Genomic DNA, 122,060 nt, shown 5'->3' with positions numbered 1-122,060 from the left:
GCTCATGTTGACGGTACTCTGGGGGCTCATGTTGACGGTACTCTGGGGGCTCATGTTGACGGTACTCTTGGGGCTCATGTTGACGGTACTCTGGGGGCTCATGTTGACGGTACCCTGGGGGCTCATGTTGACGGTACCCTGGGGGCTCATGTTGACGGTACTCTGGGGGCTCATGTTGACGGTACTCTTGGGGCTCATGTTGACGGTATCCTGGGGGCTCACGTTGACGGTACTCTGGGGGCTCATGTTGACGGTACTCTGGGGGCTCATGTTGACGGTACTCTGGGGGCTCATGTTGACGGTACTCTGGGGGCTCATGTTGACGGTACATTATAAGACGCATAGGCCATTAGCCCTGGCAGGGTAATAATAACTTAATAATGTCAAGAACCTATTTAGCCGATATATAACCGCATAATAATAATATCAAGAACCTATTTGGCCGATATATAACCGCAAGTACAGTGGTTTGGTGTGTAGTGTGTACACGGTTATCATGCCAAAACAGATATTATATTATAGTTTGTGGAGAAGCAGGGGTTTATTTACCTTGTGGCTCTAGTTAACAAGAACTCTGTGTGACGTCATGTGGTGTTGTGTGACGTCAGGTGGTGTTGTGTGACGTCACGTGGCGTTGTGTGACGTCACGTGGTGTTGTGTGACGTCACTCACATCTTGTTTGTGGGGAAGCAGGGGTTTATTTACCTTGTGGCTCTAGTTAACAAGAGCTCTGTGTGACGTCATGTGGTGTTGTGTGATGTCACTCACATCTTGTTTGTGGAGAAGCAGGGGTTTATTTACCTTGTGGCTCTAGTTAACAAGAACTCTGTGTGACGTCATGTAGTGTTGTGTGACGTCACTCACATCTTGTTTGTGGGGAAGCAGGGGTTTATTTACCTTGTGGCTCTAGTTTACAAGATGTTATATTCTCACATCTTGTTTGTGGAGAAGCAGGGGTTTATTTACCTTGTGGCTCTAGTTAACAAGAACTCTGCACAAGCTCTGGACTATGGTGTTTATTAATCTCAGCTGCAAACACTTACCATAACCTGCTGTTGTGTAACCTTGTTAATTCTGTCTGCTTTGTTACGTGTTGGCACGACGTTTATAGAACAAATCTTCAGGGCATTAAAGTAGTAGTAGTTCAGGACATTTCCAAGAAAGACATTTCACTAGATCACCCCGGATCACGTGACATAGATCTGTAAAATTGTTTTATAATTTGATAATATTAATTATAAGATAACACTCCCTAAGTTGCAGATAAGAGGATATGTTCCATCATATTATGCGTACAAAGTCTAGACACGCCAGTTTTAGCGTTTGGATACTGTCACACGCTGATCAAGAGTGGGACTAATTCATTATCACCTTATTAAAATTACAAGAGTGGGTAGTGGGAATTAAAACTACAAGCAGTTAGAAGGGAGACTAACTGGATTCCGTTTATTTAATACCTTTTGTAACAATGTAATATCATTTGTAGCAATTTAATACCTTTTGTAGTAATTTTATACCTTTTGTAGCAATTTGATACCTTTTATAGCAATTTAATACCTTTTGTAGCAATTTTATACCATTTGTAGCAATTTAATACCTTTTGTAGCAATTTAATACCTTTTGTAGCAATTTGATACCTTTTGTAGCAATTTGATACATTTGGTAGCAATTTGATACCTTTTGTAGCAATTTGATACCTTTTGTAGCAATTTGATACCTTTTGTAGCAATTTGATACCTTTTGTAGCAATTTGATACCTTTTGTAGCAATTTGATACCTTTTGTAGCAATTTGATACCTTTTGTAGCAATTTGATACCTTTTGTAGCAATTTAATACCTTTTGTAGCAATTTAATACCTTTTGTAGCAATTTAATACCTTTTGTAGCAATTTGATACCTTTGGTAGCAATTTGATACCTTTGCTAGCAATTTGATACCTTTGGTAGCAATTTGATACCTTTTGTAGCGATTTAATACCTTTTGTAGCAATTTGATATCATTTGTTGCCGTTTGATACCCTCTCCCTCCTTTGATACCTATTTTTGTATTTAATACCCTTTAGCCCTCGACCTGCTTGGTACCATTTTGCCCGCTTGAAACCCTTTTTAGTATGTGGCACGGTAGTGAACACACACACACACACACACACACACACACACACACACACACACACACACACACACACACACACACACACACACACACACACACACACACACACACACACACACACACACACACACACACACACACACACACACACACACACACACACACACACACACACACACACACACACACAACTCGTAGCTCATGCTCTGAAGACAGAAGTGTCTGGGCAGGCTATATCAATCAATCTAATGAGTATTTGATCACGTGACCAGCCTTGTAGCCCACGTGCACAATGTCTTCTGGTCACGTGACCAGTGTTTACTGCCCACGTGGTAATGTGTCAGTGCTCTGGGGAGTGGGATGCACGGCTATTTTGGAGAACCCTGCCTTTTTGGGGGTCGCCCTCGTCTCCAGGGTCTATTTAATGTGAATATATGCGAGATTACGACCCATGGACGGTAGAACTCCGCCCACGTGCTACTTTAACCAGATCACATGACCCAGCCCACGTGACCAGCAGTGTAAGTGAGACGTGAGCATGATTCCCCTAGATCACGGCTTCTTCCACAAAGCACTGTATGTGTCAGTGCAAGCAGCTCATTGTTAAAGCTCCCGGATGAGTGAGCTTGACCTGCTGGTGTGTGGCATCTCTTTCTGTGTGGCATCTCTTTCTGTGTGGGATTGTACCTCCGCATGTGCTCCTTCTCCAAACTATTTTTAGCTCCGGGGTATTTTGAGCAGTGCTATCAGTTCGAGTTTAACAGCTCTGAAAGTCTCTAGAAAGACTCTAGAGACTCTGTAACACTACACTAATCCACCAGTCTCTAGAAACTTAAGAGTTTGTCTTATTTGTTAGATTTTGACTTTTGAGCGGCAAACAAAGTTGTAAAAATGTCTTGAAACAACGCTCTGTACCACAGCTTAGTACAGATTATTAATTGTAAAGCTTTGCCGAGTAAAATATTATACCAAAACATTATTAAGCTTGTGTACACAAAGAGGTTTGGTTATTAATTAAAGTAGTCCTAGGCACCACCAAGTTAAAAACATACTGTATTTCAGGTCGGAGCTTGTCTTTGATGTAGCATGTTTGCTGCTAGTATATAACAGGGGATAATAGGGGTCGGCGACAATTGTGAATTGTCGGGGTGTCAATTGTCGGGGGTCAATTGTCGGGGGTCAATTGTCGGGGGGTCAATTGTTGCGGTACCGTATATAATAGTCGGCCTATTTTCAGGTAATATGTCCAATAAAGAGGTTAAAATTTGTACATTTTAGATTCAACCATTTATAATATAAATCTGAGATTTTGCTTGCTGATTAGCAATGCTGATTGCTGATAGGTCCTTTGATTTTTACTTAAAATTTAGGGTTAAATTAACTTGGTAAGTAAGAAAATAATTTCAGGCTCCAAATTAGACTTTGATGTAAGCTGCGCTGTGAAATCACGTGGTGTTGTGTGACGTCACGTGGCGTTGTGTGACGTCACGTAGCGTTGTGTGACGTCACGTGGCGTTGTGTGACGTCACAAAACTGTGGGCAGTGTTTGATTAATAAAGTTTTTGTGTGTTAGTTGTGTATGAGCAGTGTTTTATGATTAATTGCTGTTGTTAAAGTCGGTTTTTTGTTTAGTATGTCCAAAAATAAACAATTTTATTTAAAATGTAACCTTATAAAACTGGTACGTACCAGCCAAGGTTCTTATGTAACCTGTTAAGATAAGCTTGTTAAACCTAAAGTAATATTATTATGTAAATTAATATTATTATGTAAAGTAATATTATTATGTAAATTAGTATTATTATTATATGTTAAAGTATTATTAGTTGTAACCATAATATTACAACCACATGTTACAAGCTAATATTATGATTGGTATTATCGTGTTGTGTATCATCTTGAGGTTATATTATAAATATAAATAATAGAGATATTATTTATATAATATTATTATATAAATAGATATTAGATATAATGTGTTGCGTTAGGTAACGACCATTATCATGGTCGATTTACCGTTATTGCATATATATTCGAGCTATTTATTTGTATATATTTGAATTATGTATTATTTGTCACACTCTGTAACTAATTATTCACTGTTACTAATTATTCACTGTAACTAATTATTCACTGTTACTAATTATTCACTGATACTAATTATTCACTGTAACTAATTATTCACTGTAACTAATTATTCACTGTTACTAATTATTCACTGTTACTAATTATTCACTGTTACTAATTATTCACTGTTACTAATTATTCACTGTAACTAATTATTCACTGTTACTAATTATTCACTGTTACTAATTATCCACTGTTACTAATTATTCACTGTAACTAATTATTCACTGTTACTAATTATTCACTGTTACTAATTATCCACTGTTAATAATTATTCACTGTTACTAATTATTCACTGTAACTTATTATTCACTGTAACTAATTATTCACTGTAACTAATTATTCACTGTTACTAATTATTCACTGTTACTAATTATTCACTGTTACTAATAATTAATTTTCTGAAGCATGTGAAGTTAGTGTCCTGCTCATTAAAACCCGCCCTGCAGAAGAAGTACAGTTTAAATAAGGTTAGTCACACTTCTTTTTTAAATATTGTTAAATAATTAATCTTGAAAACCGCATCATATGATAATAATATACCATCTCAATAATATATTCCGTGAGCTTCAAGCTTGCGAAGTTGTAATCTATTCTCGTATCCTGGACTTACTTTTGGGTCCAGCCTTGACCCATTAGGCTAGGCAAAAAAGTTGATGAATTACAAAATCCAGCAGCGCCCTTCTTTACATGGAGACGGTTGAAAACTTGCCAGTTCTATTTATACCAGCTTCCCGGCAAGGAGAGCAATACTTGTGCTTGTGATATTAGATCGGGAGTTATCGGCGGAGAGCATTCAGCAGTATGATGGATATTACATTAAATTATGTATTATATCTAATGATTCGCGAACTTTTGAGACTAGTCGACTGCTTTCTTGTTTCTGGTGGTATAGTGAGGGGCTGTGAAGGGGGCGAGGGGCGAGGAGGGGCTGTGGGAGGGGGCGAGGAGGGGTTAGAGGGGGACTGAGGGAGGGGGACGAGGGGTTGACTTGCGTTCTTATAAATATTTTTGAATTGTTAAAATGAATGATGAATCCTTTATCGTTACAATAAAACCAATTTATGAGGCACCAAACTTTCTCCCGATTTAGATCAACTAGTTTCAATGTTCATAGATTTGGAATAACATTGTCATGCGTGTTATTTTAACATATTAATGTAATATTAAATTGAATAAATAAACCATAAATTTTTGCTCTTTTGACTTTTGAATTTCCGATATCCCGAAACCCGAAAGCGTTGCATCCAACTACTATCATACTTGAGGTTACTCTATTCCATGAAACATTCTCGATCATTTTGAAATCTTAAATCATCGATATCGTGGTTTTATTGTAATATAATCCATGATATTTACTTACGTAAAATCTAAATACTCACTTAATAATTTTCTTCCGTTATGTTATAGCTTAGGTTTTACTAACAACTTATATTATAATGCACAAGTTATGAGAATGATCCAGATATTATATCCGACCCATTAAGGGGGGGGGGGGGGGGGGGGGGGTTCACCCTGATTTTTTGTGAAACTTGATTTCGAGATAGCAGTTGACCAACAAACTAGGACCAACAAACAGCAAATAGCGATGGTTTTATCATATCTAGCAAGTATTTGCAGCAAATAGCGATGGTTTTATCATATCTAGCAAGTATTTGCAGCAAAAAGCGATGGTTTTATCGATCAAACCCCCCCCCCGGCCCTGCGATATCACAGTTGTCAGTTAACCGTTGAAATGAGATTATGTAATCCCGATAAAACATCTTCCGGTACCAGGTCCCGTTTTAATCTGCGTCAAATCTATAAACTAATTTGTCAAATTTGACGGTTATTTAACTCAAAAACAGTATGGGGGGGGGGGGGGGGGGGGGGGGGTACGTCACATTATCTGGATAGAAATATCTTTATAACACCCAATATAATAGTTGTTATTCATATTTCTTGTGATTTATTTTTTTGTTCAACTTCAAGTGTCGTATCGAGGTTTAAGTTGCATATTTTTGTTGGAACTTAGATCCTGAATAAGCATGATTCGTTGTGCAACCTGCAGCGCTGAATAGTGAATAAATAAAATTCATAACGTCGCACAGAAAATTTTGATTGCTCTGTGGTTGACATTCTAAAATTTGCTTTATCAAAATACAAGTTGCGGTCAGCAAGGATTTATACGTTATCATTTATTATATGTTATAGCTTTACGAGTTGTAGAATATGAACAATATGCTGTGTATTCTGAAGATGTTTTGTTAGAGAAATGATGAAAACGGGCATCTTCAAATTCAATTGTAAATGTCTTAAATATTCGATATATAAAATGTTTGATTAAAGCTTACCCGGATTCCAATAAATGCAGAGTGTAACATCGTCATGATCATCATAATCAAATAATTTTAACGAATTTCTCATACTAAATGTTGAGATAATTAAATAATTTTCCCAATCTGCCCAGGTAAGATGACAGACGGAAACAGCAGTAGTCTGACCGATTGCAGCTGGGAGTATGGGATGGGAGGTTATTATTACGTTGTCATGGCAATCGTCTACATCATTGCCATTGTCATCCTCTTTATTGGTGAGTTGATTGTGTTAATTGAGAAGTAATTGTGGTTTAATTGAGTGGTAATTGTGGTTTAATTGATGATTAATTTAAGGATTGCAGCGCGGGTATGGATTCAAGTCGAATACTGATAAGCTAACTTCTGGTTTGAAACAAAAACTGTAAATTATTAAAAAATTCAATTTAATGAAAAACTTATTTCGAAAATGAAGCTACCCATTTGCCACCCTACCGAACATTGAAAATATTTATTTTTGGTAAAAGCTATCATTTAAAATCTTATCCACACACTACCACAAGATTTATACATCCATATTAATTATTTTCTAGCGGTTATCTTTAACCCCTGCTCAAACCCAAGGAAATATCATTTTCGGAGCATATCCACCCAAAATTTTATGGAAAGCTTCATCTATATAAATGGTTCGGGATAAAGCGTAAAGCTCTATCTTGAGTCGCCCGAACAACACTAAATTAATTTATTTATATAGTAGTGTTAAAATAATTTCTGGTAGGGCTCATTTCATGAGCCCAACTATCGAGGAATGTGAATATCTGGTTACTAGGTTACTTGGTTACCTGGTTACCTGGTTACCCTGGTTACCTGGTTACCTGGTTACCCTGGTTACCTGATTACCTGGTTACCTGGTTACCTGATTACCTGGTTACCTGATGGTTGATGGTATCGTGATGACCAGGTGATTTGTTGTATCACGTGTAGTGTAGTACCTTAGTACATATTCAACACTACTGTATAACAATGAATATGAATATGAGTTTGACGTAGAAATGTCGATACGTTATTCAGCTATTTATTTCCATTAGAATCTGTCTTCACCGAGTCTATTCAGGATCAATCAGAAATTTGAATGAAAGAAACATCAAATCATGAGACTCAATAACACTACACGAATCCGCCAGATTACACATTTGAGTGTAAAGGTGATGTGTAGCTTACATTTACATCCGTTTAGATAACAAACTTCTCATAGATTGAGGTTTTACAATAGCACACCAGTATATATATTATACAATATAATAATAACTTTGCGAAGTCTTGTTTTGCGTATCTTCACTGACAAGCCACCCTTTATTTTACAATCGATAAAGGAAGAGCTCCCTACAGCTAACTTATACTAGTAAAGTGCCTCGGCACAGAGTAGCTTAGGATAACTGAATAGGAGATAAGTACCTCAGTCCATCCTAACACCGGGAGTGACCTAGCCTTGTATCTTGTTGTTGTAAAGGAAGAGCCACCAGTATATATAAAGGAAGAGCAGGCATCATTCTCCCTCCCTCGTTTAATCTTACCGTAACAACCGGACGTCCGGACGGAAAACTACCAGTACTATAACAGGCCCCCCTCCCCCCCCCCGGCCCCACCAACGGTTGACACCCTTATTTGGGGGGAAGGAAATGGCTCCGGTTATTCGGGGTTTTGCTGTAAAATGTAATCGACTCAGGACACCCAAAAAACAACTTTGATCTTGCTGATAATTCCCAGTTTACTAACTTACTGGGACCACTTCTTCTGGAACAAGCAGGCTCCAGTTCCATGACAAAAACATAACACCAGTGCTTCAATACAGAAAGAGAGAGAGAGAGAGATAGAGAGAGAGAGAGAGAGAGAGAGAGCTTCAATACTAAACTTTAAACAGCCACGGCGTGCGTCGTTGATTGTAACGTCAACGAGCCATGTCATGCACGTATTTCATTCATTCATTGATTTCATTCATTGATTTCATGTATCGTGAAGTTAAGTAGCGAGATGAATAGCAGTGTACACAACACTCCCCCATTACTGCTGCTAACATGTAGAATGTAGATGTGTTTGTGAAATGTAAGCTTTGGAGTTTGAGATATTATCTATATTCTATAATGCTTTTGGACACGAAGGGAAACACACAACGTAAGGCTTGAAATCTTCGTAAAACTACATCATGAGAACCTCGAATTATTTGTTATTATATAGTAGTGTTGAAAGTAATATTTATTTCTTATCTATATTCTCTTTTTAACCGAATATTGAGATGTAACTGCTTCATATTACTGTTGGAAATATCACATATATTCTTTTTAACTGAATGTTGAGGTCTGCACTAATCTACACGTGTAATTGTAAAATGTAATATGTTGTGTAACAATGATGTTGAGGTGAGATTATTTGTTAGGTTTGGGTGCTGGTGGGAGGGTATGATGTAATCTCCTTTTTTAGTTCAACTTATCAAGATACTTATCTGACGATATATCTAATATTTCGTAAAGAAAACACAGTGTTATCTAAAGAGATGTTTAAGTTTTTACAAAGAGAATATATATATATATATATACCATACTAATATCCAGATATTTAAGAGATATTTAAGAGAAAATGCGGCTCCCATCCCCATCGGTAGCCTATCAAACCCCTTGTAACTTGATAGCTTCATTACAATCTCCACCTCCGATCCGAACTTCTCCAATCTACCCTCCTCGCCTCCCCCCCCTCCCACTACCCCCCTTGTAACTTGATAGCTTCATTACAATCTCCACCTCCGATCCGAACTTCTCCAATCTACCCTCCTCGCCCCCCCCCCCTCCCACTACCCCCCTTGTAACTTGATAGCTTCATTACAATCTCCACCTCTGATCCGAACTTCTCCAATCTACCCTCCTCGCCCCCCCCCCCTCCCACTACCCCCCTTGTAACTTGATAGCTTCATTACAATCTCCACCTCCGATCCGAACTTCTCCAATCTACCCTCCTCGCCCCCCCCCCCCTCCCACTACCCCCCTTGTAACTTGATAGCTTCATTACAATCTCCACCTCCGATCCGAACTTCTCCAATCTACCCTCCTCGCCCCCCCCCCCTCCCACTACCCCCCTTGTAACTTGATAGCTTCATTACAATCTCCACCTCCGATCCGAACTTCTCCAATCTACCCTCCTCGCCCCCCCCCCCCTCCCACTACCCCCCTTGTAACTTGATAGCTTCATTACAATCTCCACCTCCGATCCGAACTTCTCCAATCTACCCTCCTCGCCTCCCCCCCCCCCCTCCCACTACCCCCCTTGTAACTTGATAGCTTCATTACAATCTCCACCTCCGATCCGAACTTCTCCAATCTACCCTCCTCGCCCCCCCCCCCTCCCACTACCCCCCTTGTAACTAGATAGCTTCATTACAATCTCCACCTCCGATCCGAACTTCTCCAATCTACCCTCCTCGCCTCCCCCCCCTCCCACTACCCCCCTTGTAACTTGATAGCTTCATTACAATCTCCACCTCCGATCCGAACTTCTCCAATCTACCCTCCTCGCCCCCCCCCCCTCCCACTACCCCCCTTGTAACTTGATAGCTTCATTACAATCTCCACCTCCGATCCGAACTTCTCCAATCTACCCTCCTCGCCCCCCCCCCCTCCCACTACCCCCCTTGTAACTTGATAGCTTCATTACAATCTCCACCTCCGATCCGAACTTCTCCAATCTACCCTCCTCGCCCCCCCCCCCCTCCCACTACCCCCCTTGTAACTTGATAGCTTCATTACAATCTCCACCTCCGATCCGAACTTCTCCAATCTACCCTCCTCGCCTCCCCCCCTCCCACTACCCCCCTTGTAACTTGATAGCTTCATTACAATCTCCACCTCCGATCCGAACTTCTCCAATCTACCCTCCTCGCCCCCCCCCCCTCCCACTACCCCCCTTGTAACTTGATAGCTTCATTACAATCTCCACCTCCGATCCGAACTTCTCCAATCTACCCTCCTCGCCCCCCCCCCTCCCACTACCCCCCTTGTAACTTGATAGCTTCATTACAATCTCCACCTCCGATCCGAACTTCTCCAATCTACCCTCCTCGCCCCCCCCCCCCTCCCACTACCCCCCTTGTAACTTGATAGCTTCATTACAATCTCCACCTCCGATCCGAACTTCTCCAATCTACCCTCCTCGCCCCCCCCCCTCCCACTACCCCCCTTGTAACTTGATAGCTTCATTACAATCTCCACCTCCGATCCGAACTTCTCCAATCTACCCTCCTCGCCCCCCCCCCCTCCCACTACCCCCCTTGTAACTTGATAGCTTCATTACAATCTCCACCTCCGATCCGAACTTCTCCAATCTACCCTCCTCGCCCCCCCCCCCTCCCACTACCCCCCTTGTAACTTGATAGCTTCATTACAATCTCCACCTCCGATCCGAACTTCTCCAATCTACCCTCCTCGCCCCCCCCCCCTCCCACTACCCCCCTTGTAACTTGATAGCTTCATTACAATCTCCACCTCCGATCCGAACTTCTCCAATCTACCCTCCTCGCCCCCCCCCCCCTCCCACTACCCCCCTTGTAACTTGATAGCTTCATTACAATCTCCACCTCCGATCCGAACTTCTCCAATCTACCCTCCTCGCCCCCCCCCCCCTCCCACTACCCCCCTTGTAACTTGATAGCTTCATTACAATCTCCACCTCCGATCCGAACTTCTCCAATCTACCCTCCTCGCCCCCCCCCCCTCCCACTACCCCCCTTGTAACTTGATAGCTTCATTACAATCTCCACCTCCGATCCGAACTTCTCCAATCTACCCTCCTCGCCCCCCCCCCCCCTCCCACTACCCCCCTTGTAACTTGATAGCTTCATTACAATCTCCACCTCCGATCCGAACTTCTCCAATCTACCCTCCTCGCCCCCCCCCCCCCCTCCCACTACCCCCCTTGTAACTTGATAGCTTCATTACAATCTCCACCTCCGATCCGAACTTCTCCAATCTACCCTCCTCGCCCCCCCCCCTCCCACTACCCCCCTTGTAACTTGATAGCTTCATTACAATCTCCACCTCCGATCCGAACTTCTACCCTCTAACATTCTACAGGATTTTAATGTAATTCAATGTTGGTACTGGTACTGGTACTGGTTCTAGAACCAGATAGTTAAACAGTAGCTAATTTACTAGTGCTACCCAAGGTAGGTAGTTGATTAAAGTACTCAGCTCACACACAGTGTCTACCTCTCTCTCTCTCTCTCTGGCTAGAGGCTGTTCTAAACCCTATTGTCTCTGAACAGCCTCTAGCCACTAGTAAAACCAATACTCCTTGCATTGGTGTGCAAGTCAGGCTGTGTTACAATATCGAGATCTTTCCTTACTTATCAATACTACTTATATCGTAATATTTATCAGTGCTTATGAGCATAAAGCACTTAGAGAACATTCAATGGAGGGATCTGTCAATGGTAACACTAAACACTGTTACCATGGTAACACTAAACACTGCTACCATGGTAACACTAAACACTGCTACCATGGTAACACTAAACACTGCTACCATGGTAACACTAAACACTGCTACCATGGTAACACTAAACACTGCTACCATGGTAACACTAAACACTGCTACCATGGTAACACTAAACACTGCTACCATGGTAACACTAAACACTGCTACCATGGTAACACTAAACACTGCTACCATGGTAACACTAAACACTGCTACCATGGTAACACTAAACACTGCTACCATGGTAACACTAAACACTGCTACCATGGTAACACTAAACACTGCTACCATGGTAACACTAAACACTGCTACCATGGTAACACTAAACACTGCTACCATGGTAACACTAAACACTGCTACCATGGTAACACTAAACACTGCTACCATGGTAACACTAAACACTGCTACCATGGTAACACTAAACACTGCTACCATGGTAACACTAAACACTGCTACCATGGTAACACTAAACACTGCTACCATGGTAACACTAAACACTGCTACCATGGTAACACTAAACACTGCTACCATGGTAACACTAAACACTGCTACCATGGTAACACTAAACACTGCTACCATGGTAACACTAAACACTGCTACCATGGTAACACTAAACACTGCTACCATGGTAACACTAAACACTGCTACCATGGTAACACTAAACACTGCTACCATGGTAACACTAAACACTGCTACCATGGTAACACTAAACACTGCTACCATGGTAACACTAAACACTGCTACCATGGTAACACTAAACACTGCTACCATGGTAACACTAAACACTGCTACCATGGTAACACTAAACACTGCTACCATGGTAACACTAAACACTGCTACCATGGTAACACTAAACACTGCTACCATGGTAACACTAAACACTGCTACCATGGTAACACTAAACACTGCTACCATGGTAACACTAAACACTGCTACCATGGTAACACTAAACACTGCTACCATGGTAACACTAAACACTGCTACCATGGTAACACTAAACACTGCTACCATGGTAACACTAAACACTGCTACCATGGTAACACTAAACACTGCTACCATGGTAACACTAAACACTGCTACCATGGTAACACTAAACACTGCTACCATGGTAACACTAAACACTGCTACCATGGTAACACTAAACACTGCTACCACCTATTTGATAAGTGTATGTCAGTCAGTGAGCTGTGTTCCACCTGATAAGTGCTCTCTGCTTATCTTCTACACTACTTATAGACCATGGTAGCAGTGTTTAGTGTTACCATGGTAACAGTGTTTAGTGTCCCCTATTAGCTGCAGCCCCCTACCATTAGCAACAACAAATATTAGATAAGCTGCTTTGTTTAAGTCACTACAACTGTGGGCGGGTTATGTAACTGTTTTAATAAGATATCGCTGGTTATCTGAGAGACACTAAGGGGGGAGGGGGCCGGGGGGACTAAGGGAGGAGGAGGGGGGCCGGGGGGCTAAGGGAGGAGGAGGGGGGCCGGGGAGACTAAGGGAGGAGGAGGGGGGCCGGGGGGCTAAGAGAGGAGGGGGGGCCGGGGGGCTACGTTTCCAAATAATTTCTCAAACCACTCCGTATCATGTACAATAGCCTAAATACGCTTCAAACAAGGCATTTCTAATTTTATAGTGGTCCTGTTCGAGCCCTTCTCAATCATTTCCTAGAAAATTATCAAATCAATTAACGCATCAATTAACTTGTAAATTAGCTGATTTTCATTTAACCATTTATTCAATCAATTAACCAGTTAACGAGGTCTGATCGTCATCTTCTTACAGCGTTCAATGTCTGTATGAAGGTAAAATGGTGACCAGTTAATTACAAACTAATCCTCTGTTCCTCTGCAGCAGTGGTGTGTTATTCAATCAATTAACCAGTTAATTACAAACTAATTAGTTAATTACAAACTAATTAGTTAATTACAAACTAATCAGTTAATTACAAACTAATTAGTTAATTACAAACTAATCATCTGTTCCTCCGCAGCTATAGCCGTGGTTTGTGACGACTATTTCGTACCCTCGCTGGTGGTTATTTGTCAGCGATTAGACTTGTCAGAAGATGTGGCTGGGGCTACTTTCATGGCAGCAGGTAATCTATTAGGGCAGCGGTAATTAATTAGGTGTTAATCATTTAGATGCTAATTAATAATTGGGCATTATTTGACTACTTAGCTGCGATTTTCTTAGTTATATTAGAAAAACTTAGTTATAATCCTCAACCAGTGAAATTTACTCTAATTAACTACACGATCATGTTTCTACACAAATACTCCTTCACAAAATGGTATATAGCATTGCTCCTTCATAAACACAACTGTTCCCCCTTACAGGTTCCTCAGCACCGGAGCTGTTCACGTCTTTAGCAGCAGTCACTAACAACTCTGATATTGGGGTGGGAACCATTGTCGGGTGAGTGACCAATCAGGGAGCTGTATTTTAGTCACGTGGTTTAAATCAACCAATCAGAGCGCTGTGTTTTATTAACCTGACTCAATTCAACCAATCAGAGGGCTGTGTTTCGTCTGGTAACTTAAACCTACCAATTTGGGCCGTGCGACATAAACCAACTTATGACCACTTAAATAGTTTAAGTGACTTCTTGATGAACTGTTCCTCTGACGATTAACAGAACACAGATCTAAAAATAAAACACTATTTAAAGCTGCTGATTCTTTTATCTTTTTATAAAATTGTTCTGAATTTTGTATACAAAATAGATTTCGTATAATAAGGTTTTAAACGCTGTAACTGGACACTAAAACAGTAGACAGTTAATGCCATTAAACACATTTATACATTGTATTTCAACATAGAAATAAGGATGGAAATATTCGTTTAAGTACATTGTGGGAGCATTTTATACATTATTATATGTACATACATTACATTTTAGACTGTCTGAAAACGCTGAGTTACATGGATTTTACCACTGCCAATGTAGACTTACGCAAACCAATCTGAGAGCTGTATTTTAGTCACGTGCCATAAACCAACCAATCAGAAAGCTGTATTTTAGTTTACTTCCATAAGAGTACAGATTGGCTAGAGGTAAGACACCCCTCAATTCTTGTCATTTTCCACATATTTGTTCAGATCTACACTCGGAAACACTGAAATGTTGCAAAAGCTCCCAACTATCATTATAGCAATCATCTTCATTAGGCAAATGACCTGAGAAGAGTTTTCATCACTAAAAATACCGAGCAAACACCGTTAGAAATAAGGCTGTGAATATGATAAACATGTAACAGTACCCTTGTCAGGTGTACCAATGTTAACATGATATTGTTGTTATTGTCCAGTTTGGCATGATGCCATCCAGTTTGGCAGGATGCCATCACGACACCAGGAAGTAGATTCTGCTGGGATCGGAACATCTGCTACCGTTAGCAGCCGTCAGCAGGCGGATCCTGTGTTTTCAGCTTGAAACTGAAGGTGTTAACTTATGCAGGTCACATAAAGGTTATTGTCAGTACATTGGTTAGGAGAACTATAATATAGTTACTAGGGTTACTGTTACTAGGGTTACTAAGGTTGAGCTGTGTCCTGGTGAGGGGTGTATCTATTAATAGCAACCCAGGGTCATGTACAGTAATAGGGTTTTTAGGGCTTATGTCACTGAAGATGACACCTTGCAACATGTTTGACGATAGCCTGTAAATTGATAGTTTGATCTCAGTATTTACAGTAAATCATCTAGCTTGATTGATTCAAAGGGAGAACAAATTCCTCAGTAATAGGGTTAGTATGTGATGTGTGGAGAGGATCAGTTTCCGATCAGTTTAGATCAGCAAATTTGGGGTGATATTATTTTATCAGGGACAAATCATGGCTCCTCAAACCTTGTGTAATATTCAGAGTCTTGAAACTAGGGTTACTGTTACTAGGGTTACTTGAAACTAGGTCTCATTACAATAGTTTCAGTGCAGAGAACAGAGTCTTGAAACTAGGGTTACTGTTACTAGGGTTACTTGAAACTAGGGTTACTGTTACTAGGGTTACTTTAAACTAGGGTTACTGTTACTAGGGTTACTGTTACTAGGGTTACTGTTACTAGGGTTACTGTTACTAGGGTTACTGTTACTAGGGTTACTGTTACTAGGGTTACTGTTACTAGGGTTACTGTTACTAGGGTTACTGTTACTAGGGTTACTGTTACTAGGGTTACTGTTACTAGGGTTACTGTTACTAGGGTTACTGTTACTAGGGTTACTTGAAACTAGGGTTACTGTTACTAGGGTTACTTGAAACTAGGGTTACTGTTACTAGGGTTACTGTTACTAGGGTTACTTGAAACTAGGTCTCATTACAATAGTTTCAGTGCAGAGAACAGAGTCTTGAAACTAGGGTTACTGTTACTAGGGTTACTGTTACTAGGGTTACTGTTACTAGGGTTACTGTTACTAGGGTTACTGTTACTAGGGTTACTGTTACTAGGGTTACTGTTACTAGGGTTACTGTTACTAGGGTTACTGTTACTAGGGTTACTGTTACTAGGGTTACTGTTACTAGGGTTACTTGAAACTAGGGTTACTGTTACTAGGGTTACTTGAAACTAGGGTTACTGTTACTAGGGTTACTGTTACTAGGGTTACTTGAAACTAGGTCTCATTACAATAGTTTCAGTGCAGAGAACAGAGTCTTGAAACTAGGGTTACTGTTACTAGGGTTACTGTTACTAGGGTTACTGTTACTAGGGTTACTGTTACTAGGGTTACTGTTACTAGGGTTACTGTTACTAGGGTTACTGTTACTAGGGTTACTGTTACTAGGGTTACTGTTACTAGGGTTACTGTTACTAGGGTTACTGTTACTAGGGTTACTTGAAACTAGGGTTACTGTTACTAGGGTTACTTGAAACTAGGGTTACTGTTACTAGGGTTACTGTTACTAGGGTTACTTGAAACTAGGTCTCATTACAATAGTTTCAGTGCAGAGAACAGAGTCTTGAAACTAGGGTTATTGTTACTAGGGTTACTTGAAACTGGCCTCATTATTATAGTTTCAGTGCACAGAACAGAGTCTTGAAACTAGGGTTACTGTTACTAGGGTTACTTGAAACTAGGGTTACTGTTACTAGGGTTACTTGAAACTAGGTCTCATTATTATAGTTTCAGCGCAGAGAACAGAGTCTTGACACTAGGGTTACTGTTACTAGGGTTACTTGAAACTAGGTCTCATTATAATAATAGTTTCAGTGCAGAGAACAGAGTCTTGACACTAGGGTTACTGTTACTAGGGTTACTTGAAACTAGGTCTCATTATAATAATAGTTTCAGTGCAGAGAACAGAGTCTTGACACTAGGGTTACTGTTACTAGGGTTACTTGAAACTAGGTCTCATTATAATAATAGTTTCAGTGCAGAGAACAGAGTCTTGACACTAGGGTTACTGTTACTAGGGTTACTTGAAACTAGGTCTCATTATAATAATAGTTTCAGTGCAGAGAACAAAGTCTTGACACTAGGGTTACTGTTACTAGGGTTACTTGAAACTAGGGTTACTGTTACTAGGGTTACTTGAAACTAGGCCTCAATATAATAGTTTCAGTGCAGAGAACAGAGTCTTGAAACTAGGGTTACTGTTACTAGGGTTACTTGAAACTAGGGTTACTGTTACTAGGGTTACTTGAAACTAGGTCTCATTATAATAATAGTTTCAGTGCAGAGAACAGAGTCTTGACACTATGGTTACTGTTACTAGGGTTACTTGAAACTAGGGTTACTTGAAACTAGGTCTCATTATAATCTCCACACACGACAGATGGAAGACATTTTGTGAGATGAGAAGACACTATATATTATATATCGGTTACTACCACCACCGTGCTTTGTAACTATATTTCTGAGATGATGTCAGGGAGCTGTAATGAGTTCCACTACGAGTAATATTACCGTTTATAATTGACATGGTATCGATCAGATGGTATGATAGGAATGAGGTCATCTGTTTGAGCTACGTATTTTGAACCATCTCCCTCCATGCAATAAAGCATATAACTTTCGGGGGAAAACCACTTTGTGTTCACAATTCACATGTTACAGTTAATCTCTGTTGAACCAGAGTGATGTCATGGTAGTCATGGTAATCCGGTATATCAGCATTTACCAATAGAGTACTAGAAATACAGTGTCCTGATCGTTCTACCATGAATATCGTCACGTGATAACCACGTGACTTATCACGTGACCTGGCCACGTGTCAGACAACGTGACGGGATCCGTGACTGTGGTCGTGAAAACTAATCTGACAGAACCTTAAAAATCATATTATCTCCATCGCACACGACGGCAGATTTACGGTAATTTTCATGTCTGAATTACTTATCGATTTAATTCTTAAGAATCACAGCATTGCTCAGTATGAATTCTCACTGTGTTCACTACTGTACTACTATTCGAGACAGGTGATCATTGTCGTGACTCTGATCCTGAAAAGTGATCTTACTGCTCTCACAGTGCTTAGATTAATGTTTTTAGTTCAGAAATATATCCGTTCATCGGTATTAAATGCGGATTCATCACATAATTTAGAATAATATATGTGGTTTAACGAGGTCTGATCGTCATCTTCTTACAGCGTTCGATGTTTGTGTGAAGGTAAAATGGTGACATCCTCTGGATCGGGCAGAGGTCGAGTGTTATTATATCGGGATTACATTAAATATGTGGTTTAATAAGAATTGTGGCGGGAAATTAAACAGCAATTAATATCGACATTTGCAGGTCCCCACTCAGCAGGGTACCCACTGTGTGTCTTAATTAATGGTTTTGAAGTTCGGGTACTAGACTATTTGGTTATAATAATATAATTATAATATAATAAGGTTTTGGGTAACGTTTGAATCCTGATATGAATCCTATCTGCACAATATTTTATGCTGTTTGCACACTAAACTTTTCTTAAGGCATGTCCTTAATAAGTTAATATTTAATAGGTTAATATTTAATAGGTTTCTAACTAGTTACCCAGTCAGGAAGACATTATCTAACTAGCCACTATACTCTAGGGTAACTGTTACTAGGGTAACTGTTACTGTTACTGTTACTAGGGTTACTGTTACTAGGGTTACTGTTACTAGGGTTACTGTTACTAGGGTTACTGTTACTAGGGTTACTGTTACTAGGGTTACTGTTACTAGGGTTACTGTTACTAGGGTTACTGTTACTAGGGTTACTGTTACTAGGGTTACTGTTACTAGGGTTACTGTTACTAGGGTTACTGTTACTAGGGTTACTGTTACTAGGGTTACTGTTACTAGGGTTACTGTTACTAGGGTTACTGTTACTAGGGTTACTGTTACTAGGGTTACTGTTACTAGGGTTACTGTTACTAGGGTTACTGTTACTAGGGTTACTGTTACTAGGGTTACTGTTACTAGGGTTACTGTTACTAGGGTTACTGTTACTAGGGTTACTGTTACTAGGGTTACTGTTACTAGGGTTACTGTTACTAGGGTTACTGTTACTAGGGTTACTGTTACTAGGGTTACTGTTACTAGGGTTACTGTTACTAGGGTTACTGTTACTAGGGTTACTGTTACTAGGGTTACTGTTACTAGGGTTACTGTTACTAGGGTTACTGTTACTAGGGTTACTGTTACTAGGGTTACTGTTACTAGGGTTACTGTTACTAGGGTTACTAAGGTTACTATTACTAGGGTTACTAAGGTTACTATTACTAAGGTTACTGTTACTATGGTTACTGTTACTAAGGTAACATTAAGTCATCATCAGATCATCGTCAACTCACTTCCCCACACTGCTGACTTCAGGTTTAATTCCACCATTAGTATTGCAGTAGTCTAATTAAATGTGGAGGAGTATTATACAATATACAGGGTGGCCCAAAAGTAACTACCCACACGCAACCCTTTAAAAAAATTAAAGGGTTGCGTGTGGGTATGTTGCAGTGGTCTAATTAAAGGTACAGGTCTAAATATGACAGTTCGAAACACAACTATATAATATATATATATATATTATATACCTAACTAGTTAGCTAGTATATTCTCAAATAAAGTCAGTCTCAGTGCGTCAAGTAGTTACTACTACAGTAGAGGGGCTGGTGCCATCTTTCTCCTCCCTCCGCAAAACATCCTTTGTTTCAAGTCAACTTAACAAAGAGTAATCTAGCTGAAATTACCGGTACCCTAACTTCCAGGTACCCAGATTACCTTGGCACGCTGCCAAGACAGTATCAGGGACAAAAGGATTTCGCGATTATTTTGGCCAAAAATCGCGGTACCGCGAAATTTAACAGGCTATACATTAAACTATACATAAAATTTGTCGCGGAGAATGGGAAATTTCGCGATTTCGTACATGCTGCGAAATCCTTTTGTCCCTGGACAGTATTGATACTGTTAGTTGCTAGGGTTTATTGTCCATTAAACTACCAGTAATTTACCACCCCACTTCCGGTCCAGTAGACTACCAGTAATACTCCGAGAAGAGGGCTCAGCAGCAGAGGAGAGGAGGCGGCATGTTGTTGTATTGTAGTTAAAGGGTGCTGTACTGCGTAGGGTAGCAGAGGAGAAGGAGGAGGCATGTTGTTGTATTGTAGTTAAAGGGTGCCGTACTGCGTAGGGCAGCAGAGGAGAAGGAGGAGGCATGTTGTTGTACTGTAGTTAAAGGGTGCCGTACTGCGTAGGGCAGCAGAGGAGAAGGAGGAGGCATGTTGTTGTACTGTAGTTAAAGGGTGCCGTACTGCGTAGGGTAGCAGAGGATAAGGAGGAGGCATGTTGTTGTACTGTAGTTAAAGGGTGCCGTACTGCGTAGGGCAGCAGAGGAGAAGGAGGAGGCATGTTGTTGTACTGTAGTTAAAGGGTGCCGTACTGCGTAGAGCAGCAGAGGAGAAGGAGGAGGCATGTTGTTGTACTGTAGTTAAAGGGTGCCGTACTGCGTAGGGTAGCAGAGGAGAAGGAGGAGGCATGTTGTTGTACTGTAATTAAAGGGTGCCGTACTGCGTAGGGTAGCAGAGGAGAAGGAGGAGGCATGTTGTTGTACTGTAGTTAAAGGGTGCCGTACTGCGTAGGGCAGCAGAGGAGAAGGAGGAGGCATGTTGTTGTACTGTAATTAAAGGGTGCCGTACTGCGTAGGGTACCAGAGGAGAAGGAGGAGGCATGTTGTTGTACTGTAGTTAAAGGGTGCCGTACTGCGTAGGGTAGCAGAGGAGAAGGAGGAGGCATGTTGTTGTACTGTAATTAAAGGGTGCCGTACTGCGTAGGGTAGCAGAGGAGAAGGAGGAGGCATGTTGTTGTACTGTAATTAAAGGGTGCCGTACTGCGTAGGGTAGCAGAGGAGAAGGAGGAGGCATGTTGTTGTACTGTAGTTAAAGGGTGCCGTACTGCGTAGGGTAGCAGAGGAGAAGGAGGATGCATGTTGTTGTACTGTAGTTAAAGGGTGCCGTACTGCGTAGGGCAGCAGAGGAGAAGGAGGAGGCATGTTGTTGTATTGTAGTTAAAGGGTGCTGTACTGCGTAGTGCAGCAGAGGAGAAGGAGGAGGCATGTTGTTGTACTGTAGTTAAAGGGTGCCGTACTGCGTAGAGCAGCAGAGGAGAAGGAGGAGGCATGTTGTTGTACTGTAATTAAAGGGTGCCGTACTGCGTAGGGCAGCAGAGGAGAAGGAGGAGGCATGTTGTTGTACTGTAGTTAAAGGGTGCCGTACTGCGTAGGGTAGCAGAGGAGAAGGAGGAGGCATGTTGTTGTACTGTAATTAAAAGGGTGCCGTACTGCGTAGGGTAGCAGAGGAGAAGGAGGAGGCATGTTGTTGTACTGTAGTTAAAGGGTGACGTACTGCGTAGAGCAGCAGAGGAGAAGGAGGAGGCATGTTGTTGTACTGTAGTTAAAGGGTGCCGTACTGCGTAGGGCAGCAGAGGAGAAGGAGGAGGCATGTTGTTGTACTGTAGTTAAAGGGTGCCGTACTGCGTAGGGTAGCAGAGGAGAAGGAGGAGGCATGTTGTTGTGCTGTAGTTAAAGGGGTGCCGTACTGCGTAGGGTAGCAGAGGAGAAGGAGGAGGTATGTTGTTGTACTGTAGTTAAAGGGTGCCGTACTGCGTAGGGCAGCAGAGGAGAAGGAGGAGGCATGTTGTTGTACTGTAGTTAAAGGGTGCCGTACTGCGTAGGGCAGCAGAGGAGAAGGAGGAGGCATGTTGTTGTACTGTAATTAAAGGGGTGCCGTACTGCGTAGGGTAGCAGAGGAGAAGGAGGAGGCATGTTGTTGTACTGTAGTTAAAGGGTGCCGTACTGCGTAGGGTAGCAGAGGAGAAGGAGGAGGCATGTTGTTGTACTGTAGTTAAAGGGTGCCGTACTGCGTAGGGTAGCAGAGGAGAAGGAGGAGGCATGTTGTTGTACTGTAGTTAAAGGGTGCCGTACTGCGTAGGGTAGCAGAGGAGAAGGAGGAGGCATGTTGTTGTACTGTAATTAAAGGGTGCCGTACTGCGTAGGGTAGCAGAGGAGAAGGAGGAGGCATGTTGTTGTATAACTGTAGTTAAAGGGTGCCGTACTGCGTAGGGTAGCAGAGGAGAAGGAGGAGGCATGTTGTTGTACTGTAGTTAAAGGGTGCCGTACTGCGTAGAGCAGCAGAGGAGAAGGAGGAGGCATGTTGTTGTACTGTAGTTAAAGGGTGCCGTACTGCGTAGGGTAGCAGAGGAGAAGGAGGAGGCATGTTGTTGTACTGTAGTTAAAGGGGGCCGTACTGCGTAGAGCAGCAGAGGAGAAGGAGGAGGCATGTTGTTGTACTGTAGTTAAAGGGGGCCGTACTGCGTAGGGTAGCAGAGGAGAAGGAGGAGGCATGTTGTTGTACTGTAGTTAAAGGGGTGCCGTACTGCGTAGGGTAGCAGAGGAGAAGGAGGAGGCATGTTGTTGTACTGTAATTAAAGGGTGCCGTACTGCGTAGGGTAGCAGAGGAGAAGGAGGAGGCATGTTGTTGTACTGTAATTAAAGGGTGCCGTACTGCGTAGAGTAGCAGAGGAGAAGGAGGAGGCATGTTGTTGTACTGTAGTTAAAGGGTGCCGTACTGCGTAGAGCAGCAGAGGAGAAGGAGGAGGCATGTTGTTGTACTGTAATTAAAGGGTGCCGTACTGCGTAGGGTAGCAGAGGAGAAGGAGGAGGCATGTTGTTGTACTGTAGTTAAAGGGTGCCGTACTGCGTGGGGCAGCAGAGGAGAAGGAGGAGGCATGTTGTTGTACTGTAATTAAAGGGGTGCCGTACTGCGTAGGGTAGCAGAGGAGAAGGAGGAGGCATGTTGTTGTATAACTGTAGTTAAAGGTTGCCGTACTGCGTAGAGCAGCAGAGGAGAAGGAGGAGGCATGTTGTTGTACTTTAGTTAAAGGGTGCCGTACTGCGTAGGGTAGCAGAGGAGAAGGAGGAGGCATGTTGTTGTACTGTAGTTAAAAGGGTGCCGTACTGCGTAGGGCTTCTGTTATACAAGTTGAACGTATCCGCTCTGGACACTGAACCTAGTCCTGTCCTATAACTCTATTAGTAGAGGCAATGTCTGGGCAGCACCAGTTACCGTGTAGTTAGAGGACCAGTAGGGTACAGCTGGGTGTATTTAGGTGGTTACCTAGAAGCATGTGGTACAATGTCTGCTGATGTGAAGAGGAAACTACAGGGATTCGTGGTCTTCACCCATTTCACTGAGATCTTTATATGGGGTCTCTTAATTATTTCTAACTTGTACCAAGTATGCACATACATTACATACATTACATACTTGAGTACACGTTGAGACTCACAGCCTGTAACTCATGTACTCTGTACAGTACACAGTAGCATAAATAGTAAGCTACATCATAGTACAAAGTAAGGTATATGATTGAGGTATAATCACTACAGCCCTTTTGTTTGTCGGGAAGGTAAAGCTGGCTCCCTGCCAAACTTCTCTTTAAAGAGCTGAAGAGGGTTCTGGAAACTTCTCTCAAAAGAGCTGAAGAGGGTTCTGGAAACTTCTCTCAAAAGAACTGAAGAGGGTTCTGGAAACTTCTCTCAAAAGAACTGAAGAGGGTCCTGAAAACTTCTCTCAAAAGAACTGAAGAGGGTTCTGGAAACTTCTCTCAAAAGAGCTGAAGAGGGTTCTGGAAACTTCTCTCAAAAGAGCTGAAGAGGGTTCTGGAAACTTCTCTCAAAAGAACTGAAGAGGGTTCTGGAAACTTCTCTCAAAAGAACTGAAGAGGGTCCTGAAAACTTCTCTCAAAAGAGCTGAAGAGGGTTCTGGAAACTTCTCTCAAAAGAGCTGAAGAGGGTTCTGGAAACTTCTCTCAAAAGAACTGAAGAGGGCTCTGGAAACTTCTCTCAAAAGAACTGAAGAGGGTTCTGGAAACTTCTCTAAAAGAGCTGAAGAGGGTTCTGGAAACTTCTCTCAAAAGAACTGAAGAGGGTTCTGGAAACTTCTCTCAAAAGAACTGAAGAGGGTTCTGGAAACTTCTCTCAAAAGAACTGAAGAGGGTCCTGGAAAACTTCTCTCAAAAGAACTGAAGAGGGTTCTGGAAACTTCTCTCAAAAGAGCTGAAGAGGGTTCTGAAACTTCTCTCAAAAGAGCTGAAGAGGGTCTGGAAACTTCTCTCAAAAGAGCTGAAGAGGGTTCTGGAAACTTCTCTCAAAAGAGCTGAAGAGGGTTCTGGAAACTTCTCTCAAAAGAGCTGAAGAGGGTTCTGGAAACTTCTCTCAAAAGAACTGAAGAGGGTTCTGGAAACTTCTCTCAAAAGAACTGAAGAGGGTTCTGGAAACTTCTATCAAAAGAACTGAAGAGGGCTCTGGAAACTTCTATCAAAAGAACTGAAGAGGGTTCTGGAAACTTCTATCAAAAGAACTGAAGAGGGTTCTGGAAACTTCTATCAAAAGAACTGAAGAGGGTTCTGGAAACTTCTATCAAAAGAACTGAAGAGGGCTTCTGGAAACTTCTATCAAAAGAACTGAAGAGGGCTCTGGAAACTTCTATCAAAAGAACTGAAGAGGGCTCTGGAAACTTCTATCAAAAGAACTGAAGAGGGCTCTGGAAACTTCTATCAAAAGAACTGAAGAGGGTTCTGGAAACTTCTATCAAAAGAACTGAAGAGGGTTCTGGAAACTTCTATCAAAAGAACTGAAGAGGGCTCTGGAAACTTCTATCAAAAGAACTGAAGAGGGCTCTGGAAACTTCTATCAAAAGAACTGAAGAGGGCTCTGGAAACTTCTATCAAAGAACTGAAGAGGGCTCTGGAAACTTCTATCAAAAGAACTGAAGAGGGTCTGAAACTTCTCTCAAAAGAGCTGAAGAGGGTTCTGAAAACTTCTCTCAAAAGAACTGAAGAGGGTTCTGGAAACTTCTCTCAAAAGAACTGAAGAGGGTTCTGGAAACTTCTCTCAAAAGAACTGAAGAGGGTTCTGGAAACTTCTCTCAAAAGAGCTGAAGAGGGTTCTGGAAACTTCTCTCAAAAGAACTGAAGAGGGTTCTGGAAACTTCTCTCAAAAGAACTGAAGAGGGTTCTGGAAACTTCTCTCAAAAGAACTGAAGAGGGTCTGGAAACTTCTCTCAAAAGAACTGAAGAGGGTTCTGGAAACTTCTCTCAAAAGAACTGAAGAGGGTTCTGGAAACTTCTCTCAAAAGAACTGAAGAGGGTCTGAAACTTCTCTCAAAAGAACTGAAGAGGGTTCTGGAAACTTCTCTCAAAAGAACTGAAGAGGGTTCTGGAAACTTCTCTCAAAAGAACTGAAGAGGGTTCTGGAAACTTCTCTCAAAAGAACTGAAGAGGGTTCTGGAAACTTCTCTCAAAAGAACTGAAGAGGGTTCTGGAAACTTCTCTCAAAAGAACTGAAGAGGGTTCTGGAAACTTCTATCAAAAGAACTGAAGAGGGTTCTGGAAACTTCTCTCAAAAGAGCTGAAGAGGGTTCTGGAAACTTCTCTCAAAAGAACTGAAGAGGGTTCTGGAAACTTCTCTCAAAAGAACTGAAGAGGGCTCTGGAAACTTCTCTCAAAAGAACTGAAGAGGGCTCTGGAAACTTCTATCAAAAGAACTGAAGAGGGTTCTGGAAACTTCTCTCAAAAGAACTGAAGAGGGCTCTGGAAACTTCTATCAAAAGAACTGAAGAGGGTTCTGGAAACTTCTATCAAAAGAACTGAAGAGGGTTCTGGAAACTTCTATCAAAAGAACTGAAGAGGGCTCTGGAAACTTCTATCAAAAGAACTGAAGAGGGCTCTGGAAACTTCTATCAAAAGAACTGAAGAGGGCTCTGGAAACTTCTATCAAAAGAACTGAAGAGGGCTCTGGAAACTTCTATCAAAAGAACTGAAGAGGGCTCTGGAAACTTCTATCAAAAGAACTGAAGAGGGTTCTGGAAACTTCTATCAAAAGAACTGAAGAGGGCTCTGGAAACTTCTATCAAAAGAACTGAAGAGGGCTCTGGAAACTTCTATCAAAAGAACTGAAGAGGGCTCTGGAAACTTCTATCAAAAGAACTGAAGAGGGCTCTGGAAACTTCTATCAAAAGAACTGAAGAGGGCTCTGGAAACTTCTATCAAAAGAACTGAAGAGGGCTCTGGAAACTTCTATCAAAAGAACTGAAGAGGGCTCTGGAAACTTCTATCAAAAGAACTGAAGAGGGCTCTGGAAACTTCTATCAAAAGAACTGAAGAGGGCTCTGGAAACTTCTATCAAAAGAACTGAAGAGGGCTCTGGAAACTTCTATCAAAAGAACTGAAGAGGGTTCTGGAAACTTCTATCAAAAGAACTGAAGAGGGCTCTGGAAACTTCTATCAAAAGAACTGAAGAGGGTTCTGGAAACTTCTATCAAAAGAACTGAAGAGGGCTCTGGAAACTTCTATCAAAAGAACTGAAGAGGGCTCTGGAAACTTCTATCAAAAGAGCTGAAGAGGGTTCTGGAAACTTCTCTCAAAAGAGCTGAAGAGGGTTCTGGAAACTTCTCTCAAAAGAACTGAAGAGGGTTCTGGAAACTTCTCTCAAAAGAACTGAAGAGGGTTCTGGAAACTTCTCTCAAAAGAACTGAAGAGGGTTCTGTAATTGGTAATTGTTAATACTTTAATACCTTTAATTGGTACCCCCCCCCCCCCCCCTAATACCCAGCTCTAATGAAGGTAATTAATTAATTAGCTCTAATGACACACCATCACTACCCTTAATACCCAGCTCTAATGAAGGTAATTAATTAATTAGCTCTAATGACACACCATCACTACCCTTAATACCCAGCTCTAATGAAGGTAATTAATTAATTAGCTCTAATGACACACCATCACTACCCTTAATACCCAGCTCTAATGAAGGTAATTAATTAATTAGCTCTAATGACACACCATCACTACACACCGGATCAACCCTTTATCTCCCTGTATTTATAATACGTAGTTTCAACAGCAGACTCTGTTGACAATAACACTGAGGTCAGGTTATCTAAGGGGAAAAGTTCAGTTTCATCTGAATAAAGTCACAAACAATAAGCTCACCAGTTACTTTTCACACCTGGGTAAATACTTCTATACTGAATTGTTTGTTATCTAGAGGGGGATTTGTTTAAAACATATAAGTGATACGAAAAGTTTGTTTTAGCAGGAGCTTTCAAAATACATATTCTGTAAATCGTCTTCAGCTGTTTACCTAATTTACAAGTGTAAAATCCGGATTGGAATATTATTTATGAGTCGCATAGTTGAATGTTTTAATACTTTCAACATTACTATATAACAAATAATTTGAGATCATAAATACGATATTGCCACATTGAAACGTTGAATAATTCCTTTCCTGATAAGAGCTTTTTCCTAGTCGTAATTTACAAGTCATGGAGACATTCAGAATTTGCGGACGGAAAAGTTTCTTCACAAATCAATATAACTCATCAGCTGATTAGCTTATGAATTGCGAAGCTAATTGACTAGTTAATTATGTAATTAATTAATCGACTGATTACCATCATTTGTTTCAGGAGTGCAGTGTTCAACATCCTAATAATAATCTCACTGTCAGCTATTCTCAGTAAAAACGTGAGTTTTTAGCTATTTTATAACTTATTCATAAATAAATAACTAAATAACTAAATAACTAAATAACTAAATAACTAAATAACTAAATAACTAAATAACTAAATAACTAAATAACTAAATAACTAAATAACTAAATAACTAAATAACTAAATAACTAAATAACTAAATAACTAAATAACTAAATAACTAAATAACTAAATAACTAAATAACTAAATAACTAAATAACTAAATAACTAAATAACTAAATAACTAAATAACTAAGTAACTAAATAACTGAATAACTAAATAACTAAATAACTAAGTAACTAAATAACTAAATAACTAAATAACTAAATAACTAAATAAATAAATAACTTGTTTCGTATGTTTTCCACTATGGTATTGATTAAGTTGACACTATTGGTGCGTCTTATAACTTTTTCCGTTATTTGGTTGTACTGAACTTTTAAAATAATGCGCAATCACAACTGACGTGTCAATCCTGTCGTCAATCCTGTCGTCAATCCGGTCGTGATCTGCTCTTCTCTCGAGTGTTACCCAATACTCGAGTAGTTCTACTACCCAAACAAACAGTTTTCTCTGTTTGTTTCGCTAGCTAATGATTAAAATACGGCCTTCCTCTATTTTCCTGAAGTGAGTTATTGTGATAGACTCCCCATTAATTATTGAACAAGCTCTTTAGCATAGTCTTCATATCCAACATCATGGAACACGCTCCATATCTAATATCACTAGTGAATACTAAAACTCTTCATATCCAATATCTCTAGTGACAACTAAAAGTCTTCATTATAAGTGGTGTCTACTGTCTGGCTGGTATCAGCTGTAGTTCTACTCACGGAGCACACATCCAATATCTGAGACGGTATCTATATGGAACAAGCTCCATATCCAATATCAAAAGTGAATAAGTGATGTCTAGTCAGTTGAGCTGTAGTTCTAATCACACATCTAATATCTCAGATGGTATCCGCTATCTATTCCTGTAGCTCGAGATGATATATATCCATTGTGTTACTAGGGTTACTGTTACTAGGGTTACTGATATATATCCATTGTGTTTATTATTCACGAGCCGTAGAGAGACCAATCATTTGATGAGAGTACTCTTCTCGGACATAAGATTAATTATAATAACACAGATATTCTCATTCATTTACCATACTCCCACAGATACGTATCTAGATATTATCTAGATATCTCTACAGAGTGCTGTATGTTATTCAGACATCAAGCAGATGTTAGATTTGATGTGTTAAGTATAGAGAGAGAGAGAGAGCTGTACACTTGTTGTGATAGAATGTAGGTTGGAATATGGTTCTTCCTCTCTCTTTCTCTCACTCCCTCACGCGTTACCCCTCACGCGTTACCTCTCACGCGTTACCTCTCACGCGTTATCCTGACGGATTAATAACATCGACCTCACAGTTAATAGAGATAATAGTGGTAAATAGTGCCCAACGTACATAAATACTAATAGTGTAAACGTTAAACAGAAAGATGTCAATAGTTACTGAACTTTATTATTTTCAGGTATTATTACTGGATTGGAGACCGTTATCACGTGACGCATTCTTCTACGGTATTTCTATCGTCATGTTCAGCGCATTTGCGTGGGATGGTGAGTACTGTAAAATTTATAATAATTATTAATTATTATCTATAAATAATAATTATTAGTTATGAAATTGGATATCTTATCTCATTTCTTCTTAATGATTTGTACTGCTTTTAGGTTTTATTTATTGGGGACTGGCCAGAAGAACCAGATAATGTTTACTCAAATATATTACATAATTACATTATTACATAATGACATAGGTAACTCTACAGTCTATGAAATGAAATGAAATGAGGTATTCATATCCGGCTCATATGATTAACTAACTACACAAGGAAGGTGGTTAACCATATTATAGAAATATATATTAGAAATATACATTCAAATCCTTGTTCACCTCAAATATCTGTTCTTAATCCTGTCAGTGTTAAATAGCCACAATGTGACACTGTATTAACTTTGAGCCACCTTCAACCTTGTGCACAATTTCCGGATCCTTACTCCGGAAAGAAACCCAACCCTTGGCCCAGTTCCAGAACTCTAGATCTACCATGAAACTCTTCCAGAATTGTTCTAGAGGCTTCCACTTTTAATAAAATGTTCATATTTAATACACTTACTAGTGAGTTCTTCTTACTAAATTGTTCACATCCCATGAGGATAGATTACAAACACACCTACAGGTACGTGGTAGTTGATACTTCTGGGGTTACAACTTATTCATCTGTATAGTGTATCATTAAATATAGGAAAATGAAGACCTTATAGTCTTCCGTAAGAGCTGCGATCATCTTCGGATTGCAGGTTGTATGCCTTGTTTTTTCACCACGTCGAGGTGAAAATTGTGCAGGAGACCAGCAATCAGGGGTTGAAGAAACCGGGGGGGGGGGGGGGGGGGGGGGGGGGGGGGGGGGGGGGGGGGCCATCGCCCCCATAAAATTTGGGCAAGGGGCCAAAAAGGGCCAACTTTTAAATTTAGGTTTCTAATTTTTTTTCACCATGTCGAGGTGGAAATTGTGCAGAAGACCACCAACTCCACGATGGCATCTAATGCTACATCTACTGTACGTGATTATTGCGTACTAAAACAGGGCCCAGGTGTGTCAGTGAGTGGTAATGGTATAATTTAATCCTGTCGAGCGAGAATTAAGAGTTTAATTAATCAGTTCTGGGCCCAAATTGTTAAAGATAACCAACTTATTGCATTCAGTATTCTATCAAGCTGTACAGTATGTAGCAATGTTTGCACTGCAGGTTTTGACCTCTCCCCAACTAATCAGATAAAGTGTTTTGATCACGTGTCAGATTGAAGAAGGGATACAACAGGTCACAGCTACTTTAAAATCATTACCGGGCCACTTTATCACTTTTAGACAATTCTACAATCACAAAAACGTATACTCAGAGTTCATCTACTATAATTACCAGAGATCTCAACATCTACTATAATTATCAGAGATCTCAACATCTACTATAATTATCAGAGATCTCAACATCTACTATAATTATCAGAGATCTCAACATCTACTATAATTATCAGAGATCTCAACATCTTCTATAATTATCAGAGATCTCAACATCTACTATAATTATCAGAGATCTCAACATCTACTATAATTATCAGAGATCTCAACATCTACTATAATTATCAGAGATCTCAACATCTACTATAATTATCAGAGATCTCAACATCTACTATAATTATCAGAGATCTCAACATCTACTATAATTATCAGAGATCTCAACATCTACTATAATTATCAGAGATCTCAACATCTACTATAATTATCAGAGATCTCAACATCTACTATAATTATCAGAGATCTCAACATCTTCTATAATTATCAGAGATCTCAACATCTTCTATAATTATCAGAGATCTCAACATCTACTATAATTATCAGAGATCTCAACATCTACTATAATTATCAGAGATCTCAACATCTACTATAATTATCAGAGATCTCAACATCTACTATAATTATCAGAGATCTCAACATCTTCTATAATTATCAGAGATCTCAACATCTTCTATAATTATCAGAGATCTCAACATCTACTATAATTATCAGAGATCTTAACACTTTAACATCTACTATAATTATCAGAGATCTCAACATCTGCTATAATTATCAGAGATCGCAACATCTTCTATAATTATCAGAGATCTCAACATCTACTATAATTATCAGAGATCTCAACATCTACTATAACTATCAGAGATCTCAACATCTACTATAATTATCAGAGATCTCAACATCTACTATAATTATCAGAGATCTCAACATCTTCTATAATTATCAGAGATCTCAACATCTTCTATAATTATCAGAGATCTCAACATCTACTATAATTATCAGAGATCTTAACACTTTAACATCTACTATAATTATCAGAGATCTCAACATCTGCTATAATTATCAGAGATCGCAACATCTACTATAATTATCAGAGATCTCAACATCCGATTTTAAATCGCTGCACAGTGCACTATAATTCTTTACAACCTTTTCTCAAGAATCGCGATTTAGGTTACATACAAATATTATCCTCTATTTGATTTAGCAATTCACTGTATTGGTTACATATGACAAGTGATTACTATTGCAAAGGAGCTCTGGAAACATATATTTGATAAAACGAGTTATTAATTTATTGGTCACGTGATTTATTGGTCACATGATTTATTGGTCACGTGATTTATTGGTCACGTGATTTGTTGGTCAAGTGATTAGTTGGTCACGTGATTAGTTGGTCACGTTATTAGTTGGTCACGTTATTAGTTGGTCACGTGATTAGTTGGTCACGTGATTAGTTGGTCACGTGATTTGTTGGTCACGTGATTAGTTGGTCACGTGATTTGTTGGTCACGTGATTAGTTGGTCACGTGATTTGTTGGTCACGTGATTTGTTGGTCACGTGATTAGTTGGTCACGTGATTTGTTGGTCACGTGATTAGTTGGTCACGTGATTTGTTGGTCACGTGATTTATTGGTCACGTGATTTGTTGGTCACGTGATTAGTTGGTCACGTGATTTGTTGGTCACGTGATTTGTTGGTCAGATAATCTGATAGGACATTTTGGAGTAAATGTTGAGATTGATACAAGATGGATAGATGTTCAGATTTTTTAGGAATTTTGGGTTTTACTAACTTCTTAGACTTATGTCACTGAAGATGACGCCTTGCAACATGTTTGACGATAGCCTGTAAATTGATAGTTTGATCTCAGTATATACAAAAAACCATCTAGCTTGTTTGATTCAAAGGGTGAACAAATCCCAAGATGGATAAACTTCCGATCATAACATGTTAAAGCTGGGTTTTATCACGTATTATATTATAGTATAAACCTAAAACCAAGACAACCTTTCCCTTGCCCACAGTTTCCCAGAATATATTTGTGATTGTCGGATCATTATATCTCCATACGTTTAACAGATGCAGTCAAGCTGAGCACCGCCGACCAATCAAAGTAAGGATCTTAATTCGTGACGGGTGAGATATTGAAATAAAAGCTTAACCAGGAGATTTAAAGCTTTAAAAATAGCATCTTTATCGGTAAAGACTAAAGCTGTTATATTAGCGAAACGTATCTGATAGCACTAAATATAATTAAAATCTTTAATTTGTCTAAATTGATATTCAGTCTGGAGATTACTATTGCATAATATTTAGTGTATGAAGGTAGAGGAGACAATGAACCACTTTATTTTACCGGGGTAAGCACAGGGCTCCAATACTCTATCTTACAGTGGTCATGATCTGTCCAATAGTGATAATGAGCACAGCCCCCTACGAAGAAGAAGATGGAATCATCCTTATTTCAACTGTAGGATTACCTTGTTAACCACTGTCCAGGCACGTAGCCAGGGGGGGGGGGGGGGGGGCTACGTGCCTGCCACTAGTAGTAAACCCGCGATGGGGTGGCATGTGCCTCAATAAAAATATTACAGTCATTTATTATTATATCAATTTATCATTAATTATTTCAACAATATCAATAACGTATGGTTGATTCTTCACACTTAGTAAAATGTATAAAAACAAAGTTAATCTACACTAAAGAATGAATAATCTATATTATATAAATCAACAATATTATCTCCCCATCTTCTTGTAGTCATTTTATCAAAGCGGTAGAAATCCAAGTAATTTTAATACGCGGTGCTATCTGACCCCCTAGTTAGGAATAGTATATAATAGAGGCTCTAAGTTAGAGTTCTAAAGAATATAAAATATATATATTTATAATATATACATATTTTATCAACCTAATATCCCCCAATACGCTCCCTCACTTCATTTCCTCCCAGGCGACACATCTTAAGTTAATCTGGCAGCTAATCTGGCCTTTGGGTAGTGTCACGAGACCAAAAGGTAGTGTCACGTGACTCGAGGAAGTGCCACGTGACCAGTATCATGACAAGTATGACACTTCCTCCGCTGGATATGGTCTCTGCATGCAGGATACAGTTAACCTTCTTTTAAAGCGAGGGGATATTAATGATGGCCAGTGTCTCGCCAGCTCCGCCTGGATTGTGTGTTGATTATTTTAGGAGGAGGATGCTGATTAATGAAAGTGTGGAGAGAAAAGTTGTTCTAGAAGTCAATAACAACACCAGGGTTATGAGGGGTATGCTGATTAATTACAATAAGTGTGGAGAGTATGAGGGGTATGAGGGGTATGAGGGGTATGAGGGGTATGAGGGGTATGAGGGGTATAAGGGGTATGAGGGTATTACATGGGGTAAGGGTAGGGGGGGTATGGGTATGGGGTTAACTTGAAACTAGGTCTCATTATATATTTACAGTGCAGAGAACAGAGGTCTTGAAACTAGGTTACTGTTAAAGGTTACTGAAACTAGGTCTCATATACTAGTTTCAGTGCAGAAACAGGAGTCATGAAAACTAGGTTACAGTTACTAGGGTACTTTGAAAAAGGTCTCATTATAATAGTTTCAGTGCAAGATAACAGATCTTGATAACTAGGGTTACTGTTACTAGGGTTACTTGAAACTAGGTCTCATTATACTAGTTCAGTGCAGAGAACAGAGTCTAGAAACTAGGGTTACTGTTACTAGGTTACTTGAAACTAGGTCTCATTATTATAGTTTCAGTGCAGAGAACAGAGTCCTTGAAAATAGGGTTACTGTTATAGGTTACTTGAAACTAGGGTTACTGTTACTAGGTAACTTGAAACTAGGGTTACTGTTACTATGGTACTTTGAAACTAGGTTCTCATTATAATAGTTTCTGTGCAAGAACAGAGTCTTGAAACTAGGGTTACTGATACTAGGTTACTTGAAACTAGGTCTCATTATTAATTAGTTTCATGCAGAGAACAGAGTCTTGAAACAAGGGTTCGTTACTAGGGTTTACTTGACACTAGGTCTCATTATTATATTAGTTTTCAGTGCCAGAGAACAGAGTCGTGAAACTAGGTTCTGTTTCCTAGGTTACTTTGAAACTAGGGTTACTGTTAACTAGGGTCTAGAAACTAGGTCTCATTATCATAGTTTCAGTGCAGAGAACAAAGGCCTTGAAACTAGTTTACTGTTACTAGGGATACTGTTACTAGGGTTACTTGAAACTAGGGTTACTGTTACAGGGTAACTAGAATCTAGTCTCATTATAATAGTTTCAGTAAGTGCAGAGACAAGTCTTGAAACTAGATTACTGTACTAGGTTACTTGAATCTAGGTCTCATTATAATAATAGTTCCAGTTGCAGAGAACATCTTGACAACTAGGGTTACTGGGGTTATAGGGTTACTTTGAAACTAGGTCTACATTATAATAATAGTTTCAGAGCAAGACCAGAGACTTGAAACTAGGGTTACTGTTACTAAGGTTACTGAAACTAGGACTCATTATATTAATAGTTTCAGTGCAGAGAACAGAGTCTGAAACTAGGTTACTGTTACAGGGTTACTAGAAACTAGGACTCATTATAATAGTTTTCAGTGCAGAGAACAGAGTCTGACACTAGGTTACTGTAAATAGGGTAACTAGAAACTAGGTCTCATTATAAAAATATTTCAGCAGAGAACAAGATCTGACACTAGGGGTTAATGTTACTAGGGTTCCTTGAAACTAGTTACTGATACTAGGGTTACTGAAACTAGGGTTACTGTATTACTGGGTTACTTGAAACTGTAGGTTACTGTTACTAGGGTACTTGAAACAAGGTCCTCATTAAAATAGTTTCGAGTGCAGAGAACAACAGCCTTGAAACTAGGGTTACAGTTATCTAGGGTTACTTGAAACTAGGTCTCATTATAATAGTTTCAGTGCAGATAACAGAGTCCTTTGAAAACTAGGTTACAGTTACCTAGGGTTTACTTGAAACAGGTCCTCATTATAATAGTTTTTCAGTGCATATAACAAGGCTTGAAAATAGTGGTGGTTACTGTTACTAGGGATACTTGAAACTAGGTCTCATTATAATTAGTTTCATGCAGATAACAGAGTCATGAAACGAGGTTACTGTTACTAGGGTTACTTGAAACTAGGTCACAATATAATAGTTTGCAGTGCAGATAACAAGTCTTGAAACTAAGGGTTACTGTTACTAGGGTTACGTGAAACAAGTCTCATATAAAATTTCAGTGCAGAGAACAAGAGCTTGAAACTGAGTTACAGTTACTAGGGTTACTTGAAACTAGGCCTCCATATAATAGTTTCAGTGCAGGAAGAACAAGCTCTTGAAAATAGTGTTACTGTTACGAGGTTACTTGAAAACAAGTGTTAACTGTTACTAGGTTACTTGAAACAAGGGTTACTGTTACTAGATACTTGAAACTTAGACTCAATAAAATAGTTTCCGTGGCAGAGAACAGAGTCTTAGAAACTAGGGTTACTGTTTACTAGGTTACCCTTGCAACTAGGTCTCATTATTATATTAGTTTTCAGTGCATAGAACCGAGTCTTAAACTAGGTGTTACTGTTACTAGGGTTCACTTGAAACTAGGTCTCATTATTATTAGTGTTCATGCAGAGAACCGATCTTGAAACTAGGTATACAGTTACTAGGGTGTACTGAAACTAGGGTTACTGTTACTATGGGTAACTAGAAACAAGGTCTCATTTATAATAGTATCAGTTCATAGAACACAGTCCTTGAAACTAGGGTTACTGTTCCTAGTGTTACAGGTTACTAGGGTTACTTGAAACTATGTTTCCTGTTATAGGTAAAACTAAAACTAGGTCTCATTAATAATAGTTTCAGTGCAGAGAAAAGAACTTGAAACTAGGTTACGTTACTAGGGTTACTTGTAACTAGGTCTCATTATAATAATAGTTTTCAGTGCAGAGAACAGAGACTTGCCCAGAAAATTTTCTCCTTCTCTCTCTCTCTGAGGTAAAGACTGTCCCAAAACCCTTTTGTCTCTGAACAGCCCTAGCCCTAAAAAACCAAACCCCTCTTGGTGGCAAGTTAGGTTGTGTTAAAAATCGAGATTTTTCCTTACTTATCAATCCTTAATCGAAATTTATTTATGAGCTTAAAGCACTTAGAGAACATTCAATGGGAGGGATCTGTCAATAATGCACAGCCTCTCCCCGACAGCCTCTCCCCAGTAGTCTATAAGTAGTCTGTAAGTAGTCTATAAGTAGTCTATAAGTAGTCTAAGTAGTGTAGAAGATAAGCAGAGAGCACTTATCAGATGGAACACAGCTCACTGACTGACATACACTTATCAAGTGGGTGGTAGCAGTGTTTAGTGTCACCATGGTAGCAGTGTTTAGTGTTACCATGGTAGCAGTGTTTAGTGTTACCATGGTAACAGTGTTTAGTGTCCCCCATTAGCTGCAGCCCCCTTACATTAGCAACAACAAACTATTAGATAAGCTGCTTTGTTTGAGTCACTACAACTGTGGGCGGGTATGTAACTGTTTTTAATAAGATATCGCTGGTTATCTGAGAGGACACTAAGGGGGGGGGGGGGGCGGGAAGTCCTAAGTTTAATATCGCTGGTTATCTGAGAGACACTAAGGGGGGGGGGGGGGCGGGAAGTCCTAAGTTTAATATCGCTGGTTATCTGAGAGACACTAAGGGGGGGGGGGGGGGCGGGAAGTCCTAAGTTTAATATCGCTGGTTATCTGAGAGACACTAAGGGGCCGGGGGCTAAGGGGGGAGGAGGGGGGGCTAAGTTTCCAAATAATTTCTCAAACCACTCCGTACCATGTACAATAGCGTAAATACGCTTCAAACAAGGCATTTCTAATTTTATAGTGGTCCTGTTCGAGCCCTTCTCTTAACATTATTTTATTCAATCATTTCCTAGAAAGTTATCTAAGCAATTAACGCATCAATTAACTTGTAAATTAGCTGATTTTCATTTAACCATTTATTCAATCAATTAACCAGTTAACGAGGTCTGATCGTCATCTTCTTACAGCGTTCAATGTCTGTATGAAAGTAAAATGGTGATCAGTTAATTACAAACTCCTCTGTTCCTCTGTAACAGTGGTGTGTTATTAAATCAATTAACCAGTTAATTACAAACTAATTAGTTAATTACAAACTAATTAGTTAATTACAAACTAATCCTCTGTTCCCCCGCAGCTATAGCCGTGGTTTGTGACGACTATTTCGTACCCTCGCTGGTGGTTATTTGTCAGCGATTAGACTTGTCAGAAGATGTGGCTGGGGCTACTTTCATGGCAGCAGGTAATCTATTAGGCGGTAATTAATTAGGTGTTAATCATTTAGATGCTAATTAATAATTGGGCATTATTTGACTACTTAGCTGCGATTTTCTTAGTATATTAGAAAAACTTAGTTATAATCCTCAACCAGTGAAATTTACTCTAATTAAACTACACGATCATGTTTCTACACAAATACTCCTTCACAAAAGGTATATAGCATTGCTCCTTCATAAACACAACTGTTCCCCCTTACAGGTTCCTCAGCACCGGAGCTGTTCACGTCTTTCAGCAGCAGTCACTAACAACTCTGATATTGGGGTGGGAAACCATTGTCGGTGTGAGTGACCAATCAGGGAGCTTTATTTTAGTCACGTGATCTAAATCAACCAATCAGAGCGCTGTGTTTTATTAACCTGACTCAATTCAACCAATCAGAGGGCTGTGTTTCGTCTAGTAACTTAAACTACCAATTTTGGGCCGTGCGACATAAACCCAACTTTATGACCAACTTAAATAGTTTAAGTAACTTCTTGATGAACTGTTCCTCTGACGATTAACAGAACGCAGAATCTAAAAATAAAACACTATTTAAAGCTGTTGATTCTTTTACTCTTTTATAAAATTGTTTCTGAATTTTGTATACAAAATAGATTTCGTATAATAAGGTTTTAAACGCTGTAACTGGACACTAAAACAGTAGACAGTTAATGCCATTAAACACATTTATATATTGTATTTCAACATAGAAATAAGGATGGAATATTCGTTTAAGTACATTGTGGGAACATTTTATAAATTATTTATATGTACATACATTACATTTTAGACTGTCTGAAAACGCTGAGTTACATGGATTTTACCACTGCCAATGTAGACTTACGCAAACCAATCTGAGAGCTGTATATTTAGTCACGTGCCATAAACCAACCAATCAGAAAGCTGTATTTTAGTTTACTTCCATAAGAGTACAGATTGGCTAGAGGTAAGACACCCCTCAATTCTTGTCATTTTCCACATATTTGTTCAGATCTACACTCGGAAACACTGAAATGTTGCAAAAAACTCCCAACTATCATTATAGCAATCATCTTCATTAGGCAAATGACCTGAGAAGAGTTTTCATCACTAAAAATACCGAGCAAACACCGTTAGAAATAAGGCTGTGAATATGATAAACATGTAACAGTACCCTTGTCAGGTGTACCAATGTTAACATGATATTGTTGTTATTGTCCAGTTTGGCATGATGCCATCCAGTTTGGCAGGATGCCATCACGACACCAGGAAGTAGATTCTGCTGGGATCGGAACATGTACCTGGGCGGATCCTGTGTTTTCAGCTTGAAACTGAAGGTGTTAACTTATGCAGGTCACATAAAGGTTATTATATTGTCAGTACATTGGTTAGGAGAACTATAATATAGTTACTAGGGTTACTGTTACTAGGGTAACTAAGGTAGAGAGCTGTGTCCTGGTGAGGGGTGTATCTATTAATAGCAACCCAGGGTCATGTACAGTAATAGGGTTTTTAGGGCTTATGTCACTGAAGATGACGCCTTGCAACATGTTTGGACGATAGCCTGTAAATTGATAGTTTGATCTCAGTATTTACAGTAAATCATCTAGCTTGATTGATTCAAAGGGAGAAAAAAATTCCTCAGTTATAGGGTTAGTATGTGATGTGTGGAGAGGATCAGTTTCCGATCAGTTTAGATCAGCCAATTTGGGGTGATATTATTTTATCAGGGACAAATCATGGCTCTTCAAACCTTGTGTAATATTCAGAGTCTTGAAACTAGGGTTACTGTTACTAGGGTTACTTGAAACTAGGGTTACTGTTACTAGGGTTACTTGAAACTAGGCCTTCAATATAATAGTTTCAGTGCAGAGAACAGAGTCTTGACACTAGGGTTACTGTTACTAGGGTTACTTGAAACTAGGTCTCATTATAATAATAGTTTCAGTGCAGAGAACAGAGTCTTGAAACTAGGGTTACTGTTACTAGGGTTTACTTGAAACTAGGTCTCATTATAATAGTTTCAGTGCAGAGAACAGAGTCTTGACACTAGGGTTACTGTTACTAGGGTTACTTGAAACTAGGTCTCATTATAATAGTTTCAGTGCAGAGAACAGAGTCTTGACACTAGGGTTACTGTTACTAGGGTTACTAGAAACTAGGTCCCATTATAATAGTTTCAGTGCAGAGAACAGAGTCTTGAAACTAGGGTTACTGTTACTAGGGTTACTAGAAACTAGGTCTCATTATAATAGTTTCAGTGCAGAGAACAGAGTCTTGAAACTAGGGTTACTGTTACTAGGGTTACTTGAAACTAGGTCTCATTATTATATTAGTTTCAGTGCAGAGAACAGAGTCTTGACACTAGGGTTACTGTTACTAGGGTTACTTGAAACTAGGTCTCATTATAATAGTTTCAGTGCAGAGAACAGAGTCTTGACACTAGGGTTACTGTTACTAGGGTTACTTGAAACTAGGTCTCATTATTATATTAGTTTCAGTGCAGAGAACAGAGTCTTGACACTAGGGTTACTGTTACTAGGGTTACTTGAAACTAGGTCTCATTATAATAGTTTCAGTGCAGAGAACAGAGTCTTGAAACTAGGGTTACTGTTACTAGGGTTACTTGAAACTAGGTCTCATTATTATAGTTTCAGTGCAGAGAACAGAGTCTTGAAACTAGGGTTACTGTTACTAGGGTTACTTGAAACTAGGTCTCATTATATAATAGTTTCAGTGCAGAGAACAGAGTCTTGACACTAGGGTTACTGTTACTAGGGTTACTTGAAACTAGGGTTACTGTTACTAGGGTTACTTGAAACTAGGGTTACTGTTACTAGGGTTACTAGAAACTAGGTCTCATTATAATAGTTTCAGTGCAGAGAACAGAGTCTTGAAACTAGGGTTACTGTTACTAGGGTTACTTGAAACTAGGGTTACTGTTACTAGGGATACTTGAAACTAGGTCTCATTATAATAGTTTCAGTGCAGAGAACAGAGTCTTGAAACTAGGGTTACTGTTACTAGGGTTACTTGAAACTAGGTCTCATTATTATAATAGTTTCAGTGCAGAGAACAGAGTCTTGACACTAGGGTTACTGTTACTAGGGTTACTTGAAACTAGGGTTACTGTTACTAGGGTTACTTGAAACTAGGCCTCAATATAATAGTTTCAGTGCAGAGAACAGAGTCTTGACACTAGGGTTACTGTTACTAGGGTTACTTGAAACTAGGTCTCATTATAATAATAGTTTCAGTGCAGAGAACAGAGTCTTGAAACTAGGATTACTGTTACTAGGGTTACTTGAAACTAGGTCTCATTATAATAGTTTCAGTGCAGAGAACAGAGTCTTGACACTAGGGTTACTGTTACTAGGGTTACTTGAAACTAGGTCTCATTATAATAGTTTCAGTGCAGAGAACAGAGTCTTGACACTAGGGTTACTGTTACTAGGGTTACTTGAAACTAGGTCTCATTATTATATTAGTTTCAGTGCAGAGAAACAGAGTCTTGACACTAGGGTTACTGTTACCTAGGGTTACTTGAAACTAGGTCTCATTATAATAGTTTCAGTGCAGAGAACAGAGTCTTGAAACTAGGGTTACTGTTACTAGGGTTACTTGAAACTAGGTCTCATTATTATAGTTTCAGTGCAGAGAACAGAGTCTTGACACTAGGGTTACTGTTACTAGGGTTACTTGAAACTAGGTCTCATTATTATAATAGTTTCAGTGCAGAGAACAGAGTCTTGAAACTAGGGTTACTGTTACTAGGGTTACTTGAAACTAGGGTTACTGTTACTAGGGTTACTTGAAACTAGGGTTACTGTTACTAGGGTTACTGTTACTAGGGTTACTGTTACTAGGGTTACTTGAAACTAGGTCTCATTATAATAGTTTCAGTGCAGAGAACAGAGTCTTGAAACTAGGGTTACTGTTACTAGGGTTACTTGAAACTAGGCCTCAATATAATAGTTTCAGTGCAGAGAACAGAGTCTTGACACTAGGGTTACTGTTACTAGGGTTACTTGAAACTAGGTCTCATTATTATAATAGTTTCAGTGCAGAGAACAGAGTCTTGACACTAGGGTTACTGTTACTAGGGTTACTTGAAACTAGGTCTCATTATTATATTAGTTTCAGTGCAGAGAACAGAGTCTTGACACTAGGGTTACTGTTACTAGGGTTACTTGAAACTAGGTCTCATTATAATAGTTTCAGTGCAGAGAACAGAGTCTTGAAACTAGGGTTACTGTTACTAGGGTTACTTGAAACTAGGTCTCATTATAATAGTTTCAGTGCAGAGAACAGAGTCTTGACACTAGGGTTACTGTTACTAGGGTTACTTGAAACTAGGTCTCATTATAATAATAGTTTCAGTGCAGAGAACAGAGTCTTGACACTAGGGTTACTGTTACTAGGGTTACTTGAAACTAGGTCTCATTATAATAGTTTCAGTGCAGAGAACAGAGTCTTGAAACTAGGGTTACTGTTACTAGGGTTACTTGACACTAGGGTTACTGTTACTAGGGTTACTTGAAACTAGGTCTCATTATAATAATAGTTTCAGTGCAGAGAACAGAGTCTTGAAACTAGGGTTACTGTTACTAGGGTTACTTGAAACTAGGTCCCATTATAATAGTTTCAGTGCAGAGAACAGAGTCTTGAAACTAGGGTTACTGTTACTAGGGTTACTTGAAACTAGGTCTCATTATTATAATAGTTTCAGTGCAGAGAACAGAGTCTTGAAACTAGGGTTACTGTTACTAGGGTTACTTGAAACTAGGTCTCATTATTATAATAGTTTCAGTGCAGAGAACAGAGTCTTGACACTAGGGTTACTGTTACTAGGGTTACTTGAAACTAGGGTTACTGTTACTAGGGTTACTTGAAACTAGGGTTACTGTTACTAGGGTTACTAGAAACTAGGTCTCATTATAATAGTTTCAGTGCAGAGAACAGAGTCTTGAAACTAGGGTTACTGTTACTAGGGTTACTTGAAACTAGGGTTACTGTTACTAGGGTTACTTGAAACTAGGTCTCATTATAATAGTTTCAGTGCAGAGAACAGAGTCTTGAAACTAGGGTTACTGTTACTAGGGTTACTTGAAACTAGGTCTCATTATTATAATAGTTTCAGTGCAGAGAACAGAGTCTTGACACTAGGGTTACTGTTACTAGGGTTACTTGAAACTAGGTCTCATTATAGTAGTTTCAGTGCAGAGAACAGAGTCTTGAAACTAGGGTTACTGTTACTAGGGTTACTTGAAACTAGGGTTACTGTTACTAGGGTTACTTGAAACTAGGTCTCATTATAATAGTTTCAGTGCAGAGAACACAGCCTTGAAACTAGGGTTACTGTTACTAGGGTTACTTGAAACTAGGTCTCATTATAATAGTTTCAGTGCAGATAACAGAGTCTTGAAACTAGGGTTACTGTTACTAGGGTTACTTGAAACTAGGTCTCATTATAATAGTTTCAGTGCAGAGAACAGAGTCTTGAAACTAGGGTTACTGTTACTAGGGTTACTTGAAACTAGGTCTCATTATAATAGTTTCAGTGCAGATAACAGAGTCTTGAAACTAGGGTTACTGTTACTAGGGTTACTTGAAACTAGGTCTCATTATAATAGTTTCAGTGCAGATAACAGAGTCTTGAAACTAGGGTTACTGTTACTAGGGTTACTTGAAACTAGGTCTCATTATAATAGTTTCAGTGCAGAGAACAGAGTCTTGAAACTAGGGTTACTGTTACTAGGGTTACTTGAAACTAGGTCTCATTATAATAGTTTCAGTGCAGAGAACAGAGTCTTGAAAATAGGGTTACTGTTACTAGGGTTACTTGAAACTAGGGTTACTGTTACTAGGGTTACTTGAAACTAGGGTTACTGTTACTAGGGTTACTTGAAACTAGGTCTCATTATAATAGTTTCAGTGCAGAGAACAGAGTCTTGAAACTAGGGTTACTGTTACTAGGGTTACTTGAAACTAGGTCTCATTATTATATTAGTTTCAGTGCAGAGAACAGAGTCTTGAAACTAGGGTTACTGTTACTAGGGTTACTTGAAACTAGGTCTCATTATTATATTAGTTTCAGTGCAGAGAACAGAGTCTTGAAACTAGGGTTACTGTTACTAGGGTTACTTGAAACTAGGGTTACTGTTACTAGGGTAACTAGAAACTAGGTCTCATTATAATAGTTTCAGTGCAGAGAACAGAGTCTTGAAACTAGGGTTACTGTTACTAGGGTTACTGTTACTAGGGTTACTTGAAACTAGGGTTACTGTTACTAGGGTAACTAGAAACTAGGTCTCATTATAATAGTTTCAGTGCAGAGAACAGAGTCTTGAAACTAGGGTTACTGTTACTAGGGTTACTTGAAACTAGGTCTCATTATAATAATAGTTTCAGTGCAGAGAACAGAGTCTTGACACTAGGGTTACTGTTACTAGGGTTACTTGAAACTAGGTCTCATTATAATAATAGTTTCAGTGCAGAGAACAGAGTCTTGAAACTAGGGTTACTGTTACTAAGGTTACTTGAAACTAGGTCTCATTATAATAATAGTTTCAGTGCAGAGAACAGAGTCTTGAAACTAGGGTTACTGTTACTAGGGTTACTAGAAACTAGGTCTCATTATAATAGTTTCAGTGCAGAGAACAGAGTCTTGACACTAGGGTTACTGTAAATAGGGTAACTAGAAACTAGGTCTCATTATAATAATAGTTTCAGTGCAGAGAACAGAGTCTTGACACTAGGGTTACTGTTACTAGGGTTACTTGAAACTAGGGTTACTGTTACTAGGGTTACTTGAAACTAGGGTTACTGTTACTAGGGTTACTTGAAACTAGGGTTACTGTTACTAGGGTTACTTGAAACTAGGTCTCATTATAATAGTTTCAGTGCAGAGAACAGAGTCTTGAAACTAGGGTTACTGTTACTAGGGTTACTTGAAACTAGGTCTCATTACAATAGTTTCAGTGCAGAGAACAGAGTCTTGAAACTAGGGTTACTGTTACTAGGGTTACTTGACACTAGGGTTACTGTTACTAGGGTTACTTGACACTAGGGTTACTGTTACTAGGGTTACTTGAAACTAGGTCTCATTATAATAGTTTCAGTGCAGAGAACAGAGTCTTGAAACTAGGGTTACTGTTACTAGGGTTACTTGAAACTAGGTCTCATTATTATAGTTTCAGTGCAGAGAACAGAGTCTTGAAACTAGGGTTACTGTTACTAGGGTTACTTGAAACTAGGTCTCATTATAATAGTTTCAGTGCAGAGAACAGAGTCTTGAAACTAGGGTTACTGTTACTAGGGTTACTTGAAACTAGGGTTACTGTTACTAGGGTAACTTGAAACTAGGTCTCATTATAATAGTTTCAGTGCAGAGAACAGAGTCTTGAAACTAGGGTTACTGTTACTAGGGTTACTTGAAACTAGGTCTCATTAAAATAGTTTCAGTGCAGAGAACAGAGTCTTGAAACTAGGGTTACTGTTACTAGGGTTACTTGAAACTAGGTCTCATTATAATAGTTTCAGTGCAGAGAACAGAGTCTTGAAACTAGGGTTACTGTTACTAGGGTTACTTGAAACTAGGGTTACTGTTACTAGGGTAACTTGAAACTAGGTCTCATTATAATAGTTTCAGTGCAGAGAACAGAGTCTTGAAACTAGGGTTACTGTTACTAGGGTTACTTGAAACTAGGTCTCATTAAAATAGTTTCAGTGCAGAGAACAGAGTCTTGAAACTAGGGTTACTGTTACTAGGGTTACTTGACACTAGGGTTACTGTTACTAGGGTTACTTGACACTAGGGTTACTGTTACTAGGGTTACTGTTACTAGGGTAACTAGGGTTACTGTTACTAGGGTTACTGTTACTAGGGTTACTGTTACTAGGGTTACTGTTACTAGGGTTACTTGAAACTAGGTCTCATTATAGTAGTTTCAGTGCAGAGAACAGAGTCTTGAAACTAGGGTTACTGTTACTAGGGTTACTTGAAACTAGGGTTACTGTTACTAGGGTTACTTGAAACTAGGCCTCATTATAATAGTTTCAGTGCAGAGAACAGAGTCTTGAAACTAGGGTTACCGTTACTAGGGTTACTTGAAACTAGGGTTACTGTTACTAGGGTTACTTGAAACTAGGTCTCATTATAATAGTTTCAGTGCAGAGAACAGAGTCTTGAAACTAGGGTTACTGTTACTAGGGTTACTTGAAACTAGGTCTCATTATAATAGTTTCAGTGCAGAGAACAGAGTCTTGAAACTAGGGTTACTGTTACTAGGGTTACTTGAAACTAGGGTTACTGTTACTAGGGTAACTAGAAACTAGGTCTCATTATAATAGTTTCAGTGCAGAGAACAGAGTCTTGACACTAGGGTTACTGTTACTAGGGTTACTTGAAACTAGGTCTCATTATATTAGTTTCAGTGCAGAGAACAGAGTCTTGACACTAGGGTTACTGTTACTAGGGTTACTTGAAACTAGGTCTCATTATAATAATAGTTTCAGTGCAGAGAACAGAGTCTTGAAACTAGGGTTACTGTTACTAGGGTTACTTGAAACTAGGCCTCATTATAATAGTTTCAGTGCAGAGAACAGAGTCTTGAAACTAGGGTTACTGTTACTAGGGTTACTTGAAACTAGGCCTCATTATAATAGTTTCAGTGCAGAGAACAGAGTCTTGAAACTAGGGTTACTGTTACTAGGGTTACTTGACACTAGGGTTACTGTTACTAGGGTTACTTGAAACTAGGCCTCATTATAATAGTTTCAGTGCAGAGAACACAGTCTTGAAACTAGGGTTACTGTTACTAGGTTTACTTGAAACTAGGCCTCATTATAATAGTTTCAGTGCAGAGAACAGAGTCTTGAAACTAGGGTTACTGTTACTAGGGTTACTTGACACTAGGGTTACTGTTACTAGGGTTACTTGAAACTAGGCCTCATTATAATAGTTTCAGTGCAGAGAACAGAGTCTTGAAACTAGGGTTACTGTTACTAGGGTTACTTGAAACTAGGGTTACTGTTACTAGGGTTACTTGAAACTAGGGTTACTGTTACTAGGGTTACTAGAAACTAGGTCTCATTATAATAGTTTCAGTGCAGAGAACAGAGTCTTGACACTAGGGTTACTGTTACTAGGGTAACTAGAAACTAGGCCTCATTATAATAGTTTCAGTGCAGAGAACAGAGTCTTGACACTAGGGTTACTGTTACTAGGGTTACTTGAAACTAGGCCTCATTATAATAGTTTCAGTGCAGAGAACAGAGTCTTGAAAATAGGGTTACTGTTACTAGGGTTACTTGAAACTAGGGTTACTGTTACTAGGGTTACTTGAAACTAGGGTTACTGTTACTAGGGTTACTTGAAACTAGGGTTACTGTTACTAGGGTTACTTGAAACTAGGCCTCATTATAATAGTTTCAATCTCCACACACGACAGATAGAAGACATTTTGTGAGATGAGAAGACACTATATTATATATAATATCGGTTATTACCACCACCGTTGTAACTATATTTCTGAGATGATGTCAGGGAGCTGTAACGAGCTCCACTACGAGTAATATTACCGTTTATAGTTGACATGGTATCGATCAGATGGTATGATAGGAATGAGGTCATCTGTTTGAGCTACGTATTTTGAACCATCTCCATGCTTTATTGCAATAAAGCATATAACTTTCGGGGGAAAACCACTTTGTGTTCACAATTCACATGTTACAGTTAATCGCTGTTGAACCAGAGTGATGTCATGGTAGTCATGGTAATCTGGTATATCAGCATTTACCAATAGAGTACTAGAAATACAGTGTACTGATCGTTCTACCATGAATATCGTCAACAAACCACTCTCTAACCACGTGACTTATCACGTGGCATGTGACCTGGCCACGTGCCAGACCACGTGACTTATCACGTGACACGTGACCTGGCCACGTGCCAGACCACGTGCCACGTGACACGTGACCTGGCCACGTGCCAGACAACGTGTCACGTGATAAGTCACGTGACGGGATCCGTGACTGTGGTCGTGAAAACTAATCTGACAGAACCTTAAAAATCATATTATCTCCATCGCACACGACGGCAGATTTACGGTAATTTTCATGTCTGAATTACTTATCGATTTAATTCTTAAGAATCACAGCATTGCTCAGTATGAATTCTCGCTGTGTTCACTACTGTACTACTATTCGAGACAGGTGATCATTGTCGTGACTCTGATCCTGAAAAGTGATCTTACTGCTCTCACAGTGCTTAGATTAATGTTTTTAGTTCAGAAATATATCCGTTCATCGGTATTAAATGCGAATTCATCACATAATTTAGAATAATATATTATATATTATTATATATATGTGGTTTAACGAGGTCTGATCGTCATCTTCTTACAGCGTTCAATGTCTGTGTGAAGGTAAAATGGTGACATCCTCTGGATCGGGCAGAGGTCGAGTGTTATTATATCGGGATTACATTAAATATGTGGTTTAATAAGAATTGTGGCGGGAAATTAAACAGCAATTAATATCGACATTTGCAGGTCCCCACTCAGCAGGGTACCCACTGTGTGTCTTAATTAATGGTTTTGAAGTTCGGGTACTAGACTATTTGGTTATAATAATATAATTATAATATAATAAGGTTTTGGGTAACGTTTGAATCCTGATATGAATCCTATCTGCACAATATTTTATGCTGTTTGCACACTAAACTTTTCTTAAGGCATGTCCTTAATAAGTTAATATTTAATAGGTTAATATTTAATAGGTTTCTAACTAGTTACCCAGTCAGGAAGACATTATCTAACTAGCCACTATACTCTAGGGTAACTGTTACTAGGGTAACTGTTACTGTTACTGTTACTAGGGTTACTGTTACTAGGGTTACTGTTACTAGGGTTACTGTTACTAGGGTTACTGTTACTAGGGTTACTGTTACTAGGGTTACTGTTACTAGGGTTACTGTTACTAGGGTTACTGTTACTAGGGTTACTGTTACTAGGGTTACTGTTACTAGGGTTACTGTTACTAGGGTTACTGTTACTAGGGTTACTGTTACTAGGGTTACTGTTACTAGGGTTACTGTTACTAGGGTTACTGTTACTAGGGTTACTGTTACTAGGGTTACTGTTACTAGGGTTACTGTTACTAGGGTTACTGTTACTAGGGTTACTGTTACTAGGGTTACTGTTACTAGGGTTACTGTTACTAGGGTTACTGTTACTAGGGTTACTGTTACTAGGGTTACTGTTACTAGGGTTACTGTTACTAGGGTTACTGTTACTAGGGTTACTGTTACTAGGGTTACTGTTACTAGGGTTACTGTTACTAGGCTTACTGTTACTAGGGTTACTGTTACTAGGGTTACTGTTACTAGGGTTACTGTTACTAGGGTTACTGTTACTAGGGTTACTGTTACTAGGGTTACTGTTACTAGGGTTACTGTTACTAGGGTTACTGTTACTAGGGTTACTGTTACTAGGGTTACTGTTACTAGGGTTACTGTTACTAGGGTTACTGTTAATAGGGTTACTGTTACTAGGGTTACTGTTACTAGGGTTACTGTTACTAGGGTTACTGTTACTATGGTTACTGTTACTAAGGTAACATTAAGTCATCATCAGATCATCGTCAACTCACTTCCCCACACTGCTGACTTCAGGTTTAATTCCACCATTAGTATTGCAGTAGTCTAATTAAATGTGGAGGAGTATTATACAATATACAGGGTGGCCCAAAAGTAACTACCCACACGCAACCCTTTAAAAAAAATTAAAGGGTTGCGTGTGGGTATGTTGCAGTGGTCTAATTAAAGGTACAGGTCTAAATATGACAGTTCGAAACACAACTATATAATATATATATATATATATATTATATACCTAACTAGTTAGCTAGTATATTCTCAAATAAAGTCAGTCTCAGTGCGTCAAGTAGTTACTACTACAGTAGAGGGGCTGGTGCCATCTTTCTCCTCCCTCCGCAAAACATCCTTTGTTTCAAGTCAACTTAACAAAGAGTAATCTAGCTGAAATTACCGGTACCCTAACTTCCAGGTACCCAGATTACCTTGGCACGCTGCCAAGACAGTATTGATACTGTTAGTTGCCAGGGTTTATTGTCCATTAAACTACCAGTAATTTACCACCCCACTTCCGGTCCAGTAGACTACCAGTAATACTCCGAGAAGAGGGCTCAGCAGCAGAGGAGAAGGAGGCGGCATGTTGTTGTATTGTAGTTAAAGGGTGCCGTACTGGGTAGGGTAGCAGAGGAGAAGGAGGAGGCATGTTGTTGTGCTGTAGTTAAAGGGTGCCGTACTGCGTAGGGTAGCAGAGGAGAAGGAGGAGGCATGTTGTTGTGCTGTAGTTAAAGGGTGCCGTACTGCGTAGGGCAGCAGAGGAGAAGGAGGAGGCATGTTGTTGTACTGTAGTTAAAAGGGTGCCGTACTGCCTAGGGCTTCTGTTATACAAGTTGAACATCCGCTCTGTACACTGAACCTAGTCCTGTTAACTCTATTAGTAGAGGCAATGTCTGGGCAGCACCAGTTACAGTGTAGTTAGAGGACCAGTAGGGTACAGCTGGGTGTATTTAGGTGGTTACCTAGAAGTATGTGGTACAATGTCTGCTGATGTGAAGAGGAAACTACAGGGATTCGTGGTCTTCACCCATTTCACTGAGATCTTTATATGGGGTCTCTTAATTATTTCTAACTTGTACCAAGTATGCACATACATTACATACATTACATACTTGAGTACACGTTGAGACTCACAGCCTGTAACTCATGTACTCTGTACAGTACACAGTAGCATAAATAGTAAGCTACATCATAGTACAAAGTAAGGTATATGATTGAGGTATAATCACTACAGCCCTTTTGTTTGTCGGGAAGGTAAAGCTGGCTCCCTGCCAAACTTCTCTTTAAAGAACTGAAGAGGGTTCTGGAAACCTTTCTCAAAAGGACTGAAGAAGGTTCTGAAAACTTCTCTCAAAAGAGCTGAAGAGGGTTCTGGAAACTTCTCTTTAAAGGACTGAAGAGGGTTCTGGAAACCTTTCTCAAAAGAACTGAAGAGGGTTCTGGAAACTTCTCTTTAAAGGACTGAAGAGGGTTCTGGAAACCTTTCTCAAAAGAACTGAAGAGGGTTCTGGAAACTTCTCTTTAAAGGACTGAAGAGGGTACTGGAAACCTTTCTCAAAAGGACTGAAGAGGGTTCTGGAAACTTCTCTTTAAAGGACTGAAGAGGGTTCTGGAAACTTCTCTCAAAAGAACTGAAGAGGGTTCTGGAAACTTCTCTCAAAAGAACTGAAGAGGGTTCTGGAAACCTTTCTCAAAAGAACTGAAGAGGGTTCTGTAATTGGTAATTGTTAATAATTTAATACCTTTAATTGGTACCCCCCCCCCCCCCCCCCCCCCTTAATACCCAGCTCTAATGAAGGTAATTAATTAATTAGCTCTAATGACACACCATCACTACCCTTAATACCCAGCTCTAATGAAGGTAATTAATTAATTAGCTCTAATGACACACCATCACTACCCTTAATACCCAGCTCTAATTAAAGTAATTAATTAATTAGCTCTAATGACACACCATCACTACCCTTAATACCCAGCTCTAATTAAAGTAATTAATTAATTAGCTCTAATGACACACCATCACTACCCTTAATACCCAGCTCTAATTAAAGTAATTAATTAATTAGCTCTAATGACACACCATCACTACCCTTAATACCCAGCTCTAATGAAGGTAATTAATTAATTAGCTCTAATGACACACCATCACTACCCTTAATACCCAGCTCTAATGAAGGTAATTAATTAATTAGCTCTAATGACACACCATCACTACCCTTAATACCCAGCTCTAATTAAAGTAATTAATTAATTAGCTCTAATGACACACCATCACTACCCTTAATACCCAGCTCTAATGAAGGTAATTAATTAATTAGCTCTAATGACATCACTACACACCGGAGCAACCCTTTATCTCCCTGTTTATAATACAACAGACTCTGTTGACAATAACACTGAGGTCAGGTTATCTAAGGGGAAAAGTTCAGTTTCATCTGAATAAAGTCACAGACAATAAGCTCACCAGTTACCACCAGGTTTACTTTTCACACCTGGGTAAATACTTCTATACTGAATTGTTTGTTATCTAGAGGGGGGTTTGTTTAAAACATTTAAGTGATACGAAAAGTTTGTTTTAGCAGGAGCTTTCAAAATACATCTGTAAATCGTCTTCAGCTGTTTGTTACCTAATTTACAAGTGTAAAATCCGGATTGGAATATTATTTATGAGTCGCATAGTTGATTGTTTTATTACTTTCAACATTACTATATAACAAATAATTTGAGATCATAAATACGATATTGCCACATTGAAACGTTGAATAATTCCTTTCCTGATAAGAGCCTTTTCCTTGTCGTAATTTACAAGTCATGGCGACATTCAGAATTTGCGGACGGAAACGTTTCTTCACAAATCAATATAACTCATCAGCTGATTAGGTTATGAATTGCGAAGCTAATTGACTAGTTAATTATGTAATTAATTAATCGACTGATTACCATCATTTGTTTCAGGAGTGCAGTGTTCAACATCCTAATAATAATCTCACTGTCAGCTATTCTCAGTAAAAACGTGAGTTTTTAGCTATTTTATAACTTATTCATAATTAAATAACTAAATAACTAAATAACTAAATAACTAAATAACTAAGTAACTAAATAACTAAGTAACTAAATAACTAAATAACTAAATAACTAAATAACTAAGTAACTAAATAACTAAGTAACTAAATAACTAAATAACTAAATAACTAAATAACTAAATAACTAAGTAACTAAATAACTAAATAACTAAATAACTAAATAACTAAATAACTAAATAACTAAATAACTAAATAACTAAATAACTAAATAACTAAATAACTAAATAACTAAATAACTAAATAACTAAATAACTAAATAACTAAATAACTAAATAACTTGTTTCATATGTTTTCCACTATGGTATTGATAAAGTTGACACTATCGGTGCGTCTTATAACTTTTTCCGTTATTTGGTTGTACTGAACTTTTAAAATAATGCGCAATCACAACTGACGGTGTCAATCCGGTCGTCAATCCTGTCGTCAATCCGGTCGTCAATCTGGTCGTCAATCCGGTCGTCAATCCGGTCGTCAATCCGGTCGTGATCTGCTCTTCTCTCGAGTGTTACCCAATACTCGAGTAGTTCTACTACCCAAACAAACAGTTTTCTCTGTTTGTTTCGCTAGCTAATGATTAAAATACGGTCTTCCTCTATTTTCCTGGAGTGAGTTATTGTGATAGACTCCCCATTAATTATTGGACAAGCTCCTTAGCATAGTCCATATCCAACATCATGGAACACGCTCCATATCCAATATCTCTAGTGAGAACTAAAAGTCTTCATATCCAATATCTCTAGTGAGAACTAAAAGTCTTCATTATAAGTGGTGTCTACTGTCTGGCTGGTATCAGTTGTGCTGAGCTGTAGTTCTACTCACGGAGCACACATCCAATATCTGAGACGGTATCTATATGGAACAAGCTCCATATCCAATATCAAAAGTGAATAAGTGATGTCTAGTCAGTTGAGCTGTAGTTCTAATCACACATCTAATATCTGAGATGGTATCCGCTATCTATTCCTGTAGCTCGAGATGATATATATCCATTGTGTTACTAGGGTTACTGTTACTAGGGTTACTGATATATATCCATTGTGTTTATTATTCACGAGCCGTAGAGAGACCAATCATTTGATGAGAGTACTCTTCTCGGACATAAGATTAATTATAATAACACAGATATTCTCATTCATTTACCATACTCCCACAGATACGTATCTAGATACGTATCTAGATATTATCTAGATATCTCTACAGAGTGCTGTATGTTATTCAGACATCAAGCAGATGTTAGATTTGATGTGTTAAGTAGAGAGAGAGAGAGAGAGAGATGTGCACTTGTTGTGACGTCTTATCCTAACGGATTAATAATATCGACCTCACAGTTGATAGAGATAATAGTGGTAAATACTAAATAGTGCCCAACATACATAAATACTAATAGTGTAAACGTTAAACAGAAAGATGTCAATAGTTAACTTTATTATTTTCAGGTATTATTACTGGATTGGAGACCGTTATCACGTGACGCATTCTTCTACGGTATTTCTATCGTCATGTTCAGCGCATTTGCGTGGGATGGTGAGTACTGTGAAATTTATAGTAATTATTAATTATTATCTATAAATAATAAAGTAATAATTATTATGAAATTGGATATCTTATCTCATTTCTTAATTTATACTGCTTTTAGGTGTTTTTTAATTGGGGACTGGCCCGAAGAACCAGACAATGTTTACTCAAATATATTACATAATTACATAATTACATAATTACATAGTTAACTCTACAGTCTATGAAATGAAATGAAATGAGGTATTCATATCCCGCTCATATGATTAACCAACTACACAAGGAAGCTGATTAACCATGTTATAGAAATATATATTAGAAATATACATTCAAATCCTTGTTCACCTCAAATAACTGTTCATAATCCTGTCAGTGTTAAATAGCCACAATGTGACACTGTATTGATTTTGAGCCACCTTGTGCACAATTCCCGGATCCATACTCTGGAAAGAAACCCAACCCTTGGCCCAGTTCCAGAACTCTAGATCTACCATGAAACTCTTCCAGAATTGTTCTAGAGGCTTCCACTTTTAATGAAATGTTCATATTTAATACACTTACTAGTGAGTTCTTCTTACTAAATTGTTCACATCCCATGAGGATAGATTACAAACACACCGACAGGTACGTGGTAGTCGATACTTCTGGGGTTACAACTTATTCATCTGTATAGTGTATTATTAAATATAGGAAAATGAAGACCTTATAGTCTTCCGTAAGAGCTGCGATCATCTTCGGATTGCAGGTTGTATGCCTTGTGGAAATAGTGCAGGAGACCAGCAATCAGGGGTTGAAGAAACCGGGGGGGGGGGGGGGGGGGGCCATCGCCCCCATAAAATTTGGGCAAGGGGCCAAAAAGGGCCAACTTTTAAATTTAGGTTTCTAATTTTTTTCACCATGTCGAGGTGGAAATTGTGCAGAAGACCAATAACTCCACGATAGCATCTAATGCTACTTCTACTGTACGTGATTATTGCGTACTAAAACAGGGCCCAGGTGTGTCAGTGAGTGGTAATGGTATAATTTAATCCTGTCGAGCGAGAATTAAGAGTTTAATTAATCAGTTCTGGGCCCAAATTGTTAAAGATAACCAACTTATTGCATTCAGTATTCTATCAAGCTGTACAGTATGTAGCAATGTTTGCAAACAGGGGTTGAAGAAACCGGGGGGGGGGGGGGGGGGGGGGGGAGGGGCCATCGCCCCCATAAAATTTGGGCAAGGGGCCAAAAAGGGCCAACTTTTAAATTTAGGTTTCTAATTTTTTTTTCACCATGTCGAGGTGGAAATTGTGCAGAAGACCACCAACTCCACGATGGCATCTAATGCTACATCTACTGTACGTGATTATTGCGTACTAAAACAGGGCCCAGGTGTGTCAGTGAGTGGTAATGGTATAATTTAATCCTGTCGAGCGAGAATTAAGAGTTTAATTAATCAGTTCTGGGCCCAAATTGTTAAAGATAACCAACTTATTGCATTCAGTATTCTATCAAGCTGTACAGTATGTAGCAATGTTTGCAAACTGCAGGTTTTATATTTGATAAAACGAGTTATTAATTTATTGGTCACGTGATTTATTGGTCGCGTGATTTGTTGGTCACGTGATTTGTTGGTCACGTGATTAGTTGGTCACGTTATTAGTTTGTCACGTGATTAGTTGGTCACGTGATTTGTTGGTCAGGTGATTTGTTGGTCACGTGATTTGTTGGTCACGTGATTTGTTGGTCACGTGATTAGTTGGTCACGTGATTAGTTTGTCACGTGATTTGTTGGTCACGTGATTTGTTGGTCACGTGATTAGTTTGTCACGTGATTTGTTGGTCAGGTGATTTGTTGGTCACGTGATTTGGAGTAAATGTTGAGATTGATACAAGATGGATAGATGTTCAGATTTTTTAGGAATTTTGGGTTTTACTAACTTCTTAGACTTATGTCACTGAAGATGACGCCTTGCAACATGTTTGACGATAGCCTGTAAATTGATAGTTTGATCTCAGTATTTACAAAAAACCATCTAGCTTGATTGATTCAAAGGGTGAACAAATCCCAAGATGGATAAACTTCCGATCATAACATGTTAAAGCTGGGTTTTATCACGTATTGTATTATAGTATAAACTTAAAACCAAGACAACCTTTCCCTTGCCCACAGTTTCCCAGAATATATTTGTGATTGTCTGATCATTATATCTCCATACGTTTAACAGATGCAGTCAAGCTGAGCACCGCCGACCAATCAAAGTAAGGATCTTAATTCGTGACGGGTGAGATATTGGAATGAAAGCTTAACCAGGAGATTTAAAGCTTTAAAAATAGCATCTTTATCGGTAAAGCTGTTATATTAGCGAAACGTATCTGCTCTGATAGCACTAAATATAATTAAAATCTTTAATTTGTCTAAATTGATATTCAGTCTGGAGATTACTATTGCATAATATTTAGTGTATGAAGGTAGAGGAGACAATGAACCACTTTATTTTACCGGGGTAAGCACAGGGCTCCAATACTCTATCTTACAGTGGTCATGATCTGTCCAATAGTGATAATGAGCACAGCCCCCTACGAAGAAGAAGATGGAATCATCCTTATTTCAACTGTAGGATTACCTTGTTAACCACTGTCCAGGCACGTAGCCAGGGGGGGGGGGGGGGGCTACGTGCCTGCCACTAGTAGTAAACCCGCGATGGGGTGGCATGTGCCTCAATAAAAATATTACAGTCATTTATTATTATATCAATTTATCATTAATTATCTCAACAATATCAATAACGTATGGTTGATTCTTCACACTTAGTAAAATGTATAAAAACAAAGTTAATCTACACTAAAGAATGAATAATCTATATTATATAAATCAACAATATTATCTCCCCATCTTCTTGTAGTCATTTTATCAAAGCGGTAGAAATCCAAGTAATTTTAATACGCGGTGCTATCTCACTGACCCCTAGTTAGGAATAGTATATAATAGAGGCTCTAAGTTAGAGTTCTAAAGAATATAAAATATATATATTTATAATATATACATATTTTATCAACCTAATATCCCCCAATACGCTCCCCCACTTCCTTTCCTCCCAGGCGACACATCTTAAGTTAATCTGGCAGCTAATCTGGCCTTTGGGTAGTGTCACGTGACCAAAAGGTAGTGTCACGTGACTCAGGAAGTGCCACGTGACCAGTATCATGACAAGTATGACACTTCCTCCGCTGGATATGGTCTCTGCATGCAGGATACAGTTAACCTTCTTTTAAAGCGAGGGGATATTAATGATGGCCAGTGTCTCGCCAGCTCCGCCTGGATTGTGTGTTGATTATTTTAGGAGGAGGATGCTGATTAATGAAAGTGTGGAGAGAAAAGTTGTTCTAGAAGTCAATAACAACACCAGGGTTATGAGGGGTATGCTGATTAATTACAATAAGTGTGGAGAGTATGAGGGGTATGAGGGGTATGCTGATTAATTACAATAAGTGTGGAGAGTATGAGGGGTATGAGGGGTATAAGGGGTATGCTGATTAATTACAATAAGTGTGGAGAGTATGAGGGGTATGAGGGGTATAAGGGGTATGCTGATTAATTACAATAAGTGTGGAGAGTATGAGGGGTATGAGGGGTATGAGGGGTATAAGGGGTATGAGGGGTATGAGGGGTATGGTTCTTTCAGAATCATCTGTGGTATTAAACTTTATTAAATTTATAATTCAATAAGCTATCATAAACTGTTCAAGTCAATTTCGATTTCACAGTAACTTCACATGAGCAGTCATGTTATACAATTTCTTCTCATTCCTTGAAAATATGGTAACTATGGTAACGCAGGTTGTTACTGAGTAACTTTTGGAGGGTACTCTTTCTAATCTTAACAACGCGAATAGTAACTATGGTTACTACTGTTAGTAACTATTGTTAGTGGTTACTATTACTAATGTCTCATTTATACCCTTATCCTCCTCGCGTCCTAAGAATTAAAATAGCGTTTCTTGTGTATAAAATAATTGTTACTAACTCACCTATATATAAGAATGAAATAATGTGCTTGTATACCGCCCATATGGTTAGCAACTAACACAAGTGTCAGGTACTAACCATGTCAGAGCGGTTCTAAAAGGTGAGGTGAAAATATCCATGTATAATATATTCACATATAAATATTGCTAATATAATATTTCAGGAATGTTCACGTGGTTAGAGAGTCTGGTGACGCTACTTTACTACGGTATTTACATCCTGGCTCTTAAGTTTAACCCTGCTCTCTTTAAGCTGCTGGACATTCTCGGAGGGTTAGTTTCTCTTTCTCTTTAGGTTTCTCTTTCTCTTTAGTTTCACTGTATTTTACGATTAGTTTCACTGTATTTTACGATTAGTTTCACTGTATTTTACGATTAGATTTAACTTTAACGGTTAAATTTTTATATTTCACAGTTCACATTTTTTAGATATTGTGTATTGAATAATATCTCGAATATTTTACATTTTACCCCCCAAACTGCAAGTACTGAGTCTCGTCTTCAAAACATCGTCTGCAATCTCAGATATTGCTCATTTTATGGTTTCCCGAATACTGAATGTCTGACGCTTACTTGAGTAGCAATATTATATGCTATAATATAATACAACATTATAACCTGACGCTACTATTCTGTCTACTGTAACAAGTAACATTACTTGGTTTGAAAAGATATATCTAGTTAATCTAAATACGTTATTAGAATATCTTCTCAAAAAAACAAAACCGCCCTCACGTACAATGGTACGAAATGTTCACCATTTCCCTGTGTTACTCAATGGAGTAGAGAAACTCGCAAAAAAGGATCCCACAAAAATATTGGAATGGCGCCAAATACCTGAATACCACGCTTTTAGTATGCAAGGAATTACGATTTACAAACAATGCTACCAAACTCTCCCACAACATCCTACATGTGGCTAATTAATTAGTGGCTAATACCCAGTGGGCGAATACACTACCTATAGCTGTGTAAGAGTGTAGGAGTTCTTACAACGACTGTAAAGTACATGGGCCAGAATGTACTTTACAGTACGGAAAAGGATTGAAGTTCCTGATTTGGACTGATCGTGCTAGTAATTCACTTGTTTTATCCAGCCACATGGTAAAGTATACCTACACATGATAAACCTTAACACATAAGATTGTATGCATCCTAGATATGTTGTTCTCATATAACATGTTCAACTGTTCAATCTCCACTTTATTTGCATCTTAATTATTCATTCACATGCTCATAGTTGTAGTTATTCACCTGCATATTCATATTACATCCCCTCTCGATCAGTTCACATACCATAAATACCACACACTCCTCCCTTGCGAACATGCTAGTATGACCTGTGAAATGTGAACTAATAAAACATTATTAAACCTCGACCAGGGAGTAGTAGTACTTAACTAGTAATATATAGTATATATACTATATACTATATAGTATATTGTATATATTGTATATATTGTATATATTGTATATATTGTATATATAGTATATATTGTATATATTGTATATATTGTATATATTGTATATATTGTATATATTGTATATATTGTATATATTGTATATATTGTATATATTGTATATATTGTATATATTGTATATATTGTATATATTGTATATATTGTATATATTGTATATATTGTATATATTGTATATATTGTATATATTGTATATATTGTATATATTGTATATATTGTATAGTACTAGTATTATTTGTATACTCGTTCTACATTTATTCATTTTATGCCTGCAGCTACGAGGAGGTCGAGATAAACAGAGAGCAAGTGTTCTCTCCACTCGAGCTATCTCACTTATTGGAGGCGTATTATTTGAGCGAGTAAGAGAGTTATACATTGGTCGTTAGATTTGAAGTGAGGTGATCGAGCAGCCAATAACAGGCACTAATTGAGCTTGACGTCATGGCGGTAAGAACTATCGGTGAAACGTAATCAGTTTCTGTCATAATTAGCCATGTTAATCCAAGTTGTTATACATGCGTTGCTTGACGATGACTCTCTCTTCTCCAGCGCATACTGTGTGGTTTGTAGTGTGAGTTAGTTTAAGCGGAGACTGGAACCTTGGTCAGTCGAGGACAGTTTCTATTTGGTTCTGTTAGGTATTTCGAATTCATGAGGTAGATATTTGGTCAGGACTGAAAATTTAAAAGCATGCATCAACTTAATGGAACGCGCGCAGGTTTAATAGGTGTTTTAATCTTGCACAAAAGTTGGTATTCGACGCGCGCAAATTGCGCGTTTGCATGTGCATCAAGCGTGGTCGGAAAAGAAAAGTTGACTCTGGGAAAATTAGTTGCTTGCACCAAATGTTTAGCTTACTTCGAAAGCACGAGTAACCGATTTAGAGACACGCTGTTTTTACTTTTCTACTTGGGTGGCCATACATCTCAAGTCAGCATACATTTTTAATGGGCTGATGATATAAATTGTCTTCGATTCGGTGACTTTACATTAATAGCTGCTTTTTTTTCAGATGTCTTTGCTGTATTAAAGATGTTCCTCATGCTGAAGCCGAAGAAGTCGAAAATACAAAGGTATGACTTTTAAATCTGCAGGTTCATGGGGCTACAATAATTTGAGATATTTCCATCCTCCCTATTCGTTAAACTGATAATTTGAAGCTGCTAATTGCTGTTCTCACTGTTTCTACTAATCAGGTTCACGTGTTATCGGATAATAGTATTGGACCAGTTGTACAAGTTACTCCTCCAACTGATAATAATAGCAGGTAAAAAAGCTCGTAATTATTCAATTATTAAATAATTATTTAATAGTTATTTATTAATGTGTTTTTTAAAGATAACAGCTGATGATTGTGAATTTGGTTCGTTAATATTTTAACGTGTCTGGAGAATGGCTCTGTGAACTTTTCACTTAAAACTTTAATTAACGCTGAATAAAATAAACAAAACATTTTATATCCCGCTGTAAATGTGAAGCTTAGTAATATTAGTGGAGGTCACGTGACATTAACAATTTAACACCTGTCACTAAGCGCCCTTTCCAAGCTCATTATTTAAATTTATTTCTCTATTTGAACTGTTAAATAGTCCGGTTTTATCCCCCACTATTGATGTGTAGTAATACTAGTATACTCGTTCAGTGTCAGTGTCTCCTATGTGCCGCTCCGGTAAGTGACGTGCTGCGCTGGGAACACGTTGCCAGGGTAACCAGCGCGGTCACCATGGTAACCCGTTATATGATGAATGCTAGTTAAACTAATTGATTAATTATTCGATTAAATTTTTCAGCTGAATGGTAGCTTGTTACTATTTGATTGATGGAATATTTGATAAAGGAGCGCTTTTATAATCTAATAAATGATTCTTCTCTGTATGTGATGCTGTGGAATAAAAAATAAAATAATATTAAATTTCTCAATTATCGGTCAATTGCATGATGTGGTAAAACTATCTCGGAAATGTGTTATGATCATGATATGATTGTATTGAATGAAAAATAAACCGCTTTACATGTTATTGAAAATAGTTGGTATGGAATGTTGTTAAAACTGACCATTAAAATATGTTAAACATGTAAATATTGTAAAGGAGCAACAATGGTAAAGCATGAGGGCTGAAACCATGGTATCAGCAGAAAATAATTTAAAAAGTAGCGATAAATCACTTGCTACAACTTGCATACTTTAAAATAACATCTCTACAACGAATGACGTCACAACGAATGACGTCACAACTAATGACGTCACTATTTCAGTGATGTGAGGGTTGAGATGTACCCTAAAGGACTGGGGGTTCCCATGACAATGATGCGGACTCAGAGCTCAGGGAGTAGCGGTATTGGTAGTATGACAGACGATCCTCCTCTTCATATAGGTACACTTATATAGGTACACTTATCTGTTCATATAGGTACAGTTATATAGGTACACTTCATATAGGTACACTTATATATGTACACTTCATATAGGTACACTTATATAGGTTCACTTCATATAGGTACAGTTATATAGGTACACTTCATATAGGTACACTTATATAGGTACACTTATATAGGTACACTTAATATAGGTACACTTATATAGGTACACTTATATAGGTACACTTATATAGGTACACTTATATAGGTACACTTCATATAGGTACACTTATCTCTTCATAGGTACAATGTACATGTGTATTGTGTAATAGGTACACCAACATTTCACTAATTATTTGTTTAAACATGTTTTAATAGGTTCAGTTGTCAGACATTGCATATTATTTCTTAGTTGTCTTGAGATAACTCAGGGGCGCAATGTCAAAAAGTCTCGTTGTCTGAAAGTCGCTATCTTACATACATTTTATTTTTTCGCTCGATTTGTTGCAACTGGTAATTGGACAAGGGATACTATTGCTTCACGAAATTAATTTCAATATCAAAATCAGTCGATAACACGTTTTATTGGCAATCAGAAATAAACAGAACAAATAGTTGAATGTTCAGCAATGTAAACTTTTGATAAAGGACGAAAAAAACACTAACCTACGCCAAACATGAAATACAAAACTAAAACCATTTACCATCACGGAAATCATAACAAACACAAATAAAAAATAAACAAGACAGACTATTCAAAATGTACATGTTGTGTTGAACACAGATTGTGAAATAGTCCTGAATGAAAAACATTGGGTCTCTTAATCTTCCTCATTCTTTGAGCTGTCCTTTCTTCTATGTTCCCATTCGTTCACACCTCAACTGTCTCCATCACTGTCCCTGTTGTATAGTAGTTAATACTCCTTTATAAATAATTAAAATGTCCCTGTTGAAAAATAATCATTACTACTCCGTTGATACACCATACTCCAACTATCTATTACTGCTTTTGATTAATAAACCATAGTACTCAATCATTCTAAAGGTTCATAATTAAGTATCGAAAATCAATATTCACGTATAATTGATCAACAACAATAAAGCAATATAAGTTAGAATTAACCCAAATATCAGGGACACGAATGACTACTCCAGGATTTAAGAAACTAAACTTTCAACACTGAAAACATTCAATATAAGTTACCGTTATTAGAGATAAGGTTGGTGACAAGCTGGTAAAACCACCGTATCTTCAACCTTAGCCACTGCCTGAAGCTCCTCACAGTAGCACAGTAGATGATGAAGTTGCTGACTATATCAAGGAAGCTACAAGATAGAGCTAGTCTATAGTAGGCAGGGACAAAAGGATTTCGCGATTATTTTGGCCAAAAATCGCGGTACCGCGAAAGTTAACAGGCTATACATTAAACTATACATAAAATTTGTCGCGGAGAATGGGAAATTTCGCGATTTCGTACATGCCGCGAAATCCTTTTGTCCCTGATAGTAGGTAGTGTGAACGGCAGATTGTTTCTCAAAATAGGACGCAGTTATACGGTAGATCGCGTATGGTAGGACGGATATACAGTAGATGAGAGCTGTCAGAGAGACTGTGGCGATTCCTTGCCATCTTGGTGCTGCCTGGCAGCGTGTTGAAGTTATCCTTGATTTGATCAGATACCTGATAAGCAGAGAGGTTGTGATGATGACTATAGTTAGTGGGACTAACATGAAGATCCCAATCAGCACTGGCATTAGGTACTTCCAGGAACTTGTGTCAAAACTGTTACTGTAATGCTGATAGCTGAAGAAGACGTTGTCTCCATAAAAGGATATCAAGGTAACTGGCAGACTCAACAATAAAGTCCAGACAACAGCACATCCGATATGTGCATGTCTTGTTTCTACTGACCTAGCTCTCAAAGGAAAATGAAGGACAACCAGCTTGGTACAAGTCATGGCGCAGATAAGGGACATTCCAACAGCTTTGATATAAAATGAAGAGTAAACCTGTACAAAGCTTAACCATCTTCCTAGGACCCAGTCATCAGCTATCATGGATACTATCATGGGCAGAACGGGAGATACAATGCAGAACAGCAGATCACACACCGTTAAATGCAGGATCATAACCACCAGGAGTCGGTTGAGTTTGAATACTTGGTATTTTATGGCTGCTATGAGAATAGTAGTGTCTCCAATGAGGGAGGAGATAAGAACGAGGAGACAGTATCCTGCCCACGTGTATCTCGCTGCTGTGCTCTGAATTCCGTACACCGTTTTATTGGAGTAGTCGTGAGGTACAGACATATTGAAAAGAGCCCGGGCAAAAAGACTGGAGAAACAAAAAAATTAAAATGTATTTTACTTCCTCCCAAAATTAGTTGGTCTTGAAGTTCCCAATTTTTCTCTAGGCAAGTATTACTCATTCGCAGATTAGTCAGTTGGCACGGGTATTCACATTAGTAATATGAAACTGCGAAGTGCAATAGCCATGAGATTTTAAATTAGCTAGAACTCCTGATTTCCTGACAATGATGATTTCAGTTCTGGATAAATTTGACACTTCTTGATCCTAGTGTAATGCTATATCATAGGTCGCGGTAATATTTCGAAAATCATTAAGTTTCATGGTAACGTTTAGTATGGTAAGCGTTACTTAATTGGTCGGGAATAGAGTGCTCTGAGTTTTAACTTTTAATTGAAACCAAAATGCCCGCCCAATATTTGAAGAATGAGGAGGTAAGCTTTCCGCATAAGATTTAAGATGATGCTTGCTAATGGTGCCCCCCCCACCCCTCGCATAATATTTAAGATGTTGCTAATGGTGCCCCCCCCCTCCTCGCATAATATTTAAGATGTTGCTAATGGTGCCCCCCCCCCCCTCGCATAAGATTTAAGATTTTGCTAATGGTGCCCCCCCTCGCATAAGATTTAAGATGTTGCTAATGGTGCCCCCCCCCCCCCTCGCATAAGATTTAAGATGTTGCTAATGGTGCCCCCCCCCCCTCGCATAAGATTTAAGATGTTGCTAATGGTCCCCCCCCCCGCATAAGATTTAAGATGTTGCTAATGGTGCCCCCCCCCCCCCCCTCGCATAAGATTTAAGATGTTGCTAATGGTGCCCCCCCTCGCATAAGATTTAAGATGTTGCTAATGGTGCCCCCCCCCCCCTCGCATAAGATTTAAGATGTTGCTAATGGTGCCCCCCCCCCCCCTCGCATAAGATTTAAGATGTTGCTAATGGTTCCCCCCCCCGCATAAGATTTAAGATGTTGCTAATGGTGCCCCCCCCCCCTCGCATAAGATTTAAGATGTTGCTAATGGTGCCCCCCCTCGCATAAGATTTAAGATGTTGCTAATGGTGCCCCCCCCCCCTCGCATAAGATTTAAGATGTTGCTAATGGTGCCCCCCCCCCCCTCGCATAAGATTTAAGATGTTGCTAATGGTGCCCCCCCTCCTCGCATAATATTTAAGATGTTGCTAATGGTGCCCCCCCCCCTCGCATAAGATTTAAGATGTTGCTAATGGTGCCCCCCCTCGCATAAGATTTAAGATGTTGCTAATGGTGCCCCCCCCCCCTCGCATAAGATTTAAGATGTTGCTAATGGTCCCCCCCCCCCCGCATAAGATTTAAGATGTTGCTAATGATGCCCCCCCCCCTCGCATAAGATTTAAGATGTTGCTAATGGTGCCCCCCCCCCTCGCATAAGATTTAAGATGTTGCTAATGGTGCCCCCCCCCTCGCATAAGATTTAAGATGTTGCTAATGGTGCCCCCCCCTCGCATAAGATGTAAGATGTTGCTAATGGTGCCCCCCCCCCTCGCATAAGATTTAAGATGTTGCTAATGGTTCCCCCCCCCCCCCTCGCATAAGATTTAAGATGTTGCTAATGGTGCCCCCCCCCCCTCGCATAAGATTTAAGATGTTGCTAATGGTTCCCCCCCCCTCGCATAAGATTTAAGATGTTGCTAATGGTTCCCCCCCCCCCCCCTCGCATAAGATTTAAGATGCTGCTAATGGTGCCCCCCCCCCCCTCGCATAAGATTTAAGATGTTGCTAATGGTGCCCCCCCCCCCCCACCCCTCTCATAACATTTAAGATGTTGCTAATAGTGCCGCCCCCCCCCCCCCTCGCATAATATTTAAGATGTTGCTAATGGTGCCCCCCCCCCCCTCGCATAAGATTTAAGATGTTGCTAATGGTGCCCCCCCCCCCCCCCCTCGCATAAGATTTAAGATGTTGCTAATGGTGCCCCCCCCCCCCCTCGCATAAGATTTAAGATGTTGCTAATGGTGCACCCCCCCCCCCCTCGCATAAGATTTAAGATGTTGCTAATGGTGCCCCCCCCCCCCTCGCATAAGATTTAAGATGTTGCTAATGGTGCACCCCCCCCCCCTCGCATAAGATTTAAGATGTTGCTAATGGTGCCCCCCCCCCCCCCCTCGCATAAGATTTAAGATGTTGCTAATGGTGCACCCCCCCCCCCCCCCCCTCGCATAAGATTTAAGATGTTGCTAATGGTGCCCCCCCCCCCCCCCCCCCCCCCCCTCGCATAAGATTTAAGATGTTGCTAATGGTGCCCCCTAGAAGACGCCAGCAGGTCCAATGTCTACCAATCCGAACCCTCTACAGAACCCGAGGAGAAACCCTGGTCACGTGACCCTGGAGTACACAAGAGCGAGAGTCTGGACTCTGTCTGTGTGGACGACGTTACGAAAACTAACGGAGAGGCGCGGCACAGTAGTAGCTCCTCTCCCGGGACGGACACGCAACGTGACGTCATTAATCTGCCGCGTGACGTCACGCCGCCGCGTGATAAGAGCACGGAGACGGAGGGGGAGGAAGAGGACTTTGATGAGGTCACAGTCTGCTGCTGTGAGGTTTGTGGGATTGTTGGTGGAATTTTTATTTATCCTGTGTTGGACTTTTACATCTTAATTTTGAGGAACTCTCCCCTATACGTCGTGATATTACTAGTATGACCCCCTCCCTCCCCCCCCCTATATTACAAGTATGACCCCCCCCCCTATATTACAAGTATGACCCCCTCCCCCTAACACCTTCATGATACCCCAGGTTTGCCCCAAAGTATTAACCAGCCTGCCAGAACGACCCGCCGGAGCCTGCTCCCTCCTCCGCTACTTCATCAATATCTTCTACTTCACTGCTTCTTTCCCCTTCCAGCTCCTCTTCTCATTTACTATACCTAACACTATGAAACCTCATCTCAAGAAGTATTATTTGCTCTCTTTCGTTGGTGAGTTTGGGTTTAGATTATACATTATACATTATACATTATACATTATACATTATACATTATATTATTATTGTATAGGTTTAGTATTTACTAGTTTCTGTTCCCTGCAGCACGCAGCGACAAATAGAATTAGGAAATTTCAATAGGTATCTTATCTGGGGTTTTATACAACATCACATGTTATACTACATACTACATACTACATACTACATACTACATACTACATACTACATACTACATACTACATACTACGTACTACGTACTACGTACTACATACTACATACTACATACTACATACTACAAACTACATACTACTTACTACATACTACATACTACATACTACATACTACATACTACGTACTACATACTACATACTACATACTACATACTACATACTACATACTACATACTACATACTGCATACTGCATACTACATACTACATACTACGTACTACGTACTACGTACTACATACTACATACTACAAACTACATACTACTTACTACATACTAAATACTACATACTACATACTACATACTACGTACTACATACTACATACTACATACTACATACTACATACTACAAACTACATACTACATACTACATACTACATACTACATACTACATACTACATACTACAAACTACATACTACATACTACATACTACATACTACATACTACATACTACATACTACGTACTACGTACTACGTACTACGTACTACATACTACATACTACATACTACAAACTACATACTACATACTACGTACTACGTACTACATACTACATACTACATACTACAAACTACATACTACATACTACATACTACATACTGCATACTGCATACTACATACTACATACTACATACTACATACTACATACTACGTACTACGTACTACATACTACATACTATATACTACATACTACAAACTACATACTACTTACTACATACTACATACTACATACTACATACTACATACTACATACTACATACTACATACTACGTACTACATACTACATACTACATACTACATACTACAAACTACATACTACATACTACATACTACATACTACATACTACATACTACGTACTACATACTACATACTACATACTACATACTACATCACATGTCCATTGTCCATTTCTATGAACTGTAAAGAATGAAAGAGGTAAATCATAGTACGATATAAGATCAATAATGTGTGGATCCAATTTAGTCCAATAAACCAAGATATACTTTAAAATCAATTTAGTGACATTCGCACTAAAATACAATTACCTGCACTGAAACTTGTCAGAATGAGGTCGGCGTTATTTTATGCCCTTATTTGGAAGTCACGTGTTAAATGTTCATATTTCCAGGTAGTGTGCTATGGATAGCAGTACTAAGTTACGGAATGGTATTGTTAGTTGAGAGGTTCGGCTGTATTGTTGGCTTTAACGACTACATAATGGGACTCGTTGTAGTGGCTGCTGGAACTAGTGTACCGGTAAATCTGTCTGTCTGTCTGTCTGTCTGTCTGTCTGTCTGTCTGTCTGTCTGTCTGTCTGTCTGTCTGTCTGTCTGTCTGTCTGTCTGTCTGTCTGTCTGTCTGTCTGTCTGTCTGTCTGTCTGTCTGTCTGTCTGTCTTCTGTCTTCTGTCTTCTGTCTTCTGTCTTCTGTCTTCTGTCTTCTGTCTTCTGTCTTCTGTCTTCTGTCTTCTGTCTTCTGTCTGTATGTCTGTCTTGTTTTAAACCTCTTTGACAATTTAATGACAACGAGAATAGCTTAGTAAATGAATATAGATACAAATTACTGAATATGTGAATAAGTAAAATAAAAATTGTGTCAACATACACCTGTCCTGGAGGTCATTCCTCAAATAAAACAAACGTTAAATTATAATAGTTCAACAAATTATAAATATACAGAGTCGTCCACAAGTAACCAGGTAACAGAATATCCTGACGTTACTTTAATTCTGGCCCACCCTGTTTGACCTATAAATGCACGCCGCTGCAAGATCGGATCTTTTCTAATTTCTGAGATCTCATCTGCAATATCTTTCACAATGTCAAAGCCTTACAGTGCGTTGAGGTATAGTATCTGCAATATCTTTCACAATGTCAAAGCTTTACGTTGAGGTATAGTATCTGACAGCGTTCATCTGCAATATCTTTCACAATGTCAAAGCTTTACGTTGAGGTATAGTATCTGACAGCGTACATCTGCAATATCTTTCACAATGTCAAAGCTTTACAGTGCGTTGAGGTATAGTATCTGACAGCGTACATCTGCAATATCTTTCACAATGTCAAAGCTTTACAGTGCGTTGAGGTATAGTATCTGACAGCGTACATCTGCAATATCTTTCACAATGTCAAAGCTTTACAGTGCGTTGAGGTATAGTATCTGACAGCGTACATCAGCTCACAATGTCAAAGCTTTACAGTGCGTTGAGGTATAGTATCTGACAGCGTACATCAGCTCACAATGTCAAAGCTTTACAGTGCGTTGAGGTATAGTATCTGACAGCGTACATCTGCAATATGTTTCACAATGTCAAAGCTTTACAGTGCGTTGAGGTATAGTATCTGACAGCGTACATCTGCAATATCTTTCACAATGTCAAAGCTTTACAGTGCGTTGAGGTGTAGTATCTTACAGCGTACATCTGCAATATCTTTCACAATGTCAAAGCTTTACAGTGCGTTGAGGTATAGTATCTGACAGCGTACATCAGGGCCCCGAGCGGTAACCACATCAACCCTGCAAATAATAATTAAATTATTCAAATTTCAACTCCAGCTTTCATTTTAGATTCGAAAATTTTTGCTGAAATATAAAACTTGGCTGTAAATTTACTTTTTCGATTCGTTAATTTGTTAATGATATTAAAAAGTACCCAGTATAGTTGGCATGCGGCTGCTTTGAGAAAAGAGGGGTAGGATTACAAAAGTTCCAGTTATCAGGAATAGTATAACTGATATAAATATTGGGACCTGGAGGAAATTAGTTAAATTAGTTTAATTAAGTAATTAGTTGAACTAATAAAGGGGGTCTCTAGAGAGACAGAAATATTAATCCAAGCTGTTAGGAACAAGAAGTAGGATGTGATTGTGTCCTATTGTGAGTACGTTTTTTTTGATTGATCAAACACTCCCTCCACTTAAAGAGCGGGAAGGTTGTTAATGATCAAACACTCCCTCCACTTAAAGAGCGGGAAGGTTGTTAATGATCAAACACTCCCTCCACTTAAAGAGCGGGAAGGTTGTTAATGATCAAACACTCCCTCCACTTAAAGAGCGGGAAGGTTGTTAATGATCAAACACTCCCTCCCCTTAAAGAGCGGGAAGGTTGTTAATGATCAAACACTCCCTCCACTTAAAGAGCGGGTAGGTTGTTAATGATCAAACACTCCCTCCACTTAAAGAGCGGGAAGGTTGTTAATGATCAAACACTCCCTCCACTTAAAGAGCGGGAAGGTTGTTAATGATCAAACACTCCCTCCACTTAAAGAGCGGGAAGGTTGTTAATGATCAAACACTCCCTCCACTTAAAGAGCGGGAAGGTTGTTAATGATCAAACACTCCCTCCACTTAAAGAGCGGGAAGGTTGTTAATGATCAAACACTCCCTCCACTTAAAGAGCGGGAAGGTTGTTAATGATCAAACACTCCCTCCACTTAAAGAGCGGGAAGGTTTTTAATGATCAAACACTCCCTCCACTTAAAGAGCGGGAAGGTTGTTAATGATCAAACACTCCCTCCACTTAAAGAGCGGGAAGGTTGTTAATGATCAAAAACTCCCTCCACTTAAAGAGCGGGTAGGTTGTTAATGATCAAACACTCCCTCCACTTAAAGAGCGGGAAGGTTGTTAATGATCAAACACTCCCTCCACTTAAAGAGCGGGAAGGTTGTTAATGATCAAACACTCCCTCCCCTTAAAGAGCGGGAAGGTTGTTAATGATCAAACACTCCCTCCATGTCCACTTAAAGAGCGGGAAGGTTGTTAATGATCAAACACTCCCTCCACTTAAAGAGCGGGAAGGTTGTTAATGATCAAACACTCCCTCCATGTCCACTTAAAGAGCGGGAAGGTTGTTAATGATCAAACACTCCCTCCACTTAAAGAGCGGGAAGGTTGTTAATGATCAAACACTCCCTCCATGTCCACTTAAAGAGCGGGAAGGTTGTTAATGATCAAACACTCCCTCCACTTAAAGAGCGGGAAGGTTGTTAATGATCAAACACTCTCTCCATGTCCACTTAAAGAGCGGGAAGGTTGTTAATGATCAAACACTCCCTCCACTTAAAGAGCGGGAAGGTTGTTAATGATCAAACACTCCCTCCATGTCCACTTAAAGAGCGGGAAGGTTATTAATGGTGTTGTAGTATGTGACTCACCTTGAAGGGTCTGTGCGTATCAGGGTGCTTGTATCTCAAGTAGAGAATAACTGAGAAAGTAACGCAGTAAAACAGCCACTCTACTGTACTGAGGAAGGGGATGAGGGCATTCGCGTCAAATAACATGTACAGGCACATCGTCGTACACTGAGAGAGATACAGTTTGGAAATATTTCCTTGTGTTTGAAATTAGGGTTTGGCACTGAACTATTTTTTTCTTTGTGGTTCTTCGTCGAGTTTAATTTTCAACGTGAGAGAATCACTTTGATTTTTCCACTATATCTTTGGTACGACGTATCTCGAAAGAAATAATCAATCTCTTACCTCGATTATTATAGCTCTAACGGGAGTTTGGAACCGTTTGCTAATCCCTCCCATACAAGTAGGAAACACTCCAGAGTCCGCGGTACACTGAAGGATGAATGGTGATGTTTCCTTGTATTTGAGTACAATTACAAGTAAAGTACTTGTGTTTGAAGGTTGAAAATGTTTAGTAATTGCTCCCATGGAAGTAGGAAACACTCATATCGGAAATACTCCACATCTGAATCTGATTTCAATTATAGAAAATACTAAGTTTATCAACCGACAAATGTTCCTAAAAGTTGGTATTAAAATATTTGTTTGCAGGCTGATAACATTAACAGTACTGATAACGGTAAACTCCAGAAAGTACGCCTGCACTGTTCAATAATTAGATATGAGGCACAGGGCCAAATGCATTAAATTATTAGAGGACTTGGCGTCTAAGAGGTCAGACGTCAGTAGAAGTTCCTCTTCCGATTAAAATATTTCCAAACTGAATTAAGGAATTCTAAATTTAAATTCCTGGAATTTCCAACTTTGTTTTAACAATTGTCCTTACCTGAAGATTCCGTGAAATGCAGCAGATAGAACCTCCGACACAACCTAGACACGACACCAGCAGTCCTAGAGTCATTATTATTTCACCCGCTCTACCAAACGCTATGAACCCACTATCCTGAAGCAAAAGGCTCATTACAAATACACAAAAAACGGCGTGCACAAAACGGCGTGCACGAATTGCTCAAGATTGGGCTAAATGACTGACAGTCGATAAGAACGGCAATTCAGTAATTAGGTGACGGATGATAACCACACAGTTATGAGTTAACCCACCCTGTGCCACCCTGTGCCACCCTGTGCCACCCTGTGCCATACGTTATGTGTTATGTGTTATGTGTTCGTCAACAGGTTACCAAATTGCCAAAAGGAAACTTTGTAATCCATTATTAAAACTAGAAACTGGCCGCTGGTACTAACCATAGCAATAGTTTTAGTATCCACAATGTGGTGCAGTGAGAACATCATGATGTAAGCTAGCAACTACACTAGTAACCTAGCAACTACACTAGTAACCTAGCAACTAACCATAGCAATAGTTTTAGTATCCACAATGTGGTGCAGTGAGAACATCATGAGGTAAGCTAGCAACTACACTAGTAACCTAGCAACTACACTAGTAACCTAGCAACTAACCATAGCAATAGTTTTAGTATCCACAATGTGGTGCAGTGAGAACATCATGATGTAAGCTAGCAACTACACTAGTAACCTAGCAACTACACTAGTAACCTAGCAACTACACTAGTAACCTAGCAACTACACTAGTAACCTAGCAACTACACTAGTAACCTAGCAACTAACCATAGCAATAGTTTTAGTATCCACAATGTGGTGCAGTGAGAACATCATAAGGTAAGCTAGCAACTACACTAGTAACCTAGCAACTACACTAGTAACCTAGCAACTAACCATAGCAATAGTTTTAGTATCCACAATGTGGTGCAGTGAGAACATCATGAGGTAAGCTAGCAACTACACTAGTAACCTAGCAACTACACTAGTAACCTAGTAACTAACCATAGCAATAGTTTTAGTATCCACAATGTGGTGCAGTGAGAACATCATGAGGTAAGCTAGCAACTACACTAGTAACCTAGCAACTACACTAGTAACCTAGCAACTAACCATAGCAATAGTTTTAGTATCCACAATGTGGTGCAGTGAGAACATCATGAGGTAAGCTAGCAACTACACTAGTAACCTAGCAACTACACTAGTAACCTAGCAACTAACCATAGCAATAGTTTTAGTATCCACAATGTGGTGCAGTGAGAACATCATGAGGTAAGCTAGCAACTACACTAGTAACCTAGCAACTACACTAGTAACCTAGCAACTAACCATAGCAATAGTTTTAGTATCCACAATGTGGTGCAGTGAGAACATCATGAGGTAAGCTAGCAACTACACTAGTAACCTAGCAACTACACTAGTAACCTAGCAACTAACCATAGCAATAGTTTTAGTATCCACAATGTGGTGCAGTGAGAACATCATGAGGTAAGCTAGGTTACAGAGAAAGTAGCTGACAGCCACTGCTACCATCCCCACCAACCCTCCTATTGGCAGTGTCTTCTCTGGTGTCTTCAGCTCCTCTGGGGAGTGTAAGGGTCTTGTTAGTCTGACTTTGGAAGTTTGCCAACATTTTCATTGTGAGGTTGTTAAAAGCAGAAATACTTAACTCATGTATTTAAAATTGTAGCGCGTGGGGCACCCACTGATGTGTATACTGTATATGGTCATGGTGTAGATTATCAGATGCTCCGAGAGATACTCGTCCAAATTGCTGAACTAGGGGACTCGTCGCAAAAGTAAAAAGTAAAAAAGTAAAACTTTAAGAATTGTACCTGTCATGTAGTTTAGAGAATTCCAGGCTTGGAATGTCCACAGACAGTAGTAAAATGCTAGCCCGTAGTCTGCGGGGTTAGTAGAGGACCCTTCAAAGGAAAGGGGAGGTTGGAAGTTTCCTATTTCTCCTGTTGGTAGTGGTTAGCTGTCAAGAACAATATTTCTTGGTGGTAGGAGGCGTAGAAAAGCAAAATGTGTAATATGTGAACGATCCCTTGTCGCATACCTGTGAATCAAAAGATCACATATTAATCTAGTGGTGATAGTTTCATTGCGTCCTAATATACTCCTTCATAATATCATTTCATTGCGTCTTAATATATTTCACATATAATATCAACTAACCTTGACCCTTGATAAGGACAGTGATACCACACGAGATAAGGAACCCCACCACCGCTAACTTTAACACTGAAGCTAGACTAAGTAGCTTGGTTATAGCCTGTACTCCCACTACGTTGAAAATACCTAGAACCACTAGGGAGGGGGAGGGGGTTAGAATAAACTGGGTTTTTTAAAAAGACGTATCCGAGGATAATGTTTATTTATCGTAATGTTTACCGGTCGTTATTTTGGTCAGTCTTGTAAATAACAGGACTATACCTATAAGAAGAGCACCAACTCCTTTAGAAAACCATAAGTTGCTAGCATGCCCCAAAGTAAGGTGAGAGAAGTACTCCCCGAACACCAGGGCAACCACTGACATTGAGGCAGGCCTGAGAAGAGTTGTAGTGTTAATGCCAGGGTCGTCCTTCAAGAGCGACCCTCAGAGAAGATGAAAATATTCGAATGAAGGAAAGACTTAGCATGAAGGTATAACCAGCGCACGAGTTTACTTTTATCGCGAGACTTGTTATCAGTTTTTGTAAGAAAACTAGAAACAAAAGCTAAGTATTGATAATGATTAATAGAGCAGTAGGTGGTTTCGCCACTGATTTGTTTCTCACTTGATAAGGAAGACTGCACAAAAAGAGAAGAGGAAGGCTGCAAGTTTCCCGTACGCTTTCTTTATGTACACAAACTCTCCCCCACTCTGGGGTATCATCGTACCTGGGGAACAATCATTTTATTCATTTATTTGTGAATATCCCTGGTTGAGATTTTCTCATTGTTTAAAGTTGTATTGTTATGATTGCAAAGTTATTAAGTTTTGATTGTTAACCTAGCTCAGCGTAGGCTAGAGTACAGAGTGTAGCAATAATTACCTAGCTCAGCGTAGGCTACAGTACAGAGTGTAGCAATAATTACCTAGCTCGGCGTAGGCTAGAGTACAGAGTGTAGCAATAATTACCTAGCTCGGCGTAGGCTAGAGTACAGAGTGTAGCAATAATTACCTAGCTCAGCGTAGGCTAGAGTACAGAGTGTAGCAATAATTACCTAGCTCAGCGTAGGCTAGAGTACAGAGTGTCGTAATAATTACCTAGCTCAGCGTAGGCTAGAGTACAGAGTGTAGCAATAATTACCTAGCTCAGCGTAGGCTAGAGTACAGAGTGTAGCAATAATTACCTAGCTCAGCGTAGGCTAGAGTACAGAGTGTAGCAATGATTACCTAGCTCAGCGTAGGCTAGAGTACAGAGTGTAGCAATAATTACCTAGCTCAGCGTAGGCTAGAGTACAGAGTGTAGCAATAATTACCTAGCTCAGCGTAGGCTAGAGTACAGAGTGTAGCAATAATTACCTAGCTCGGCGTAGGCTAGAGTACAGAGTGTAGCAATAATTACCTAGCTCAGCGTAGGCTAGAGTACAGAGTGTAGCAATAATTACCTAGCTCAGCGTAGGCTAGAGTACAGAGTGTAGCAATAATTACCTAGCTCAGCGTAGGCTAGAGTACAGAGTGTAGCAATAATTACCTAGCTCAGCGTAGGCTAGAGTACAGAGTGTAGCAATAATTACCTAGCTCAGCGTAGGCTAGAGTACAGAGTGTAGCAATAATTACCTAGCTCAGCGTAGGCTAGAGTACAGAGTGTAGCAATAATTACCTAGCTCAGCGTAGGCTAGAGTACAGAGTGTAGCAATAATTACCTAGCTCAGCGTAGGCTAGAGTACAGAGTGTAGCAATAATTACCTAGCTCAGCGTAGGCTAGAGTACAGAGTGTAGCAATAATTACCTAGCTCAGCGTAGGCTAGAGTACAGAGTGTAGCAATAATTACCTAGCTCAGCGTAGGCTAGAGTACAGAGTGTAGCAATAATTACCTAGCTCAGCGTAGGCTAGAGTACAGAGTGTAGCAATAATTACCTAGCTCAGCGTAGGCTAGAGTACAGAGTGTAGTAATAATTACCTAGCTCAGCGTAGGCTAGAGTACAGAGTGTAGCAATAATTACCTAGCTCAGCGTAGGCTAGAGTACAGAGTGTAGCAATAATTACCTAGCTCAGGCGTAGGCTAGAGTACAGAGTGTAGCAATAATTACCTAGCTCAGCGTAGGCTAGAGTACAGAGTGTAGCAATAATTACCTAGCTCAGCGTAGGCTAGAGTACAGAGTGTAGCAATAATTACCTAGCTCAGCGTAGGCTAGAGTACAGAGTGTAGTAATAATTACCTAGCTCAGCGTAGGCTACAGTACAGAGTGTAGCAATAATTACCTAGCTCAGCGTAGGCTAGAGTACAGAGTGTAGCAATAATTACCTAGCTCAGCGTAGGCTACAGTACAGAGTGTAGTAATAATTACCTAGCTCAGCGTAGGCTACAGTACAGAGTGTAGCAATAATTACCTAGCTCAGCGTAGGCTAGAGTACAGAGTGTAGCAATAATTACCTAGCTCAGCGTAGGCTAGAGTACAGAGTGTAGCAATAATTACCTAGCTCAGCGTAGGCTAGAGTACAGAGTGTAGCAATAATTACCTAGCTCAGCGTAGGCTAGAGTACAGAGTGTAGCAATAATTACCTAGCTCGGCGTAGGCTAGAGTACAGAGTGTAGCAATAATTACCTAGCTCAGCGTAGGCTAGAGTACAGAGTGTAGCAATAATTACCTAGCTCAGCGTAGGCTAGAGTACAGAGTGTAGCAATAATTACCTAGCTCAGCGTAGGCTAGAGTACAGAGTGTAGCAATAATTACCTAGCTCAGCGTAGGCTAGAGTACAGAGTGTAGCAATAATTACCTAGCTCAGCGTAGGCTAGAGTACAGAGTGTAGCAATAATTACCTAGCTCAGCGTAGGCTAGAGTACAGAGTGTAGCAATAATTACCTAGCTCAGCGTAGGCTAGAGTACAGAGTGTAGTAATAATTACCTAGCTCAGCGTAGGCTAGAGTACAGAGTGTAGCAATAATTACCTAGCTCAGCGTAGGCTAGAGTACAGAGTGTAGCAATAATTACCTAGCTCAGCGTAGGCTAGAGTACAGAGTGTAGCAATAATTACCTAGCTCAGCGTAGGCTAGAGTACAGAGTGTAGCAATAATTACCTAGCTCAGCGTAGGCTACAGTACAGAGTGTAGCAATAATTACCTAGCTCAGCGTAGGCTAGAGTACAGAGTGTAGCAATAATTACCTAGCTCAGCGTAGGCTAGAGTACAGAGTGTAGCAATAATTACCTAGCTCAGCGTAGGCTAGAGTACAGAGTGTAGCAATAATTACCTAGCTCAGCGTAGGCTAGAGTACAGAGTGTAGCAATAATTACCTAGCTCAGCGTAGGCTAGAGTACAGAGTGTAGCAATAATTACCTAGCTCAGCGTAGGCTAGAGTACAGAGTGTAGCAATAATTACCTAGCTCAGCGTAGGCTAGAGTACAGAGTGTAGCAATAATTACCTAGCTCAGCGTAGGCTAGAGTACAGAGTGTAGCAATAATTACCTAGCTCAGCGTAGGCTAGAGTACAGAGTGTAGCAATAATTACCTAGCTCAGCGTAGGCTAGAGTACAGAGTGTAGCAATAATTACCTAGCTCAGCGTAGGCTAGAGTACAGAGTGTAGCAATAATTACCTAGCTCAGCGTAGGCTAGAGTACAGAGTGTAGCAATAATTACCTAGCTCAGCGTAGGCTAGAGTACAGAGTGTAGCAATAATTACCTAGCTCAGCGTAGGCTAGAGTACAGAGTGTAGCAATAATTACCTAGCTCAGCGTAGGCTAGAGTACAGAGTGTAGCAATAATTACCTAGCTCAGCGTAGGCTAGAGTACAGAGTGTAGCAATAATTACCTAGCTCAGCGTAGGCTAGAGTACAGAGTGTAGCAATAATTACCTAGCTCAGCGTAGGCTAGAGTACAGAGTGTAGCAATAATTACCTAGCTCAGCGTAGGCTAGAGTACAGAGTGTAGCAATAATTACCTAGCTCAGCGTAGGCTAGAGTACAGAGTGTAGCAATAATTACCTAGCTCAGCGTAGGCTAGAGTACAGAGTGTAGCAATAATTACCTAGCTCAGCGTAGGCTAGAGTACAGAGTGTAGCAATAATTACCTAGCTCAGCGTAGGCTAGAGTACAGAGTGTAGCAATAATTACCTAGCTCAGCGTAGGCTAGAGTACAGAGTGTAGTAATAATTACCTAGCTCAGCGTAGGCTAGAGTACAGAGTGTAGCAATAATTACCTAGCTCAGCGTAGGCTAGAGTACAGAGTGTAGCAATAATTACCTAGCTCGCGTAGGCTAGAGTACAGAGTGTAGCAATAATTACCTAGCTCAGCGTAGGCTAGAGTACAGAGTGTAGCAATAATTACCTAGCTCAGCGTAGGCTACAGTACAGAGTGTAGCAATAATTACCTAGCTCAGCGTAGGCTACAGTACAGAGTGTAGTAATAATTACCTAGCTCAGCGTAGGCTACAGTACAGAGTGTAGCAATAATTACCTAGCTCAGCGTAGGCTAGAGTACAGAGTGTAGCAATAATTACCTAGCTCAGCGTAGGCTACAGTACAGAGTGTAGTAATAATTACCTAGCTCAGCGTAGGCTACAGTACAGAGTGTAGCAATAATTACCTAGCTCAGCGTAGGCTAGAGTACAGAGTGTCGTAATAATTACCTAGCTCAGCGTAGGCTAGAGTACAGAGTGTAGCAATAATTACCTAGCTCAGCGTAGGCTAGAGTACAGAGTGTAGCAATAATTACCTAGCTCAGCGTAGGCTAGAGTACAGAGTGTAGCAATGATTACCTAGCTCAGCGTAGGCTAGAGTACAGAGTGTAGCAATAATTACCTAGCTCAGCGTAGGCTAGAGTACAGAGTGTAGCAATAATTACCTAGCTCAGCGTAGGCTAGAGTACAGAGTGTAGCAATAATTACCTAGCTCGGCGTAGGCTAGAGTACAGAGTGTAGCAATAATTACCTAGCTCAGCGTAGGCTAGAGTACAGAGTGTAGCAATAATTACCTAGCTCAGCGTAGGCTAGAGTACAGAGTGTAGCAATAATTACCTAGCTCAGCGTAGGCTAGAGTACAGAGTGTAATAATAATTACCTAGCTCAGCGTAGGCTAGAGTACAGAGTGTAGCAATAATTACCTAGCTCGGCGTAGGCTAGAGTACAGAGTGTAGCAATAATTACCTAGCTCAGCGTAGGCTAGAGTACAGAGTGTAGCAATAATTACCTAGCTCAGCGTAGGCTAGAGTACAGAGTGTAGCAATAATTACCTAGCTCAGCGTAGGCTAGAGTACAGAGTGTAGCAATAATTACCTAGCTCAGCGTAGGCTAGAGTACAGAGTGTAGCAATAATTACCTAGCTCAGCGTAGGCTAGAGTACAGAGTGTAGCAATAATTACCTAGCTCAGCGTAGGCTAGAGTACAGAGTGTAGCAATAATTACCTAGCTCAGCGTAGGCTAGAGTACAGAGTGTAGTAATAATTACCTAGCTCAGCGTAGGCTAGAGTACAGAGTGTAGCAATAATTACCTAGCTCAGCGTAGGCTAGAGTACAGAGTGTAGCAATAATTACCTAGCTCAGCGTAGGCTAGAGTACAGAGTGTAGCAATAATTACCTAGCTCAGCGTAGGCTACAGTACAGAGTGTAGCAATAATTACCTAGCTCAGCGTAGGCTACAGTACAGAGTGTAGCAATAATTACCTAGCTCAGCGTAGGCTAGAGTACAGAGTGTAGCAATAATTACCTAGCTCAGCGTAGGCTACAGTACAGAGTGTAGCAATAATTACCTAGCTCAGCGTAGGCTACAGTACAGAGTGTAGTAATAATTACCTAGCTCAGCGTAGGCTACAGTACAGAGTGTAGCAATAATTACCTAGCTCAGCGTAGGCTAGAGTACAGAGTGTAGCAATAATTACCTAGCTCAGCGTAGGCTACAGTACAGAGTGTAGTAATAATTACCTAGCTCAGCGTAGGCTACAGTACAGAGTGTAGCAATAATTACCTAGCTCAGCGTAGGCTAGAGTACAGAGTGTAGCAATAATTACCTAGCTCAGCGTAGGCTAGAGTACAGAGTGTAGCAATAATTACCTAGCTCAGCGTAGGCTAGAGTACAGAGTGTAGCAATGATTACCTAGCTCAGCGTAGGCTAGAGTACAGAGTGTAGCAATAATTACCTAGCTCAGCGTAGGCTAGAGTACAGAGTGTAGCAATAATTACCTAGCTCAGCGTAGGCTAGAGTACAGAGTGTAGCAATAATTACCTAGCTCGGCGTAGGCTAGAGTACAGAGTGTAGCAATAATTACCTAGCTCAGCGTAGGCTAGAGTACAGAGTGTAGCAATAATTACCTAGCTCAGCGTAGGCTAGAGTACAGAGTGTAGCAATAATTACCTAGCTCAGCGTAGGCTAGAGTACAGAGTGTAATAATAATTACCTAGCTCAGCGTAGGCTAGAGTACAGAGTGTAGCAATAATTACCTAGCTCAGCGTAGGCTAGAGTACAGAGTGTAGCAATAATTACCTAGCTCAGCGTAGGCTAGAGTACAGAGTGTAGCAATAATTACCTAGCTCAGCGTAGGCTAGAGTACAGAGTGTAGCAATAATTACCTAGCTCAGCGTAGGCTAGAGTACAGAGTGTAGCAATAATTACCTAGCTCAGCGTAGGCTAGAGTACAGAGTGTAGCAATAATTACCTAGCTCAGCGTAGGCTAGAGTACAGAGTGTAGCAATAATTACCTAGCTCAGCGTAGGCTAGAGTACAGAGTGTAGCAATAATTACCTAGCTCAGCGTAGGCTAGAGTACAGAGTGTAGTAATAATTACCTAGCTCAGCGTAGGCTAGAGTACAGAGTGTAGCAATAATTACCTAGCTCAGCGTAGGCTAGAGTACAGAGTGTAGCAATAATTACCTAGCTCAGCGTAGGCTAGAGTACAGAGTGTAGCAATAATTACCTAGCTCAGCGTAGGCTAGAGTACAGAGTGTAGCAATAATTACCTAGCTCAGCGTAGGCTAGAGTACAGAGTGTAGTAATAATTACCTAGCTCAGCGTAGGCTAGAGTACAGAGTGTAGCAATAATTACCTAGCTCAGCGTAGGCTAGAGTACAGAGTGTAGCAATAATTACCTAGCTCAGCGTAGGCTACAGTACAGAGTGTAGCAATAATTACCTAGCTCAGCGTAGGCTAGAGTACAGAGTGTAGCAATAATTACCTAGCTCAGCGTAGGCTAGAGTACAGAGTGTAGCAATAATACCAGCTAGTCCCCATATCAACAGTCCCGCTCCAGGGCTCCCTGCCTTCTCGTAGACCCCTGAAATGAAAATTTATTTAAAAATTTATTTAGTTCAATTATTAGTTATTTAGTTTATTTAAAAATTTATTTAGTTCAATTATTTAGCTCTGAGCATGGTATCTAGTTGATACTACTGGAAAACTCGGAATTCTCGGACCATTTTAATTAACAAGTTCTGCTCCAGGGCTTGCTGCCTTCTCGTAGACTCCTGGGACATTATTAGCGGTAATTTTAGTACTAGAGTCTTACTTACTTTGGTAATCAAACAGAATCTGAAGATATCTAAAATCTTAATAGGGTACCTTTGGGAGAAATGAAGATTCCTGCACCGACACAGTTTCCAAATAACACAGCACTGGCAGCTAGCACTCCTACTGTTCTTTGTACCTTCGGTTCAAACCCTTCCTGAAACACAAGGAAATATATTATTTAGTGTATGGATTAATAAAATTTCTGAAGCACAAGGAAATATTTGTCAGGATCACCCGATACTTTTCCTCTGTTTTCATTGGCGTTTAAACTTCAAAATCACATATTTTAGCCAAATTGGCGCGGACAAAGTTTATCAACTAAACACAAGAAAACTATAAAATGTTACCTTATTAAAGAGTGGTGCCATCTCATTGTCCCCCTTCATATTCCCACCTTGAAACAAAGTCACTAAAGTTACTAAAGTCACTAAAGTCACTAAAGTCACTAAAGTTACTAAAGTCACTAAAGTTACTAAAGTTCACTGAACTGGAACACACATGACAAACTTATCACAAACTAGCTGAATGATGTCTGAATCGCTACTGATAGTGACCTAGCTTCTATATATATATAACCCAGTAATATTGCTGTAATTATGAGATGGGATACTACGTGAAACAATAAGGGGTATGACAAATTAATCAGTAAAAATACCAGATATCCTAATCAAATGTAACGAAACACGGTTTCAATTGTTTTATTAGCAAGGCCCGTAATTAAACCGCTCAGATAATGTTGAAAAAGACGTGAAATTGCTTTGTATTGATGCTGATTGCTGAGTGATTCTCCAAAAATCTACTTATCTTTTTAGGGTTTTGGAACATTGTCAGATGATAACGGTATTGTTATTACATTACCTGTTCAACTGTTATTCAGAATGCCAATTTTAAGGGCCTATAATTTGTTTTAAGACCGTTCATATATTATATCAGCAAGATTATAAATTCCGACGTAAGATTCCGACTAATCCATCTCTTATCAGAATTGATGGAGGTAGACCGATAATATTCATGAAGTTAGTTTTTTTACATGTAAGACTGAGCAAAGATATTGAAATCAGCTGTAGCAATTTAAACCACGTTCGCCTTATTCATTAAATTCAGCAAAAGCTACTGCTACAGAACAAGAATTTTCCGGAGTTTAAGGTGAGGATACCAAGTATGAGGTAAACAGAAAAACCAGACAAAAATTAAAATAAACAGAATTATATTTTAAGCTTAAATAGCCCGGAGGGATTGGCTCCTGACCAATAACGTTACTCGTAATAACACCACGTGATCGTTTTAGCTTTGACTGTGTATGATAGGAAACTGCATTGCCCCCGAGCGAGGAAACATCTGTTTGTCTATCACCTTATTTTCATAAGATATTATTTCCCAGCATCTTTATCTTAACTGATATTCAAGATTAGACACGTTCTCTGCTTATCTTGCATAATGTGTTCAAGATAATGTTCATAATGTGTTCAATTTTCCAGGCAGATTACTTTGTATTATAACGAGGAGGTTTTAAATATATTTTTAGAAATCTGCATGAACGTCCATTGAAGAAGCACCACGTCCAATGCAAGCAGGGTTTGTTTATAATCCAATATTAGAAAAAATGAGATAAACTCGTCTTATCATTTATATTTTATGCTTTATGCAAGTGCACAGTGGCGTAACGACCACCCCAGCTTGCGTCCGGACTCTACTGCAGTCTCTACTGCGTCAGACTCTACGGCTCACCCGCTCACGGGCTCGAAATGAGGAAATGTTAGACTTTATAATTGGTCTGGGGAGCTGTAAACCAAATAGGATGATCTGATGAATCAGTCTACACTCGACTATCACGTTTTTCGTTAGGGACCGGCCCAAAGTACCAGCCAATATTTACTCAAAAATATATATAATAATTATTATCTATTAAAAGTCAAAAACTCACACAAGATTAGATATTTTGTTTTACTTAAACATGTTCTTTAGAAATAGATGGCCCTGAGGGATTATTGAGATCCCAACCCTATATCTCACCAGATTCTTATCTGAAGTATATACTTATAGTTATATGCTAAAACCCTAACCATAATTAAACGGCCCGCGCTATATCTCCACCGAAAGCACATCCAATTTGATACGTATAAAATAGTTGTATAACTTGCTTTATTCTGCACTAAGTTTACGTGTTTATACCAAAATTGAACGGGTAATAGTTTAAGATCAAGGATCGAATGAGTAAAAACCTATTTACTTTTAGCGCTCGCTCTCATAAGTCATATCTAAATATCTTATTGTCACTAAAGACACGTCACCAATCGCAATAACAAGGATATATAATACCCAACGAAGAGCTAGCAACTAAACAGGATTAAACAGGATTAAACATAAATAAATTCGTCAATGAGAGCCCTAACACTCACGTCTTGACTAAATAGGAAAATAAATAATATACAAGAATGTTCTTAAAATAAAAATAAAAATGTAACGTCACAAGATGAGACAGCTTTGTAGACTGGTAACGGAAGCTATCAGGAATCAAAAGACTTTATAATTGGTCTGGGGGAGCTGTAAACCAATTATCTAATCACCTTGAAATGAGGAATGTGTCTAACTGTTAACTGGGACTTGAAATGATATATGATGTAGTTAAAGAAGACGATTTACTGAAGACGATTTACACAAGTATTTAGAAAGCTCCTGCTAATACAATCCTTTCGTATCACTTATTTGTTTTAAATATCCCCCTCCAGGATGTAGTTAACATTAGTCAAGAGGAAATGGGATGATCTGATGAATCACTCTATACTCGACTATCACATTTTTTGCTTGGGTCCGGACTCTACTGCGTGAGACTCTACGCTAAACTACGTCCACTTGAACATTCGGTCGACGCTAAAAAAGTCTGTACGGGTCGGCAAAAAACAAGGCATGTTTTCTTCCTTAAGAAATTAGACAAATTTTAGTTGGGCGGAAAAGAAGTCAGCGGGGGCGGCACACAGGTACGTATCTCCACAGAAAGCACATCCAATTTGACGCATTCAACATATACTCTGCAGTAGCAGGGAGGAGTTGAGTGTGCACTTCGATGTATAGAGTTTTTTGCTAATATGACATATGGGCGAGGCTCTCGGTGATTTGAGTTACCAATGACCTATTTAACCATATATCCAGTAGCAAAAACTCTATACACCAAATTGCACACTCAACTACTCCCTGCTACTGGAGTAGTATGCAATAGTTCTTCAACTTGCTTCATTCTGCTCTTAGTTAACGTGTGTCGACCAAAATTGATAGGGGAATTTAATATTTAAGAATTTGATTCTAGAAACCACTTGGCAGTTCATCAACGGAAAAATTTAGAAGAGAAAATTTAAACGACAAATTAGATTTGAGCAATTGGTATCCGACATCCGTGTTCGTAAAATGAGCTGTTTTTCCTTATCTTTTGATTTAGTCTTGCACCGTTATCGAGCATTATTCGACGATTTTTCAATAAAATTTCCGATTGTTTTTTATTATAAAATAAGGGGAGGAGATGCTACGTTACGAGATACAACTTCACACTCCTGTTCATGCTCTCTGTAGCGTAGGATAAGCGGACTTATGTTTTGTTATCTCATTCGAATTGGGGGCTGCATCATTTTGAGCAATGAATTAACCACTTTGCATGCAGTTCTCACTTTTATCAGACAAAACAATTCTAACGTATTCATTACTTTAGTACACAACTGGCACGTGACTGATTACTTAAGTACACAACTGACACGTGACACGTGACTGACTCGTGACAGCCAACCAGAAGTTATTTTAGAGTTCGGAATGGTTGAAAATTACATACTCATTTTTATTCTCAAGTCTCGTATTTTGATGGGAAATCGTCTATGTTTGACAATTTTTAACAGTATTTATACTATTAAAATGTTATAATGTTAACAATTTTAACGCTTGAAATGCCGTACAAATGAAAAGTCACAATCTTAAACCCAAGTTAAAACAAAAACAAATACCCGTAACAGAATGCTGCAGGTACATGATAGGGACCAAACATAAAAACTAAAAACTCTTCAGATGTAACTTTGTTTTGTTTACCAATTATATACTCCTTCATAATATTACCAATTAGAATTTAGAATAATTCTTTGGATGTTTTATTAATCTGAATGTCAAACTCTCAAAAGTTTTTATTATATTAATATAAAACACTAATATAAAAGAATCATACAAATGTTATCTCAGTTCAACTCAGTCTTAGCTAAGTTTACATTCCTTGATGTGTCGGTCAACCTCACTATACCCAGAATCTAAACTAGACTGACTTGAGGTCTTCTGTTCGAGCTTCTTGTAGCAGCACTGTTTAATAAGATGCCGGATGCCGTAAACTGCCGCTCCTAGTGGTAACCAGCTTAGACCTGATAAGATACCGTGCTGTAAGATGCCGCATTCTGCTTAACAATATACCATGTTACAAGATGCCGGGTACCGCATTCTGCTTAACAAGATACCGTGCTATAAGATGCCGGGTACCGCATTCTGCTTAACAAGATACCGTGTTATAAGATGCCGGATACCGTAAAACGCTGCTCCTAGTGGTATCCAGCATAGACCTGTCAAGGTTTGTTGTTCAAATATTGGCAATATTTCTTTTAAAATCCTTCGTGTTTAATTAATTATTAATAAATACTTCCCTCATCCTCCAAAAACGAATTTTATACGATTATAGAAATTGATTCATTATTTGAATGAATCTATTAATTATCCATTAAGTAATAATAGTAATATAATAGTAATAGTACTATCAACTATGTTTACAGTATGCACTGAAGGGGTATCCTAGGAAGTTTCTTGAACTTTTAACAGGTAATTTTAAGTAATTAATAATGAATTAATTAACTATCCATCAAGTAATTAATTAATTAATTAATTATCCATTAAGTATTCCTCACGTACCCAACAGGGTGGTGACCCTACTTTCCTCCGAGAATAGAGGCAGTACCACAAACGTTCCCGTTATTAAAAACAGGAACACCGACACAAATAGTGGAACCTGAAGTTACAAAGTTTAGGTTTCACTGGGAAATGTAAGTAAGTTATTCACAGAAGCTCCCATTGAATTCGTTCAAGGTACGACATCACAAGTAATTACTAATTACTTTGAAGTTCAGTTATTTTACGATTAAAATAACATTAATAACCCACCTTGAAAGGCCTCTTCGAGTTGGGTTCCTTATACCGTAAGTAAAGAATAGTGGAGAACGTCACACAGTAGAATAACCACTCTACAGTGCTTAAGAAGGGGATCAGCATGTTGGCGTCCACCAGAACATACACACTCATTGTCAGTACCTGCTCGGGCAGGCATCTGTTTGAAATATTTCCTTGTGTTTGGTTGAGGGGACTAGAGGAAGAAGACATTGTCTGAGATTGCTTGCAGATGATATGTCTGTGTGTTTGAACTAACGGTTAAAATTATATAATTGAATTTCCTCAAACTATCCACGTACCACAGTGATGATAGCTTTGATTGGTGTCTGGAAGGTTTTGTTGATCCCGCTTAAGAACGATGGGAATATTCCCGTTTCTGCTGTGCTCTGGGTGGGGTAAACCGATAAGAAAATCGTATTTTCTGTTTTTCAAACTTGCTGGCAATTTGCCACATAATTAAAACTTAATTGTTTCGTTATTTTTCAGCATAAAACATCTTACGTTTAATGGTCGTCGTGGTCATGCATGGCTAACTGGAGAAACCATTTTTCACCAGCCACAAAACGTAGAGTAATTATAAGGTGATTACAGTAATTAGGAACTAATTAGGAACTTATTAACTGGAATGAAGTACCTGAATGTTTCGTGATATACAGCAGATAGCACCGCCCAGACACCCCAGGCACGAGACTAACAGTCCTAAGCTCATGGTTATCTCACCCGCTCTGCCAAACGCAATGAACCCGCTATCCTGGAAATAAGATTAAGTACAATAAAGTTTTTATGGCATCTTATTGTAACATCTTTTTTTTTTTTTATCAAGACACTTATTTTACTTCGGACATTCTAACAGCCACATTGTTACACAAGTGTGTAACCAGCCAATTACAGGAAGCCGAAGGATTCAATTATACATTAGGCCAGTGACGGTTAAGGTAGTGTGTACCATACTTTCTTCGCCCGAGACTTTGCTGCAATGTGCAGCTCCTCATTCAACCCTCACACCCGATTTCTCGAGTATTCGGCTGAGTAGACCGGGGGGCTGCATAGACCACTCATGATCCTTAGCTGAACGTCGACGACGCTCACCCCACGACCAGGCAGTCAGTGGGATTCGAACCCGCAACCTAACGATTGTAAGACAGGCGTTCTAACCAACTGCGCTACCTGGCCGTTAAAATGGTACGATGGTATCATTTTACCATCGTATTATTTTTACGTCTCATCATTAATCATTGTACCATCTTATCAATGTTCATATCACAAAGTTGGAATGTTGAATGCCCGGTAAGAGAGAAGAATGTTTGTTTCAGGCTATGCTAGAAACTATAGAAGCTATTTAGTGTCATGCTTGTACAGGAGTTACATCTGCACTCGATATTTGTGTTTTGGTGACCCAAAAGTCATTTGATTACATACATTTTAAGTATTTTGCATAGTAAACTAGCTTGCAAATCCACACTTTCTCTCAAGGTATATTTTGTAGCTTATTCCATTGTGTAATTTGTATGTACTTGATTGATTTAAAAGATTTCAGTAAAAATAGTATCTCACCATAGCAATAGTTTTAGTATCGACTATCTGGTGCAGTGAGAACATCATGAGGTAAGCTAGCAACTACACTAGTAACCTAGCAACTACACTAGTAACCTAGCAACTACACTAGTAACCTAGCAACTACACTAGTAACCTAGCAACTACACTAGTAACCTAGCAACTACACTAGTAACCTAGCAACTACACTAGTAACCTAGCAACTACACTAGTAACCTAGCAACTACACTAGTAACCTAGCAACTACACTAGTAACCTAGCAACTACACTAGTAACCTACCAACTACACTAGTAACCTAGCAACTACACTAGTAACCTAGCAACTACACTAGTAACCTACCAACTACACTAGTAACCTAGCAACTACACTAGTAACCTAGCAACTACACTAGTAACCTAGCAACTACACTAGTAACCTAGCAACTACACTAGTAACCTAGCAACTACACTAGTAACCTAGCAACTACACTAGTAACCTAGCAACTACACTAGTAACCTAGCAACTACACTAGTAACCTACCAACTACACTAGTAACCTAGCAACTACACTAGTAACCTAGCAACTACATTAGTAACCTAGCAACTACACTAGTAACCTAGTAACTAACCATAGCAATAGTGTTAGTATCGACTATCTGGTGCAGTGAGAACATCATGAGGTAAGCTAGCAACTACACTAGTAACCTAGCAACTACACTAGTAACCTAGCAACTACACTAGTAACCTAGCAACTACACTAGTAACCTAGCAACTACACTAGTAACCTAGCAACTACACTAGTAACCTAGCAACTACACTAGTAACCTAGCAACTACACTAGTAACCTAGCAACTACACTAGTAACCTAGCAACTACACTAGTAACCTAGCAATTAAACTAGTAACCTAGCAACTACACTAGTAACCTAGCAACTAAACTAGTAACCTAGCAACTAAACTAGTAACCTAGCAACTACACTAGTAACCTAGCAACTACACTAGTAACCTAGCAACTACACTAGTAACCTAGCAACTACACTAGTAACCTAGTAACTAACCATAGCAATAGTGTTAGTATCCACAATGTGGTGCAGTGAGAACATCATGAGGTAAGCTAGCAACTACACTAGTAACCTAGCAACTACACTAGTAACCTAGCAACTACACTAGTAACCTAGCAACTACACTAGTAACCTAGCAACTACACTAGTAACCTAGCAACTACACTAGTAACCTAGTAACTACACTAGTAACCTAGCAACTACACTAGTAACCTAGCAACTACACTAGTAACCTAGCAACTACACTAGTAACCTAGCAACTACACTAGTAACCTAGCAACTACACTAGTAACCTAGCAACTACACTAGTAACCTAGCAACTACACTAGTAACCTAGTAACTACACTAGTAACCTAGCAACTACACTAGTAACCTAGCAACTACACTAGTAACCTAGCAACTACACTAGTAACCTAGCAACTACACTAGTAACCTAGCAACTACACTAGTAACCTAGCAACTAACCATAGCAATAGTTTTAGTATCCACAATGTGGTGCAGTGTGAACATCATGAGGTAAGCTAGGTTACAGAGAAAGTAGCTGACAGCCACTGCTACCATCCCCACCAACCCTCCTATTGGCAGTGTCTTCTCTGGTGTCTTCAGCTCTTCTGGGGAGTGTAAGGGTCTTGTTAGTCTGACTTTGGAAGTTTGCCAACATTTTCATTGTGATTGTTTAAAGCTGAAATACTTAACTCATGTATTGTAGCGCGTGGGGCACCCACTGATGTGTATATGATGTATATTGTAGCGCGTGGGGCACCTACTGATGTGTATATGATGTAGATTTTCAGATTCTCCGAGAGATATTCGTCCAAATTGCTGAAGGGGCCTCGTCGCAAAAGTAAAAAGTAAAAAAGTAAAACTTTAAGAATTGTACCTGTCATGTAGTTTAGAGAATTCCAGGCTTGGAATGTCCACAGACAGTAGTAAAATGCTAGCCCGTAGTCTGCGGGGTTAGTAGAGGACCCTTCGAAGGAGAGGGGAGGTTGGAAGTTTCCTATTTCTCCTGTTGGTAGTGGTTAGCTTTCAAGAACAATATTCCTTGGTGGTAGGAGGCGTAGAAAAGCAAAATGTGTAATATGTGAACGATCCCTTGTCGCATACCTGTGAATCAAAAGATCACATTATATATTAAATCTAGTTATACATTACTTTATCATATTTTATTGATCTAAGGTTTAGTATTGCCAGATCCCAGTTCAATTTGTAACGGAGTTTTATGTTAACAGGAAACGATGTAACAGAGTCAATATATTTTAATGTTGCCATGGGGTGGCAAGTCCCCATGCATCGTGGTCCGATAGTTTCATTGCATCTTAATATACTCCTTCATAATATCATTTCATTGCGTCTTAATATATGTCACCTATAACATCAACTAACCTTGACCCTTGATAAGGACAGTGATACCACACGAGATAAGGAACCCCACCACCGCTAACTTTAACACTGAAGCTAGACTCAGTAGCTTTGTTATAGCCTGTACTCCTACTACGTTGAAAACACCTAAAACCACTAGGGAGGGGAAGGGGGTTAGAATAAACTGGGTTTTTTAAAAAGACGTATCCGAGGATAATATTCATTAGTCGTAATGTTTACCGGTCGTTATTTTGGTCACTCTTGTAAATAACAGGACTTTTAACTGTTAACACCATACCTATAAGAAGAGCACCAACTCCTTTAGAAAACCATAAGTTGCTAGCATGCCCCAAAGTAAGGTGAGAGAAGTACTCCCCGAACACCAGGGCAACCACTGACATTGAGGCAGGCCTGAGAAGGGTTGTAGTGTCAGGGGTGTTAATATCAGGGTCGTCCTTCAAGAGCGATCTTCAGAGAAGATGGAAATATTCGAATGAAGGAAAGACTTAGCATGAAGTATAACCTTCAAGAGCGATCTTCAGAGAAGATGAAAATATTCGAATTAAGGAAAGACTTAGCATGAAGGTATAACCAGCGCACGAGTTTATTTTTATCACGAGACTTTTTATCAGTTTTTGTAAGAAAACTAGAAACAAAAGCTAAGTATTGATAATGATTAATAGAGCAGTAGGTGGTTTCGCCACTGATTTGTTTCTCACTTGATAAGGAAGACTGTACAAAAAGAGAAGAGGAAGGCTGCAAGTTTCCCGTACGCTTTCTTTATGTACACAAACTCTCCCCCACTCTGTGGTATCATCGTTCCTGGGGAACAATCATTTTATTCATTTATTTGTGAATATCCCTGGTTGAGATTTTCTCATTGTTAAAAGTTGTATTGTTATGATTACAAAGTTATTAAGTTTTGATTGTTAACGTAGCTCAGCGTAGGCTAGAGTACAGAGTGTAGCAATAATTACCTAGCTCGGCGTAGGCTACAGTACAGAGTGTAGTAATAATTACCTAGCTCAGCGTAGGCTAGAGTACAGAGTGTAGCAATAATTACCTAGCTCAGCGTAGGCTAGAGTACAGAGTGTAGCAATAATTACCTAGCTCAGCGTAGGCTAGAGTACAGAGTGTAGCAATAATTACCTAGCTCAGCGTAGGCTAGAGTACAGAGAGTAGCAATAATTACCTAGCTCAGCGTAGGCTAGAGTACAGAGTGTAGCAATAATTACCTAGCTCAGCGTAGGCTAGAGTACAGAGTGTAGCAATAATTACCTAGCTCAGCGTAGGCTAGAGTACAGAGTGTAGCAATAATTACCTAGCTCAGCGTAGGCTAGAGTACAGAGTGTAGCAATAATTACCTAGCTCAGCGTAGGCTAGAGTACAGAGTGTAGCAATAATTACCTAGCTCAGCGTAGGCTAGAGTACAGAGTGTAGCAATAATTACCTAGCTCAGCGTAGGCTAGAGTACAGAGTGTAGTAATAATTACCTAGCTCAGCGTAGGCTAGAGTACAGAGTGTAGCAATAATTACCTAGCTCAGCGTAGGCTAGAGTACAGAGTGTAGCAATAATTACCTAGCTCAGCGTAGGCTAGAGTACAGAGTGTAGCAATAATTACCTAGCTCAGCGTAGGCTAGAGTACAGAGTGTAGCAATAATTACCTAGCTCAGCGTAGGCTAGAGTACAGAGTGTAGCAATAATTACCTAGCTCAGCGTAGGCTAGAGTACAGAGTGTAGCAATAATTACCTAGCTCAGCGTAGGCTAGAGTACAGAGTGTAGCAATAATTACCTAGCTCAGCGTAGGCTAGAGTACAGAGTGTAGCAATAATTACCTAGCTCAGCGTAGGCTAGAGTACAGAGTGTAGCAATAATTACCTAGCTCAGCGTAGGCTAGAGTACAGAGTGTAGTAATAATTACCTAGCTCAGCGTAGGCTAGAGTACAGAGTGTAGTAATAATTACCTAGCTCAGCGTAGGCTAGAGTACAGAGTGTAGCAATAATTACCTAGCTCAGCGTAGGCTAGAGTACAGAGTGTAGCAATAATTACCTAGCTCAGCGTAGGCTAGAGTACAGAGTGTAGTAATAATTACCTAGCTCAGCGTAGGCTAGAGTACAGAGTGTAGCAATAATACCAGCTAGTCCCCATATCAACAGTCCCGCTCCAGGGCTCCCTGCTTTCTCGTAGACCCCTGAAATGAAAATTTATTTAAAAATTTGTTTAGTTCAATTATTAGTTATTTAGTTTATTTAAAAATTTATTTAGTTCAATTATTTAGCTCTGAGCATGGTATCTAGTTGATACTACTGGAAAACTCGGAATTCTCGGACCATTTTAATTAACAAGTTCTGCTCCAGGGCTTGCTGCCTTCTCGTAGACTCCTGGGACATTATTAGCGGTAATTTTAGTACTAGAGTCTTACTTACTTTGGTAATCAAACAGAATCTGAAGATATCTAAAATCTTAATAGGGTACCTTTGGGAGAAATGAAGATTCCTGCACCGACACAGTTTCCAAACAACACAGCACTGGCAGCTAGCACTCCTACTGTTCTTTGTACCTTCGGTTCAAACCCTTCCTGAAACACAAGGAAATATATTATTTAGTGTTTCGATTAATAAAATTTCTGAAGCACAAGGAAATATTTGTCAGGATCACCCGATACTTCTCCTCTGTTTTCATTGGTGTATTAACTTCAAAATTACACATTTTAGCCAAATTGGCGCGGACAAAGTTTATCAACTAAACACAAGAAAACTATAAAATGTTACCTTCTTAAAGAGTGGTACCATCTCACTGTCCCCCTTCATATTGCCACCTTGAAACAAAGTTACTAAAGTCACTAAAGTTACTAAAGTTCACTGAACTGGAACACACATGACAAACTTATCACAAACTAGCTGAATGATGTCTGAATCGCTACTGATAGTGACCTAGATAGTGACCTAGATTCTATATATATAATATAACCCAGTAATATTGCTGTAATTATGAGATGGGATACTACGTGAAACAATAAGGGGTATGACAAATTAATCAGTAAAAATACCAGATATCCTAATCAAATGTAACGAAACACGGTTTCAATTGTTTTATTAGCAAGGCCCGTAATTAAACCGCTCAGATAATGTTGAAAAAGACGTGAAATTGCTTTGTATTGATGCTGATTGCTGAGTGATTCTCCAAAAATCTACTTATCTTTTTAGGGTTTTGGAACATTGTCAGATGATAACGGTATTGTTATTACATTACCTGTTCAACTGTTATTCAGAATGCCAATTTTAAGGGCCTATAATTTATTTTAAGACCGTTCATATATTATATCAGCAAGATTATAAATTCCGACGTAAGATTCCGACTAATCCATCCCTTATCAGAATTGATGGAGGTAGACCGATATTATTCATGAAGTTAGTTTTTTTACATGTAAGACTGAGCAAAGATATTGAAATCAGCTGTAGCAATTTAAACCACGTTCGCCTTATTCATTAAATTCAGCAAAAGCTACTGCTACAGAACAAGAATTTTCCGGAGTTTAAGGTGAGGATACCAAGAATGAGGTATACAAAAAAACCAGACAAAAATTAAAATAAACAGAATTATATTTTAAGCTTAAATAGCCCGGAGGGATTGGCTCCTGACTAGGGTTTGCAATCGATAATATCGGCGATAAAATTATAGGCGATAATTCGTAGTAAAATCGTTATCGGTTATCGGCGATAATTTCTGACCGATAAACCGATAATTTCAGAAATTTCTTTTCAAAAATAATTTCGGAATTTTCGAGACTTAACAGCTAAATCGCAGATTCTTACCTCCCATTTTCACTAGATTGATCATAAGATATGTGTGAAACTGATCAAAACATCTGAATTTGCTACTTAAGTACTTAAATCAGCAAGATTTGCAATGTTATCTTATCACTGTTGATTGGTGAAACAAGGTATGTACTATGTAAAAGTATTCATATTTTATGGGATAGTTGCATATTTGAATTCAACGGAATTAAAGTTTAAACGTTAAATCTGTAATAAGTATCCCGTAGTTTCGCCCACCCTATTACAGATAAGCTGTTCACTTCAAACTATCAATTCAGTTACAACCGTATAAGGTAATAATTTGAACCCGACACAGTACACACCATAACAACACAATACACTCCTGCACAGTCCACACTCCACGCCCCTCCCCTGAGAAATGCCGATGATTAACTTGCCTGGGTCGCTCATTTGCTTAAATCGTTGATTGATTACGTTACACGTATCAGTTGTTATCTGTTTTCTGTTGTGTCTCGGAAAACTAGTTAACCTTGATATGTCAACCAACGAGATCTGGAAACATTTCACAAAAGAGGGGGACAACGTGGCCTGCATGCAATGTGACAAGTCTTTTCTCAGCACAACAGCCAAAAGGTCTTACACTAGTCTTTGGTACCACTTGAGAGTTAAACACGGTATAGAAAATGCAGCTGCTAATAATGATAAATCTTCGGCATCCCCCAAAGTCAAGCGACCAAAAAATCAGTCCCTAATAGTATCTTACATCGAAAGGAAAACTCAAGCCGAAATTTATAGCCGTTTAGCGGCTGTGGACAGACTCTCTTTTAATCAAATTGCAACCAGCAGTTTCATCAGAGATGCCATGAACATTCTGTATTTTGAACATTCCGCCCACGTCTGTTGAGGCAGAGCGGACCTTCAGTGCAAGTGGACTCCTTCTCACGAAATTAAGATGTAGACTATCTGACAAATCTTTAGATATGTTGATTTTTCTGAAATACTATTTTGCTAATAAAGCTTCTAAGTAGTTACTTATGTAGCAAGTTCTAACTTTGCACACATTACAAATAGGGGGAGATTGTTATTACCACTTCACTTTTGATTAATTTACAATTTTGGAATTACGCGTTCCACTTTGTGTAAGATTGTTATTCTCACTGACTGTTCACTGTAAAGTATATCGGATCTTCACTTTCAATTGATTGACTATTTTGAAATTACGCGTTTACAATTTATGTACGATATCTCGGGAATTCATGACCCTCAATCACGGAAGTTATAAATCATGAACGTATGATTAATTAAGCCACTGAATCGATGGAAAATAAGCTAATTGTTCTGACCAAATTTTATCGCCGATAATTATCGTTATCGCCGATAATTGAAAAATTATTATCGGTTATCGGCGATAAAAAATTTTGGACCGATAATGCAAACCCTACTCCTGACCAATAACGTTACTCGTAATAACACCACGTGATGGTTTTAGCTTTGACTGTGTATGATAGGAAACTGCATTGCCCCCAAGCGAGGAAACATCTGTTTGTCTATCACCTTATTTTCATAAGATATTATTTCCCAGCATCTTTATCTTAACTGATATTCAAGATTAGACACGTTCTCTGCTTATTAGGGTTTGCAATCGATAATATCGGCGATAAAATTATAGGCGATAATTCGTAGTAAAATCGTTATCGGTTATCGGCGATAATTTCTGACCGATAAACCGATAATTTCAGAAATTTCTTTTCAAAAATAATTTCGGAATTTTCGAGACTTAACAGCTAAATCGCAGATTCTTACCTCCCATTTTCACTAGATTGATCATAAGATATGTGTGAAACTGATCAAAACATCTGAATTTGCTACTTAAGTACTTAAATCAGCAAGATTTGCAATGTTATCTTATCACTGTTGATTGGTGAAACAAGGTATGTACTATGTAAAAGTATTCATATTTTATGGGATAGTTGCATATTTGAATTCAACGGAATTAAAGTTTAAACGTTAAATCTGTAATAAGTATCCCGTAGTTTCGCCCACCCTATTACAGATAAGCTGTTCACTTCAAACTATCAATTCAGTTACAACCGTATAAGGTAATAATTTGAACCCGACACAGTACACACCATAACAACACAATACACTCCTGCACAGTCCACACTCCACGCCCCTCCCCTGAGAAATGCCGATGATTAACTTGCCTGGGTCGCTCATTTGCTTAAATCGTTGATTGATTACGTTACACGTATCAGTTGTTATCTGTTTTCTGTTGTGTCTCGGAAAACTAGTTAACCTTGATATGTCAACCAACGAGATCTGGAAACATTTCACAAAAGAGGGGGACAACGTGGCCTGCATGCAATGTGACAAGTCTTTTCTCAGCACAACAGCCAAAAGGTCTTACACTAGTCTTTGGTACCACTTGAGAGTTAAACACGGTATAGAAAATGCAGCTGCTAATAATGATAAATCTTCGGCATCCCCCAAAGTCAAGCGACCAAAAAATCAGTCCCTAATAGTATCTTACATCGAAAGGAAAACTCAAGCCGAAATTTATAGCCGTTTAGCGGCTGTGGACAGACTCTCTTTTAATCAAATTGCAACCAGCAGTTTCATCAGAGATGCCATGAACATTCTGTATTTTGAACATTCCGCCCACGTCTGTTGAGGCAGAGCGGACCTTCAGTGCAAGTGGACTCCTTCTCACGAAATTAAGATGTAGACTATCTGACAAATCTTTAGATATGTTGATTTTTCTGAAATACTATTTTGCTAATAAAGCTTCTAAGTAGTTACTTATGTAGCAAGTTCTAACTTTGCACACATTACAAATAGGGGGAGATTGTTATTACCACTTCACTTTTGATTAATTTACAATTTTGGAATTACGCGTTCCACTTTGTGTAAGATTGTTATTCTCACTGACTGTTCACTGTAAAGTATATCGGATCTTCACTTTCAATTGATTGACTATTTTGAAATTACGCGTTTACAATTTATGTACGATATCTCGGGAATTCATGACCCTCAATCACGGAAGTTATAAATCATGAACGTATGATTAATTAAGCCACTGAATCGATGGAAAATAAGCTAATTGTTCTGACCAAATTTTATCGCCGATAATTATCGTTATCGCCGATAATTGAAAAATTATTATCGGTTATCGGCGATAAAAAATTTTGGACCGATAATGCAAACCCTACTGCTTATCTTGCATAATGTGTTCAAGATAATGTTCATAATGTGTTCAATTTTCCAGGCAGATTACTTCGTATCATAACGAGGAGGTTTTAAATATATTTTTAGAAATCTGCATGAACGTCCATTGAAGAAGCACCACGTCCAATGCAAGCAGGGTTTGTTTATAATCCAATATTAGAATATTAGATAAACTCGTCTTATCATTTATATTTTATGCTTTATGCAAGTGCACAGTGGCGTAACGACCACCCCAGCTTGCGTCCGGACTCTACTGCAGTCTCTACTGCGTCAGACTCTACGGCTCACCCGCTCACGGGCTCGAAATGAGGAAATGTTAGACTTTATAATTGGTCTGGGGAGCTGTAAACCAAATCGGATGATCTGATGAATCACTCTACACTCGACTATCACGTGTTTCGTTAGGGACCGGCCCAAAGTACCAGCCAATATTTACTCAAAAATATATGTAATAATTATTTATATTAAAAGTCAAAAACTCACACAAGATTAGATATTGTGACTTACTTAAACATGTTCTTTAGAAATAGATGGCCCTGAGGGATTATTGAGATCCCAACCCTATACCTCACCAGATTCTTATCTGAAGTATATACTTATAGTTATATGCTAAAACCCTAACCATAATTAAACGGCCCGCGCTATATCTCCACCGAAAGCACATCCAATTTGATACGTATGAAATAGTAGTATAACTTGCTTTATTCTGCACTAAGTTTACGTGTTTATACCAAAATTGAACGGGTAATAGTTTAAGATCAAGGATCGAATGAGTAAAAAACCTATTTACTTTTAGCGCTTGCTCTCATAAGTCATATCTAAATATCTTATTGTCACTAAAGACACGTCACCAATCGCAATAACAAGGATATATAATACCCAACGAAGAGCTAGCAACTAAACAGGATTAAACAGGATTAAACATAAATAAATTCGTCAATGAGAGCCCTAACACTCACGTCTTGACTAAATAGGAAAATAAATAATATACAAGAATGTTCTTAAAATAAAAATAAAGATTTAACGACACATCTTTATCGAAAGATGAGACAGCAGCTGTGGAAGTGTGGAGACAGGTAACGGAAGCTATCAGAAATCAAAAGACTTTATAATTGGTCTGGGGGACCTGTAAACCAATTATCTAATCGCCTTGAAATGAGGAATGTGTCTAACTGTTAACTGGGACTTGAAATGATATATGATGTAGTTAAAGAAGACGATTTACTGAAGACGATTTACACAAGTATTTAGAAAGCTCCTACTAATACAATCCTTTCGTATCACTTATATGTTTTAAATATCCCCCTCCAGGATGTAGTTAACATTAGTCAAGAGGTAATGGGATGATCTGATGAATCACTCTATACTCGACTATCACATTTTTTGCTTGGGTCTGGGCTCTACTGCGTAGTGCGTGAGACTCTTCGCTAAAAAAGTCTGTAGGGGTCGGCAAAAAACAAGGCCTGTTTTCTTCTTTAGGACATTAGACATCCGCGGGGGCGGCACACAGGTACGTATCTCCACAGAAAGCACATCCAATTTGACGCATTCAACATATACTCTGCAGTAGCAGGGAGGAGTTGAGTGTGCACTTCGATGTATGTATAGAGTTTTTTGCTAATATGACATATGGGCGTGGCTCTCGGTGATTTGAGTTACCAATGACCTATTTAACCATATATCCAGTAGCAAAAACTCTAAACACCGAAGTGCACACTCAACTGATCCTCCCTGCTACTGGAGACGTATGCAATAGTTCTTCAACTTGCTCTTATTTAACATGTGTCGACCAAAATTGATAGGGGAATTTTAAATATTTAAGAATTTGATTCTAGAAACCACTTGGCAGTTCATCAACGGAAAAATTTAGAAGAGAAATAGGGGTAGTATAAAAATTTAAACGACAAATTAGATTTGAGCAATTGGTATCCGACATCCGTGTTCGTAAAATGAGCTGTTTTTCCTTATCTTTTGATTTAGTCTTGCACCGTTATCGAGCATTATTCGACGATTTTTCAATAAAACTTCCGATTGTTTTTTATTATAAAGTAAGGGGAGGAGATGCTACTTCACACTCCTGTTCATGCTCTGCAGTAGCGTAGGATACGCGGACTACTTCACACTCCTGTTCATGCTCTGCAGTAGCGTAGGATACGCGGACTTATGTTTTGTTATCTAATTCGAATTGGAGGCTGCATCATTTTGAGCAATGAATTAACCACTTTGCATGCAGTTCTCACTTTTATCAGACAAAACAATTCTAACGTATTCATTACTTCAGTACACAACTGGCACGTGACTGATTACTTCAGTACACAACTGACACGTGACACGTGACTGACTCGTGACAGCCAACCAGAATTTATTTTAAAGTTCAGAATGGTTGAAAATTATATACTCATTTTTATTCTCGAAAGTCTCGTATTTTGATGGGAAATCGTCTATGTTTGACAATTTTTAACAGTATTTATACTATTAAAATGTTATTATGTTAACAATTTTAACGCTTGAAATGCCGTACAAATGAAAAGTCGCAATCTTAAACCCAAGTTAAAACAAAAACAAATACCCGTAACAGAATGCTGCAGGTACATCATAGGGACCGAACATAAAAACTAAAAACTCTTAAGATGTAACTTTGTTTAGTTTACCAATTAAAATAATTGGATGTTTTATTAATCTGAATGTCAAACTCTCAAAAGTTTTTATTACATTAATATAAAACACTAATATAAAAGAATCATACAAATGTTATCTCAGTTCAACTCAGTCTTAGCTAAGTTTACATTCCTTGTCGTTTCCGTCAACCTCACTATACCCAGAGTCTAAACTAGACTGACTGGATGTCTTCTGTTCTAGCTTCTTGTAGCAGCACTGTTTAATAAGATGCCGGATGCCGTAAACTGCCGCTCCTAGTGGTAACCAGCTTAGACCTGATAAGATACCGTGCTGTAAGATGCCACATTCTGCTTAACAAGATACCATGTTATAAGATGCCGGGTACCGCATTCTGCTTAACAAGATACCGTGCTATAAGATGCCGGGTACCGCATTCTGCTTAACAAGATACCGTACTATAAGATGCCGGATACCGCATTCTGCTTAACAAGATACCGTGCTATAAGATGCCGGATACCGTAAAACACTGCTCCTAGTGGTATCCAGCATAGACCTGTCAAGGTTTGTTGTTCAAATATTGGCAATATTCCTTTTAAAATCCTTCGTGTTTAATTAATTATTAATAAAATACTTCCCTCATCCTCCAAAAACAAATTTTATACGATTATAGAAATTGATCCATTATTTGAATGAATCTATTAATTATCCATTAAGTAATAATAGTAATATAATAGTAATAGTACTATCAACTATGTTTACAGTATGCACTGAAGGGGTATCCTAGGAAGTTTCTTGAACTTTTAACAGGTAATTTTAAGTAATTAATAATGAATTAATTAACTATCCATCAAGTAATTAATTAATTAATTAATTATCCATTAAGTATTCCTCACGTACCCAACAGGGTGGTGACCCTACTTTCCTCCGAGAATAGAGGCAGTACCACAAACGTTCCCGTTATTAAAAACAGGAACACCGACACAAATAGTGGAACCTGAAGTTACAAAGTTTAGGTTTCACTGGGAAATGTAAGTAAGTTATTCACAGAAGCTCCCATTGAATTCCTTCAAGGTACGACATCACAAGTGATTACTAATTACCCAACATGTCTTGGTTTACTCTTTGAACTTTGAAGTTCAGTTATTTTACGATTAGAATAACATAAATAACCCACCTTGAAGGGCCTTTTCGAGTTTGGCTCCTTATACCGTAAGTAAAGAATAGTGGAGAACGTCACGCAGTAGAATAACCACTCTACAGTGCTTAAGAAGGGGATCAGCATGTTGGCGTCCACCAGAACATACACACTCATTGTCAGTACCTGCTCGGGCAGGCATCTGTTTGAAATATTTCCTTGTGTTTGGTTGAGGGGACTAGAGGAAGAAGACATTGTCTGAGATTGCTTGCAAATGATATGTCTGTGTGTTTGAACTAACGGTTAAAATTATATAATCGAATTTCCTCAAACTATCCACGTACCACAGTGATGATAGCTTTGATTGGTGTCTGGAAGGTTTTGTTGATCCCGCTTAAGAAAGATGGGAATATTCCCGTTTCTGCTGTGCTCTGGGTGGGGTAAACCGATAAGAAAATCGTATTTTCTGTCTTTCAAACTTGCTGGCAATTTGCCACATAACTTAATTGTTTCTTTATTTTTCAGCATAAAACATCTTACGTTCAATGGTCGTCGTGGTCATGCATGGCTAACTGGAGAAACCATTTTTCACCAGCCACAAAACGTAGAGTAATTATAAGGTGATTACAGTAATTAGGAACTAATTAGGAACTAATTTACTGGAATGAAGTACCTGAATGTTTCGTGATATGCAGCAGATAGCACCGCCCAGACACCCCAGGCACGAGACTAACAGTCCTAAGCTCATGGTTATCTCACCCGCTCTGCCAAACGCAATGAACCCGCTATCCTGGAAATAAGATTAAGTACAGTAAAGTTTTTATGGCATCTTATTGTAACATCTTATCATTTTACCATCGTATTATTTTAACGTCTCATCATTAATCATTGTACCATCTTATCAATGTTCATATAACTAAGTTGGAATGTTGAATGCCCGGTAAGAGAGAAGAATGTTTGTTTCAGGCTATGCTAGAAACTATAGAAGCTATTTGGTGTCATGCTTGTACAGGAGTTACATCTGCACTCGATATCTGTGTTTTGGTGACCCACAAGTCATTTGATTACATACATTTTAAGTATTTTGCATAGTAAGCAAGCTTGCAAATCTACACTTTCTCTCAAGGTATATTTTGTAGCTTATTCCATTGTGTAATTTGTATGTAATTGATTGATTTAAAAGATTTCAATAAAAAAAATAGTAACTAACCATAGCAATAGTGTTAGTATCGACTATCTGGTGCAGTGAGAACATCATGAGGTAAGCTAGCAACTACACTAGTAACGTAGCAACTACACTAGTAACCTAGCAACTACACTAGTAACCTAGCAACTACACTAGTAACCTAGCAACTACACTAGTAACCTAGCAACTACACTAGTAACCTAGCAACCACACTAGTAACCTAGCAACTACACTAGTAACCTAGCAACTAAACTAGTAACCTAGCAACTACACTAGTAACCTAGCAACTACACTAGTAACCTAGCAACTACACTAGTAACCTAGCAACTACACTAGTAACCTAGCAACTACACTAGTAACCTAGCAACTACACTAGTAACCTAGCAACTAAACTAATAACCTAGCAACTACACTAGTAACCTAGCAACTAAACTAATAACCTAGCAACTACACTAGTAACCTAGCAACTAAACTAATAACCTAGCAACTACACTAGTAACCTAGCAACTACACTAGTAACCTAGCAACTACACTAGTAACCTAGCAACTACACTAGTAACCTAGCAACTAAACTAATAACCTAGCAACTACACTAGTAACCTAGCAACTACACTAGTAACCTAGCAACTACACTAGTAACCTAGCAACTAACCATAGCAATAGTGTTAGTATCGACTATCTGGTGCAGTGAGAACATCATGATGTAACCTAGCAACTACACTAGTAACCTAGCAACTACACTAGTAACCTAGCAACTACACTAGTAACCTAGCAACTACAGTAGTAACCTAGCAACTACAATAGTAACCTAGCAACTACACTAGTAACCTAGCAACTACACTAGTAACCTAGCAACTACAATAGTAACCTAGCAACTACACTAGTAACCTAGCAACTACACTAGTAACCTAGCAACTACACTAGTAACCTAGCAACTACACTAGTAACCTAGCAACTACACTAGTAACCTAGCAACTACAGTAGTAACCTAGCAACTACAATAGTAACCTAGCAACTACACTAGTAACCTAGCAACTACAATAGTAACCTAGCATCTACACTAGTAACCTAGCAACTACACTAGTAACCTAGCAACTACACTAGTAACCTAGCAACTACACTAGTAACCTAGCAACTACACTAGTAACCTAGCAACTACAATAGTAACCTAGCATCTACACTAGTAACCTAGCAACTACACTAGTAACCTAGCAACTACACTAGTAACCTAGCAACTACACTAGTAACCTAGCAACTACACTAGTAACCTAGCAACTACACTAGTAACCTAGCAACTACACTAGTAACCTAGCAACTACACTAGTAACCTAGCAACTACACTAGTAACCTAGCAACTACACTAGTAACCTAGCAACTACACTAGTAACCTAGCAACTACACTAGTAACCTAGCAACTAAACTAGTAACCTAGCAACTACACTAGTAACCTAGCAACTACACTAGTAACCTAGCAACTACACTAGTAACCTAGCAACTACACTAGTAACCTAGCAACTACACTAGTAACCTAGCAACTACACTAGTAACCTAGCAACTACACTAGTAACCTAGCGACTACACTAGTAACCTAGCAACTACACTAGTAACCTAGCAACTACACTAGTAACCTAGCAACTACACTAGTAACCTAGCAACTAACCATAGCAATAGTGTTAGTATCGACTATCTGGTGCAGTGAGAACATCATGATGTAACATAGCAACTACACTAGTAACCTAGCAACTACACTAGTAACCTAGCAACTAACCATAGCAATAGTGTTAGTATCGACTATCTGGTGCAGTGAGAACATCATTAGGTAAGCTACGTTACAGAGAAAGTAACTGAGGGTAACTCCGGTGAGTCCGATGAACCCTCCTAGGGGCAATGTCTTCTCTGGTGTCTTCAGCTCCTCTGGGACCATGTCATTTAATTAGTTAATTAAGTAGAATGTAGAATCAGATATTATAATTTATAAATGAGAATGTTTTATACCCAGCCCTTGTCCCGGCCCCCTTGTCTCGCCCCTTTTGTCCCGCCCCCATTGTCCCGCTCCCCTTGTCCCGCCCCCTTGTCTCGCCCCTTTTGTCCCGCCCCCCTTGTCTCGCCCCCCTTGTCCCGCCCCCTAGTTCCAGCCCCCCTTACATTGCCTCCTACCCGTATCAGTACCTGTCATGTAGTTTAGAGAATTCCAGGACTGGAATGTGAAGAGACAGTAGTAAAATGCTAGCCCGTAGTCTGCGGGGTTAGTAGAGGACCCTTCAAAGGAGAGGGACAGTTGAAAGTTCGTTACCACACCTGAATTGAAGAGGATTAGTTTATTGAACCTGATATTGGATGCTCTACACCTCGGATTAGGGATTTGGTCCGGAAGGGATTAGGTCAGTTTGCTGACTGAATCCCTACTTTTTATTGGGACTTGCTGGACAGAATAGTATACTGTTTTCAACTAATTCTTTTCTCCAGTGGTTAGGAGAACGAATCCGCTACACTGTGCGCCCGCTGGAAATTTGAATTTTGATGGTTGGTTTATTGTTATCTTTTATTAAATTCAAACACTTGCTGTACAGTAAAACAGAAAATTTACTAAGCTCCACAAAATCATAATATTTCAGAATAAATATAACATAATGAATATTAGCTATGAAGTAAAACGGAAAATGAGCTAAACCAAAAAATTATGATATCCTTTAAAACAAAAGTTATAAACAGTCTCAATGGAGGGAATTTAAATATCATGATAGATAAAAATACCAACGAGAACAATATTTAAAGTCAAGCCAACTGTCGCCACAATGTTCATGAGAAACACAATCCAACTAGGGGAATTCCATTGGTTCATGATCTGGCGCTGAGCACTTTTGCAAATCCAAAGACAGTTAGCTCCTTGGATTACAGCGGCTGTTATAACTGTAATCGTAATGATTCCAAGTGTTATAAACTTCTTATTGTCAAAAGAAGTGGTATCAGTAGTATTTTTGGAATCAGTAGTATTTTTGGTATTTGTAGTATTCGTAGTTGTATTCGCAGAATTATCGTTGTTTGTAAGCTCAGGCTCTTCTCTCCACCAATCTTTCCCTCTAGATTTTCGTTTCTGTTCATTACGGTACTCATCTACATTCCCCCGCTCTTTCTCTTCTTCGTAATATTCTCTCCACCATTGCTCATCATCCCAGAAACCTTCCCTGTCTTTTCCCGTGAGTGAATGATTAGAAACCAAAGCAAATCCTTCCCTGTCATACATTTTAGCCACATTCATCCGCCGAGCAACTCTAACGTAGCCTTTCATGCCATAATTAACTCCCCATGAGTTACGTAAGTTGAAGTACTCCGGAGTGTATCCAACCAATACTACTGCTAATGGCTTCATAAAGCCAATACCTCCCACCGTATCAAGGATTCCGGACTGATAATGTCTGAAACCGTCGATCTCCCAATTAACTCCAATCCACAGAGGCCCATATTTATCCAAACTATCTGCAAGTATGTTGTCCGATTTAATTGGGTCCGGTTTTGATGCGTCCCCCATAACTTGAATACGCCTCAAATCATACGCATTGCCATCAAGCCAGCCTTTAAGAGCGTTAGGGTACTTCTCTTTTTCACACTCTACATCTTCTGCTATGTAAGGAAGGTGTTTAAGTGTAGTCAGTCTTTTACCATCCCTCTGGAGATATAATGCTGCGTGGTTCAATTCTCCTCCTCTGCATCCAGTATCGTCGTTGGAACAGCAATCTAATAGTTCTTGCTCTGATAGTTTAAGGAGCCTTCCGGTCGTCTTTGCAAGATGATATTCTAGAACTGCTACAAAAGCAAATATATAGCAGGACCCACACTTCCGTTGATGTGTGACGGGAGCGATATATCCTTCTTGCACATAGTCGATAGATTCGGGGAGATTCTCTCTCATAACCGAAGGTGGATCTTCACTCAATTCTTTAGTATTATTTTCAGAAAGGAGTCCTGTGTAACTTTTTAATTCTTCATCGTCCATTATCGTGAACTTGTTGACACCTAGATATGATCTTGTCAATCCGTTTGTAAAGTCCTTATTGTGCTTCTTTATCACATCCAGATTCTGAATGAATATTTGTTGGCGTTTCTTGTCGGCTTCCAGACCTTGACCAGACGATTTAAACAGCATCGTTTCCGGTTGGTAAATATTTCTGGTGTTGTAGAATACATCAAGGTACTTCCTCCAACTTTCAGAAAGACTTTGTGAATGGACAATGTCTTCTTTCACGTCATCTGATATCAGCTCATTACAACACGTTTTTTTGAACGCTAAAGATAAAACAAGAAGGGGAAATATCGATAGCATTGCTGTGAGAAATTTTTTTTTTTTGAAAACAAATAGAATAATATATAACAATATAATTTACAACAATGTATATCGACCAGATTTGAATCATCAATTAATTGAGTCCATAGGACTCATAATTAGCTAAGCTTTGATACAAAGCATGCGAACTCAAAGTCGCTTTCACAACTTTTGTCAACTGAATTGACAGAAGATCTGGTTCCTCTTATACACAGGAGAACCAGCTTCCTGATAATAAATGAAAGTTTACATCTTAAAAAATTTACAACATCTGAATAATTTTGTTGAGTTTTATATGCTATTTTCTCACACAATAATCTAAAGAATGTTCTCGCTTCTGGCCCGCTGCCACCCGTGACAGAGTACACCAGAGGACAGAAACTCCCATGTTCTACATTCAGAATTCTCTCGTTGTATAACCTCCGCTTCTGAGTCTCAGCTCTCTCGTATATTTTTTCTGTTGATGATGAGAGATAAGACTCAGAATTGGGATTGAGAAACTTTATGTCGAAATAGGAGTTCTGTCCCGGACGATAGAATCCCCTGGCACGGACGTCAGGGTGGGCATTGTCTCCTGTTAGTGTGGTACTTGTTGAGAAAGTCTCCCCGTCTAAAGTCTGTAGGTGGGGCTCACATTCTACGTCTTTGCAAACAGTTGATAGTTGTTTGGCTATGAAATCCCTAACTGAGTTGTGGCGGATGATGATGTAGCCTCCTCTTGGACAGTTTAGAGCATGGTTGATGTCCATTTTGGCCCCACAAACACAGGATTGAGGTAATCGTGGAAGGTCTTTGTTATATCGAAGAAGTAGACTATCCCTGAATTCCCCTTTGTTCAATGTGAACCCATAAGACTTAAGAGGTAGGACAGTCAACCAACTTGAGCTTCCTTTTTCTCTTGCCTGATTAATTGCACGTGTAGATCTATCACTGCTTTCATTGCAGATTAACGTGTATTCTAATTCATGCTTTTCTGCCCTCACTTTTAGAATTTTTTTCAGCGACTCGGAATCATGATCTATATCCGTTTCAATTCCGGCCATGGCTTTTACTAAGGACTTAGTCACTTCCATGGATGTTTTATACTCCTCTGATGCCAACTTTGATAAAACTGGTATGCCTAGTCCCCCACATCGTACGGGTAGCGCAACCGTTCTTCTCTCTAATGGTGTAATAGGGCATCCAAATAAAGCCGGTATGAGTTTCTCATCGATAAGCATGTCAAGAGGTTGCAAGTGTTGATCTAGTCCTTCAATTGTTCTCATGAAGTATGTCATTTTGTGCCTAACTCCATGAGTGAATGCTGCATATGCTGCTTGTGGCTGGGATTGACCAAAATCAGATAATTTGTTGATCATTTTGATCCATTCTGTGAGAAATGAATTAATTTTGTGGTATGATTATTAACGCGTTTAGAAAATTGCTCCTTCATAAAACAATTATTTGCAAAAACAAAGGATGCACAAATTGAGCGCCTTAAGATCAACCTAGGTTCTAGCTTACTTCATTCCATTTTAAAACGTTTTAATGTTTCTTAATTTCTATTATCTTCATACTTTTACAGTATGCGGAACAATTACAAAAACAATTGCCATTTGCAATTGTAAAGTCTAGATAAAGAATATAGCAAATTTCCGATGCCTATACAAAAATAATTGTAATGAAAAAGAGTCATTCCGGGGGGGGGGGGGGGGGGGGGCTCTCACAACATGGCTTCAAATTGCTGAAGTGATACACAAACAATCTCACGTGTGACATTATTATTTTAAAAAACCCCTGCTGCCTGCTGAATTACTTTCGTACCTTGACCCTTGATGACAATAGCAATTCCACAAGCAACGAGGAAACCAACCACAGCTAATTTCAAGACAGATATGACTGTGCAGACTTTAGCTATCACGTTTACCCCCACTATGTTGATGAGACCAAGTGTCACTGAGGAGTTGGGATTTAGGAGATTTCTGGGTGTCCTTTTTTTTAAATATTCTCAATATTGCTTAACAAGAATCAAACTTTAATTACATATTATTTCAACTGACCTTTGAGAACTGCTGCGATTTGCAACTGCTTAGATATCGTTAGTCGGTGGTTACTAACGTATACTAACGGTTACTAACGGTTACTAACGGTTACTAACGGTTACCAACGGTTACTAATGGTTACTATATACGGTCACTGACCTATGAGAGCAACTGCGACTGCTTTAACTATGAGATCGTTAGTTGCTGGTCCCCAAATCATGTTGCACAAATACTCCCCAAACAATACAGCTACTACGGACAGCGACGCTGGCCTGGGAGACAAAATATAATGTTGTAATTTGTTACTAGTACATGTATATTCATATATTGAGTATCTAGTTTTTGGATTATATCGCAAGGCAAGCCGCTTTGACATCGGCAATCTTTATTTGAATTTTGATTGTTGATATCAGCGGGATAAAAATCCTTTATTTCATTTCATTTCATAAGTATAATGCTATGGCAAACCGAATCATGGGGAAATGTTGTGATGCGCTATTCTACAAATTATGTGGTAGATGCTGGAACCTCAGAAGCTTCATAAAGTTCATTGACAATTAACAATAACATATTTACTTCTCACTAAACTGATGATTTTCATAAGTAAAGCTAAAGTTTGTCTGTTGCTAACTTGATAAGGAGTGTGTTACAGAAGGAGAAGATAAAGGCGAGACAGTCCCCGTATACTCGGTGAATGTAGACAAACTCCCCTCCACTCTGGGGCATCATCGTTCCTGCAGGGGCACACGGCTATTAACTGGCCACTAACTGGCTACTTGATGGCTATTAACTGGTTATTAAACGGTTATTAAACGGTTAATATACGATGCAAAACTTGGTACTACCGTTTCGAGATTAATTTGTTGTTCACTCAACGATATTTTTTTTGTATAAGTTGCTGCAAAATTGTAAACTGAAGTTTATTAATTTAACACATAGAGCTTCTAGAGGCGTACCTAGTTCAGCGTACGCTAGCGTACACAGCGTTGCTATGACTCCCGATAGACACCACACCATCAGCCCGGCTCCAGGACTGCCAGCTTTTTCGTACACTCCTGAAATTATTTAGCTCTGAGCATGTTACCTGGGGACCCCAGGCTATAATAAGTATAATGTTCATAAACATAGAGATTCGGCGGAATGACAGGCTGAGCGCCGCCCAGTAATGAGCATGGTATCTAGATTGATACTACTGGAAAACTCGGAATTCTCGGACCATTTTAATCGAAAGGAGTAGTTAAAATGACGAAATTAAAAATTGCTGCAAATTGCCTGGTTGGAATCACTGTCACGTGTCAATTGTCAAACTCCTCGCCAGATCTATATTTCACGACACCAATAGTTAAAATATTGATTTTAGAAAAGAATTTAGAAAATGTACCTTTAGGAGAAATGAAAATGCCAGCTCCGACACATGATCCAAACACAAGAGCACTCGCCGAGAGGACACCGACTGTTCGTTTTAGCTTGACAGGTTCATTCTCCTTCTGAAACACAAGGAAATATCTTTAAAGACGACAAACACACAAGGAAATATCTTTAAAGACGACAAACACACAAGGAAATATCTTTAAAGACGACAAACACACAAGGAAATATGTTTAAATATGACAAAACTTTTAAAAATGTAGGAAAACAAACAACTTAAAAGCGTTTTAGTATACATTAAAATACCTTAGGAAACAGCGTTGATAGGAAAACAAACAACTTAAAAGCGTTTTAGTAAACATTAGAATACCTTAGGAAACAGCGGTGATTTTTCATTATCACCCAGCTCCATCCCACGTACAACCTACTGACCAAAAGAGGAATAAGATAATGAAAGGAAGTTTTAACGGAATACGGATAATTTAATCGAGCGTGCTAAGGTTAGGGTTTCGAATAGTCGTTCAGGGTCAGCTAGAGAACGGGTTGAAAATGTCACGTGACAGTCGAGTCTAGAGTGATTAATCATCATCCTAATTTAATATATTATATCATGACCGGGAATCGACTTTTTCATGTTGCAAACATTTTTGCTAAACACAATCCAGCTGGTGGCAAAGATTTTTGTAATTAGATTTATAACAGATTGGACGGTTAGATTAAAAAGAAGTGCATGTGATGGTGAATCAGCTGGTAGCAAGTAACGGTTAGAATATTTTACAAGTGTTTGGTAATCAATGGAAGGCTTAGTGTCCAGTAAGAAGCATAAAACTGTAAAATTAATTTTTTTTTGAAAAATTACAGTTACTACGACGTTACTAAAGTTACTAAAGTTACTTATACTAACAGGTTAATTGGTAGGTACTGCACACAAATCAGAGAATTTACCAGACAAGTAAATTAAGTTCGATTCTTGTTGTACGGGTTTAAGGGTCTAGCGATTTCTTATCATTATTGTTCTTATCTCACCACTTGTCTTGGTTTGGATAATCTGGCACCTGGCAGTTTCATTCTTATCTTGTAATTCTTAATTTTCATATTACGTGTTCATTTTATGTTCATTTTGTGTTCATTTTATGGTCATATATCTTTCACGACAATTCGAGGAATTTTACCCCGAATTTTGTAATATATTTCAAAAATCAGGGTTTCGGTCGGAAATTTTAAGGACAGTTCATGAGAAATATTGTGCTTTTTGACTGATTTGCTTTAACTTCAACATGTTTCAATGTTGGTGAATGTGCAAGATTTCAACATCGTTATCTCTTGATAAAGATTAAGCGGAATGTTTTGCGACTTTTGGCAGGAAACAAGGAAAATGCATGTCGCCGTAACCGGTGACTGTCAAATGTCTACTGCCTAGCAATACTAATAGTATATTATTGTTAGTGTCTGAGGGATTTTCCTTATCTTCGGCGGAAAAATGGGGGAAAAAGCTCCCATACGTTACAGTACCACCAGTGGCGTAACGAAGGGCCCCGCTGTGCGGATAGACGCCACTTTAGGGGGGAGGGGGGCGCCAAATTGTCGTTAGAATATGAGAGAATTTTGTAAGACTCAATTAAACGTTACGCCATGGAGCACTTCTGAAACTTTATACAGAATTAGACAAACGGATAAGATATTATCAAAAGACGACAGGTTCAAGAATTTTGGAACATTTTGTACGTAAGATAACAGTTGGAAAATAGATGACATCACCTAATGGTGACATCACCTAATCTGCCTTTATTATATCACAAAGACTCACCCCCCCCCCCCCTCCGCACAGCGGGGTTGGCGGGGCCCTTCGTTATGCCACTGTATTTTACCATGAATTAATTAATTGCAAGTGAAGATTAGAGTATTTTGCAAATATTTTGTAATTACTGAAGGCTTGGTGTTAAACTCGATTAAATTATAAAATTTTGCAACTCGAATGGATATTCAATAATTAAGGTATGTATAATAACAGTGCAGTATCATTTGTCGCATGAAATCAGAATAATCAGAAACTATTTGGAACTCCCAAAAACTGTCTATTATAATATATATGTAACAGCATGTATAATATAATATATGTAATGGTATGTACTTCTAATGTATTGTAGGATGCGTCCTTAGATAAGAATCTTTTTGGTAAATTCAACTTCATATTGTCATTATTTTAAGATACAACAACAACTTTTAACGAAATACAATAAATCTATATCAGAGTACTGAACATCAAAATTTAGGCGTCCAGCATGTTCAGAGAGAACAATATAGGTGTTTAATAATGAATGGGCGTGGTCTAAAATATTCGAATTTTCAAATTTCGACGACAAAATCCTCAAACCAGAAGTACAGTATGCTATCTGCAAAGGTACGGTATGCTATCTGCAAAGCAACAGCTCTCAAATATAAAACACGGCGGAGCTATTAAGGCCAACATATGCCCAATGACTTTTGGCCCACCCTGTATTAAGATGCAACAACTTTCAACGAAATACAATAAATCTATATCAGAGTTGTGAGTACTGAACATCAAATTTGCCGTTTCATTCAGAAAAGTGCACACTAGTCACTAGTGTAACTATGATAATGTTCCTGTCAATGGTCAAACTAAGGTGCAATTTCTGTCACTAACGTGTTAGGCAGACATGTTTTCATAACACATCTCTACTAAGATAAATAGGTATCACTCTCTGTGTGCCTTGAGAGAGATGTTCAGTAGAAAATAATAACTAACTGAACCAATACTAAGCATTTGGAAATATAACATTAGCATTTGGCAGCTTGGTTTATCTTGTATGCCAATTAAACGGAACTTATTCTCTTTCCCTAAAGTCCCCTTGAAATAAAACGTAGTAATTCCCTGTCAAGAGGCTCAGATAATAATAAGATAAGCTTGTTTTATCGCGCGCCAATCACGTGTACTCACGTGAAACTAACAGGCAGTTGGAAATATAACAGTTGGAAATATAACAGCTTGATTTAACGTGTATGGCAATCAACCGGACCTTATTTTCCTAAACTACCCTTGAAGTACAACGTTTCGATGTAGCATCTACAAGAAGATAAGTTTTATAAGGGTTCACGTGCCCCCACGTGAAACCAACTGACATAACTAGAAGCAAACCAAACCGAACAGTAATATACGATCAGCAAATATGTGCTTATCTGCGATCCTGATAAAAATGTACGCATACATTCATCTAACAACGTATAATGTTCGTTGTTAAGCCTTGATTAAGCCTGATAAGAAACACGTAAGGTTATGAAATTATCATACTTAATGAATTCTAGAATGTATATTTCTGATTATTTTCCAAATTAATTGAAAAAAGGTATTTAAGTATTTACATCCTAATTCCCGCTCATATTGACTATAAATTGTTTGTTTGTTTGTTTGTTTGTTTGTTTGTTTGTTTGTTTGTTTGTTTGTTTGTTTGTTTGTTTGTTTGTTTGTTTGTTTGTTTGTTTGTTTGTTTGTTTGTTTGTTTGTTTGTCAATTAATTAGTTAATAAATTAATAACTTATTCTCGACTTCCTCCCCTCCCAGGACGCACTCAGTTCAGTTATAGTCGCCAGGGAAGGACACGGTGACATGGCTGTATCTAACGCGCTAGGTTCAAATGTGTTTGATATTAATCTGGGATTAGGTCTACCATTCCTTATCAAGACGCTCTACAACAACGGACCATTAGTCCTACAAGAGGTTTGTTGTATAATTCTAATTGATATATATATTAGAATTAAAATCGGACAGTTTTCAGTCTGAAATCGGCCACTGATGGATCATCAAATAATGTTATTAATGTTAATCCAATAATGTGATTTTTATCTCAGTTCACGACGGATATGGTGATTTTACCCCACGCAAAGTTCGGGATAATCCTCCTTTTCATTCTTATCCTGGTCTACATCCTAATCTTCACCAACAAATTCAGACTTAACCGAACTGTCGGTATCATATTATTTCTAATGTACTTTGTGTTCATTGCGTACTCGCTTGTTCAGGAACTAGTTTGTGACGGAGGGAGGATTTGTTAGCACTCTGTGGAGTTGTTAGCACTCTGTGGAGTTGTTAGCACTCTGTGGAGTTGTTAGCACTCTGTGGAGTTGTTAGCACTCTGTGGAGTTGTTAGCACTCTGTGGAGTGTGGAGTTGTTAGCACTCTGTGGAGTTGTTAGCACTCTGTGGAGTTGTTAGCACTCCGTGGAGTTGTTAGCACTCTGTGGAGTTGTTAGCACTCTGTGGAGTTGTTAGCACTCTGTGGAGTTGTTAGCACTCTGTGGAGTTGTTAGCACTCTGTGGAGTTGTTAGCACTCTGTGGAGTTGTTAGCACTCTGTGGAGTTGTTAGCACTCAGTGGAGTTGTTAGCACTCAGTGGAGTTGTTAGCACTCTGTGGAGTTGTTAGCACTCTGTGGAGTTGTTATCACTCTGTGGAGTTGTTAGCACTCTGTGGAGTTGTTAGCACTCTGTGGAGTTGTTAGCACTCTGTCATCTGTGGAGTTGTTAGCACTCAGTGGAGTTGTTAGCACTCAGTGGAGTTGTTAGCACTCCGTGGAGTTGATAGCACTCTGTGGAATTGTTAGCACTTTGTGGAGTTGTTAGCACTCAGTGGAGTTGTTAGCAATCGGTGGAGTTGTTAGCACTCGGTGGAGTTGTTAGCACTCGGTGGAGTTGTCAGCACTCTGTGGAGTTGTTAGCACTCTGTCATCTGTGGAGTTGTTAGCACTCAGTGGAGTTGTTAGCACTCCGTGGAGTTGATAGCACTCTGTGGAATTGTTAGCACTTTGTGGAGTTGTTAGCACTCAGTGGAGTTGTTGGCACTCTGTGGAGATGTTAGATATTATCTTCATAGTAGATATTATCTTGATACTTTTAGATAATATCTAGGCACTAGATGTTATCTAGATATTAGATATTATTTAGGTGCTAGATATTATCTAGTATTTATGTTTATTTATTGCTTGCGGAATGAGTGGTGGAGAATGGAATTGTAACGAGGAAAGTTATAAGAATAAGACCCGATCAAGTTTCGACCCTCGTTTGGTGGTCGTCCTTAGTGCCTTAATTCGATAGAATTTGATCGCTGCGATTGCAGTTCTCCCTTGGTTTCCAACTAAACCAAGGGAGAATGTGTAAGTTAGATGGAGGTCGAGAAACGAGATTTTTAACTTTGAGAATATTTAGCATAAGTTGATTAGAGACCAGAGAATTTTCAAGAGTGATTTATTCGTTATATTGGCCATTCATTTTGAATGAAAAAGCAGTCATTATATATTTTATCAAAGATTTAACTTAATCTTAATCCATATTATTATTATTCATTAATATTATACTATTGTAGGGAATTTACCGATAAATTTTAAATCAGATTGATGGTATTTCCGCAGATTTATAATGATTTATTCCACAGTGTGGATTGGTTATATTTCGAGATGATAACGGAAAAATGTTTCCGATTTTTGTAATACATTTGTAACCTCGTTAACTTATCGTTCTAGTTCTACCCAGGGATCGTCACATATTATGTCGGCAACATTTTTCCATCTCCCTCCGTCAGCAGTTTCCCACTTTGTGTGAAAATTCATTATTTCAGCAACAACAAAAAAGCACCCTCCCCTCTAATGTTGACGTAATTAGTGAAGTGTAAACCCTCCTTGAAACTTGAGATTCAGCTGTTACTATTTGTATTTGTATCATTTGTGTACTTATAATAAATTAGAATTTCTTGGCTTATCATATTCATGGTGTGATAACTTTAAGTTTACAGATTGAAATGCCGAGGTAGCTCTACAGAAGCAACTGTATTTTTCAACTTCAGTAAAATTTTATGGTGATATCCACAGCAATCTAAATATGAAAGTTGAGTAGGTTTTGTTTTTCATAAAATTTGAAAAAATTCACAACAATTTGTGATCCTTAAAAGTTGTGGAATTGGGAATTAAAAACTGAGGTTCAAGTAAGCTTAACTTTAAGTTCCTGATGCTTCGGTCTGCAGCATGTCACGTGACTATGAGGAATTCCTCACTCAGTTACGGACTGCTAGTCTCGCTACCCGTCCTAATCTAGAATGTGGTGTCAGTCGTCACATAATTTCAATTAGACGGTATCACGTTTTTTTATTAAGGCACAGGTTATATCTCCACCGAAAGTACACTCCCCAAATTGCGCGCATTGCAGTAACTTCTTTGTTCTTTCAAAGTTCATGAATCGAGATTAAATCTTTTGCAATGTATTCAGAATCAAAGTACAAAGTATGCACTTGCACAAACTCAAATCGCTACTGTCTTATTTCTCCGTGAAAAGCACAATAGCGTGGGAGCAGCTTTTGTCGATCTGCCTCGAAAGTGATCTTGAACGTAGTAGTAGTACACGTCAACTTAGTTGTACTTGTAATAGTGCACAATCCAGTAAGTTATAGTATATAGACATGTTTTATACATATCAAATTTGATGTGCTTTCGGTGGAGACCTGCGCCTTTCATCAATAGAATGAACAAAAAGCGTAGTTTAATGGATAAACACTGTTACTATATGGGTATGCCCTTACGGGTTAAAAACTTTTCCTAACAGTGGCAAAAAATGAGCAAGTTGATATTTAATTTTTAATAAGTGAGGAAGAGTCTATGCACTATGTATGAATATTAATTGAGATGCAAGAGATTATAAATTGTGGTGCAGTTAATATTGAATTGAATAAGATTCTCGTTTTCTTTGTCTTGATCGCTTCAATATTTTATGGACAATAAAAATACAAAAGTTGTTCACTAGGCTATATATAATTTTTAACAGGTGATTCTTGTATAACTCTTATAGGTTTATTACAATTATATAACTGTCGACGGTATTTGGAACAACTATTTTACGAGTATTACCCGTTTTGTCATACGTTGTATGACCCGCTGCGCACGAATGCGCGGTTCCCCCTGTATCGTCAGGACGATAATCATAAAAAAAAACAAATATTTAATAAAACAAATATTTATTTTTACGGCAGGGGGGGCCAATGGCATAAATGGAGAAAATGGAGAATTACTCATAGGTTTTTCCATTTTCTCCTGTAATAGAAATATTCTCCATTTTATGCCATTTTATGCCATTTTATGCCATTTTATGCCATTGAAAACCTGAAAAATTTCAGAAAAACTTTGAAAAATGTTGACCTAGAAATTAGAAAATTACCCCTCGGTACACAATTTTGGACTCGAGGCTTCCCCCTGGTAATGCGATCTCGGGAGCCAGGCCTCCCCTTTGCAACACGAGCTCGAATCGGGAGCTCTCGATACGAGAGGTACGTATCGAGATTGAGAATGACTCGGGCCGAAAATTTTCTAAGTCAAAATTTTTCAAAGTTTTTCTAAAAACGACTTTTCTCCACGTTTCATGCTACCCTCTTCATTATTAGCCGAAAATATTTTTTTGGTTTTTCGGTTTATCGAAGTCTGCACCTACCCCTCGATACACAAATTTGGACTCCAGGCTTCCCCTGGTAATGCGATCTCGGAAGGCAGGCCTCCCCTTTGCAGTGCGAGCTTGTTTCGACTGTCAAGGATGTAGGTCTCACTTCTCAGTGCCTATTAAGCTATTACTCTCCCCTATTACTCACTCCTGCTGTAGCCTGTAGAAATAACTTTACACTAGGCTTGAGTAATTATGAGTTTGCCTGAAGTGTGCCTCTACTGACCTAGTATAAGCATCTAGTAGCCTACTATGAGCTTTCATAAGCTTGTTACGCCCCTAGTAAGCGTAAATAAACATGTTAGGATGTCCAATTTAGGTGTTAAATGGTGTTAAAGATGAAATTTCGAAGACAAAATTCATGGCATAAAATGGAGAAAATGGAGAATTACTCATGGGTTTTTCCATTTACTCCATAGAAAAAGTCTCCATTTTATGCCATTTTATGCCATTGGCCCCCCCCCACCCCCCCCCCCCCCCCCCCCCCCCCTTACGGCACAATCAAACAATATCAATAATAAATAAATCAGGGGAGGTTCGAAGAGGTTTGAAGTGCCGAAGGCCACTGCTTATCTTTAGGATTTGAGAGTGACCTGTGCTTCAAACCCCCTCAACGTGCAACGGCAACCATCCACTACGTCAATATACTTATTATACAAATATAGAAAAATATAATAATCTAAAAATACTTATTGGTCTAGTTTGGTGACACATGCAGGAGAGCCCAGTTGAGTTTTAGTTTAGGTTGAGGGTTTTAAATCATATTTTAAAAGGTTAGCCATGTTTCAATTTTCATGGCAGAGAGAGATATCATGTGTGCAGACAGCAGAGCCGTACCGGATTTAGAATTTGAGATATATATACATATCACCGGAGACTCGCGGGCGGAACAAAATATTGCACGCGCACGCGCGTGCAATATTTCATATGTCCCCGAGGGCGCTAGCCCGAGGAGGACATATTTTCGTATAGCACGGAGGGCCCATCGGGCCCGAGTGCTATACGATTTTTCCGCCCGCGGGTCGAGGTGATGTGGATTATATCCACCAGCGTGCGCTTTTTCGCATAGCGGGCTCTCACCAGCCCGCTGTCAAAGGGCCCGATATCTCTACAGCCCGCTCATGATATAGCCCGCTAACAAGTGACATTTAATTTGACCAGTAGCAATATAGCCCGGAGTTCTCTAAAATATTTTCAGTTTCTGTATCGTCTCCATGTGAAATTCCTTATTACACTGACTATATATACATTTTATTTTTGTGTCCGGTAGGGCTGCTCATGCAGCTCGTGAGCAGATGACATGATACTTTGATTTATATCAAAGTTATTATAACACACTACATAATACACATCAGCACTATAATCCCCCTATATTATTGATATTCATCGTCACTGACATTACATTCATTATTCCCACGGCCCAGGAATGCAGTGCATCTCCAGCCCCTATATACGACACAGCCCTTTATGATTGGCTTACATTGAACACGTGACGTGTTACCATGGTTACAACAATTAGTGGCGACCTTTTCTAGAGTTGACTTTTATACAAGCTCCATTGTTTATTTATAAAATTATATATTAACTGTAATACGCCCGCTGGTGGATATAATCCACATCACCTCGACCCGCGGGCGGAAAAATCGTATAGCACTCGGGCCCGATGGGCCCTCCGTGCTATACGAAAATATGTCCTCCTCGGGCTAGCGCCCTCGGGGACATATGAAATATTGCACGCGCGTGCGCGTGCAATATTTTGTTCCGCCCGCGAGTCTCCGGTGATATGTATATATATCCACCAGCGGGCGTATTACAGTTAATATATAATTTTATAAATAAACAATGGAGCTTGTATAAAAGTCAACTCTAGAAAAGGTCGCCACTAATTGTTGTAACCATGGTAACACGTCACGTGTTCAATGTAAGCCAATCATAAAGGGCTGTGTCGTATATAGGGGCTGGAGATGCACTGCATTCCTGGGCCGTGGGAATAATGAATGTAATGTCAGTGACGATGAATATCAATAATATAGGGGGATTATAGTGCTGATGTGTATTATGTAGTGTGTTATAATAACTTTGATATAAATCAAAGTATCATGTCATCTGCTCACGAGCTGCATGAGCAGCCCTACCGGACACAAAAATAAAATGTATATATAGTCAGTGTAATAAGGAATTTCACATGGAGACGATACAGAAACTGAAAATATTTTAGAGAACTCCGGGCTATATTGCTACTGGTCAAATTAAATGTCACTTGTTAGCGGGCTATATCATGAGCGGGCTGTAGAGATATCGGGCCCTTTGACAGCGGGCTGGTGAGAGCCCGCTATGCGAAAAAGCGCACGCTGGTGGATATAATATAGATTAGTTACCATGTATTAGGGTCATCTCGATTTTGGAGGGATAGCAAGTGCTTTTTAAGGTTAGATTTAATAATACCTGACGAGGCTGATAAGTCTGAATTTTTGGAAGAACCCGGGATTATTATCCCATCTTCATTAGCATCAAATATTTCGAATACATAGGGGCTGAGGTCATTCCAAATTTTCGTAGAGGTGTACAAAAAGTTCTGTTGGGAGATATCTAACCTCAGTAATGGGACAATCAGACGAAGTTTTTCATTTCTAGGACAGAACTTGAAAAGATCTTTAATCGACTGGGGGACATCAAATTTAAGAATTTTGAATAATTCCATTTTTGAATAATTCCATAATTTCCATAAAGCCAAAGGATATACTGATATCTGGATATTATCCGGTTGGAAGAGACAAGGACAAGTGAAACAAGGAAGTTAGGAGTAAGGGCAAATTTTCGGCGTCAACGCCATCTTCAGGCTCAAATTATTTGTTATATAGTAGTGTTGAAAGTATTTTAATACTTTCAACACTACTATATAACAAATAATTTGAGCCTGAAGATGGCGTTGACGCCGAAAATTTGCCCTTACTCCTAACTTCCTTGTTTCACTTGTCCTTGTCTCTTCCAACCGGATAATATCCAGATATCAGTATTTCAATCATGAGACTAATAAACAGCGAACTACTCCGTTATCCAAAGGATATAGTGAAACGACCGTGGGGGTCACGATACGAAGTGATACAACACCCGTTAACTTTAAGGTGATTCCTGTATGATATTTGTTTTAATTATAAAGATCGTCGAGTTGCGAAGCACCCAGGAAACCTTACTCATACTGGTAGGGGCCTAACTTCGAAAATAAAAGAGATCT

At 39.0% G+C, this 122,060-nt stretch overlaps 4 protein-coding genes and 2 long non-coding RNA genes across 8 annotated transcripts; 1 reads left to right on the top strand and 5 right to left on the bottom strand.

Annotated features, from left to right (window-relative positions):
• The first annotated feature begins 4,631 nt into the window (after window positions 1–4,631).
• LOC134824901 (sodium/potassium/calcium exchanger 1-like) lies at window positions 4,632–118,059 on the top strand. 2 transcript variants are annotated; one of them, XM_063836907.1, is made up of 16 exons: window positions 4,632–4,709; window positions 6,689–6,811; window positions 14,047–14,151; window positions 14,393–14,471; window positions 27,987–28,044; window positions 29,579–29,666; window positions 58,696–58,804; window positions 61,022–61,082; window positions 61,206–61,276; window positions 61,652–61,678; window positions 62,266–62,384; window positions 67,005–67,252; window positions 67,449–67,629; window positions 68,990–69,117; window positions 114,917–115,072; window positions 115,204–118,059. In XM_063836907.1, exons 2-16 carry the CDS (start codon window positions 6,694–6,696, stop codon window positions 115,405–115,407), a joined length of 1,752 nt encoding a protein of 583 aa, XP_063692977.1. In that variant the 5' UTR covers window positions 4,632–4,709; window positions 6,689–6,693; the 3' UTR covers window positions 115,408–118,059. The 2 variants fall into 2 exon arrangements, with proteins under 2 accessions (XP_063692977.1, XP_063692978.1); XM_063836908.1 differs by lacking the exon at window positions 61,652–61,678.
• Window positions 70,294–82,933, bottom strand: LOC134825398 (b(0,+)-type amino acid transporter 1-like). The gene is made up of 13 exons (XM_063837576.1): window positions 82,891–82,933; window positions 82,595–82,697; window positions 82,212–82,310; window positions 75,676–75,778; window positions 75,332–75,444; window positions 75,074–75,205; window positions 74,728–74,856; window positions 74,330–74,475; window positions 72,879–72,995; window positions 72,338–72,424; window positions 72,014–72,160; window positions 70,513–70,609; window positions 70,294–70,376 (listed from the first exon to the last, which is right to left on the bottom strand). Exons 1-13 carry the CDS (start codon window positions 82,927–82,929, stop codon window positions 70,294–70,296), a joined length of 1,395 nt encoding a protein of 464 aa, XP_063693646.1. The 5' UTR covers window positions 82,930–82,933.
• On the bottom strand, window positions 86,474–87,548 carry LOC134824904 (uncharacterized). The gene is made up of 2 exons (XR_010161465.1): window positions 87,470–87,548; window positions 86,474–87,126 (listed from the first exon to the last, which is right to left on the bottom strand). It is a non-coding gene; the product is annotated as an uncharacterized LOC134824904 (long non-coding RNA).
• Window positions 87,707–92,496, bottom strand: LOC134825397 (b(0,+)-type amino acid transporter 1-like). Its single transcript, XM_063837575.1, has 9 exons — window positions 92,399–92,496; window positions 91,978–92,090; window positions 91,704–91,835; window positions 91,198–91,326; window positions 90,783–90,928; window positions 89,887–89,913; window positions 88,359–88,475; window positions 88,024–88,110; window positions 87,707–87,865 (listed from the first exon to the last, which is right to left on the bottom strand). Exons 1-9 carry the CDS (start codon window positions 92,494–92,496, stop codon window positions 87,707–87,709), a joined length of 1,008 nt encoding a protein of 335 aa, XP_063693645.1.
• On the bottom strand, window positions 93,808–94,504 carry LOC134824906 (uncharacterized). Its single transcript, XR_010161466.1, has 3 exons — window positions 94,454–94,504; window positions 94,158–94,260; window positions 93,808–93,873 (listed from the first exon to the last, which is right to left on the bottom strand). It is a non-coding gene; the product is annotated as an uncharacterized LOC134824906 (long non-coding RNA).
• On the bottom strand, window positions 101,037–111,783 carry LOC134824903 (cystine/glutamate transporter-like). Of its 2 annotated transcripts, none has more exons than XM_063836909.1 (13): window positions 111,707–111,783; window positions 111,350–111,455; window positions 110,925–111,023; window positions 110,600–110,702; window positions 110,128–110,240; window positions 109,751–109,882; window positions 105,796–105,924; window positions 105,395–105,540; window positions 103,114–103,230; window positions 102,785–102,871; window positions 102,480–102,626; window positions 102,203–102,299; window positions 101,037–101,619 (listed from the first exon to the last, which is right to left on the bottom strand). In XM_063836909.1, the coding sequence occupies exons 1-13, from the start codon at window positions 111,746–111,748 to the stop codon at window positions 101,459–101,461; spliced, it is 1,479 nt and encodes a 492-aa protein (XP_063692979.1). In that variant the 5' UTR covers window positions 111,749–111,783; the 3' UTR covers window positions 101,037–101,458. The 2 variants fall into 2 exon arrangements, with proteins under 2 accessions (XP_063692979.1, XP_063692980.1); XM_063836910.1 differs by having other exon boundaries at window positions 101,101–101,858.
• Window positions 118,060–122,060: the final 4,001 nt, after the last annotated feature.

Source organism: Bolinopsis microptera, chromosome 13, assembly GCF_026151205.1.
Source record: "Bolinopsis microptera isolate Bmic1 chromosome 13, MBARI_Bmic_1.0, whole genome shotgun sequence".
Classification (NCBI taxonomy): Eukaryota; Metazoa; Ctenophora; class Tentaculata; order Lobata; family Bolinopsidae; genus Bolinopsis; species Bolinopsis microptera.
Note: the sequence above shows the minus strand (reverse complement) of the source record. Positions and strands in the feature narration are given on the sequence as shown.

Bases quoted from the DNA above. Each gene is read 5' to 3' on its own strand.
- LOC134824901 (XM_063836907.1), top strand. From the start codon at position 6,694: ATGACAGACGGAAACAGCAGTAGTCTGACCGATTGCAGCTGGGAGTAT. The intron at 61,277-61,651 runs GTAAAAAAGCTC...ATACTCGTTCAG, and splicing joins CCAACTGATAATAATAGCAG to TGTCAGTGTCTCCTATGTGC. The intron at 67,253-67,448 runs GTTTGTGGGATT...ATGATACCCCAG, and splicing joins TCACAGTCTGCTGCTGTGAG to GTTTGCCCCAAAGTATTAAC.
- LOC134825398 (XM_063837576.1), bottom strand. From the start codon at position 82,929: ATGAAGGGGGACAATGAGATGGCACCACTCTTTAATAAG. The intron at 75,445-75,675 runs GTGAGAAACAAA...AACTCTTCTCAG, and splicing joins TGTGCAGTCTTCCTTATCAA to GCCTGCCTCAATGTCAGTGG. The intron at 75,206-75,331 runs GTATAGTCCTGT...CCCCCTCCCTAG, and splicing joins AGTTGGTGCTCTTCTTATAG to TGGTTCTAGGTATTTTCAAC.
- LOC134825397 (XM_063837575.1), bottom strand. From the start codon at position 92,496: ATGATACCACAGAGTGGGGGAGAGTTTGTGTACATAAAGAAAGCGTAC. The intron at 88,476-89,886 runs GTTAGTTACTAG...TCTTATTTCCAG, and splicing joins ATACTAACACTATTGCTATG to GATAGCGGGTTCATTGCGTT. The intron at 88,111-88,358 runs GTACTTCATTCC...TACCCCACCCAG, and splicing joins GTATATCACGAAACATTCAG to AGCACAGCAGAAACGGGAAT.
- LOC134824903 (XM_063836909.1), bottom strand. From the start codon at position 111,748: ATGGAGCTGGGTGATAATGAAAAATCACCGCTGTTTCCTAAG. The intron at 110,703-110,924 runs GTACGCCTCTAG...GTGCCCCTGCAG, and splicing joins GCTAGCGTACGCTGAACTAG to GAACGATGATGCCCCAGAGT. The intron at 109,883-110,127 runs GTCAGTGACCGT...CCAACTCCTCAG, and splicing joins AGTCGCAGTTGCTCTCATAG to TGACACTTGGTCTCATCAAC.